General features: G+C 36.8%; 4 protein-coding genes across 4 annotated transcripts; all 4 read left to right on the plus strand.

Annotated features, from left to right (window-relative positions):
* Positions 1-8,950: 8,950 nt before the first annotated feature.
* LOC129280836 (choline dehydrogenase, mitochondrial-like) lies at positions 8,951-14,830 on the plus strand. Its single transcript, XM_064112633.1, has 2 exons — positions 8,951-9,026; positions 10,592-14,830. The coding sequence occupies exons 1-2, from the start codon at positions 8,951-8,953 to the stop codon at positions 12,364-12,366; spliced, it is 1,851 nt and encodes a 616-aa protein (XP_063968703.1). The 3' UTR covers positions 12,367-14,830.
* Positions 14,831-28,509: 13,679 nt separating this feature from the next.
* LOC129279869 (choline dehydrogenase, mitochondrial-like) lies at positions 28,510-71,127 on the plus strand. The gene is made up of 3 exons (XM_064112634.1): positions 28,510-28,516; positions 65,251-69,147; positions 70,929-71,127. Exons 1-2 carry the CDS (start codon positions 28,510-28,512, stop codon positions 67,032-67,034), a joined length of 1,791 nt encoding a protein of 596 aa, XP_063968704.1. The 3' UTR covers positions 67,035-69,147; positions 70,929-71,127.
* Positions 71,128-89,640: 18,513 nt separating this feature from the next.
* Positions 89,641-111,327, plus strand: LOC129279882 (uncharacterized). The gene is made up of 6 exons (XM_064112017.1): positions 89,641-89,920; positions 102,508-102,641; positions 104,628-104,765; positions 105,108-105,260; positions 109,064-109,339; positions 110,875-111,327. The coding sequence occupies exons 2-6, from the start codon at positions 102,542-102,544 to the stop codon at positions 111,111-111,113; spliced, it is 906 nt and encodes a 301-aa protein (XP_063968087.1). The 5' UTR covers positions 89,641-89,920; positions 102,508-102,541; the 3' UTR covers positions 111,114-111,327.
* Positions 111,328-127,121: 15,794 nt separating this feature from the next.
* Positions 127,122-136,479, plus strand: LOC135157374 (uncharacterized). Its single transcript, XM_064112635.1, has 5 exons — positions 127,122-127,205; positions 128,128-128,401; positions 131,262-131,372; positions 133,013-133,103; positions 134,310-136,479. Exons 1-5 carry the CDS (start codon positions 127,122-127,124, stop codon positions 134,698-134,700), a joined length of 951 nt encoding a protein of 316 aa, XP_063968705.1. The 3' UTR covers positions 134,701-136,479.
* The last annotated feature ends 7,700 nt before the right edge of the window (positions 136,480-144,179 follow it).

Here is a 144,179-nt window from a genome sequence, read left to right on the forward strand (position 1 = left end):
AAGTGGGTATTAGACCAAGTGGGTGTTAGACCAAATGGGTATTAGACCAAATGGGTATTAAACGAAGTGGGTATTAGACCAAATGGATATTATACCAAGTGGGTTTCAGACCAAGTGGGTATTAGACCAAATGGGTATCAGACCAAGTGGGTATCAGACCAAGTGGGTATTAAACCAGGTGGGTATTAGACCAAGTGGGTATCAGACCAAATGGGTGTTAGACCAAGTGGGTATCGGACCAAGTGGGTATTAGACCAAGTGGGTATTAGACCAAGTGGGTATTAGACCAAGTGGGTATCGGACCAAGTTGGTATTAGACCAAGTGGGTATTAGACCAAGTGGGTGTTAGACCAAGTGGGTATTAGACCAAGTGGGTATTAGACCAAGTGGGTATCAGACCAAGTGGGTATCGGACCAAGTTGGTATTAGACCAAGTGGGTATCGGACCAAGTGGGTATTAGACCAAGTGGGTATCAGACCAAGTGGGTATCAGACCAAGTGGGTATTAGACCAAGTGGGTATCGGACCAAGTGGGTATTAGACCAAGTGGGTATTAGACCAAGTTGGTATTAGACCAAGTGGGTATTAGACCAAGTGGGTATCAGACCAAGTGGGTATTAGACCAAGTGGGTATTATACCAAGTGGATATTAGACCAAGTTAGTATTAGACCAAGTGGGTGTTAGACCAACTGGGTGTTAGACCAATTGGGTATCAGACCAAGTGGGTATTAGACCAAGTGGGTATCAGACCAAGTGGGTATTAAACCAAGTGGGTATTAGACCAAGTTAGTATTAGACCAAGTGGGTATTCAACAAAGTGTGTGTTAGAACAAGTGGGTATTAGACCAAGTTGGTATTAGACCAATTAGGTATTAGACCAAGCGGCTATTAGACCAAGTGCAGACCAAATTGATAGTAGACCAACTAATTCATGTTTTACAAAATTAGACTACTAATATCTGAGAAGTAGATCAACTGCTTATAGACCAAGTGTGTGTTGTATGATTCTATGAATTTGATTGTTCACAGCGATCCATCCACAATATTCAGGAGGTTGAACTGACATAGATGCCAGTGTTCTCTCTCTTTTATTAAAGGGATGGTCCAAGTCTGCAGATATTTTTAGAGTAAAATAGAGTAAAATTCGCAGAGCAAAATGCTAAAAATTTGATCAAAATCCGATAACAAATAACAAAGTTATTGAATTTTAAAGATTTGCATTATTCTGGTGAATCAGTTCTAGGCATGTCTTTATGAATATTCATTACAGTAGTTGGGCTGATGATGTCATATCCCCACTTATCCTTTTGTATTTTATATATGAAATTAGGTTTATTCAAAATTTTCCTACCAAGAACTAAAGTAAAAACTAAAACTTAAGTGCATTAATAGTTATTTATTGCCGCAACTTATTTCATCATAATGGAGACACATAATTTACACAATATATGAAAAAATGAAACAATTATGATTGCGTTTAATAACATAAGAAAAGGGGAAGTAGGGATATGACATCATCAGTCAACCTAAGGAATATTCATGACGATGTGCATATAACGGTTTTCACAAAATATTGATAACTTTAAAATTCAATAACTTCTTGATTTGTTATTTAATTTTGATGAAATTTTCAGCATTTTGCTCTGTGAATTTTACTCTATTTAGATAATATATTATATTAAATATTTTCAGCCCGGACCATCCCTCTAAAGTGATAGCCTTTTATTTGACATGTCACAAAGATAGAAATTTGGAGATGAACGACTAGGTAGATATTTAGAGCAACAACAGTAAAAAAAAAAAAAACCTAGTTGCAAGGTTTCACACTCCCTTGTCGTCACAGTCTTAATCACTGCAGTAGACCTGAACCTTGTCTTACAAAGAATTGTGATCAATCTGAACTATATGGACATCCACCATCATTATATTACTATTCAGAAAATTTGCACAATGTTCTTTATAACCAAATAGTCCAGGAAAAATAAGGTTTGACCTCAAACAAATTGCAACAGAATTTTTTTCACCGCAATGCATTTCCATGAAGTCCCCAAAATGACATACTAAAAGTCCAGAAAAATCCAAGTGGTGGAAAGACGTCTAATTTGCATAAATCCAAAATGGCGGCCATCGTGATAACTTTTCATAATTATTATTAGTTGTACAAACACTCATCTGATCATAGCACTTTTAAAAATTATAATTAAAGCATGAAAAGTTCTCCAGTGTTATATCTTACCATAGGCTTCATTTTAAAATTATTATGCAAGTCAGATTTGACCTCTGCTGACCTCTAGAGGTCAATGACCTTAAGTCAATGACCTCAAAATATCAGAAAATTGATGTTTTGCATCATAGGTTCATGATAAATAAGGTTATAATGCTAAAAAATATTCAATATTGATTTCAGGGTATCCTGATATTCTAGAATGAAGTTTGTGTATTATAAAAAACTTTTGACCTTTGACCCCGGAGCACTGGCAAAGGTCAATGACCTTAACATATTAGAATATTGACACTTAGCATCAGTGGTTTATTAGAAATAGGCCTCTTGTGTAAAATTGCAATACAATTTATTTCAGCATGAAAATATTGTAATGCATTTCCATGAAGTCTAAAAAATGACATACTAAAAGTCCATGTCGTGGAAAGACGTCTAATTTGCATAAATCCAAAATGGCTGCCATCGTGAGTATTTTTCATATCTATTAATAGTAGTACGTATAGTGATCTGATCATAGTTCTTTCAAAAATTATTATTAAAGCATTAAACTTTCACCAACTGGTATTATATCTCACCATGTATGCTTAATTCCAAAATTAGGATGCAAGTCAGATTTGACCTATGCTGACCTCTAGAGGTCACTGACCTTAAGTTCAATAACCTCAAAATATCAGAAAATTGACGTTTTGCATCATTAGCTCATGATAAAAATGGTTTTAATGCAAACAAAATCATCCAATATTGACTTTCAAAGTAACCTGATATTCTATAAAGAATTTGATGGGTTATAAGATTTGAACTTTGACCCTGCAGAGCTAGAAAAGGTCAATGTCCTTAATATATTGGAGTATTGACGCTTAGTGCTCATTGTTTTATGATAGGCTTAAATAGGCCTCTCTGTACAAAAAAAATTGCAATACTATTTATTTCAACACAATGCATATCCATGAAGTCTCTAAAATGACATACACGTACCAAAAGTCCAGAAAAACCCAAGTGGTGGAAAGGCGTCTAATTTGCATATATCCAAAGTGATCCAAAATGATTAATCGTAGTAGTACAAACACTGGTCTAATCATAACACTGAAATTATGATTAAGGCAATGAACTTTCACCAGTGGTATATTTTATCATAGATTTCATTTAAAAATTCATTTCATATGAAAGTCAGATTTGACGTCTGCTGGACTTTGGAGGCAATGACCTAAATGATCATTGACGTCGAAATATCATAAAAATTGATGTTTTGCATCATAAGTTCGTTATAAACATTGTTAGTTTGTGAGAATAGTTAATCTTAACTTGTAAGCTCCTTTGATTTTCATGAGAAAATAGGTGAGTATTAAAAGTTGTGACCTTTAACCTTGAGGGCTTCAAAGGTCACTGGATTTAAAATATGGAACTTAACTAGTTTACTAACCAGCTTCTGCTGAATAGAGCAACCCGGTACAAGCCACAGCAAAGTGAATATCTTCCATGGTACCAATCGCTTTGCAGCATGCTTTGCTATACAGTCCCATCTTCCAGAAATTTGGTGGAATTAAGGGTAGAGCAATTGCTATCCTCAAACCTGGGCAAGATCCAAATGTGCCTAAAAGCTACAGGCCGATCCCCCTACTCTGATATCTCTACAAGCTACTTGAGCATCTCATCCTGAACAAAAGATCGTCCCATTATAGAACAGCATCCTTTTCCTAACCAGGCTGGTTTTTAACTTGGGAAATAATATACAGGCTAGGTTCTCAACCAGACTCAGTTAACTAACTAACGGGTGTAGAACATTTTGTTGAATTAACAACTGCATCTGACACTGGTCTACTCATATAATGGTATAACACATTGAAGACATTCATCTGACCAAACTCATCAAACTTCTACTAGAAAACAAACATCTCTTTATGGAGCTCAACAGGAAGACCAGCTGTGAAGAATTGAAAAGAATTGAGTCTTTCAAGGTAATGTTCTCGCTGGAGTCCCATGTTCTTCAAACCCAACCAAACCAATGTTAGCTTGTTTCATCCCCGCAATCCTCATGCTTGGAGGAAACTCAAAACAACCTATGGTTGGAATTGTAGGGCCTACATGTAAATGATGGGCAAAAAAAATAACTTTTAAATAGTCAGAATAATTAAGAGAGTGTTAATGAGTATGGCAGGTTTTGATCCTTGACATCGGAGGGCCTTCAGAGATCATTTTCAGAGGTCAATGACCTAAAAAATGTGATAATGTTGGTACTTAGCATCATTGGTTCATACAAAAATGATACAAATGATATACAAATGATACAGTTTTGTTATTTTTCAACAGATCATTTGGGTAAAGATCGCAGACCTCAGCATTTGACTGCTGAGAAAAGTGAAAGGTCAAATATCTCAAAATATCATATCAACCAGTGATGCCGAGTACCAATATTTTTACATTATTTTTAAGGACAATTATCTTTAGAGGTCCTCAAATTTCAAAACTCAAAGCCTGTAGCAATTATCTCTGGAATTTTCAGGCACATAAGCGTTGATATGACAAATATTTTAACACGCTAATCAAGAACTATCGATGCAAAACATCAATATTCTGATATTTTAAAGTCGTTGACCTTGAGGCCATTGACCCGTAGAGGTTAGCAAAGGTCAAATTTGACTTATACGCTAATTCTAAAAGGAAGTTTATGACAGGATGTAACCACAGAGCTACTAAGGCTTTTATTTTTAAAAGGGTTATGATAAGACCAGTGTTTATACTATACCTGGAATGGGATAATCATGTAAAATTGTAATGATGACAGCCATTTTGGATTTAGGCAAATTGGCATCTTTCCACCTCTTGGATTTTACTGGACTTCAAGTATATCATCTTGGAAACTTGTATTGCAATATTTTTAAATGAAAGTCTTGTATATCACTAACCAGTCAGTGCCAATATTCTAAAACTTATAGCTCATTGACCTTTGTCATCTCTCCAGACAGTGTCAGAGGTCAGAACTTCCAATTCACAAAATTCTCTCTAGAATATCAGGATCGATACATTGAAAGTCAATAAAACATATTCATTTTTCATTTTAACCATTGTTTTATGAAATATTGATGCCTTATACAAAACATAAATTGTCTGATATTTCAAAGTCATTGAATTATGATCAGACCAGTGTTGCAATGGAACTGCTAATATAGTAATCATGAACAATTCTAACGACGGCCTCCATTTTTTTATTTATGTAAATTAGATGTCTTTCCACTACATTGGTTTTTCTGGACTTTTAGTATGTCACTTTGCAGACTTAGTGAAAATGCATTGTGCTGAAATAAATTGTATTGTAATTTTTACACGAGAGGCCCGTTTATCATATACTACTGAAGCTAAGTATCGATATTCTAACATGTTAAGGTTATTGACCTTTGCCAGTGCTCCGGGGTCAAAGGTCAGAAGTTATAGTACACAAAATTCTTTCTAGTATACCTTGAAAATCAATATCGAATAATTCTGTTTGCTTTATAACTATTATAATATTCATCATGAACTAAAAATGTAAAACATCAATTTTCTGATATTTTGAGGTCGTTGACCTTAAGGTCATTGACCTCTAGAGGTCAGCAGAGGTTAAATCTGATTTTAATATGAAGCGTATGGTAAGATATAACACTGATGAACGTTAAATGCTTAAATCGTAATTTTTTGAAAGTGCTATGATCATACCAGTGTTTGTACTAATCATGAAAAATTCTCATGGCCGCCATTTTGAATGTATGCAAATTAGACGTCTTTCCACTACGTGGATTTTTCTGGACTTTTAATATGTCATATTGGGGACTTAAGGGAAATGCATTGCGGTGAAAAATTTTTGTTGCAATTTGTTTGCGGTTCACCCCCCAAATCAGTTTTTTTTCCTGGACTATAAAGCTAACACAATTTTTACAAATTTGAAATGAAATGGGGTTGCGTTTATTTTGATACACACTGTACAACATGATATAGCCAGGGGCGTGACTTCGACAGCCCCCCCCCCCCCGCACGAGAGGGCTAGGCCTTGATGTGCCAGGACTTTTTATGTAGCTAACAGAGAAACAGCTAATCTTATCTATCCAAGTGGTTAAAAAGGAGTATATAAATACATACAATTTGTAACTATACACTATACATTATACATATAGTCTTCGAAAATGCTTACAAAAGCGACATTTGTGAAATTTGAGTAGTCAACTTTGATACCTTGTAAATTTATCAAAAAGAAAGAGACCAAGTTAGAATTTCATACACATGCTAATAGTATATCAATAAAGTTTTCTGGAACATTTCAAGGTAATTGCTCTATTTTTCTTAGATTTATGTAAAATCACGTATTTCCAAAATTTTCAATTTTTGGTAAAAATGACAAAAAAAATTAGTTTTCCACTTAAAATATCATCTAAATGACCTATTTATCCCCTATAAATAATACCAAATTGTAGGAAATTTAATTTTCTTTCATATGACACCAATTTTGTGGCAATTAAATGTTCATGTCAAAATCTATGTACAAAATATCAAATTTTCTGAAAATTTGGCGGCCATTTTGGATTTATGCAAATTAGGCGTCTTTCCACCACTGGGATTTTCCTGGACTTTTAGTATGTCATTTTGGGGACTTCAGGGAAATGCATTGTGGTGAAAAAAATTCTGTTGCAATTTGTTTGAGGTTGACCCCCCAAATCGGCTATTTTTCCTGGACTAAAAGGAGAAGGTGCCAAATTATCAAGACAACAATGAATGTACATATATGAGTGTACACATTTGGTTGCCAATCAATCGCAACTCTTTGTAAGACAGGGCCCTGATATCACTATAACCTGTATTCCTGATGATATAGCAAGATCATAATATCCTAAGTTACAGACTCCCAGTGTCTCATACTAGAGGTTTTAACCGGGGGGGGGGGAAGGGGGCACTTACATTGACAAGTGGATACCATGCGCGACCAAAAAAACACGTAAAAAGGGTGTCTTTTTCGAGATAGGGCACGTTACGTACGTAACGTAATAAGGGTGTCAAGAACACTAAAATAATGAAAAAAGGTATCTATTTTCGCTAGAAGAGCTACGTGTTTAGGGTCAAATTTGCGAGGGTATAGAAAATTAGGACCAAAATGTTTGATAAAGGATGTACTTTTTAACCCAACAGTCAACACTACGTGATTTACGCGAGGTGTGGGAGGTGGCCGGGGCCGTACTAAACCCAATGATGTAGATCTAGTTAAAGGTAAAACGACGACCGACGTCCGTGACATAACAATTAAAATATCGCTGTACTTGTTTAGGGGTTCAATTCAGGGAATACTTGCCAAGAGTATCGTTTTTTTTCTCCAATACTTATAAGGGTAGGGTTTCACACGCCAATACTTGTTAAGGGGTGCATTTTCAGAATATGGAAAATACGTGTTGAGGGTGCTTTTTGAGACCCCATGGTCGCGCATGGTATCCACTCGTCAATGGAAGTGGCCCCCCGGGGGTTTTAAACAGGAAAGAGTGAGCTTCCTGACATAAGCAAGATCCAAATAACCCTGTTACAGCCTACATGGTTCTAATCATACTTTTTTCATACTTCCCTAACTATCAACTTTGTTTCATTGTTTGTTATAATAATATAATAATAATAACACAGTTCTTGTATAGCGCATATCACATTATGTCATAATGTCCTTATGTGCTTCCAATGGACTTGGATATTATTACCCTGGCTTTAGCCCCACAGCCTATTACAGCGCGGTAGCATTTCAAGGAATAAATTCCTGCCAGGTACCCATTCACCTCACCTTGGTTGAGTGCAGCACAATGTGGATGAATTTCTATTATATTCAAATTTCATTATTGTCTTTAATACCTGCATGCGTATACATGTAGCCAGGTGCTGTAAAGTCGCCACCCAAAGAAAATTCATGATATTGATAAGTATTAATTATAGAGAAGTTGTATATAGATGGAAAGGTCTTGTCTCGTTATTCACAAATGTGTTGCTAAATAGTCTTATAGTTGTCATGGAAAAGCGAGAAATGCAGTCTGAATGATGACGTCACAGGATATACACAACCGACCTCCAGATGTATAAATGCATGCAGTTCCCTTGGTGTTTTGTTTTTCCTCCACATTTTTACAGTTTTTACAGTTTTACAGTTTTTATACGAACATCTTAGACGGGACGTATTATGGTATCACGCTCGTTGTCCGTCCGTTAACTTTTCCTTGTAAACATGATAACTTCAGTGTGACTTAACCTAGGCTCATATAATTTGGTGTGTATGATACTAGCATAGATTCCAGGAAGCCTATTGATTTTGAGGTCAAATGGTCTAAGGTCAAGGTCACAGTGACATGTTTTCATCTTACACTTCTTCAGTCCTTGTAAACGCGATAACTTCAGTTTGACTTAACCTAGGCTCATATAATTTGGTGTGTATGATACTAGCATGGATCACAGAAAGCCCATCGATTTTAAGGTCAAAAGGTCAAGGTCACAGAGATATGTTTTCATTAATACCCTTCTGCAGTCCTTGTAAACGCGATAACTTTAGTTTGACTTAACCTAGGCTCATATAATTTGGTGGGTATGATACTAGCATAGATCCCAGAAAGCCTACTGATTTTGAGGTCAGAAGGTCACAGTGGCGTGTTTTCATCTTTCCCTTCTGAAGTCCTTGTAAACGTGATAACTTTAGTATAACTTAACCTAGGCTCATGTAATTTGGTGTGTATGATACTAGCATGGATCCCAGAAAGCCTATTGATTTCAAGGTCCAGATCACAGTGGCATGTTTTCATCTTACCCTTCTGAATCTTTGTAAACGCGATAACTTCAGATTAACTAAATCTAGGCTCATATAATTTGGTGTGTATGACACTACCATGGATTCCAGAAAGCCTACTGATTTTGAGGTCAGAAGGTCACAGTGGCATGTTTTCATCTTTCCCTTCTGAATTCCTTGTAAACGTGATAACTTTAGTATAACTTAACCTAGGCTCATATAATTTGGTGTGTATGATACTAGCATGGATCCCAGGAAGCCTATTGATTTTGAGGTCTAAAGGTCAAAGGTCAAGATCGCAGTGACATGTTTTCATCTTTCCCTTCTGAAGTCCTAGTAAACGCGATAACTTTAGTTTAACTTAACCTAGGCTCATATAATTTAGTGTGTATGATACAAGCATGGATTCCAGAAAGCCTACTGATTTTAAGGTCCAGATCACAGTGGCATGATTTCATCACACCCTTCTGAATCTTTGTAAAAGCGATAACTTCAGATTAACTAAATCTAGGCTCATATAATTTGGTGTGTATGATACTAGCATGGATTCAAGAAAGCCTTCTGATTTTGAGGTCAGAAGGTCACAGTGGCATGTTTTCATCTTTCCCTTCTGAATTCCTTGTAAACGTGATAACTTTAGTATAACTTAACCTAGGCTCATATAATTTGGTGTGTATGATACTAGCATGGATCCCAGAAAGCCTATTGATATTGAGGTCTAAGGTCAAGGTCACAGTGACATGTTTTCATCTTACCCTTCTGAAGTCCTTTTTAATGCGATAACTTAAGTTTAACTAAACCTATAGGCTCATGTAATTTGGTATGTATGATACTAGCATAGATCCCAGAAAACCCATCGATTTTAAGGTCCAAAGGTCAAGGTCACTGATATGTTTTCATTTTACCCTTCTGCACTCCTTGTAAACGCGATAACTTTAGTTTGACTTAACCTAGGCTCATATAATTTGGTGGGTATGATACTTGCATAGATCCAAGGAAGCTTATAGATTTTGAGGTCAAAAGGTCAAAGGTCAAGATCACAGTCACATGTTTTCATCTTTCCCTTCTGAAGTCTTAGTAAACGCGATAACTTTAGTATAACTTAACCTAGGCTCATATAGTTTGGTGTGTATGATACTAGCATGGATCCCAGAAAGCCTATTGATTTTGAGGTCAAAGTTCAAGGTCACAGTGACATGTTTTCATCTTGCCCTTCTGAAGTCCTTTTTAATGCAATAACTTTAGTTTAACTTAACCTATAGGCTCATGTCATTTGGTATGTACAGTATGATACTAGCATAGATCCCAGGATTTCTATCGATTTTTAGGTCAGACAGTCAAAGGTGAAGTAGCCACCTTCCACTTTTCTTGCTTGACCTATTACTCCATTTTCTGCTTTACAGGGGGGCGTATTATGTGCTTGCTTTAGTGACACTCTTGTTCATTCTCATTTTGATGGAATTTTCAGTATTTCCTTATTTGTGTAGATTTGTGAATGCCCTATTCTAATAATATAAACCTTGTTCGGATACAAAGTATCCAAGAACAACATGAATGATTTTTTTATATAATACAGATAATATTTCATATTTCCTTACAGGTTTGCAGGCTGTTAAGCAACTGGCCATACTTCCTTCCTCATGCAGATCCCAAAGACTATTCAGTGTTCATAGAGGTGAGGATGAATACACACACATCATCGTTGGAGGGGGATCTGCTGGATGTGTCCTGGCAAACCGTCTCTCTGCCTTAGCTAGCAACAAGGTTCTTCTTCTTGAAGCTGGGCGCAAAGACTACACATGGAAGATCCACATGCCTGCTGCTCTTATGTATCCTCTGGGGAGCAAAACCTACAACTGGTATTACCACACAGTTCCTCAAAGGCACATGGATAACAGAGAGATGTACTGGCCAAGAGGTAAGGTCCTAGGTGGATCATCCTCCATCAATGCAATGTGTTATGTTAGAGGACATGCTTATGATTACGATAGATGGGAACGAGAGGGTGCTTTAGGATGGTCTTACGCAGATTGTCTACCGTATTTTAAACGAGCCCAGTGCCATGAACTTGGTGAAGATGAATACCGTGGACGTGATGGTCCCCTTCATGTATCTCGAGGTAAATCAAACAATCCTCTGTTTGAGGCATTCATAAAAGCTGGTGAGCAGTGTGGATATCCATACACCTCAGACATGAATGGATACCAACAAGAGGGATTTGGATACATGGATATGACAGTCCACAATGGCATAAGGTGGAATACAGCAAATGCATACCTTCGATCAGGGGATGTACAAAAGAGGGATAACTTGACTGTCCTTTCAAGGTCTTTCGTTGATAGAATTGTATTTGAAGGAACTAAGGCAGTTGGAATAGAGTACACACGGAACAAAGCTAAGAAGGTTGCAAGAGCCACAAAGGAAGTAGTTTTGTCAGGAGGTGCAATTAACTCACCGCAGTTGTTGATGCTTTCCGGTGTAGGGAATGCAGATGACCTAATGGATCTGGGCATCCCAGTAGTTGCCCATCTTCCAGGTATAGGACAAAATCTTCAAGATCATCTAGAGGTCTATGTTCAACACCGATGTACGAAACCCATTACATTGTACAAGGCTCAATGGAAGTTTCCTTACAATATGGTTGCTATCGGGCTTGAATGGTTTTTGTTTCAGACCGGCCTAGCTGCTACTAACCACCTAGAAGCAGGGGGTTTCATCAGGAGTCGTCCTGGAATAGATCACCCAGATATCCAATACCATTTCCTTCCATCGGTTGTCAATGATCATGGGCAGAAACCTGGTCACTGCCATGCCTTTCAGGTTCACATTGGTTCTTTGAGAGAAACTAGTCGAGGCTTCCTGAAGCTCCGATCTCCTAATCCCCGAGAACATCCTATTCTTGATCCCAATTATCTTGCCACCGAGGATGACCGGTGGGATATGAGAGAAGGTATTAAGCTCACCAGAGAGATCTTCGCTCAGACTGCCTTTGATCCGTTCCGTGCTGAGGAGCTTCAACCAGGTCCTACTGTCAACACTGATGCAGAGATAGATGCATTTATTCGCGCCAAGGGAGATACTGCCTACCATCCTTCTTGTACGTGCAAGATGGGTTCTGAAGATGATCCGATGGCTGTTGTAGACAGCAATACCCGTGTCCTTGGCTTGGAGAATCTTAGAGTTGTTGATGCATCCATCATGCCAAGTATCGTCAGTGGCAATCTTAATGCTCCAACAATTATGATAGCTGAAAAGGCAGCTGATATCATCCTTGGCAACACACCTCTTGAAAGATGTGATGTACCAGTCTGGAAACCTGCTACATTAGAAACCCAAAGATGGTCAGGAGATGTGAAGCTTGCAGCAACTGGTTAAAGAACATTCAAAGAAAAAAAAATTGTTCGCACATTTCTGCTGATGTTAAAATTTGCCTTATTTTTCCTTCTTTTTAGATGCAGACTTGTGTAAGTCTTCTTGTCTGTGATTTAATGATAATCTGTACAATATGAATATGAAAGCATTTACTGATATTGTATGGTATTATATGCAGGAGATGGTGATAACTAAAATCTAAATGCAAAATCAAAGGATTTTGTAAAATTTTCATCGTTAATATGGAAATGAATTTGAATTTCAATTGTGCCTGTGTGTTTCAGTTTTGTAAAAGAGTTTTGAAAATAGATTTTATATTTTTTATGCCTCAGTTAGCTTCCTCCTATCAATGTCAGAAGCATAAAGTTTGGCTGCGGTTGAGAATTCATCTAGACACGCCAAGAAGAAACTCCCCCATTTTATAAAATGCCATACATATAGCTATTTTGCAAAATATTTTTATCCAAAAATTCAACTTTTGATAGTGTTTCTAAACTTTTTACATTTTATTGTCAATTATCGATATTCTGAATCACAAATCCCTAAATGACCCAAGATTGAAAGAAATGCTTTTGTCTCGCCTGCATCGCAGAGCATGACTATACATGTAGGTGCCGTTTTTCAGACACCGTCGGTGTTATCAACATTGAAATCTTAATGGCGCAGGCACATTTCCCCTATGGTGGCTGTACGGCGAGTCGCAAACAGTCGTTTTAACTTTTTTGTGCCAGCCACAGGTAGGTGGTCTGAATAAAAAAATAAATAATACAGCTGTTTCTGACTCGCCGTAAGGCCACTGTAGGGGAAAGGTGACTGCATGTGCCATAACCAAGGTTAGGCATTTGAAATGACATCCTAACTTAGAAACTATAAGGACCTATTTCATTAAACTTGGACATAATTAGAGTTATCAAGTATCTGTGATCATCTTACCTGAGTTTGAGGTCATATGACATATGTCAAAGGCCATTTACATGTAGGTTCAATATAATTTAACTATGTTGGGGGTATTTGCTGTTTTGAAGGGGGGGGGGCATAATGGTCCCTGTGGCCAGGCATTCAAGTTTGCAAAATAACCAAGGTAAGTTGGGGTTAACCATGTATTAACTTTTTGAAATGTAACTCTGAAAGTCTATGGATCTACAGCAGTTCATGAAACTGGGACATCAGAGTAATCTAGTATCACTGATCGTTTTGCTCGAGTTTCATGTCACATGATTAAGGTCAAAGGTCATTTAGGATCAGTTAACTTTGATCATGACTGATTTTTTCAAATTCCCCTTTTTCTACTAATTAAAGATTGCTAAATTCCTATTTTATTAATTGACTCTAATGAATCAACTGTGAATGATGCTTTTTGAAATGTCATAACTTTGGAAGTCTATGGATCTAGTTCATGAAACTAGGACATAAGAGTAATCCAGTATCACTAATTGTCTTGCACGAGTTTCATGTCATATAATTAAGGTCAAAGGTCATTTAGGATCAGTGAACTTTGACCATGACAGATTTTTTTTAATTCCCCTTTTTCTAGTATGATTGCTAAATTCCTATTTTATTAATTGACTCTAATGAATAAACTGTGGATGATGCATCAAAATAGGATTTCACTTGATTACATTCTTTGAGAAAGAAAGTCTGTCAATTCACATGATTCTGCAGGGAGGTGAATTCAGCCACGAGGGTTAGAAAACATCTTGCTTATTTGCTCATTAGCATAGGGCTCTGCAGTCTGGCTGCCAAAGCTCTACATGTACATATATAGAACATGTATGTTTTAAGGTGAAACTTCTTGGTTATACAACAGTAGTGTCAGTAACATGCATGGGCATCAGTGCAGTGGATTATCCTTCGTTCATTGGAGGGGGGGGGGGGCATCTCTTGTTCCATGCCCCCCCCCCCACACTGTGTGTGGGCCACACACACACAAAAGATAATCCTTTGCTCCAACACTTATGGTCAGTAGGCTACCTTATCATTATTTCCTACCAAAGAAATTAGCTCTTTCAGAAAAAAATGTCTGCAATTGCATTAATGATTAATGTGTGTATCTTTATTATTTTACTAAACCAAAGAAAGTTGGAAAAACCAATAATTCATTTCTATGAATATAAAATAATTTTCGCTAATACCAAAGACAGAGACCAAAGAAAATAACTATCAGTATTGAATTATAAAAAAGTAGTTTTTTAGATAAAGTATGGTCAATACTAACCTAAGTTATCATTGAATTTATGCATTGAATTATGTCTAATTGCGTGAATTAATATTTTTACATCAAAGGTTGTAACGCATATAATCAGATGCCATTTACATGTTGATCGTCATGAAGACCATTTGCTAATATTGTTATTGATATTTTCATTTTTGCCTTTGTGTTTTCTTCTTTAGTGGGATTTTAAGCTGACATTCGTTATGTTTGAAACAGATCTGATTAAAAGCAATATATTGTAATGAAGCCGATGAACATTTGCTTTTCAAGTGCCAATTATGTATGTCTTTGTTGATTATCATAATTCCGAGGGGGGGGGGTACTTGGACTATGATTGGACGGGGGTGTGAGGCTCAGGGCTTGAAACCCTTACCCATTTCTAAGGGTCATTTGATCGTGAACAGGTACCCATGTCAAAGGATTTTTCTCAAAATACAGACCCATGCCCAAGGATTTTCATTAAAATATAGACCCATACTACAGGTACTCGTCCCGGGGTCCCGGCTACTCGTACTCTCGATTGTCATATCCATGTATCCGAATCCCTCTTGTTGGTATCCAGACATGTCTGAGGTGTATGGATATCCACACTGCTCACCACCTTTTATGAATGCCTCAAACATGATTGTTTGAAGGGGACCATCACCTCCGTAGTAGTGATATTTACCAAATTTGTGGCATTGGGCTCGTTTAACATACGGTAGACAATCTGCTTAAGAGCTACTAATTATGTCTCCTTTTTGGTCCGTTAGTCTGTCCAGGGATATGGTCTGTCCATGGACCTACTACAGCTAGGCCCATGGTCTGTTAGTCCGTTGGTTCGTTGGTCTGCTACAATTTTTTCAAGTTTTTGTTCAGCTTCCTTTTTTTGCATCAATTATGTCCATAGTTGGTACAGACAGGGTTGGCACGTTTTAAACGGCGTGTTTTAAAACATGTTTTAAAACGCGTTTTAAAACACCCGTTTTTTTACCAAAAAAAACGTGTTTTAAAACACCTCATAGACTTGTGTGTTGTGAATTTGGATGGGTGTGATTTTAGATTATTATTTTTAAATACTTTTATTTCTTAAGTGGTGTATTATTTTCTTCCAACTTACTAAAAAAACTCTTTCTCAACACCACTCCTTTTCTCCTCTTTCTCTCCCCCCCCCCCATTATTCTCCCTTTCTCTATCGCTTTGTCATGTTCCTTTCCTCCCTGTTCAATTGTGCACATCAATCCATATTAAGAATTTTCACATTTTAACAAACATATCTGAGTGTTGTGCTAATTTGTTTGGACAGGGAAAGAAACACTATTTAAAATAAGCTCAAATACATGTAATTGTAGTACTTGAATGAAATGAAAGCGTTGCACAAGCATAATAATATAGACTGTAAAACCGACATCGTACTGAGGTACACCAGAAAGCAGGTAAAACTTTGCGCTTTGTATTGAGGAAGAAAAGTACTATTAAGTATAAGATAATCAGTGAGCAAAACTTAAAGGACAAGTCCACCCCAAGAAAAGTTAGATTGAGTAAAAAGAGAAAAATCCAGCCAGGAAAATTTCATCAAAATCGGATGTAAAATAAGAAACTTATGATATTTAAAGTTTCGCTTAATTTCGCAAAACGGTTAATATGTACATCCTGGTCAGTATGCAGATAAGGGGACTGATGACATCACTCACTCACTATTTCTTTGTATTTCATTATTTTCTCATTGTCATGTGAAATAAAGTTGGTCATTATTTTCAAATCTGTAAAAAATTGAACTATTGTATTTTTTAATTAAAAAATAAAAAAACAAAATAGTGAGTAAATAGTGAGGGACATCATCGACACTCATTTGCATATCACTGAGTTGTGCATACAATTGTTATAGAAAAGTAAGCAAAACTTTAAATTCGATTTCGATTAAATTTTCAGCATTATGCTTGTTTGATTTTTCTATATTGATTCAATCAACATTTTTCTTGGGTGGACTTGACCTTTAATCCTAACATTGTAATCACAGGGGACCTTAATGGCCCCCTCAAAACTTTATATGATAAATTCATAAACATGACAGGGCCATGCCATATCATTCAAGACTACTTTTGGGATGCATGCATGGGTATTCAGTTATGATATTACATAACAAGTGCATGTCACATCCCGAATTGCTCAAAAACATGATTTCATGTATAAAGCAAATGCAAATTCACGCCAAAATTTGTATCTGTATCATTATTTGTATTTTTGATAATATTGGAAAATTATTGCAGATAATTTCCATTAAAAAAAAACAAAAAAGTAAAAAAATATACATAAGTATTATAAAAAACAGTTAAAACAAACAAAAACAATACTGATTCTAATATGCATTTTATCAGAATTCCTTAATAAAAAAAACAGTTCAAGGGCTTTATTTATAGATTTAAACCCAAATATGTATTTCATTCATGCACTAAAATTGGCATAATTGATTCAAATAAAATAAAGCGTATTGATTTAATTAATTACAGGTAAGCTTCGAAACCCCATGTCATTTTCTTCCATTGTGCAAATTCTTCTGCCCCCTCCCCCTAGATTGACAAGACTCAAAATACCCCGGGACTACTTGTATGTGTACATGTATGAGTAATAAACTTACAAAATGTCAACTTTTGTGGGTTTTTTTGGCATTCCATTTCCATGATTTTTTTGGGGGGGAAATATGAACTTTTCTGTTGGAAATTCAGTACAAAAAGTTGTAGTTATCTCTTTACTTACTCCAAAAAAGTATTTCAAACATCAAGAGCTTAAATCATACTGTATCAAGGGTATGGTTTAATTGATTTACAGAAAATTGCATCACTCGTTGGGAAAAAAAACGTTTTAAAACGATTTAAAACGTTTAAAAACAATAAAAAACGTTTTATTATTATTATTTTTTTTTTTATATAAAAAACGTTTTTTATCACAACCCTGGGTACAGATCCTTGGGTAATACCACATGTAACTGCATGAGAATGATGGGGTCAAAGGTCATTTAGAGGTCAACAGGTCAAATGATATGAGGTCATGTTCATCTTTATTTGATTTGAAGTTGTTCAAATTATTCTCATTTCTTTATTTCTGCATCAACTTTGATCACACTACTTCACACTGCAAAAACACTGGTGTTAATTTAACACCATGTGGAAGAGCCGTGGTGTAGTGGTTCTGACTCGCCTTGTAAACAGAGGGTCGTGTATTTGAATCCCACCGCGGTCTAGCGTCCTTTGGCAAGGCGTTAATCCACACTTTGCCACTCTCGACCCAGGTGCTAAATGGGTACCCGGTAGGATGTGAGAGATATTGTATGTTTGATTTTGCCATCGCCATTATGAGGCTGCGATGAATGCAAGGAATGCTCCCCAGGGAGTGGAAATTGTGCACTTTTCATGCGGGATTTACATGAATCCAATGACCGGGGTAATAATATGCTATAACGCGCTTTGAGCCATTCTGGGAAAAGCGCTCTATAAAAATTGGCCATTATCCAGGAATCTATATACTCAGTATGTCGACACCAGAGAAGTATTGAAACAGCACCAGTTTGGAATCAAACCAATGCTGTTTTAATACTAATTGGTGTTGTCAAAGCACCTATCTGGTGTTAGACAAAAACCAAACTGGTGTTGTTTAACGCTTCTCTGGTGTGGACATATATAAATTCCGGGCTGGTGTTTAATTAACACTGGTTTTTTTGCAGTGCACTTGGTTAAAAATGATCCTTGGGTAATAGGCCCTACCACATGTGTGTTGTTGAGGAAGATTGGGTCAAAGGTCATCTAAGGGTCTAAATGTCAAATTTCTGTTCATTCTAGTCTGATTTCTTTATTTCTCCATTAATTATGTCATAATACACTGTAAAAACTATGGTGTTAAAACTGACACCAGATGGTGTTAATAGAGGACCACACCCCGAGGTGTTAAAATTACATCCTAGAGATTGAACATAACATCAAAGAGTGTAAATGTAACAACCGAAGGTGTTTTAATAACACCTAGAGGTGTTAACCCAACACTGTCAATTTAACACAGGTGTAAAATAACTGGTGTGGTCCTCTGTGTACACCGGTTAACACCAGAGTTTTTACTGTGTATGTATATTGACCTTCAGCCTCATATATTTTTAATTAGTTTAAATGCATAGAACTACTAAATTTTATTCAAATTTGACAATGTTAAAAATATGCAAGAATTAGCTACATGTGCATGTTAGCTCCAATCTGCAACCTATTTGATAATAAATTTTTAAAAATGCGAACTTCTTTTATATTATTTTCAAGTCTTGTATCATTTGCCAGGCATGTAAAGGTGACACTCATTGTTTAGGAAAAAAATGGGATATTAAACATTGTTAGAATTAGATATAAATGATATGCATGCAATAATAGATAACAATATATACATATATATTTTTTGTTATGGATGTAAGCATTGATGTTCAAAAATACAACTGCAAAATACTAGGCTGATCCAATATAGCATTATTTTTTTACACCATTTTATATGCAGCAGGTTTAATTTGAGAAAAACGCATTTGAAAATTCAAATTTACTTTCACGTCAATGTATTCGATTTAAATGAGTCATTTAAGCAAAAACAAAGGTATTTAGGATAAAATCCTTCTTCATTATTTGAAGAATGGTAATACCCATAAAATATTTTTTTTTAAAATACCGTTAGCCTTTTTCGCAAAATTGGACCAGCTCATGACATGCGGCCCAAAGGAAAATTAAGAAGGGAATGGATGAATAAAAGGAAAAGGAGAGGTGGAAATGAAGGGGAAAAGTAGAGAAATTGAATGGAAAGGAAGAGGGAACAAGAATGGGAAAAGAAGAGAAAAGGGAAAGGGATCGAGAGGGGAAGGAAATAAAGGGGAAGAGAAAGAGAGAGAGAAACCAAAAGAAAAAAGGGAATGAGAAAGAAGGAAAGGGGTTGTAAAGAGAGAGGATGGCGAAAAGGAAGGAAAGAGAGGAAGAAAATAGAAAAGGGGAAAAAGATATAAGGGGAAAGGACTGTAAAATATGATATTTCCTTTAGCCTACAGTGCGTATCAAAAAATACGGGACAGATTTGAAAAGTCTATCAAATTTTTGTTTCAAATAATGATGTCTATATTTTAGTGTTAATAGATGCTCTAAGGTCTTATCTTTGAAATGCAATTTAAAAAAATTAATTTTATTCATGCTTGAGCGAACACATGACGTTTTTGTTGGGGGTTCAAAAAGAGGCTTGCGCCAGAATTGCAGAATATGTGTAATACAGTGATCAGACTTTTTGCTAATCAGGAGACTTCCTCTTGACCTTTTCATTATCTGTGCCACAATTTTCAAATTATGCTGTCAAATTTCATTTACAAAGTTATTTATTTAATTGAATTATTTTGTTTTTTCATTTAAACTTCTCTTACCTTTTAATTTTCCTTCATAAGTAACTGAGGAAAGAAATTTTTGTTTTGGTCAACCCAAGCAAGAAGATTTGAATTATTAATTGGGAAAAATTTGTGATTATTCAAATCGTTTTATTATGTGAAACAAATTATGTTATGTACCTTTAAAAGACATGAATCTATTTTTCAATGGGTCATTAATTCCTTGACCAAGTAGTTTAATTGCTTGACAGGAAACACAGGAAGGGATTCATGTCTTTCAATGACCATGATGTATTGAGTGAATTTTAAAGGAGCTAGATATGGCAGATCGAGTAAAATGTATTAAAAAGTTGTGAGCGAGCGAAGTGAGCACGCAAATATTCCCACTGTTTAAAATTACAATATCAAAGTTTGTGATAGATTTTGACATAATATTCAGAAAATAATATCATATTTTACTTTCTATCTTTCCTTTTATTTCCTGTCCACTTTTTTCTTGGTCATGATTTTTTTAATTAAGGGGGGGGGGGGAGCAACCCGAGCGCCCGCCCATCTGTGTGGCTTTGTTCAAAAGGAACCATAACCTTTGTAGCACATAATGAAAGGATTTGAATAAAAAAATCCATGCTCTCCCATAATTCGGTTGTAAAGAAAAATTTTAGCTTGAAGAAGGAATATTCAAAGCTAACAGAGAGCATATTAAAAAGAAATAACAGAATAATTCAAGCAAATAAATAGATCTGAAAATGAATTTTGACCGCATGATTTGAAAATTATGGCAAAGATAATGAAAAGGTTAAGAGGAAGTCTGCTAATTAGAAAGAAGTCCGATCATCATATTACTCATATTCTGCAATTCTGGCGCAAGCCTCTTTTTGAACCCCCAACAAAAACGACCCGTGTTCGCTCAAGCATGAACGAAACTATTTTTTTTTAATAGCATTTGAAAGACAAGACCTTAGAGCACATATTAACACCAAAATATAGACATAATAATTTGAAACTAAAATTTTATAGACCTTTCAAATCTGTCCCGTTTTTTTTTTATACGCACTGTAGTATACGTAGACTGACATACAGGATTAAGATAGATAAGATTGATTTTATTTTATAGACATTGTTAAACTGATATCTATTGTTGCCGTGTAGAACAAAATGTAAAATTGAAATAGTAAACATTATAAATTGTGTTTGACAAACAACATAAAATCAACAATAATATGAACAGAAATATTAAACTATTACAGAGGGATCATAGATGAGGAGGAGAAGAAGAAAAAATCAAGAAAATCGAATATTAAGAATGAACGTTTACCAGAATTTGTATTTAACTACCATTTACAAAGACATCAAGAATCTACAAAATGAAATATGGCTGTGTAGCTATTACAATAATTCAAGACCAAATTCTGAAAAAAAATTAAGCGAAAGTTTAAGAAACAGAGGGCAAAATGAAATTATTTGAATCACACCAAAGAGATTTAAAAAAAAATAGGACATGTTGTCTTTTGATTGTGGCTGTTAAAATCTTGACCACGACAATTAACTGATATATATCGGTGTATGAAGGGTAAAATATTGTGAACATAGAAATGTCAGAAATATTGATGTTTCCAAAAGGGATACTAAAACAAATATGTGATTTATGCTGAAAACTGAACACATAAGAATGATTTGAAGACTTACAATTACTAAGTACTTAACATAGAAAACGAGTGAAAAATATTTTAAGTAGTGAAAGTGCGACGGGTATGTAATGTAAAGTCTGTAAAACAAACTACGAGACTAGACGAGAGGAGAAACGAGACAATGGTGGCCTGGGGCCGTGTTCCATAAACGAGATACGCATGCTTTATCAGAAAAAAAAAGGAAAAAAAAGCATTTTGTTTTTTTTTCTGTCCAAGACAAAATTCTTAGCCAAAACGCGTATTCCATAAAGAATTGGCAAATAATTTGGCTGAGTTATTGTGCGACTAAGACAGATATAAGGCTAAGTAAGTTCTTAAAACTGCAGAGTCTGTATTCCATAAATACAACATGGCTAAGAAGTTTGCCCTAACTTTAGGACAGTTGTGAGTTGTCTTAATTGTTTTAGTTTCAAGGCGATTTCGGCCCACGCCTTTTCTTTATCCTGAAACGTGAATTAAGCTTTGGTCTCAAGATCTCGTCCGTCTCTGTATTTTTCTGCATTTTTCTCTGTATTTTTAAGGCCGTTGACAAATGATAATAACAAATAATATCAACATAAAATATTTCTCGCATGCATATAGCAGAGCGAGACTATAGGCGCCGCTTTTCCGACGGCGGCGTCGTCAACATTGAAATCTTTACCAAGGTTAAGTTTTTGACATGTCATCATAACTTATATGGACCTAATTCATGAAACCTGAACATAATAGTGATCCAGTATTAATAAACATCCTGCCTGAGTTTTAGGTTACATGACCAAGGTCAAAGGTCATTTAGGGTCAATAAACTTAGACCATGTTGTGGGAATCAATATCAAAATCTTAACCAAGGTTAAGTTTTTGAAATGTTGTCATAACTTCGAAAGTATATGGACCTAGTTCATAAAATTTAGACATAAGAGTAATAGTGTATCACTGAAGATCCCGCCCATAGTATATATCTCTATGATCCTGCCTGAGTTTCAGGTCACATGATAAAGGTCAAATGTCACTTAGGGTCAACGAACTTTGGCCATGTTGGGGTTATTTGAGGAATCGTCATCATAACTTTAAAAGTTTATGGATCTAGTTCATGAAACTTGGACATAAGAACAACCATGTATCCCTTAATATCATGTGCGAGTTTCAGGTCACATGATAAAGGTCAAAGGTCACTTAGGGTCTACGAACTTTGGCCATATTGGGGGTATTTGAGGAATTGTAATCATAAATGATGCGATTTGGCTTTAACACATGCAACGCATCACTGGCGGATCCAGGGGGGGGGGGCAAGCCAGCCAGTGCCCCCCTTTTGTAAGGCGCAATTAACAATTGTAATGTAAAAATGTTGTTATAACAGAAGTGTGCCCTCCTTCCCTCTTGAAAGTTCTTGTCAAACTTTTTCGTGGACGAAATGTCCTGACATTTTGGTTAGAAACCTTTTTTTTGCTTTTTTTTTCTTAGGGAAAATGTGCCCCCCCCCCCCCGTTTTGGAAAATCCCGGATCCGCCCCTGAAACGCATAGACTTTTTACTGCGGAGCAGCTGTTACGTTCGCAACAAATGTTGTATGACGTTGCATTTTTTTTCATGACGTCATAAATTTGAGACTTTGGCTTAGCCATATCGTCTGACTTGAGACAAATGTCTTAAAGTTTATAGAATATCGTTAGGGAAGATTTCTTAGACAAGCAAAATACTAAGACAAATCGCTCAAACTTAAGCAAAAAGCTTATCTAGTTTATAGACTACGGGCCTTGGTCCCCCTGCGAGGAGACGGCTAATGACGAACGTGTAGTAAACGTCATATTTGCGTTTATTCAATTGTACAAATATTCACAATTAATTATAGGCACATTCATTTATAGTGACATACGCATTGCATTTACGGTTTAAAAAAGAGCTTGACATGTTTGTTCTCAGGTAATTATATCAACTTTATTTGTTTAATGAGATATTCATTCTTGCATTTAACTGTATTCTAAAAAGTTTGATGTTTGAGATATGTTTCGTAAGGTTTCAGACCAGTACTATTTCTACAAAATTTTGCTCGTGCTTTGCGCTCGCATTGTGAAATTATCTTTTTTATGAATTCAATACAAAAGAAAGGGTTATAACAATGAAAAACTGTAAAATATGATTTTTAACTGGAAAAATCGACTTCAAAGTAATAAAAGATGAAGAGGATAACTGGAAACTGTATATTGTTCAATCGATTAAGATATAAGTTGAATAGAGATTATAATGTTTTGTTGTGAAGCAGAGTGCAAATCAATTTAAACAATGTTTCGCCACTAAGCTTAGCGTATCTTAGCATCCATTTCTTAGACGCTTTCTGCAACGTTCAAAGTCTGTTGAAAATGCCAAATCACAATGGACAGATTAGAGGTTATTGTCGAAAGTTTGGGTGGACCGGGACAGTACATCGTCTGAAGATTCGGACCAAGATTTAAAAAAAAATGTTTCTTTCTACAAAAGTGTGGGGGATAATTATACGTGCCACCCCTCTTCGAAAAGTGGGAGATAAACACCCCGGGATTTACGACAGTGTCTTTATAATGTATTCGTTGAAAGAGAAAAAAAAAAGGAAAGAGGGAGCGGAGTGACCGAGGAAGATAAGTGGTGATGATGATGAACAGCATTTGTATAGCGCCATTTAATCTGTAAAAAAAAACATTCAAAGGCGCCAGCTTCCCAATATGTCACCCATTATTCACAAAGTTGCTGGTAAAGATGGGTCTCTAGTTCAGATTTGAGGGTCTCATGTTGTTACAATCACGAATTGGATTGGTAGTGAATTCCAAAGCCGAGAAGTATAATACGACAAATCTCAATCCCCGTAAGTTTTCAGACGAGTACTGGGCACTCACTCAATTAGACCAGTAGAGCTAAGTCCTGGCCGAAGCTGACGTACTGTACACTGATCAGACAAGTTACATATCTCGGGGGCAATTTATGGAGAGCTTTATACGTAAGTAGCAGTTTGATGGCTGATGCAGGTAAACCAGCAAGAAGACAGTTGCAGAAATCCAGTATAACAGAGGTTATCTGGGAATGGATGATATTTTCCACAGCACCTCGTGTAAGACAATGTCTGATCTCGGCAATCCTGCGGAGCTGGTAGTATGCAGACTGGCATATATGCGATATGTGTTTCTCCATGCTCATTGTTCTATCAAAGACCACGCCAAGATTTCTAGCCTTGCAGATTGAAGATATAGCTTCCTCATCTATTAAGACTGGAGTTGTCATATTGTTATCCATATGTGGAGATGACAGAACAAGATACTCCGTTTTATTTTCGTTAAGCCTGAGGAAGTTGACATTCATCCAACATCGAATCTCCTCAATGGCAGCACCAACAACAGATACACAAGCTTCTGCATCTCCAGCTTTTGGATCAAAAGTGAGGTAGAGCTGGGTGTCATCAGCATAGAAGTGCACACCAAGACCATGTTGCCGAATTATAGAGACTATAGGGGTGATGTACAGTGTAAAGATCAAGGGACCGATGACAGACCCCTGCGGAACTCCATAGTGGAGGATAGCCACATGAGATTGCATGCCATTGATGACTACAGCTTGTCCTCTGTTGGCAAGATAAGAGCAAAGCCATTGTAGTGCAGAACCATCAACTTCAAAATAGACTCCCAGTCTCTCAAGCAACAATCTTCTCCACTTTGCCAAGATATGGTATATTTGACACTGGGAGAAAGTTGACCAGATCATTATGATTAAGTGTAGATTTCTTCAAAACCGGGGTGACGTAGGCCAGCTTCAAACTGTCGGGAGCAATTCCATCCCGCACTAATCAGACCTGCGATGGGTAGAGCTAAGAGACAACAATGCTGCTTCACAAGTACTGTAGGCACTGGGTCGCGTGGACATGTCTTGGCAGGTGCCTTGCAATTGTACGCTTGATGTCCCTGGACATGTAGGAGGTAGTACAGTCAGATGAGCATCACAGCTACTGGACAAGGAAAGCATTGTATGCTGATCAAAAGTAAGTAAAAGAGATGCTTGCACCCACTCCTGAATTTCCCTTTTTTACAAAGAATGTAGAGAATTTAGCAGCAAGTTTAGCATCAGATATATCGTGTGGTAGTTTCTTTGTTGCTTGAGATTTCTGATGAAGAAGTTGGTAGATGATCCCATACAGGTCTTCTGATCATTACCACAATCCAATATGAGGTTGGTCAAAAACGTAGTCTTTGCAGCTTTGAACAGTTCTTTGGTGGGGTTCCTCTGTTCCTTGAAAAGCTGTTTATCAACAGATAGCCTTGTCCTCAATTTCCTCTCTAGTTGACATCGCTTTTTCTTAGCATCTGCAATCGCCTGGTTGTGCCATGGAATGGCAGGATGAAAACACAAGATTAGTGGTGCATATTTATCAGGAGTTCTCTCATGGCAGGGGGGCAGACTGCCCCTCCCCTGAAGAGTCACAACTCATGCAGGGGACGTACCCCTGCCCCCCCCTGACGAGTCACAACTGACGTTTTTTTTTCCTGGTACGAAATCCTTTATTTGAAGACCTTTTTTTTTTGCTTGTCAATTTTTTTCGCGGACGAAATATCCTCCAAAAAATTTGCCCCCCTTTTGGAAAATCCTGGGTACGCCGCTGCTCGAAGTGTAATACAGGTTGTGATGCATCAGAAAATCCCTCAGACTTCCCAACATCCAAGCGAAATTTGGTGGGATCAATTGCCTTAATCCGACGAAGCTGGAATTCTTATCTGCCTTTGGCTTCTGAAAATGCAGCTTATAGTGACTGGCCGAGTGGTCAGACAAAGCTTCAGCTATACCTACAGACTTCAAGCACTCTTCTCCAGCCCGGGCGATAATCAAGTCCAATGTATGACCAGACTCATGGGTTGGACCATTCACAAGCTGCTCAAGGTTATGATCGTTGAGTAATGACATAACCCTCTCGACCCGAGCGAGTCCTCTTTCTCCCAGTGGATGTTGAAGTCACCCAGTATATCAGTAATTTGCCAGTGAAAAGAGCATATTTATCCAGGAGGGAAGAAAATTCTTGGATAAACACTGAAAAGCTAGACTTATTTTTAGGTGAGGGTCGAGGACGATAAACAATCACTACTTTGAGAACAACACTATCACATCTTACATCACATTCAGTAAAGGATTTGAATTGCCATGGCCACTACCCTGAGGTGTAATAGGTAAACTTGACTTGTGAAGTAGAGCAACTCCTCCACCCCTGTGTGATTCCCTTGCAATGCTGATAACACTATACCCTGCAGGAGTGATATTTCCAGCAGCTATGCTATCATTTCCTTTAATTGCCTGTTTATGTTATGTTATACTACGCAATGGATATTCGACATATTGTACAGAATTGGAAAGTCAAACTCTCCCAAAAATGTCATCAATTTCAAATCTCATCTCCAAAGGCTTTACTTTTCTTAATAAAACCCCAATTAGTTACTCTATTCTGCTTAAACACACATTACACAGAGAGCAAGACCTCTGAAAGACTGCTGTAAGACCATGAAACTTGCTTGATTTTTCAAGGTCCTTCAACGAACTTTCAAAGATCTCCGAGGTCTTTCACGATTCGTGATGGATCTTTCAATGGTCTTCGTGGTCCTCGATCGTGAGTCCCAAAACTTTTTAAACGGTACAAAACAGTCTTTCAGCGGTCTGTCAAGGAAGTTGTCTTTTTGTGGTCTTTCAGCGGTATTTCGATGAACTTTCAAAGTTCTTATAAGTCTTTCTATGATCTTTCGACAGTCTCTCAAGATTCACTTACGGAGATCACTGTAAGACTCATGAGAGATCATTGAAAGATCATTGAAAGACAAGAAAAATTCCATGGAAAGAATTCTGAAAGATCACTTGTTGAATACGAGTTCTCTCAAAGACTATTGAAAAATAGCTATAGGACAAGTCTAAGTCCTGTAAGACAAGAAATATCAATCAATCTTTAAAAGCTCTTTGAGGGGTCTTTCTGAGCCATTCCACAGAGATGACAGATTTCAGTGATCGTGGAGACTGTTGTAAGACCTAGCCAATTTTTGGTCTTTCAAAGGGCCTTAAAAGGTCTGCCCTCTGTGGAATGGGGTACTTTGCTCCATTATTTTAAAGCTACGTTTCTGCTTATTACGTTTTACGTTGCCCAGATTTTTTTTTACCAGGCATAGGACAGAAAGATTGGATCTCTGTATCATCAATATCCATCAAACCTGATCCTTCTTTTAAGTCTAAAATCACTGCACGATCTCGGGTATAGCATAGCAAGCAACCTCCGCATCTGGACTCTTCGTGAAATGGTTTTCCTCTTTCATATTAGATCTTTGTTCCAACACAGCAGAGAAAGGAACTGGCGATCTGAGACCTTTATCCGGCATAGCATTGATAGGAACCTCCTGGTCATGATCCTCTCCATTTTTCACATTAGATCCAATTCCTGTATTGTGCGATATAGCGGAGATCCCTACATCATTTCGATGCATATCCAACAGACTTTCCGGGTCAAAATTCCACATGTCATCATCTGCAACCTTAGGTCCTAACAAATCGATGTCCTCGTACTGGTTGAATTTCATAGGACGTGTTTCATGATCGGTGCCGCCACGGCAACGACGGCTGGTAATCGTGATGCTAGTGTCGTCTAGGTTTCCTGGAGATGGGTTCATAATTGTTGACTTCGTATATCGCTTGATGATACCAGTTTTATTTGGTAAAGTATAGATGACAGTTTGATTGTTTGGTGTCAATGCTGGATCATTATTTTCTTCCATGTGCTGCACTCGGTCATTTGACTCATAACATGGTCCAAATGTTTCGTCCGTTGAATCGTTAGTCTCTATTCTACTGATTTTTTTAGGTTTGATGTTGTTCATTAGTTTTTTTCGTAGTATGAAAATAACTATCGCGAGAATGATGAGTAAGAGGAAAGAAATAATGACTACTATGAAAATTTTCGCTTTAAATTTCACATTCGCAATTTTACTGGATGAAACTGTTGTAGCGGTATTAAGCGACGTTGAAACGGTATTTAGCGATGTCGTAGTACTTGCCTTGGCTGGTACGAGACAATTAATATATGAAGAAGTACCGTTAAACGGATTAAACATGAATTCAATATCGTTATAGATGATATCGGTCGAGGCTGAAAATGTTAAATTGTTGTCACTGATAATGGCTGTACGCTGTATCCTTCCATTCAATGTAGTATTAATTGACACAGGATGAGATGTATTATAGTTCTTAAGATGACATGTGATATCAACATATCTAGGATCACGTGATGATGGACCGATAAGGCAATTAGAACATTCTAGTACATAGACATCGTATTTTTCACGATAAGGTGGCACTCCAGTTTGCACACACGTGTATGTCGCAGTATCTGTTACTCTCGTGTCATAGATATAAATTGCAAAAGATCGAGTCATCGTCTCATTAGTAACTTTATAAGACTGCGACAAACGACTGTCTTGATAATCCATGTAAATACCGCCATCGGGATAATTTTGATCCACAGCAGCAAAGTATTGATTGTCTTTAGTCCAGTAAAGGTTGCTTGTAAATCTATCCGGATTACAAGTCAGAGAAATATTCTCACCAACATTTGCTACAATAGTTTTACAGCTTACATTACTGCCCGCCATGATGAAGAGAAGTAATAACCAATACATTGTAGGAGTCTTGATGGAACAGTTGAATTGAAACACTCATTTATGATAGTTTGTCAGTGGTTCACTGTCCTAATATAGCTTTCATGATTTAATGGCCGTGAGAAATGGTTGATGATCTGATGTACGTTCTCGGTGTCTGCGATTAAAAACGGACATGGCGGAAGGAACTGTTTATTGATGTTAGAAATAGAAAGTTTAATTTACAAATAACCTTTTCTACCACACTTTGATTACTGCTCTATAGTATGGTTCAACGCAGGGAAAGTTTTACTTAAAGACCCAGACCGGACCCAAAAATGAAATTGACAAATTGTATACCAATCGAAAGCTTATAAGCTACTAAATACAACAATGTATGCTTTATGCATTTTCACCACTTCCCAGCTGAGTATTTTGCTTAAGAATATTCCAATTATCGGGCTTCGAACCCGGCTTAGAAAATAGGCTTTATTGTGCTTTTCACCTGCCTCGAGACCGTGACGTCACGTTGTGTAAGAAGCGTCGTGATTCCATAGGTTTGTACACAGAAAAACTGGGTGATTTTTTTGCTTTCCAGAGAACGCATTTCATTCTCTTTACTTCTATCACAGAGGGATATCACATATATTTTTTCCCACGAGCTTGAATTTATGAAATCTACAGTTTTGATCTAGTTTTTGCCATATTTTATTTCCTGCTTATTTGGCACAGATTTCAATTATATCTGCATTTAAATTATGTATAACAACTTTTCCTGATATAGCAGTTTAGGCCCAATAAGAGCCAAACAAAGAAATCACAAAAAAGGTAGTGAATAGTTGTAGGTTTACATTAATTTGAAAAGTGAATAATTTTGAGTGCCATTTTCATCTGGAAACGAAAAAAAAAATGGATTTATAACATGGAAATGGAAGAAAATACCCAATGCTTTTGTACACAAACATATGGAATCACAACCCTCCAGACACAACGTGACGTCATCATTTCCAGGCGACGTGGGGGTGCTCAATCGAAGCGTACTTTGGAGGAGAAGTTTCTTTAATTTTTATTTAATATTTTTGAGAAATGGAAGGAGATATATGTAATATTTTGGTATATTTGTATTCTATGAATCATTACCTTTCTTTTGATATATGATTGTTTTTACACCGGTCAGGGTCACTAAGGAATTGGGTGTTCTTCAATATCCAGCATTGCGTATGGTCTTATAAGAGTTGATTTCCAACACGTTGTTTCCACATAATATGAATACACGCCGGCCGGGGAGCAGATATATACGTCAAATTTTCGTAAACACAATCGCTTTGCTCACTCGATTTTCTCAAGCATTTCTTAAGCATTTTACGATTAAAAAAGAAGGATTTGGACATTTGGTGCACATGGGCCTATATTTAGCTTTTCTTGCGTTTCTGTGTTTATTTTTGCCAAATTTACCAAAGAACCAGATTGATTTCTCTTCGAGTGATGAAAGAAACGGTACTACAGATGCAGTTCATACATGGAGGACATATTTAATAAAAGTTTTCAGCATAATTAACTAAATTGATAGTTACGACATCTGCCACAGTGGCAGTCAGTGACAATATCACTAATTTTTTGGAGCTGAAGAATTCAATCAGTACCGGCAACTTTCATGAAAAATGCTTGCAGTAGGTCCATTTCATCGCCTGCCATCTTCGATAGCCTGCCTCATTACAGGAGATCGAACAAAGGTTAAACTATTTTCGACGTTTGAATTTTTGAGGGTCACATGTTCAGGTAGTTTAATAGCATGCAAGCTTGTTCTATTTTGTAGTCAAAAGTCAAAGAGTTTTTGCAATACTACGCAGACGCTTTCTGGAACGTTAAGAATCTATTGTCAAAATCCTTTCATGAAAATACTCTAAAACACTGATTAAAACTATACCCAATATTGCGTAGAAAGGGGACATGCATGTTTGCTGGGTATTTTTTAACCCCGTAATGATAACGCAGTTCTTGTATATAGCGCATTTCACATTATGTCATAACGTCCCTATGCGCTTCCAAAGGTACCCATTCATCTCACCTGGGTTGAGTGCAACACAATGTGGATGAATTTCTTGCAGAAGGAAATTACGCCATGGCTGGGATTCGAACCCACGACCCTCTGTTTCAAAGCCAGAAGACTAATCCACTGGGCCACAACGCTCCACCCCGTATTGGGCTATGGCATTTCAATGCAACATCGCGTAAAATTTACAAAATATTACAATATCTTTTTTTACCCAACCAACATGCATGTTCCCATTTTACCCAATATTGGGCAAACTTTTTTTGTAAGAGAGTGAAAGCAGTCTCTAAAACCACTTTATACTGACCGCCGGAGTGGCGTTACTCCGGAGTCCAGAAGGAGTTTACCCCACTCTTCTTTTTTTTTTTTTGGGGGGGGGGCAGTACAGGCCTTGGGCAGTATGAAAATTCTACACTCTTAGAATGATGGGCAACATACTGTCCACACAGCGATTGGTTAAAAATTATCCAACTCTGGGTAGTTTTTAACCAATACTGTGTAGTTTTCACCCAAAGCGCACATTATTGGTTTAAAACTACCCGGAATTTGATAAAGTTTTTACCAATTGTTGTGTGGACAGTATGTTGCCCAACATTTATAAGAGTGTAGGATTAATTCGATCTGGATTCAAAGCGGAGTACTCAACCCAGTCACCCAGTGGCGTAACTACGGGGGGGGGGGCAAAAAACGGGGAAAGGGAGAAAAAGAGGGAGAAAGGAAGAGAAACGTAGTGGAAAAGAAGAAATTATTGTATATGATAATGTTATATTATATTATGTTATGTTATATTACATAAGAAACTTTTTTTTTCTCAAAACTTTATGAAACATAATTTGCTCAGGACCTATGTCTTCATTGTTCCTGGTGTTCCTGGTTTTCATGACTACTAATAGTGATTGCCCCATTTTAAGGTCTTAATATAAAACATTTCCTGTCCGTGCTTACGTTTGCATTAGTGGATTGGTGAGATATGTCTGCTCTTCATGTATTCCTAAAATCCGACAGTCCTTAAAATGTCTCTTTTTCTGATCTGAATATCATAAATTTTCAGCTCGCGCTTTGCTGGTGCCCCCCCCCCCCCATGCCGTGACCCACGGTACGCCACTGACTCAACCCACTTCGAGAAGAGGGTTACAAACGGAGTAAGTCCGCACCGGAATTGCGGTATCGCCTATTTGGCGCGTAATTTCATTCATTTCCGCATGGGGGATCCGCGCGCCACACATATGGCACGAACTCGTTTGGAAACCACGGAAACGACTGCGGATACACCGCTGCGGAGATTGCCAGTTTGAAAGGGGGCAGGGGGTGTAATGTCGGTCCGCAGTACAAGCGTATCAACCCCGGGATGAACTCGCTCCGGAGTTACTCCGGAGTGACTCCTCTTCGCAAAACAGCTGTGTCGTCCATGATCCTGGACAAACGATATATTTTTGTAACCTTTCGTCAGCTTAAGACAATTAGCTGTCGCCGGTGTACATAGCGGCGGATTTGGTTCCACCGGCGGATAGCTTATCCGCCGGCAGATATCGTTCTTTACGGCCGATATATTTTTTAATCGGAACCATATCCGTGGAGGTGCCGTGGCCGAGTGGACTAAGGCGCCTGGCTATATACATGGAAAGTCCGGGGTTCGATCCCCGGCCGCAGCACCTATGCCCGTGAGCAAGGCATTTAATCTACAATGCTCTTTTATCTTGCTTTCAAATAAATGGAAATGCTATATGCATTATTGGTAACTAGGTGTGCACTTGTTTAAAAATAGGGAAAAAAAAAATAAATATCCGCCGAGTTTGACGCGGTTTGACGTTTGCAGCTTTGGTTCCTCGGCGGATTTGGTTCTATTGACTACGTGTTATATTGATTTGGACAACCTTGGCAGCATGCGCGGCTTGTCCAATGTCGATCGGGGGGGGGGGGGGGGGGGGGAAGGGGTGTTATTTACATCTGCATGTATAGGTCATGTTTATTCAGGGGCAGATCCATACAGGTTTTGACAAAGGGCTCCGGTGGGGGTGATGATTAAAGGAGAAATAAGTCGATATTTCATGTATTACATAGACCTGGCATGTAGGCCCAATTTCTTGTTTAATTCACAATACATGCTAAACTCTAAAATTCCACAACTTTGCTATTTTTTTCAGATTTTAATGAAATTTTCAGCATTTTGTTTTGGGATTTTTACTCAATTACTTTATAGATATGAATATTTTCAGCCCGCAGCATGCATCTCTTTAACTGGCTGTTTCACACCTGGTTTCTCCTGGAGTGTCAGTTTGACAGACTGTTTGGCGAAAATTCGCTTATACTGAAACTACTAGGCCCGTATTCCGAAGTCAGGTTTAACTTAGACCACGGTCTAACTCTGTGTTAAAATTATGGGAAGCCAAAAGTGTCAAAATTTTTATTAAGTTGTGTGTTTATTATGTTAACTCTGCTCTTTCCTGATTCATCGATGGTAAAGACAATCATCTATTTATACTTCCTAGACAATTATGAATGATTTGAGAGCCAAATGAGCTGAAATATGATATCTCTACTGGTAGTGATTTATGTAACAATTGGCTATCCATACTTAAACCACAACTTTAAACCTGAGTTTAAGTAAAACCGACTTCAGAATACGGGCCCTAGTGTTTAGAAAATTTTCAAAAAGTGAAAACTTCATATTTTAAAATAAATGATGCAAATTAGTGTATAAAAATACGTTTTTGCTGTTAACTCATAGGGCCTATTGCTTGTAGAATGCTAATTTTTGGTGAAAATGTTAATTTGACATTTCTAAAAAACATCTACCACAAAACAATTGCCAAAACATGATTAATTTCTTATGTAATTTATTGTAGGCCTATTTTTAATTTCTCATGTACTTTTTAAATTTGTTTTTCATTCTTTTTTTCATTTTTTTGGTAAGGCTTTTAATTGTGATCATAAACAGCATAATATTGAAAACCAGCAAAAGTTAAAATAATCATGCATTTATGATTTTTGGTCGAAAAAAACAATTGAAAGTTAGAAAGGTTGAAAGTTATCGATATTGAGACCGGAAAAGGAACATTCAAAAAGGCCCTTTTCAGGAATTCATAGAGATGATAGGTATCTTATAAAATAAGTCGACCTAATACATGGGCGAAGCGCGAGCCTATTTTTTTTTTCAATATCAAGTTCTTAAGACTGAATATTCGAAGCACTTTTTGAAATCATTAATCACCTTCAGTGGTATTCCTTTTCTGCTCCTCTATTCTTTCGCTTTTCCCTTAATTTTTCCCCTTTTTTTTGCGCCCCTATTCCTTTAAGGCTTTGGAACCCCCTTCCACAAAGCTGTGAATTGTGCCTCTCTTCACATCTTTAATTCAAACAATTTAAGAGCTCAAAACTAGACCCATGCAGCTCCGTTATAGGCCTATTGGTGGTTGTGTTTACTTGCATGTTGTAGACCCTGACAAGTGTAGATCTAGATCTATTGTTAAGCAATTTTTTAATCAGATAGGCCTAGGCTACATAGATCTCGATCTAGGCCCAGATCTAGACAGTGGCCTGTACCGTCTTCTCAAGAATAAGAGAGTTTTAATTACTGGATCTAGATTCTACTACTAGGCCCTAACTTAGATCGAACTTTCAGTAGATCTAGACTTAGTCTAACGTTAGGCGCATAGCTATGTGGTCTAGATCTAGTCACACGCGGTTCTGGACTATTTTTTTCTTTTCTTTGTGGGGGGGGGGGGGCCTTCTGGGGGCTTGAAAAAAGTAGCTAGTCACCCCCCTCCTTTAAAAATATGATATTATGAAGGGAGCGTAGCGACCGAGCGGAAAAAATTTACATTTCTAAAATGCTTTAGAATTTTTCAGCTATATTATGCATAAAGGCCTCATGGATGTTATATATGTAAATGAGGACATTTAACGATAAAAAAAGGGGGTGGGGGGTTAGGAATAGTTATCAGGAAATGGGTTTCTGTTGTTACCCTCTCCAGGCGTTTTATTTTTTTTACAGACTTTGAACGTAAAAGGTGAAGTAGAACATGGCCGGATATAAATATTGGGGATGCGGCAAACATATCGCTTTGCCCTGCCAAATAATTTTGACAAAATGAAAAATTTAAGAATCTATTGCAAAAAATTGTGTTGGAAAAACATCTGAAAGTGCTATAAAACCATCAAACATGACATGAAAATACTATTAATCTTTATAAAATTGTTAATTTTTTGGTGTTCTTCACATGCAAATTTCTGCATTATAATTTGGATTTTGTTTACCCCGTGTCGCCATCCGAAACATGAATCGGCAATCCTGATTCTAACCTATATGTCTTAAGTAAGTTTAGCCTCAGTCGGGGAGTATTTAGCGACAGAGTCATTTTCCTTTAAAGAAATATCCTAAACGATGACAAAGATCCGGAGCACTTTTGACAAAACACGGACAAGTTTAGAGTTAAAACTTTAATTTTATGGCATTAGTATTGTTTAATTCGTGGTTGGTGAAGTATATCCCTAGGGGCGAATTTATTTTTCTCACCGCAGTTCCGGAAGCCAATTTGAATATTCACGACTTGCGTCTTCGGAATATGAGTACGTATGCGCGTGGACTTTATATGTTCAAAATTATTTAGTTTATTAGTATTACATATTTATCTCTTTTTTCTCAGTGGTCTGATTTTTATTTTTTTATTTTTATTTTATTTATTTATATTATTATTATTATTATTATTTTTTTTTTTTTTTGGGGGGGGGGGGGGGTGGGGGGCTTTGGGGACTGAAGGCCCCCCCCCAAAAAAAAAACTCCCCTAAAACCGCTCCTGATCACTTTGATCCTCAGGTCTCTCCTCCCGATATAACTGATTGGGGGAGTGCAGGTATGGACCACCACAGCGGGGTTAATTTCTCCCTACTCTTATACGAATAGTGCACGTGCGCAGTGAGTTCTTAACATGCAAAGGTGGCGACTCTCCTCTACACGGGGCCTCCATTTAACGTCCTATCCGAGGGACGGAGTATTTCCACTAGCTGTAACATAGCCTGCATCTATGAAACAGGGGAGAGATGTCTACACACAACGCACTGGCCACCAGCTTGGAGCGCCGGTGCCTTAACCACTAGACCACAGAGACGGGTTGATTCCCGGCAGAGAAATTTTTTCGGCATCACCAATTTTTCCAAAGGGAAGATAACTCTCGGGAACCTTGATTTAAGTTACGCCTACCATTGCTCTCTTCATTATTTCTTTCACATATTTAAATATATAAAAGAGTTGTTGCACATGTATAATTTCTCTCAAACACACACGCACCCACACCCTCACCCTCACACACACATGGCGTAATTTCCTTCAGCAAGAAATTTATCCACATTGAGCTGCACTCGACCCAGGTGAGGTGAAGGGGTACCCGGTAGGAAGAAATTCCTCGAATGCTCAAGCGCCCGATCAAGGTAGCCGTGCTAAAGCCGGTGTAATAATAGCAGGGCCCGCTGGGAGAACAGTTTTCTGAACTGAAGTGCCTACCCTGGGTAAATATGCCGCTATCATTATTATTACACACACACATACACATACACACTATCACACACACACACCCACCCATATATATATATACATATATATATATATACTTGGAAGACAGAAATAACGACGAGTGAGACGTAGCTCTCAGGTTTCCTTTTTTATTGCAAGCTTTCGGCCATCATCGGCCTTCGTCAGGCCTACAAAAAGGAAATCAAATAGAACGAACATAGTATTAACATATATATAAATTAGGAATAATATTAGGTATGATATTGCATGTGTTTATAGTACTACAGAATTACGCTTAGGAGTTTTACATATGTGGTTAGAATATGATTAACATTTAAAATTATTTAGTTGTAACCGTAATTTTATTGCTGAACTCTCATCGACATGTGAGGGCGGTATGGACGGTGACCAGAAGAATTGTCGTTTTGGCGCCTGAGAGGGCGGTGTGGTGTGTTATGGTCACAGAAATTACAATCGTGGATTACTGGGACTGAGAGTCCGATGGAACAATAGCCTGTAAGGGGTCAGTTAAGTGTGTAACATCATTGGAAGTAATGTCGATAGTTATAACGTAAAAGCAATATAATAACTGGTAACGATGCCATTATTACGATCACCATCATTAAGTATCATCGAAGTATAAACATATACTCATCAGGTATCAGGATATGAACATCACATCATTTTTATAATTAACACTTTATAAATATCATATGATCAATATAATTATACAATGTCATTTAAGAATAAACATAATAAAGTGTAATCGTAGTACTTAGGGTTTTGTTTTGTTATTATATTACATAAACAGGGTGTGAACATTATCGTACAATCATCATCATATATCACCAAGGTATAGACATCATAATAAATATAATCAGCATTTATGGTTAACATCATGCTAGTAATAAGGAGTATATTAACATCACATTATTACATGCAACATCATCATCATAAATATAATTGTCACTATTGCAGTAAACTTACAATAGGTTGTTTAGCGAAAAAATATTACAGCTGAGCAGTGTTGTGGAGATGTGTAGTGTAGTGTGTGAGTGTGTGAGAGAGAGTGGTGGGACCGTCATGGTTGGTTGGTATAGGTTATTAACATTCAATATTGATCCCATTGGGGGCAAGGGTTCGAATGGTGCTTATCCAAAATGATTCTCTGTGTAGTATTATTGACCGGTATTTAGTGTGTATTTGTTCAATAGCCATGATTTGTACGTCGTTGATGGAGTGATTAGGGGAATTAAAATGGATTACGTAGGGGAGGTTTTTTGTGTTCTGATTGGTGTTCGGTTTGTGGTTCCTGATTTCATATCGTGTGTTGCTGAACCGGGTGTATAATTTGTTTTCGGTTTTTCCTACATACTGGTTTTTTGCATTTTTTACAGGTTATTAGATAAATGATCCATTCGGATATGTAGTTAAATTCAGAATTTATAGGATATTCTTTTTCGGTCATAGTACTTTTGAATGTTTTACTTTCGGTGGTGTATAGGTGTGCATCATGCATCTTTTGGATGGGCAGTTATGGAAGCCGATGACAATGTTATTGCTGTTGTCATATATATATATATCTATATATATAAATGTGAGACATTATACATGTACAACAGCTTTGGCAACTCTTTGTATTTAGATATATATATATACAGTGCGTCCCAAAAAACTATACACTTTTGAAATGGCTGCCAAATAAAAAATATATCACTTTAGGGAAAAACATCTACATATTATGGAAGCCAATAAACTCAACTTTCAAATGACACCAAAAGGTTGGAAAACTATTCATGCTTGATCGAGCACTGCCCACTGAAAGAAAGGGTATGAAAATTAGGCTAGGCTGGAATTAGCCTTCAAATTTCTGTCAGTTTTTTAGAGGCAAATTCTTTGGAACTTGCAAAGTTAAGGGCGTTGTGATAAATTAATGATCAACCTTGATCAGTTTTGGTTGTTTAAGCAAATTTCATAAGTTATCAAATTGAACTTTAATGCATGAGTGAACACAAATTACACTTTTTGGGGGGCAGCATTTGAACATTATCATGTGGATCTCAGCAATGTGTTCATCATGGGAGTCAGGAGAATAGGGGGTGAGATAGGACCTAAGTGGGAGAAGTAGGTTGATGGAATAAGGGTACGTCAACAGAACATTTAGCCCCCCCCCCCCTCCCTCTCCCCCGCCCTCCCCTCCTGTTGAGTGACTGATTGCTATTGTCATGTACGCGTGAAGTCCAGAGCAGAATGTTGATTTAATGATAAATTCTGAATTGGGGCATCAACTTTTTCCTATCAATCATAGATCAACAATTTATCAATAAATCAATTATTTCAATGTGCATTGTGATCAATCAAACGTTCAGTTTTTCAATAAATTATTTCATAAATCATCATGATAAGTCAATTTCTTGGTAGTCATTCAATGAAAAAAAATGACTATCAGCCACCGGTCACTTCAGTGGCAGTTAAGTTTTGTATAGGCTACAATCCAGGAAGTGAGACAGAGAGAGAAAGGGGGGGGGGGGGCTGGGAAATGGAGGTGGAGGGGGATACATTCATACATATGACTTTTAATTTGTAAAATGACAAAGAGAAGAGGAATGCCCTTTTTACCAAGTCTGACCATATCTCGCCCTCTTGCTTGTAACAGGTACCATCACATTACTCGGCTTATTATAATCACTCGCGTCGCGTCGCGTTCGAAATCACTCGGGTTTTTTATTTTTGGCGATTTTTTTTTTATTTCGGTGCGATTTTTTCTAACGGTGTCTTCAATGGGACACACACGCTGGGAAAATAAAATGAAATTTAAATTCGAGTTTCGTTTTAAGCCGGCAAGTGCCTTAGGTAAGATGTAGGCCTACTCGACTACTGTTTTAACAAAACAAACAAGCAAATCAGCCATGTGGCTCAACTAAGTTAGAATAGATTCGGATTTCTACTGTGTCTTATAGAGGACTCCGAGTCGGAACTTGCCATATCTGCCACATCGATATTACATCGTATCATTCCCATATGCGGACATGCCTGCATGCAATGGCCCCAAGGCGGCTGGACCCGGGCGCGGTCGGACACGACGTGCATCGGTAGCATGGAGCAAGCTAACGTGAGTCGAGCTGAGTTAGATCCCACGTTACATATGAGGCGCCGATTGTACCAATATTATATAGAACAATTATTTGTTATATAATCATTATTTATTATATGATAACTATTATTTATATATAATTTACATTTTATTTGAAAATAATTACTATTATATAAAATAACATTTGTAATTATTTATATATAATTCCAAGTAATACTTCATCATTTGTAAATAATAATAGTTCGACATTCCATTATTTATAAATAATGATTATTTGTTTTTCATTATTTATAAATAATGATTATTTGTTTTTCATTATTTATAAATAATGATTTTTTGTTTTTCATTATTTATAAATAATGATAATTTGTTTTTCATTATTTGTAAATAATGATTTTTTTTCATTATTTATAAATAATAATTATTTGTTTTTCATTATTTATGAATAATAATTTTTGTTTTTCATTATTCATAAATATTGACACTGCATACTTCATTATTTATGAATAATTGCAATTCGTTTTTCCATTATTTATAAATAAGTTTGTCGAGTTTTCTATTATTTTTGAATAATAATTATTCATTAACAATGCCAGTGCACATTTCTTTATTCATAAATAATTTGTTGAGTTTCCCATTATTTATAAATAATGATTATTTGTTAAATAATGAAGACGTCTACTTCATTATTTATAAATATTTTTTTCGAGTGCGCCATTATTCTCATTATTTATATATAATCATTATTTAATGTTCGAGTTTTCCATTATTTATAAATAACGATTATTTGTTAAATAATGAAATATCTACCTCATTATTTATAAATAATCATTATTTATAAACGATTTTTACAGTTTGCCATTATATACAAATAATCTTTATTTATATACAAATAACCATTATTTATAAATAATGAAAAAACAAATAATCATTATTTATAAATAATGAAAAACAAATAATCATTATTTATAAATAATGACAAACAAACAATCATTATTTATAAATAATGAACAACAAATAAACATTATTTATAAATAATGGAATGTCGAACTATTATTATTTACAAATAATGAAGTATTACTTGGAATTATATATAAACAATTAGAAATGTTATTTTATATAATAGTGATTATTTTCAAATAAAATGTAAATTATATATAAATAATAGTTATTATTTAATAAATAATGATTATATAACAAATAATTGTTCTATATAATATTGGTACAATCGGCGCCTCATATGTAACGTGGGATCTAACTCAGCTCGACTCACGTTAGCTTGCTCCATGCTACCGATGCACGTCGTGTCCGACCGCGGCCGGGTCCGGCCGCCTTGGGGCCATTGCATGCAGGCATGTCCGCATATGGGAATGATACGATGTAATATCGATATGGCAGATATGGCAAGTTCCGACTCGGAGTCCTCTATAAGACACAGAAGAAGTCCGGATCTATTGTAAGTTAGTTGAGCCACATAGCTGATTTGCTTGTTTGTTATGTTAAAACAGTAGTCGAGTAGGCCTACAACTTGCCGGTTTAAAACGAAACTTGAATTTAAATTTCATTTTATTTTCCCAGCGTGTTTGTCCCATTGAAGACACCGTTAGAAAAAAAATCGCACCGAAAAAAAAAAAAAAAATCGCCAAAAATCCCAAACCCGAGTGATTTCGAACGCGACGCGACGCGAGTGATTATAATAAGCCCATTACTCTGACTCTCATGAACACACTGCCGAGGTCCACAATATGAACAGGCTACACTAAAATTACAATTCCTGTTTACTCATGCATTAAATTTCAATTTCAATTTTCAATTCAATTTGCCTAAGAAACCAAAACTTATCTGATTCATTAATTTAGCATAACTGCCTTAGCTTTGCAAGTTCCAAATGACTAACCACTAAAAAAACTGTAAGGCTAATTCCTGCCCAGCCTAGCCGAGTTTAGTCTCTCAGGAGGAGAGAAGTGGGGGGGGGGGGGTAGAGATGGAGGGAGGGTTTTCTAAATGTTCTGTTGACCTTTATCCCATCAACGAACTTCACCTACTTAAGTTCTATCTTACCCCCTATTCTCCTGACTCTCATTTACACGTTGCTGAGATCCACATGATAAAGTCAAAATGCTGCTCTAAAAATTGCAATTCATGATCACTCATGCATTAAATTTCAATTTAATAACGCATTAAATTTTCTCAAAATACAAACTGATCACAATTGATCATTGATTCATCACAAAACCCTCAACTTTGCAAGTTGCAAACAAAAAACCTGAAAGAATTTGGAAGGCTAATTCCAGCCCAGCCTAATTTCCATACCCTTTGTGTCAGTGGGCAGTGCTCGCTCAAGCATGAAAAGTTTTCCAACTTTTTGGTGTCATTTGAAAGTTGACTTTATTTGCTTTCTATGTATATAAGTCTTCCCCCCCCCCCCCCGTCAGGAAAGAAATTTAATTATAGAATGTTTCTGTTAAAGTTTATAACATGTGTTAAACATTTTTTTTACTTCATCCAGGTTTGTCTTGTAGACAAGTAGGTACATATGTTTTAAATATTTTAAAAGCAAGCATTGGAAACGCTTGATCCCCCCCCCCCTTTGTACACAGGTGTCATACATAGCAAAGAGTGCTCTAGCATTGATGAATGTAAGTGTATAGAATGCACAGGAAGTCTTTTATTAATAGAATGTGTTGCTTAATGCACTATCTGTTATTGAAATTCTTTGAATTACTTTATAGAAATTTTACAGTTAGTCCTAGTAACGGTAGGGTATATTAGGAGGTTAATTTTAGTAATTCGGGGAGAACCACCTAAGCTAGAATAGACTACGGATGTTACTATAGGCAGTCGAAGTTAGAACTGAGGGACTACGTCGGTGACGAGATAACGACCCCAGCTGCCGCCGGTTCTCCACCGACATGATTCGTCAAAACTCATGTCATTATTGGGGGCTCGATCTCGTCCACTAAATCGTTGAAGCCACATCTCTGATCTGGGGGCTACTTATCGAGGGGCAACAGTCTGCGGAGGCCGAGGCCGAGTGGAAGAGACATCGCAAGCTGCGGAGGCCAGCTAGGAACTGGACCGACCACCAGGGCCAAGTGGGGCATGTCAGGCCAGATGAGATGATGGGGGCTCACATCAACTATTATCATTAAGTTAAGTTATGTTTTGTTATCCATATCCATGTATATTTTCATGTGAATCATTGTAAAAGAAATCAAAGGAGACCACAGAATGATTTAAGAGCTTTGATTAAATCTTTTACTAACTGTAATCCTCAGTTTTACGTATTCGTTATTTGGCGTCAAGCAGCAGTAGATAAATAATTTAAAAAAGTCACTTCTCACGTGACTCCCCCAAAGTGATATATATTTTTTATTTGGCAGTCATTTCAAACGTGTATAGTTTTTTGGGGGGACGCACTGTATAGGCCTATATTACACTTTGAAAGGGGCGCAATGTTATTTAGAATATTTCTGTGTATATTTCATATGTATTTAAATGTTTGTGTACTTGTTTTTATCATGTATTCCAGGGCCCCACGGGAGACCAGTTTATTGCTGAGTGGGCTACCCTGGTGAAATATATTGAAATAAATAAATAAATAAATAAATGTTAGAGCTTGCCCCGGCCGCGGCGCCGTTTGTCCTAGATACGCCTCTCTAGGAGAATCAGTACACCAACCTTGAGGGTCAAGTCCTCCTCATAAAAATGTTGATTTGAATCAATAGAGAAAAATCAGACAAGCCTAATGCTGAAAATTTCATCAAAATCGGTTGTAAAATAAGAAAGTTATGACATTTTAAAGTTTCGCTTATTTTTCACAAAATAGTTATATGCACAATTTAGTCACATGCAAACGAGAGAATCGATGATGTTCCTCACTATTTCTTTTTTTATTCGAATTATACATTATTTCAATTTTCGCAGATTTGACAATGAGGACCAATTTGACTGAACCATGAAATGTTAAGCAATGGTCATTCATCATGTTCAGGGAGAAATAAAACTTTGTTTCACATGACAATGAGGAGAAAATTATAATATTTCATATTTCATATAATAAAATACAAAAGAAAAAGTGAGCGAGTGATGTCATCAGTTCCCTCATTTGCATACCGACCGGGATGTGCATATAACTGTTTTGTGAAATTAAGCGAACATTTAAAATGTCATAACTTTCTTATTTTACATCCGATTTCGATAAAATTTTCAGTGTTATGCTTGTTGGATTTTTCCCTTTTTATTCAAATCAAAATTTTGTTTGGGTGGACTTGTCCTTTAACTAATATATGTATGAGGATGAGTACAATAGGCTGAACAATGAAAGGCAAGCCACAAGTGTATCGCACCTTTCAAGGGCGAACATTACCGGTGGCAATTGACTTTTTTATTCAAAGAGACACAGTGAATTATTCACTTCAGTAACTGACAAATTAATTTTTAACTAAATCAATTATTGGAATCAGGTATGAAACAGGACTGACCTAGAGTCCCTCAATGTGCATTTCATAATCAAATTAGAATGGATTGTCAAGCACTAGCTAATGTTACCCTTTTTAATATGCTCAATGGCGTGATTTTATGAGCCTGATTAGATCATGGAGATTTCCCAGGTCAGCATTTAGATGAGCAAATGGGGGTTTATCCAAAGCAGAACATACAGCAGTGTGCCTGCCAACTTGGAATTGGCTGAAATGCGCCATTATAATTGTTACATATTATAGATTGTTTATTCAAAACCGCTGAAGAAGTCAGAATGTGAAATGGGCTTACTAATTCCGCACATTGAATTGAGAATAGTACTTAATTTTATAATTAATTCAGCCGTAGACCTATATATCATATTTTTGGGACGCGCTGAATGCATGTCCTATTCAGGGATTGTCACACCCCAGCACGAATTGTGTCCGTGATCTAGCCTTCCATCGTACACGTCCCGGTACACGCACACGTACACAAACACTCATGAGACCATTGAACCTCCAGTTTGGGTACAAAGGCCTACTTAAGTTAAATATTACAATGTTAGTTTTTGTTACCGTCAGAATATATATATGAACATATTCGCCTGGAATACCTCGTCATAACTTCATTAAATGATCATCAACCAAGGTAGCAGGATTGAACGATCTTCCAGACAACATGATCCAATTATTGTCAACGGCTAGACGAGGTACGTGTTGTATTATTGTAAGGAGTCAGAGGAGGGTGGTGCATGGTGGGTGCTGTGGAGCGAGATCGAGTATTTCAAAATAAATATCGGATTGTAGGTTAGATCCGGACTTCCGATTACTTGACCTTATTGACCGGCCTCAATTACTACTCGGCATTAGTAATTCACCTGCTCGTATTGTACTCCTGGGGGGGGGGGGGGGGGGCTTCCATTGACGAGTGGATACCATGCGCGACCATGGGGTCTCGAAAAGCACCCTCAACACGTATTTTCCATATTCTGAAAATACACCTACCCTTAACAAGTATTGGAAACAAAACGATAATATTGGCAAGTATTCCCAAAATTGAACCCCTAAACAGGTACAGCGATATTTCAATTGTAATGTGACGGACGTCTTTTGTCGGTTTTTACCTTTACCTACATCGTAGTGTTTAGTACAGCCCCACCTCCCACATGCCACACCTCGTGCAATTCGTACTCTAAACAAGTAGTGTTGACTCTTGGGGCAAAAAGTACATCCTTTATAAAACATTTTAGTCTTAATTTTTATACCCTCGCAAATTTGACCCTAAACACGTAGCTTTCCTAGCAAAAATAGATACCATTTTTTCATTATTTTAGTGTTTTTGACACCCTTATTAAGTTACGTACGTAACGTGCCCTATCTTGAAAAAGACATCCCTTTTACGTGTTTTTGGTCGCGCATGGTATCCACTCGTCAATGTAAGTGCCCCCCGGATTGTACTTCGGGCTGGCGTTAATTTGTAATAATTTTCGTTAATCACTATTACAAAACTCTTTCATAGTGCGTGTCGATTCTGGGAGGAGGGGGTTGATGGGGGTATGTCCCCCAATATTTCAGGTGCTGAGGGGTGGCCTGTATTATCATCCCCCGATAATTTCAGGTCGAACATCATTTAAATGAATCATGATTATGACAAGTATGATTATAATACTAATACTATTATTATTATCGTCATCATTATCATCATCATCATCATAGTAATAATAATGAAAGTAATGATAATAATAATGATTCTCATCGTGATTGTAGCGATCCCCACAAATAGGGGACTCGATCGCGGGGTTGGTGGGTCTATCTCCCCATTCTACTTTTTAAACTCATGCATATACATTGTAAAGTCTATTACATTGTTACGGCCAATCCGAAAGTGTCGATGAAATTATTTTCCGTCCCCTTTTTCTTTGAGAAAGCAGGATCCGCTGATGGATTGCTTTACTACAAAATTCAGTTCGTGCTTTGCGCTCGCACTATTAATTTAGGCCTGAGTTACCCTTATATTGTTTGTAAAGAAAATAAGAAAAAACAACAACTCAGATATACTCAAAGTTTAGCGTTTCATAAATACTATCCCATCAAGAAAATATTAATTTAGCGGCCGATCAGGGAAAATGTACTTGAAAATATTTTCCTCTCCCATGACCCCCCGGAATAAGTTTTATTTCCACGATTACAAAATGTATTGTCAATATATGAAAAAATTCTGCTCGCGATTCGCACTTGGATTATTCTTTTATATGATCTTCATATATTTCTGCAAAATATTCTTTAAAATGTCACTTTTTAGGTAGATATATGAAAATATTTAGCTACAGCATCGTGTTCGCATTTACCACTTTTAGATTCCTTTCGACGGGCCTGGGAAATGGGGAGATAGTAGGCATCTAGGCTTTATACTATGGAAACTTAAAAGTGCCACCCAGATGTTCATATAATCATATATTTTTAGCCAAAATAAAAATCTACTGCATGTTATTAGCATCTCTGAAAACATGCGGAGGGACACATGCAGTTTTTCAAGTTATGATGATATTTAAAAAACTTAATATTAGGTTAAGATTTCAATGTCGGCGACACCGTCGTCGGAAAAGCGGTGCCCATAGTCTCGCTCTGCTATGGACGCGAGACAAAAATCAGCCCTCGCTCTGCATTCGCATTATATTTAGTAATATCAATGTCCTCTTCGTAATGTTCCTACATTTTAAACAGTGCTTGCATTTTCCCTCTCGGGTCAGAATTTAAAAATGTTCGATATGCTTCACACTCCCATTAATTTATGTATTGATGAGTACACAACTCAATCTTTATCTAAAATCCTGCTTATTGTGGATTGGAATATATTTTTCCCAAATTTACTAAATTCAGGATAGGCAATTTTCCTTGAATTTATATCACAAACGTTATTTCAATCCTCCACAAGCACTACCCCCCCCCCAAAAAAAAAAGTTTCAGTCTAGAAACGTGCCTGTTCTCTGTATGATTTTAATTCATCGATTTGTTGAAGACAGTTGCGCCGTAACAAAAAAGGTAGCGAAGTTTGAGGGGCGGACTTTTCAACTATGGGGGCAAGCATCGATCTTTACTCCCGTGCCTTAGAACAGTTACATGTTTTATTTTTTCACATGTTATTAATGCATAACAATGTTATGCCACATTTAGGTATAGTTCACACACATTTTTTTTTTCGCCGTGACAGATCTTTAACAAAAAACAGACAAATGCTATGCAGGCCAATTAATATTCAGAAGGATTTTTTGAGGAAATAAAGATGGGAGGGGTGTGTTTTACACCGTCCAATTGAATATTGCATTAAAATGTCAAATGCTTGCTCGCATTAATTATTTATTCAGACTGCCCCCCTGACGAGTCACAAGCAAAAAAAGGAAGCAAAAAAGGGAAAGAAAAACGAAGAGGGAAAGGGAAAGAGAGAAAAAAGGGAGATGGGGAAAAGGAAGAAAGAGTTTAAGAAAAAAAAACTGGACTGCAGACTGTCGGAAAAAATGATAAACTGTCGAACACACGAGGCTGTTCCAACTGATTTAGTTTTGTAGTTCCACCATCTTTGTTGGTAGATGTCAATTAAACTGTACACTTTTATCGGTAAATTGTGATTTTTACGCAATGCGACTTTTAGAGCTCTCTGTACCGATAGTGAGGATTGACTGGGTTGACCAGGGACAGGGAAAAGGTAGAGAACAACTTTTAGGTAATATAATTATAACAATAAAAATTTCGCTTGCGCTACGCGTTCGTATCAAATTTTTTGTTGGGCAGTACTTGGTACCTATTAAGATAAATGTCTAGTTGTCAGGTTGAAATATCAAAAATTTTCAGCTCGCACTTCGCACTCGCGTCAATTGATTAGTTAGAAATCAATTTGTTCACGGTTACAAAAAGTGCTTATAATATCCAGTCCTTAGGCCAGAATATAAAAAAAATTCAGCTCGCGCTTCGTGCTCACATATCTATTTAGGTATATCCATCCTGTTCATAGTTAAATGAAGTGCTTAGAATGTTCGGTTTTCAGGTCGGAATATAAAAAATATCAAAAATATATAATTAGAAACCAATTTGTTCACGGTTACAAAAATTTCTTAGGATATCAAGTTCTTAGGTCGGAATATCAAAAATTTCAGCTCGAGCTTCGCACTCGCATGAAATTCCATCCTGTTCATAATTAAATGAAGTGCTTAGAATGTAAAGTTTTCAGGTCGAAATATCTACAGTTTTCAGCTCTCGCTTCGCGCTCACACCAATTAATTGTTTTTAACTACCATCTTGTTCATAGTTTTAAAAAAAGGTGTTTAGAATGTCCACTTTTCAGGGGGGAATATCTCAAATTTTCAGCTCGCTCTTCGCGCTCGCATCAATTAATTATTATGTTAGAAACCAATTTGTTCATGGTTACTAAAACTGCTTAGAATGTCTAGTGTCCAATTAGGAATATCAAAATTTTTAGCTCGCGCTTCGCGCTCGCATAATTTATTTAGGAAGATACCCATCCTATTCATAGTTAAGTGCACAAAATGTATCGTTTTAGGTCTAAATTTTTAGAAAATTTCAGCTCGCGCTTCGCGTTCGCAATTGTTATTTTATATAATTTTAGTGTAAATTGTTAGGCACGCGGAATTGAAAGTGAAGACTTTTTGGGGGGTGTTGGGGGTGGGGCTTGTCAATTTTTTGTAAACAAAATGTCCCCCTTGAAAATCCTGGGTTGGATATAGATGAGAATTGTTCGTCGGACGTCAGTAATCGGTACTGATGTCGGTAAAGGCCTAGCTATACCCCTGCTTACACATTTCTCTGGTTATTACCGTCCCCCTTTCCATCCTATGTACCCGATCCCTTCGTCCGCCTATCTTTTTCCAATTTCAATTCCCTCAACCTTCCGACAATCCTGCCAGTGAGTGAGTGATTTTCCCCATATCTAGTGATATATCATGTTACTGTCGCATATATTTTCACTTTTATATTTATATGAGTGAATGGATGCATTTATTTTTGTTTTAACTGTGTAAATGGAAATAAAACAAATGCAAATCAATACATGAATACAACTGATTTCAATGTCAAACACCTCTTTTATAACGTCTCCAAATGAGCAGAATTGGGAACATAATTGTAAACATCTTAAAATAGGAATAAAAGAAGTATTTTAATATAATCATTGCAATTACCACTTGATTAGAAATATATCGATTACGATCCAATACATTTCATTTCTGGAATGATATACAAAAAAAGAATTTCGACAATAAAGTGCAATCGCCCGATAGCAAATATCAGTAGTAGCAAGATCCCAACTGTTTTATTGGGCACCCCCTGGGTAACCATTCCCACCTTCAGTGCCACTACAAATCCAAACGTGTATGGGGGTGGGCTGCAAAATGCATGACGAGGACTGCGAGGTGCCCAAATATCAGTTTCATATCATGTAAAAAGGCTAAATAATAATTGAAAAAATGTTCGCTCGCTTCGTGAAGTTGATATTTGGGCAATGCTTATCAGCCCCCCTTGAAATATTGTGCCTATACGTCCATGCCTACTACCCCCACCTTGCTCATTTTTGTCGCTTGCCCCCCCCCCTCCCCTGACGAAATATGTCAGGTACGCCACTGGACATGTACATAAGAAATGCTGTATACAGTACATTTTTTTTCATGCACTATACCGTGCAACTCTTATGCTAAACTGATAAATCAGAAAATATTTCTGAACAATGTGCAAATTTGTGAAGTAAATCATATATAGCATTAACAGGACAACATACATGTATGGATCCACCAAAATATAAGTTTTCACAATACTTGCCAAATGAAATCACAGATTTGTATCATATCAGTGTTTAGTCAAAAGGAGCGAAAATACATACATGTATATGTCAATTCCAATTATGTAAACTTTTACAGTCAACCACTTGGTACAAGAAATTAAAATTTCATACTTTTTTTTTTCAATTACATATTAATCACTTGCTATAACTTTTACTAAATGATCTCATTTCAACCTCACTTTATGCTCCATGTAATATGGAAATCTATAATCTGACTGGAAATCTGATTAATTGGGCTATTAAAGTTAAAGTCCACCCAAGAAAAATAATTATTTGAATAGAGAAAAATCTAACTATTGATGAAAATTTCACTTCAGTGTTATGATTATTAGATTTTTCTATTTTTATTCAAATAAACTCATTGTTGGTGTGGGCTTGTTCTTGAAATATATATGTACATTATCCATAAATAAGATGGAACTTTGTTGAATAGCTTGTCCTCAATAAAAAAAAAAAAAGTTATTTTCTCCAATCCAAGTTACAATGCTCACAATAAAAAAATGCATTTGGCAAGGTTTACAAGGTGGATTTCTGAATAAAAGATTTAACAAATAATCTACACGACTTTCTCGGACTCGGTATGGCGATCTCCAGTATAGTAGTCAGCCATTCTTGTAACAAAAAATAGCTAAGAACGTCAACTACATGTATCTAAACGCTCGATGAGTAGATCGACTTGATAAAAATAGAAGATAACGCCAAAATATTAAAGAATAAACTTGAGTAGTACAAGTAATCAATCCAACAACAAACATGCAAGCAAGCGTTATATGCGAATACAACAAAAGCTAACTAACACGCACATAGTAAATGCACAGTGCACGCGGTGTAATTTTTTTCCATGATGTACCAATAATTTTATTTTTTTCATATAAAATCGTTCAAAAATACTCAACCAGGAATAATATTCATATTTATAAATATTTTTAAAGAATATTTCAAAGAGATTATGTGACGAATATTCGTATAATAGATATATAAATTTTTATCAATGTGAGTTAATTAGAAAAATATCCTTGAAATAAGACTGGGATCACCGTCCCCCAAAACTGGGCGTTGTGGCTGGGCGTTGTGGCGTGCGCCTGTAATCCAAGCTGTGGGAAAGTTACACATTGATGCAGAGGTTCGAGGTTCGAGCCCTGGTCACGTCTTTCGGATGGTGACGTTAAAGGTCGGTCCCAGACGTAAATAATCATATCTGATTGATACACGTCTGACAAAACTCAAATACACACACACACAGTGGCGTAACTACGGGGGGGGCATGGGGGGCACGTGCCCCCCCAATCGGCTGGCAAAAAAAAAAAAAAAAAAAAAAAAAAAAACGGAGAAAAGGAGAAAAAGAGGGAGAAAGGGAGAGAAACGTAGTGGGAAAAGAAGACATTATTGTTAATTATATAATGTTATATTACATGATAATTATGTTATGTTACATTAAAATATCATAACTTTATGAAACATAATTTGCGCAGGGCCTAATGTCTTCATTGTTCCTGGTGCTCGCATTGTCTGTTTAACAAGATATATAATCCTGTTGTACTAAAACCTCCCGTTTTCAAGTCAATATACACCAAATATATTTCCTTGCACTTCGAATTATTATTGTTTTATGTAGTGACGTATGCTTCTTTTTCATGACTACTTAAAGTGATTGCCCCAGTTTAAGGTCTTGAAATAAACAATTTCCTGTCCGTGCTTACGTTAGCATTCGTGGATTGATGAGATATGTCATGAATTCCTAAAATCAGTCCTTAAAATGTCACTTTTTCTGATCTGAATATCAAAAATTTTCAGCTTGCGCTTTGCGCTCGCATCATTTGGTTAGTGAAATACGCATGGTCTTCGTGAATTTCTACAAGCAGGCCTTAGAATGCCCCTCTTTACGTCTGAATTTTCTAAATTTTCAACTCGCGCTTTGCGCTCGCAATATTTGATGAGTGAGATGCGTATGATAATCATGATTACAATGACTACAAAAAAAGTGCTTCATGTGTTTAGATGTATTTCTAACAAAATCAGCATGCGCTTGGCACTCGCATTAGATGACTATGGTGAGATATGTGTACTCCTAATGGATTCCTTTAAAAAATAGTCCTTAAGATATCACCGTTTGGGGTCAATATATAAACAATTGTCAGCTCGCGCTTCGCGCTCGCAATATTTGATGAGTGAGATGCGTATGTTAATCATGATTACAATGACTACAAAAAAGTGCTTCATGTGTTTAGATGTAATTCTAACAAAATCACCATGCGCTTGGCACTCGCATTAGATGACTATGGTGAGATATGTATACTCTTAATGGATTCCTAAAATATAGTCCTTAAATGTCCCTGTTTGGAGTCAATATATACAAAAATTTCAGCTCGCGCTTCGCGCTCGCATTGTTTGTTTAGCGAGACAGGTATGCATTATGATTACAAAAATTTGCTTATAATGTCCTTTTATAGGCCTGAATTTCAAAAATTTTAAGCTCGCGCTTCGCGCTCGCATTATGTGATCAGTGAGACACATATCTGTTTAATGGCACTGTCCTTCAAATGTCTCTATTATGTCAGTATACCTGGCCACTGAGCGCGCTCTCTAATACCCTTTTTACACAGGATTTTCTTAACCCCGGACTATCGCTAACCCCGTACTATCCTTAACCCCGTACTATTTTTTTTCCTTTTTACACATGCCAAATTGTTATTGCTAACCCCGGATAAGGAATGCTTGCTTTTCACACACGAAACTCGCTAACCCCGGACTAGTGGTTTTTGTCGATCATTCGTAGTACAAGTACTTCACTCGTACCATTTTACACACGCTACAATTTCCTTAACCCCGTACTATAGGTGGGGCTAAATTGCCATTAGGCACCACCTATAATACGGGGTTAAGCTTAGCCCACTTTCGTTTTACACTAGCGATCTTAACCCCGTACTATCGCTCTTAGCACCGCAATTGCTGGGATAACCCTGCTTTTTTGCAGGGCCAAATAATCCCGTACTAAAGGTGGGGTTAGCCCACTTTGCAAAAATGCTGTGTAAAAAGAAAGTGGGCTAAGCTTAACCCCGTACTATAGGTGGGGCTAAATGGCAATTTAGCCCCACCTATAGTACGGGGTTAAGGAAATTTTAGCGTGTGTAAAAAGGGTATAAGTGACTCGAAATTTTTGCTGGTGCCCCCCCAATGCCGTGACCCACGGTACGCCACTGCACACACACACACAAAACTGTCGCTTGTAGTTTCGTAATGGCACCGAGGAGTACGGCGTTCTGATTGACAGGGTAAGTCGACCAATCGAAATCGAGAGCGAGGGAGACTGGGCTCAGTGGGCGGAATATCAGTTCCCTTGAATTTGACGGGGAACTTCCCAAGATTCACTGGACTGTTGTTTCAAGTGACTATTCATGGGGTAGTGTGTTATGTGTTTGGTAGTCGTGTATGCTTTTCACACTGCACTTTTTGTCCTAAATTGATGGGGCTAAGGGGGGGGGGAGGGTCTTAGCCCCACCAATTTCCCGGGGTTAAGCTTAGCCCACTTCGTTTTCACACTACGTTTTAGCAAAGTGGGCTAGCACGGTAAATAGTACGGTACTATCTGGCCCTGCAAAAAGGCAGGGTTAGCCGGCTTATTGTGGTGCTAGCACCACAATTGCGGTGCTAAGAGATGCAGTGTGAAACGAAACAGGGCTAAGCAAAAGCGGGGCTAAGCATTAGCCAATCACAGAAGTCGAAATTGCACGTTAATCGTGCTCTGTATGGTAAAATCGATTCTAGGACATCTACCCCCTGGACATCCACCCCCCGGACATCTACCACCCGGACATCCACCCCCCGGACATCCACCCCCTTAGGACATCTACCCCCTAGGACAAGTACCCCCTAGGACATCTACCCCCCGGACATTTACCCCCCGGACAAGTACCCCCCGGACATCTATTCCCCCGGACATCTACCCCCCGGACATGTTCCCCCCGGACATCTACCCCCCGGACATCTACCCCCCGGACATCTACCCCCCGGACATCTACCCCCCGGACATCTACCCCCCGGACAATTACCCCCCGGACATCTACCCCCCGGACATTTACCCCCTGGACATCTACCCCCCGGACATCTACCCCCCGGAAATCTACCCCCCGGACATCTACCCCCCCGGACATCTACCCCCGGACATCTACCCCCCAGACATCTACCCCCCGGACAATTACCCCCGGACATTTACCACCCCCCCCCCCAGACAGGCTACCCCCGGGCATCTACTCACGGATATTTTGGATACGGGGGGTAAATGTCCGGGGGGTACTTGTCCGGGGGGTAGATGTCCGGGGGGTAAATGTCCGGGGGGGTAAATGTCCGGGGGGTAAATGTCCGGGGGGGTAAATGTCCGGGGGGTAGATGTCCTAGGGGGTACTTGTCCTAGGGGGTAGATGTCCTAAGGGGGTGGATGTCCGGGGGGTGGATGTCCGGGTGGTGGATGTCCGGGGGGTGGATGTCCAGGGGGTAGATGTCCGGATACGGGTAAAATCATCAATATTAAAGAGCTGCGTGATTGCCCGGGGTTAAGGCGTTAACCCCGGCTAAGCAATAGTACGGGGTTAAGAAAGGCAGTGTGAATCGAAAAAAAGATAGTATGGGGTTAAGGATAGTCCGGGGTTAAGGATAGTATGGGGTTAAGGAAATGCAGTGTGAAAAGCATAGTATTGTACCAAATAACAGTCCAGGAGGTGGACTACTAACAAGGTGGATATGTGCGCAATATAAATATCCTATATTATTATTCACTGTAATAAATGGCTGTTGAATGTTAATACTGACAAAGCAAAAAATGATAATTTGTAACAAGAATGGAAACATTTTGAAAGATCAGACTTTCGAGCACTAGCGTACCTACGGGGGGGGGGGGGCAGAGGGGGCAGTCTGCCCCCCTGACGAGCCACAACCCATGCAAAGGACGTATCCCTGCCCCCCCCCCTCTGACGAGCTTGAAGACCTTTATTGCCCCCCCCCCTGACGAGCTTGAAGACCCTTTTTTTTTTCTTCTTTTTTTTTTTTTTTTTTTTTGCTTGTCAAAATTTTTGGCGGACGGTTTTGCCCCCCTGTGAAAAATCCCAGGTACGCCACTGCTTTCGAGGTAAATGGACAAAGCATTGAATTTGTTACACATGCAACATATTAAGGTTTGGTTTTCAATAACTGCGGTTCGTTCAAATACTGTATACAAGAGTGAATCTGGCAGATAAAGCCAAGAGAGTATTATTCAAATTATTTCAATCCTTCGGTTACAATCTTCCAAATATAAAAACCGCATCACGAATATTTGACTCTAATAAAACCAATACTTTTGTATGGTTCGGAGGTATGGGCCGCTTTTACCTTCAACTTTGAAAAGTTATCGGAGCTTGTAAATGGTAATTCAAAGTTGTATTTTAGGAATGAAATTCAGAGTGTCCAGTTTCAATGGTTGAGAAATGTCTTGGGAATTAACAAAAGGAGGAGCCACTTAGCAATACTTCCAAAGGTTGGAATGTGTTCATTAATGATAACACAAATTAGCGGAAACGTAGGAAAATATTATGCCCGAATGAGAAGTATAGATGAAGATTCTTGCCATATCACTCCTTTGAAGAAAACAAAAAGATAATTAAGAATATTTGCGAATGCTGGCTAGGAAATCTCCAACACCTTCTTAAGGGATTTAACATATATTTGGATGTGAATAAGAATTGTTTAGAACAAGGTGATATACCAGATAGTGAACGTGATAGAGTAGTAGAAGAAGAAAAAAAGTTCTTATTGGATTTACGTAATGATCGAGCAAATGATGTTGAACAAAATAAATTGAGAACTTATAAGCTTTCTGAGCAGTATATACAAACAGAGAAATATATATTAACTGTTAATAATCAGAAAATACGGGAAAAAACATCTGTCGATTTAGAATAAGTTCCCATAATTTCCCCATTGAAACTGGAAGACATAGACGCCCAGATAAAATACCCTCACATTTAAGAACGTGCAATAATTGTAATTCAGATAATAGAATGAAATGTACACACAACTGAATGGGAGTATTTTGGACAAAATAGCTGAAATGTATCAACAGTTAAAAGACCTTATATAGCGATGAAGACAAATTGATATTATTAATGAAACTTGATAATGAAAACATAATTGATAATTTATGTAAGTTCATCAAAGCCGTTGTAAATAAGAGAGGTGAGTTTTAACATGAACTACATTTTTTTTTCTTTCATTCAAGCTACCGTAAAATCCAATGTACACCAAAATTATATCTCTATACACTATACATACATTTAGTTATTTCCCTGATCTGTGTTCATCGATAAATAGATTATGCTATACCTTCTCTATGTTAAATTTCAATTCGTCATTTCTCTTTGTATATATGTATGTATGTATAATAATTGGAAATCTATGGAAAATGTATTGATGTATTACTGATTTATAGGACATACAGTTATAAATATTTTTGTTCATGTTTAATATCATTGTATATATTGTAAAACAAAACGTTCATACCAAATGAATGAAGTTTGTTAATAAATTCAAATTCAAATTCAACAAAATGTATAAACTACGACAAGTACTGGAACATGGTAAAAAAAACCAAAAAAAAAACATATCCATCAATCAAATAGTAAGAACCTGGGCCCGTATTCCATAAACGAGATAAGCATGCTTAAGTCAAAAATCTAAGCATTTTGTCTTATTTTCTGTCTAAGATAAAATTCTTAGCCAAAACGCGTATTCCATAAAGAATTGGCTAAGAATTTTGTCTTAGAATTTGGCTAAGAGGTTTTGCGCAACTAAGACAGATATAGGATGAATGGCTAAGTAACTTTTCTTAAAACTGCAGAGTCTGTATTTCATAAATACAACATGGCTAAGAATTTAGCCCTAACTTTAAGACAGTTGTGAGCTGTCTTAATTGTTGTAGTTTCAAGGCAATTTCAGCCAACAAAATTTTATAATTTATACCTATATTGCATTTCGAGCTCCTACCTCATTTTTTAAACCGATTTTCATGAAATTTGGAACACACATTAGTCTTAAGGTAAGGAGGTGGAAGATTTTTTTTCTTTTTCAGAAATTGTGTTGCCATGGTAACAATGTATTATGGCCCAAATTTTGCCGTTTAAAATACTTCATTAGTTTTATACCAATTCTCATGAAAGTTGGCTCACACATTGGATTTGAGGAAAAGATGTGCAAGACACATTTTTGCATGTGTCGGAAAATGTGTTGCCATGGTAACGGTATATTATGGCAAAAATTATGTATAAATCTCGCTGTTCTAACTATTTCTCTAGTTTTTAACCAATTTTCATGAAATGTGGCACAAACATTAGTCTTGATGTGAAAATATGCAAAACATATTTTATGCCTATATAAAAAAATTGTGTTGCCATGGTAACAAATAAAATACCAAAAATAAATGAAAATCTTGTGATTGAATTACTTTATCAGTTTTCAACTGGTCTATTCTCCTAAAAATTTGGCATACACATTAGTCTTGAGTTGAAGATGTCTAAGACATATTTTTGCCTGTATCAAAAATCGTGTTGCCATGGTAACAACATATTATTTAACGAAAATAAGGTGAAAATCTTGTAGTTTGAATTCCTTCATCTCTTTTCAACCAATGCTCATTCAAATTTGGCACACACATCAGTCTTGAGTTGAAAATGTGCGAGAATGTTTTTGTTTGTATCAGAAATCGTGTTGCCAAGGTAACAACATATCATACGCCAAAATAAGATTAAGACAGTGGTCAATGCTAACTTTTGTTTGGCTACATGTAGCTGTGGGCTTAGTTATCGTTTTTAATTTTAGGGTGGGGGGGGGGGGGCCTAGACCTCTAGATCTCAAACTACAGCCCCTAGCTTTAGATGTAAGCCAAAGATCAAGATCCTTCAGTCCTAGAAATAATCAAATGCTATATCCCTAGCTTACTTCCTTTTTCAGGCCTAAAGTTAGATGAATAGATCTAGACTAGCCTACATTTACTATTTTTTAGAACTAGAATCTATATTTTGATAGAGTCTACAAGTCTCTACTCTAGATCTCGACCTATTACTTAGATTGATATAGTTCTACTTTTAGATCTAGATAGGGTCTAACTTTTAGTCTTAGTCATTTAGTCTAGATCTAGGCCAGAGATTCTAGATCAAACAGTAGACTAGTCTGACTAGATCAGCCAACGTTAGGGCTACCGGCTAGGCTAGAAATAGAATCTGGAATGAATAGAAGAAAGCATAGCCATACTAAAAAAGTTAGGCTAGGCCACCTAGATCTTAACTAAATTTTTATATAAATCTAGGCCCCAGTCTAGACTGAGCTGTTGGTCTAGGTTTTACTTTAGGCCTGTTTTGTAGAAACCTAGATCTAAACAAACTCCCCAAAATGTATAAAATAAAACTCCTCCAAACAAACAGATGGACCTAAAAAAGAAGTAGATCTAACTTAGTTAGATCTAACTTTTTACATAGATGTCTAGGTCAGGGTTAGATCTAAGTTTAGGCGTAGTTGGCAAGCAATGCATAGCGATAGGTCTAGCACTGCGGTATTTTATAGATGGCAAATATAGCGATCTTCAACGCTTATATATAAGCGTCGAAATTTGTAGCCATCTCCTTGTATTAGTCTATAATATACGACGTGTCAAATTGTAGCGAACTAGTTCGCTATTTCCAGATCTCGATCTATATATATATATACGAGGGGGAATTGTAGCGAACTAGTTCGCTATTTTCCAGATCTCCTCTATATATATATATATACGAGGGGGAATTGTAGCGAACTAGTTCGCTATTTTCTAGATCTCCTCTATATACAAACGACGGGAAATTGTAGCGAACTAGTTCGCTATTTTTCGGATCTCCTCGATATATATACACGAGGGGGAATTGTAGCGAACTAGTTCGCTATTTTCCAGATCTCCTCTAGATACATACTACGGGATTTGTAGCGAACTAGTTCGCTATTTTTCGGATTTCCTCTATATATATATACGACGGGAAATTGTAGCGAACTAGTTCGCTATTTTCCAGATCTCCTCTATATATATATATACGACGGGAAATTGTAGCGAACTAGTTCGCTATTTTTCGGATCTCTTCTTTTGTAGCGAACTAGTTCGCTATTTTTCGGATCTCCTCTATATACGACAGAAAATTGTAGCGAACTAGTTCGCTATTTTTCGGATCTCCTCGATATATACACGAGGGGGAATTGTAGCGAACTAGTTCGCTATTTTCCAGATCTCCTCTAGATACATACTACGGGATTTGTTCGCTATTTTTCGGATTTCCTCTCCCTATATATACGACGGGAAATCATAGCGAACTAGTTCGCTATTTTCCAGATCTCCTCTTTATATATATACGACGGGAAATTATAGCGAACTAGTTCGCTATTTTTCGGATCTCTTCTTTTGTAGCGAACTAGTTCGCTATTTTTTGGATCTCCTCTTTATATATACGACGGAAAATTGTAGCGAACTAGTTTGCTATTTTTCGGATCTCCTCTATAAAATTTTATACACGAGGAGGAATTAGTGAACTAGTTCGCTATTTTTCTAATCTTTATATATACAAGAGACGGAATTGTAGCGAACTAGTTCGCTACAATTCCCCCTCGTGTATATAATTTTATAGAGGAGATCCGAAAAGTAGCGAACTAGTTAGCTACAAATCCCGTCGTATGGATATAGAGGAGATCTGGAAAATAGCGAACTGGTTCGCTACAATTCCCCCTCGTATATATATATAGAGGAGATCTGGAAAATAGCGAACTAGTCTGCTACAATTTGACAATATGGCATCAATATATACAGCCAAAACCTGCAGATTTTCACTTTGAAGCCTTCACAATAATGTAAGCTTTGGAAAAAATGACAACTAGTTCGCTACAATTTCCCCCTCGTGTATATGAAGAGATCAGAAAAATTGCCAACTAGTTCGCTACAGTTTGCCATGTTTATATTTTAGAGAGGAGATGAGAAATGGCGAACTAGTTTGCAACAATTTCCTGTCGTATACATGTAGAGGAGATCCGAAAAATAGCGAACTAGTTTGCTACAATTCCCCCCTGGTGTATATATAGAGGAGATCAAAAAAATAGCGAACTAGTTCGCTACAATGCCCCCTCGTATATAGTTCGCTACAAATCCCGTCGTATGTATATAGAGGAGATCTGGAAAAATAAAAAAATAGCGAACTAGTTCGCTACAATTCCCCCTCGTGTACATATCGAGGAGATCCGAAAAATAGCGAACTAGTTCGCTACAAATCCCGTAGTATGTATATAGAGGAGATCTGGAAAATAGCGAACTAGTTCGCTACAATTCCCCTTGTGTATATATCGAGGAGATCCGAAAAATAGCGAACTAGTTCGCTACAATTTCCCGTCGTTTGTATATAGAGGAGATCTGGAAAATAGCGAACTAGTTCGCTACAATTCCCCTCGTGTATATATCGAGGAGATCCGAAAAATAGCGAACTAGTTCGCTACAATTTCCCGTCGTTTGTATATAGAGGAGATCTGGAAAATAGCGAACTAGTTCGCTACAATTCCCCCTCGTATATATATATATAGAGGAGATCTGGAAATGGCGAACTAGTTCGCTACAATTTGACACGTCGTATATTATAGACTAATACAAGGAGATGGCTACAAATTTCGACGCTTATATATAAGCGTTGAAGATCGCTATATTTGCCATCTTAGGTCTAGGCCAACGTAATGTTAGACTGTCGAGTGTCTTACTCGTAGTTTAGCAGAAAACTCAAAATACAGTCGGAGACTGAAGCTTTTGGTCTAACTCTAACTAAGTCAGATAGTCCTACATGTAAATCTATCCCTGTCCTAAGTAAGGCTAAGCCAGGCTTAGTCCCGAATGTTGTTCTAGGCCTAGACCAATACTATTTAGGTCTAGGCTAGATATATGTACTATATGTAGCTTCAGTCTCAGTTGCTCCACTATGGCATCCCACTTGTAACAAAGTTACGTTTTGCAGCCTTCATGAAAGTAAAAAAGTCAAAACAATGTTCAATTCTCCTCAAAACAGACGGATATTTTATAGTTCTTGGACCTAGTCTAGATCTAGGCCTAATGTTAGACCCAAGACTAGTCTCAAAAGTTACAAAAGTTTTCCCTTCGGGGCCTAGGTCTACTTAAACTGAAGTTAAAGTAAACTGTCGAGAGGAATATATAGTTTATATTTTGACAAACAAATAACAATACATGAAAAGTAATAAATGGGACTGATACACAAAAAAACTGTGCAAGTCACTCGGTTTGGGATTGAAATGTTTTGGTAATTAGAAAAATATAGATAATTTTAATAAAAAGTTCTTACCATATATGGGTAATAAATGCTCTTCTCTTAGTACAATAGTTGTAATTAGTTTCAATAAAATCCAAAGTTTTAAGAAAAAACAACTTCAGTGACATTTTTGCAAGTTTGTTGCAGTCACCCCTGCAGCAATTTAGTATTGAGAAGGTCGCTGAAGGTCATAGAATTTGAGACTTGGCTTAGCCATATCGCCTGACTTGAGACAAATGTCTTAAAGTTTATAGAATATCGTTAGGGAAGATTTCTTAGACAAGCAAAATGCTAAGACAAATTGCTAAGACTTAAGCAAAAAGCTTATCTCGTTTATGGAATACGGGCCCTGAAGCAAACAATAATCTACCTAATATATAATAATGATAATAATATGCAACATTTATATAGCGCTTAATACAAATGTTTCTAAGCGCTGCAGACTATTACCCCGGCTTTAGCACGGCTACCCTGATCGGGCGCATCGAGCATTCAAGGAATTCCTTCCTACCGGGTACCCATTTACTATACACCTGGGTCGAGAGTGGCAAATGTACCCAAACGCCTTGCCAAAGGACGCTAGTGCTGCGGTGGGATTTGAACCCCGGACCTTGTGGTTCAAAGTCGGAAGACTTATCCACTGAGCCACAACACCCCTATATATGAGAACAAAAATATATATTTTAACATACCAATATTTATGAATCTCACAACCTTATTTTGAATTGTTCTCAGATTTTTTATCCGTCACACCCAGACTACCGTAAAGCCGCATTAGCATAGTCGAATGGACATTGTATTAGAGCAAAGCATAAAATACGTCTAGACTTCATATTGAACAAGTGCGATATGTATACAAAATATTTAAAGGTATTGTTTAACTTTGTGAGCAGCCGATTTAAAAAATTCTCAAACCAAGATGAAACATGTGTACAAGTGCATGTATTAGAACTAATAAACCCCGAAAACGACCATTATTGAGAATGAAAAGCTAAAACTACAAGGCAAACCCCGATTTTGTAAATAGGCGTCTTATAGACGCCTAAATAGTACACATAAGTGTATGGGATGAAATTAAGATGGTGTTTTCGGTCACTTTATATTTCAATTTTTGAAGCACTAAATAATTATTTTCGAACGCAATTTTTTCTGGGCTTCATTTTTGTAACATATCACAGACACAGGTGACAAGTGTGACCTTCTAGCTCAGATTTTTAAAAGTAAAACCAATGTTAACCAATCACTTTAAGCGTGAATTTGCCTTTTTGGTGATTGAGTTTACCAACCCCGCCCATGATACATGTAGGTCACTTGTTAATTCCCAAATATTTTACTGAATCTTTTCTGTCAATTACCTGATCATTATATAAAACCTTGAAATCGTGTGTATATCCTAACCTTCGTTTGGAACAAAATAGAATGCTTTCCGTTTTCCCAACATGTAAACTAAGCATGTTGTCGATGCAATTTGCCAAATCTGCACATATAAGTTTTTTTTATCAATTATCATGGGATTTATATCTGAATATAGCAACACTAGCGTACCTAAGGGGGGGCAGACTGCCCCCCTGACGAGTCACAACCCATGCATGTGACGTATCCCTGCCCCCCTGACGAGTTACAACTGATCCCTGACGAGCCACAAGTTGCCCCCTCCGTTGAGCTTGAAAACCTTTTTTTTTCTGTGTTCTTTTTTTTTGCTTGTCAATTTTTTCTGGTGCGAAATGTCCTTTATACGCGGTTGAGGAGTTTTTTTTTGTTTTTTTTGCTTGTCAATTTTTTTTCTGGTACGAAATCCTTTATTTGTGGTTGAAGACTTTTTTTTTGCTTGTCAACCATTAAACAAAAAAAAAAATTCCGCTAATTTTAGAATTGTCAGGGTGAACTAGCTTACAAACTTTCGATCCTCCTGGAGTGGGGGCGTCGTAGTCTAGTGGTTGCGACTCTCGTCATTCAATCAGGTAGACGTGGTTTCGAATCCCGGCAATTGGGGTGTTTTCCTTTGCTGCATTCAACCAGATTAGGCAAAAGGGTACCTGGTAGGAATTTATCCCTCGAAACGCATGAGCGCGTAACAACTGCTCTGCTAAAGTCAGGGTAAGTATGCTGTATTACTATAGAGCTTTTAGGGACTTCTGTTAAAGTATTAGGCGCTGTCTAACCAAGTATAATTATCATTATACAGTACGTATAAAAAAAAAACCGGACAGATTTGAAAAGTCAATAAAATTTTTGTTTCAAATTATGATGTCTATATTTTGGTGTCAATAGGTGATCTGAAGTCTTATCTTTCAAATGACATTAAAACAAATTAGTTTCGTTCATGCTTGAGCGAACACGGAATGTTTTTGTCTGGGGTTAAAAAGGAGGCTTGCGTCAAAATGGCATAAAATTATAAATATGATGATCGGACTTCTTGCTCATCAGCAGACTTCCTCTATAACCTTTTTATTATCTTTGCCATAATTTTTCAAATCATACGGTCAAAATTCATTTTCAAATCTATTCATTTGCTTGAATCGTTCTGTCGTTTCTTTTTAATATGTTCTTTTAGCTTTGAATATTCCTTCTTCAAACATTTTTTTTTTCAACCGAAGTATGGGAGAGCGCGTATTTTTTTCTTCAAATTCTCATTGTGTGCTACAAAGGTTATGGTGCCTTTTGAAAAGTGCCATACAGATGGGCGGGGGCTTGGGGATGCTCCCCCCATCCATTAAACAAAATCACGACCAAGAAAAAAAGTGGGAAAGGAAATAAAAGGAAAGATAGAAAGTAAAATATGATATTATTTTCTGAATGTTATGTCAAAATCTATCCCAAAGTTTGATATTGTAATAATACAAGTGGGGATATTTGGGTGCTCGCTTCGCTCGCTCGCAACTTTTTAATACATTTGACCCGATCTTCTATATCTAGTTCCTTCAAAATTGACTTAATACACCATTGCCATTGAAAGACATGAATCCCATCCTGTTTGTCCTGTCAAGCATATTGATAAACTTGGTCAATATATCAATAACCCCTTGAAAATTGATTCATGTATTTTAAAGGTACTATAACATAATTTGTTGCACATAATAAAAGGATTTGAATAATTACAAGTTTTCCTAATTAATAATGCAAATCTTCTTGCTTGGGTTGACAAAAAGTCTTCTTTTCTTACTTATGAAGGAAAATTCAAAGGTAAAAGAAGTTTAAATTAAAAAAAATAATTTAAGTAAATAAATAAATTTGTAAATAAAATTTGACAGTATAATTCGAAAATTATGGCACAGATAATGAAATGGTTAAGAGGAAGTCTGCTGATTAGCAAAAAGTCTGATCATCATATTACTCATATTCTGCCATTCTGGCGCAAGCCTCTTTTTGAACCCCTGACAAAAACATTCCGTGTTCGCTCAAGCATGAACAAAATTTATTTTTTAAAATTGCATTTCAAAGTTAAGATTTCAGAGCATCTATTAACATCAAAATATAGATAACATAAATTGAAAAAAAAATTATGGACTTCAAAATTGTCCCGTTTTTTTATACGCACCGTAGTCATGAAACAAGCATAATTATCATTATAATGATGAGGTCATTTTCTGTACCGCTTTGGTGTCGATCAAAGAGCTTATTAAATATTGCCATCTATTTTAGTTTCATATCTAAATATTAATTTCTGGAATATTGCTTTAATAAAACATAAAATATATATATATTTCTACATCCAGGTATGATCAGATTGAGGCAGTTGCGCTTCATTTCTGTTACATCACACCATCAGCAATGGAATTCACGAAGTATCAGCACCAAGACAGGAGGATATGATGAAGAATTCTCTCATATCATCGTTGGAGCAGGGTCTGCAGGATGTGTTCTGGCAAACCGTCTATCTGCCCGACCTAGCAACAATGTTTTACTTCTGGAAGCAGGACCTGGTGACAGCTCGTGGAAGATTCAGATGCCAGCAGCCCTAATGTACCCCCTCGGTACTAAAACCTACAATTGGTACTACCACACAGTTCCTCAACGGCATCTCAATAACAGGGAGATGTACTGGCCAAGAGGTAAGGTTCTGGGTGGTTGTTCATCTATCAATGGAATGGTATACGTAACAGGGCATGCTGAAGATTACGATAGATGGGAAAGAGAGGGCGCTATTGGATGGTCTCACTCAGATTGTCTACCGTACTTTAAACGTGCAGAGTGTCATGAACTTGGTGGAGACGACTACCGAGGGGGCGGTGGACCTCTTCATATATCCCTTGGAAAATCTCAAAACCCACTTTTCAAGGCATTCGTCAATGCAGGAAAAGAGTGCGGATACCCATATACATCTGACATGAATGGATATCAGCAGGAGGGGTTTGGATATATGGATAGAACAATTCACAGGGGTAAACGCTGGAATACATCTAATGCATATCTTTGGTTGGGGGATGTCCGAAAAAGAAACAACCTATCAATTCGTTCACGATCGCAATGCGATAGGGTTTTGTTTGAGGGAACCAAAGCAATTGGTATCGAGTACATGTGTAACAAAAAAAAGAAAGTTTCCAGAGCGTCCCAAGAAGTAATTCTGTGTGGAGGAACAGTGAATTCACCGCAGCTGTTAATGCTATCCGGTGTAGGTAATGCAGACGAGTTAAAAGAGCTAGGTATTCCAGTAGTTGCTCACCTTCCCGGTGTTGGTCGGAACCTTCAAGATCACTTGCAACTCTATGTCCAATATACTTGTATAAAGCCTGTTACGCTTTACAAAGCACAGTGGAAATATCCCGTTAACATGGCGGCTATAGGTCTTGAGTGGTTCATGTTTAATACTGGTCTTGCAGCCACCAATCATGTGGATGCTGGAGCTTTCATTAGGAGTCGTGCTGGAGTAAAACATCCTGATATCCACATGCATTTCGTGCCGACAATGACTCATAAGCATGGACAAATACCGGGTCACTGCCATGGTTTCCAAGTTCACGTCAATACACTAAGACCAACCAGTCGAGGATCTATCAAACTTAAGTCACGTGATCCCAAGGAGCATCCCCTTATTGATCCCAATTACCTTGCCACGGAGAGTGATCGTGAGGATCAGAGGGAAAGTATCAAGCTCGTTCGAGAAATAATTGGACAGAGGCCACTCGATGAGTTTAGAGGAGATGAAGTCACACCTGGATCATCGGCCCAAACTGATTCTGAAATTGATGCTGTCCTTCGAGAGAAAGCTGAATCAATATATCATCCAACCTCCACCTGCAAGATGGGTTCTGAAGATGATCCAATGGCTGTTGTAGACAGCAATACCCGTGTCCTTGGCTTGGAGAATCTTAGAGTTGTTGATGCTTCCATCATGCCAAGCATCACCAGTGCGAATACTAATGGCCCCACAATTATGATTGCTGAGAAGGCAGCTGACATCATCCTTGGTAACAAACCACTTGAAAGAATCAATCTACCAGTATGGAGACCTGCATCTCTAGAAACCCAAAGAGATGGACAACCTCTAGTCATAGCCTGATCACATGAATAATAATGCGTTTCTTGGCATTGTGTATTTTTCAAAGCTTTTTAGAATTCAAAGGAATATTAATCACCAGCAATATATCGCATTTTCCTCTACATTCCATCGAAACTCAAGACAACATTGTGATTCAAGTGATGGAATGAATAAAAGCCAAATAAAACTTATTTGGTAAGAAGATTTAGTACATTCTTAGTGAGTGGGCTTATGGTGATAATAACAATGATGTTAAAGATATAATAATAACAATAGCATCTCTTATCCAGGGCAGCCACTTCGCATAACATGATATATCATAAATAGGCACACCTTCTCAATTTTAAAATACCGATCACCTGGCTAGAAGGCAGAGAGTCGCATTTTTATAAAGTTATATTTTCGTCATGGCTAGGTAGGGGATTAAACTTAAGTTCCCTCCTCCACGAGGCTAACAATTGAGCGATGTTTTACAACATACCTTGCTCAAATGATAAATGCTAAGTAGAAACCATGGGTACGGTTTCCGCGAACAGGAAATATTGAGAAAAAAAAAGGAAATGGGGAAAAGGAGGAAGGAAAAGGGTAAAATAGATTAATGATTTAAATACTATGTCAAAATATATCAACACTTACATTTTCATTTTCTATGCTAACTTGTGACTTTTTTCAAATTTCTTTTTCCCCCACAGTTGGGCGTTTTATTCAATAAGACTTCAGTTTACATGTACATTTGTTTTCATAGTCAATGCACAAAAATAATCAGCTAGTGATTGTTTAACAGTAATACAACAATAAATAATAATATAAATTTTGTCATGAAATGAGTCATTATCAGTATATACAATAACAAACAAACACATAATTACAATTTATGTAGAGAACCAGAATAAAGATGCAAAACCGTATTGAATAAACCGATTACAAATCTTTTCGACATTAGTCGAAAAGATTAATGAAATCTGACCAACATTTTTCGAAAGATCTCGCTTCATATTTTCACATGACATAGCTTTCTCGTACCAAAATATAATTCTTAACCTCGTTGAGGATTTCTTTGTGGCATAAGGCGAATTCCAGCCAATTAAATTTTATATATCATCCATTTTGCCCAAATGGTAAGTGTATTTAAGGCTCTACTATACTCAATGGGAGTAATTCCAAAAAGAACATTTTCTATACATGAAGTCAATTTTAATACTAATTTGCATCTCTCAAACAATCTCATGTCAAGTGGCATTCAAAGAACAGATGTTCAATAGTTTCGTAATGGAAGGAACAGAATGTACATGTATTACTTGATTTAGCCTAGATTCTGCACAAATACAAATTTGTTGGAATAGTACAATTAACTAAGCAGTATTGAAACCACCTGATTGTAACATTTTGCATCAAATTATTGAAACGGTATAGAATTAAAACAACGCCATTTCTCTAGTGAAACTTGTTCTCGGATTTTCTCTTCCCATCTTTCTTTTATTTAAAAGTTATTCGATATCTTTCTTTCACCATTGGCATGCGAATACTTTTACACCCTTTACTTTGTTTCATTAAAATACTAATGACATGTGATGGTCTTGGTTGAGTTGTTAACTATCTATTTGTCATATATCCACGTTTCACAATCTCTTTACTATGTTTATCACTCCATTCGCGTTTTACTATCCCTTTATCATGTTTACCATTCAACTCGAATTTACATTCTCTCTGTAAACTAAAACACATTTAAAACAAAGAGAAATGCATTGTCAAAGTGCCACTCCGTACCCCTTAGAAAGACACACCCCCCGATAGTATTATCAATATGTTGCTTATCGATATGTTTATATGGCTTGGATGATCATGATGATATTGAATGTTTAATTTGACAATGCAAAGTGCAGTATAATGCAGTAAAAATAAATAAGATCTGTCTGTATACCTTGATCTTCGTACTTCTCTCCCGTCAGACGTCAGACATGTCAAATCAATCTAATTTGATAAGTCAGTAATTGAAGTGAATCAATCTATGAAGTTGTAGTTACATATATAATACAGTATTACAGAGAGAGGTAGAGAGAGAGAATTTAGAGCCAGACAGAATGATTGATAAGGGGATGGGAATCTGGGAATGCTTGCGTGCTTGTGAGCGCGTGTCCCGGGGGCGAAATTATTTTTCCCACCGAGTTCTGGACCAACATATGAATATTCATGACTTGCGTCTTCGGATTAAGAGTACGCATGCGCGTGGACTTGTTCACGACCACACATACCATTGCCCATAATATTTATTTTAAAAAATCGCTTGCGCTTCGCGCTCACACTTTTTATAAGGCTTACGAGATTATTTCATGTTTATGTTGTTTTATAAGAATAAAACTAAGAAATGACTGCTCGGGGAAAATAAAGGTGAAGATAATTTCGGGCCCCGTCCCCTATTTGCGAAAGTCCGATCCGCCCTTGTGACACATACACACACACCGGAAAAAATGGCCGGTGCCCCCCTCCTGAAAATGCAAGGACTCCCCAGTGCCCCCCCCCCCAGGAAAAAAATCCTAGCTACGCCACTGCAGATTATTAATTTGGCTTCTCAAAGGGGGGGGGGGCACGTCCCCTGGATAAGTTGTAAATCGTCAGGGGGGCAGTCTGCCCCCCCCCCCTTGGTACACTAGTTGTTCCATGCTGATACAGCGTAGATCAGAGTCTAGATCTAGAGACTAGACTAGAACTAAGATATCTTTTTTTAGATCTAGGACTGGTTCTGTATACGGACAAGACATATTAAACCATGGTAAATAAAATCAAACGTAAAGTTCGGAATTTACCGGTTCGAAGTTAACCATGGCATTAGTCGGCTATTACTATTAGTATTAGGCATTAGACAGGTCCAGATTTGAGGTAAAGTTAATGCGCTAGCCTAAGCTAGCCCTATAGCCTATAGCACATGTCTTGCCATTAATGGCAGCTAGTTTGATAAGTGTTTAAGAAATGGATATATATATATATATATATATATATATATATATATATATATATATATATATATATATATATATAGATCTAAGCCTATAAGGCCTATGTAACTATGTAAGGGTACCGGTAATTTGACGATGCTAATTCATTCTTAGCAATGTGAATGCTTACGACCGGCTCGCGTCGAGGCGAAGTCCACGCGCATGCGTACTCTTAATCCGAAGACGCAAGTCATGAATATTCATATGTTGGTCCAGAACTCGGTGGGAAAAATAATTTCGCGTCCCGGGGGGGGGGGGACACTCAGTATATAATGCATAGTGGGTATGTGCCGCGGAGGGGACCCCCATTTTTAAATTCAAATTTCCGTTCCAAGGCAAAGCATTTTTGTCTTTTTGAGAAAAAGAACAAAGAAAGCCGCTCCAAGGCATAGCATTTCCTTCTGATCTACGCTGTATCAGCATGGAACAACTAGTGTACCAAGGGGGGGGGGGGCAGACTGCCCCCCTGACGATTTACAACTTATCCAGGGGACGTGCCCCCCCCCCCCTTTGAGAAGCCAAATTAATAATCTGCAGTGGCGTAGCTAGGATTTTTTTCCTGGGGGGGGGCACTGGGGAGTCCTTGCATTTTCAGGAGGGGGGCACCGGCCATTTTTTCCGGTGTGTGTGTATGTGTCACAAGGGCGGATCGGACTTTCGCAAATAGGGGACGGGGCCCGAAATTATCTTCACCTTTATTTTCCCCGAGCAGTCATTTCTTAGTTTTATTCTTATAAAACAACATAAACATGAAATAATCTCGTAAGCCTTATAAAAAGTGTGAGCGCGAAGCGCAAGCGATTTTTTAAAATAAATATTATGGGCAATGGTATGTGTGGTCGTGAACAAGATTCGTAAGTCCACGCGCATGCGTACTCTTAATCCGAAGACGCAAGTCATGAATATTCATATGTTGGTCCAGAACTCGGTGGGAAAAATAATTTCGCGTCCCGGGGGGGGGGGGGGGGGACACTCAGTATATAATGCATAGTGGGTATGTGCCGCGGAGGGGACCCCCATTTTTAAATTCAAATTTCCGTTCCAAGGCAAAGCATTTTTGTCTTTTTGAGAAAAAGAACAAAGAAAGCCGCTCCAAGGCATAGCATTTCCTTCTTATCGAGAAAAAAGAAGAAAGAAATCCGTTCCAAAGCTTCGCATATTTTTCGTTACGCCGTTCCGGTCGCATTGATTTGCTACAAGGAGCTGCAATTTGGTGAAAAGCGGCCGTAGAGCGCTTTTCGACCATCGCCTAAGCGAGAGCGCACCCGGCGGAGGCCGCGCTAGCTGCGTCATGCACGATTGCCCGTTCCATAGGGATGCATACGCACTCACAGAGATACGGAGATCCGTTCCGAGGACCCCCGTTTTCACAAACATTTATAGTTCCGAAGCCCGTTCCGAGGACCCTCCTTTTTACAATAAGCCCGCTCCAAGGCCCCCGTTTTTTGCCTCGCCCGCGGCACACCCCTACCACTTTTTTTGTCGAGTGCCCCCCCCCCCCGGGGCGCGTGTGTGGGGTGTGGATAGACTACTTTGGCTAATACTTGTGGACGATTGAAGATGGGAATAAGTTGTAATCTTTCAAATTTAAAGGGGTTGGTCGGGAAAGTAAGCATATTACAATTCATTAAAAGGGTCATCTTGTTTTTAGTTCTGAGGCTAAACTGGAATTTGATCAAGGAAATTGACAAAATGTATTGACCCATATCATACACACTAAGGAATAGGGGCGCAAGAAAGGTGCAACTTTGCTGGAAAAAGTGCAGAGCGAGCGTTCGAGCTTATAGTTGCACCTTTCACTCGCCACCACGCCTGCGCAGGCCTGCAGCGGGTGGTTGGGTGCAAATTTGAACCTCGCGTATAGTCCACTGATCTCTCCACTAGTGGAGAGATCAGTGGTATAGTCTAGGTTCCTGTTATACTTCGCCAAGGTGTTGATTATGAATGTTGATGTGCATTGTCGCTACATTGTACAGCGCGCGGATATCCCTTTATCCGGCCTCTTGGCCGTGTTGTTATTAAACCACACACTCCCACTCAATACTCCGTCTGGTAAATTATCTTTTATTTTAATATTACTGGCGTGGTGGCAGCTTGTGGTCTGAACCTAAGGCCCTAAGGTGATCCTACCAACAGTCCGATAATTCTTACTCTATACAAGGGGCCAGGCGCTCCGTTAGCCTAACGGTGATAGGTTTGAGTTCTTTTGGCATTTTGGGTGTGTGTAGTCCCTTCAACGTATATTCATGTACAGTATGAATAGTTGCTCGATGATACATGTGGGCGTGTCCGCGGCCAAGGGCACCGCCTCGCGAGAGAGCGTGGCGGTTAACAGTAGAATGGAGCAGCGCTCCAATCCTTGTAACTCAGTTATATCCCCATATTTCCATGCTATTGGTGGTTATGACTATAACTATGAAGAGAAAGAAGTAGAAGTAGAGATAAGGAGTGCGTGTGAGGTGAATTTAATCAGCGATTCAATGGCAGAGATATTGGGATTGGAGATAGTGATTGATGAGATGATGATTGAAGAAGATTACATTGAAATAATACCTAAATAATTATGTAAACAAGAATGGTATCATTGGCCTGACTTATTTCTCACTCTTCCGTAATGGCCTAGAATTACAATTTGTCAACGGTTTGGTTGTTGAGGATGATGCCATGACAAATGCTGGAATTATTGCTGGTGCCCCATTTATGGAGGCAAATGGCATCTCTGTTAGACCTGCTAGGCACCTGATCACATTCAGTGATGATTTTGTTTTCACCTATAGTAACCCAAGTGGTGTCATGAGTGACAAATCTTTGGTGTGCGAGAATACTCGTGTAGATCTAGATCAGTCTACTCATGATGAGATTGGTGGTGATGTTGATCCTATGCATGTGGTGTCTAGGCCAGACCCCATTGCTATAGTCCCAGGGAATAGTGAGCAAGATCTTGATGTCTACTCAGATGAGAGTCAGCCGAATCTGAGTGTTGTGTCTAAGGATGTCCAGTCCTCGGAGTCTGAATGTTCCGCCACTTGTGTAGAGTCAAGTGGGGTTGGTCAAGACCAATCTAGCGAAAATCTCAGTGAAGTTGTTCACATGACTCCTCTTGTGCATGATGTTGTTGAGCATAGGCCTACATCCGATATTGTGCCTGATACGTCCGACAAGTTTCGATGGCCTGTCTCGATGGCTCAGTCTCATCTGTCAGGTTCTGGTTTGACCGACTTAGTGCAGCTGCCCGGGCTCGATAATTTGCACTCGTTCGTTTCGGCCTGCTCGTTGCACAAGCCTGATTCTATCGTTTCGCTGCGCTCGCCCGATTCGTTGGATAATAAGTCATGCTTGCCTCATTCGGTCGTTTCGCCGTGCTCGCATGATCCGACAGCTGATCAGTTGAACTTAACCGATTCGGATCCACTCAACAAATAGTGCTCGTTCGTTTCGCTCGGTGACGATTTCGTGGTTGAGTTGGAATCAAACATCTTGACATCTCCACACTCACCTGGTCATTAACACACTACATCCCACAAACATCACACGCCACAATCCTCGTACCATGATCCTTTAATACATCAGTACACGGTACTTTCAGTCACATGACCAACCACACACTGATAGCCTAAGTGATCTTCCTCCGGCCATTGTTCGTACTATCGAGATGACTGATGACCACCCTCGTCGCCACCCACCAGATTCTGCAGAAGCCGTGACAGTAACCGGCGATACAGTCCATGGCTAAGAGATGTCGAATCATGTCACCTTTGATTCCACTCCAATTAAGGTAGCCTGTTGTGCCGATGGCCACGACCCTCCGTCAATAGCCCATGGTGTCCAATATCATGGTTCCTCGGTAGTCCAAAGTGCCCATGAACACCCTCCTCCATCACACTATGGTGCCCATGTTCACTGCCTTCCATCAGTTGCCCGTGGTGCCAACGATCATGGTTCTCCAGTGACAGTAGCCCGTGGTGCCCATGATCACGGTTCACCTACTTCGAGAGCCCATGGTTCCATTGACGCTGACCTTCAGATGACAGCCAGCCCTACCGACCATGCTCAACTGACAGCCTGCAGTTTCCCTGACCCTCCAGGGCCCCAAGCTGATTACGGCATACCTATATGTTACCGGCCCCTACTCCATTTGCAATTCCTCAGCTGAGTAGTCCCACACCCATCCCTCCTGACATCCCTGAATGTTCTTATAAGGTGCCTCTGCCCATGTTTCACGAAGATGGTAGCCCGCCCATAATTCCCAACCTTTCCAAACCCATAGGTTCCAGTCCCCATACGGCATCCCATATTTTTCAGTCAGGTATCACCTCCGATATCCCAGCACCAGATGATGACTACCGGATCCAGCCTTGCCTGTCACCGCAGCCCATGACCACCCTCCGGAGTTTTCCCCTCTTGTACGAAAAGCCCTGGACTTTTATTCCCCTGCCCCATTGCTAGACATCCCTTTCGGGCCCCCATCCACCCCGCATCATATGATATGTGCTTATTAGGACTGGATCTTACATGTTATATGTGTTGACTTGTACATTTTTCAGGTTGTATTACATTAAACTGATGTTTACCCTGATGTTATATATTTTGTTGTCAACCTTGCTTATGTTTTATTATATAGGACATGTGCTTTCTCATTTATTTTTATTTGTAAGTGTATTTTGCCACTTTAATTAGAGTTAACGGTTAAAGCAGGTTTTGGATGCTTAGTTTAGGATGTGAGTTTTCAATTGTTTTTTTATGTGTGATTTAGTGCATTTGATAATTTGCTTGCTTATTTTTAAATCACATTGGAGACCTTGTGCTGAGTATAACTTTTAGAAGAGTTGCATATACTGGAATGATTGTTTTAGGAAAGAGTGTAAGGTGCAAGAATGTATCATGAATAATGATTGCCGGTTCTGATGTTCTGTTCCTATGGAGTGCAGATGGGATGAAGAGAAAGAGTGAAGATGTAGAGTGATGATGAGATTACTTCTGGAATGTTATTGGAATTGAAAGTGACAGCTGATGTGAAATGGGAGGTAGCAGTCTAGCAGAACTATATTTGATTTAAATGTATTGTTTATATTGTTTACACCATACAGTTTAATTATGGAGTAGTGTTTTGATAGTTTTTCGTTGACAGGTAATCATTGGTGCAAATATAATCCTTATGCGTTTTTTGTTCTTACTATTTTGACTCACATTAATGTTTCGATTGCTTACTATAGACATTTGTTTATTGATGCATATCATAACCTCATTTCATTTGGATTTAATATTTTCTTACTAAATAATCGTGTATCATTATACCTGTATGTATATGATATTGGTGTTTTATTATTAATCTGGTATAGACATTATGAGTAAATTGTATCACCCCCCTTTACTGGATGCATATTGATTGTATTTGACTTCATGCTTGTATGTCAAATGATAGGCAAGATTTATTATGTATGCAGGCAATTTCATTTTTTTGAAAGTTTCTTGCTCTTCATGGATAAGAATTTTATCGTAGTTTAACATTTACCCTTTTTAAAGTATCATATTGATATTATATTGCTGTCTTTTATTATTTTAGCAGGCTCGCCTTATTCACCTCTCATTTTAATGAATATTAAGGAGATTAAGATTTCAATTTCAATTTACAATGTTAAATGATTTATGTGTGTTTTTTAAACTACTTTATATTGAAGTTTTGTAATGTGTATTTTTGGATGTATTGCTGAAGTTTAATGGGATTTTGTTATATGCAAGTAGAAATGATTTGTGTGTTGAATATAATCTTATTGGTTTTCTGTTTGCAGATGATTCAAGTGTTGAAAGGCAATTTAATATTTTTATACTGTAAATGGAAAGTAAAACAATTGAGGTCTGTTCAACAATCTCAGATATGTAATGGATTAGTAGGTCATCCAGAGAGTTTTGTTATGTAAGATTTAGTAGAGTTGTTATTGCCACATTGGTTGGATAGTTGAGGGAGAAGAAAAAATGAAGGAAAAATTAGTCACGCCAAGGTGTTGATTATGAATGTTGATGTGCATTGTCGCTACATTGTACAGCGCGCGGATATCCGTTTATCCGGCCTCTTGGCCGTGTTGTTAATAAACCACACACTCCCACTCAATACTCCGTCTGGTAAATTATCTTTTATTATAATATTACTGGCGTTCACCTTATCAAAATGCTCCCAAAACTGAACCTGCTCGGCAATGGAAAAAAAAAACTTTTTCTTGTTTGTGTGTAAGAGTGTGCGTCTTGTATACGTGTAATGACAATAAAACTACATTTTTACTTGCGAAATTACTCCTAAATAATGTCATATAGAGTTTATAGCGTCTGGGAACAATCTACGTATAAATCGTACGTGAGAAGGGGTCGGTGAATTAACAAAAATAATTGCATAATTCGAATATTATGAACATGTTGCGATTGACATGACTGTTTTGGGAAAAGTAATTGTAAGTAAAGTGGTCTAAGCATGTTTTTTTTTTTCAAATCTTATTTGGGGAATCAGGTCATTTGGCAAAGAGAGTCATTTTATTAACTGTTTCAATAAGCTTTTTGTAAATCCTTATATACGGGGAACCAAACGTTGTAACTATAGGTGTGTTACCCCATACACACGATCCATCATTGTCCCCCTCTTTGTGCCAATTAATTATTGCGGAGTTGAAGGGATGGTCCAGGCTGGAAATATTTATATCTCAATAAAAAGAGTGAAATTCACAAAGGAAAATTTAGAAAATTTGATCAAAATTGGATAACAAATAACAAAGTTATTGAATTTTAAAGATTTGCATTATTCCGGTGAAACAGTTCTAGGCATGTCTTTATGAATATTCATAAGGTGGGCTGATGATGTCATATCCCCCACTTGTTCTTTTGTATTTTATTATAAAGAATTTTTTTTCAAAAAAATTCTACCAAGAACTTACACAATTGGATTGACAACTGATTAGTTTTTTATTGCCGCAACTTATTTTGCCGCAAACTTATCATAATGGAGACACACATCATTTACACATGTATGAAAAAATGAAACATTTATGATTTTATGTAATAACATAAATAAAGGGAAAGTGGGGATGTGACATCCTCAGCCCACCTGATGAATATTCATGACGATGTGCATATAGCCGTTTTCACAAAATATTGTTAAACTTTCAAATTCCATAACTTCGTTATTTGTAATCCGATTTTTTCAAATTGTCAGCATTTTGCTCTGTGGATTTTACTATATTTATATAGATATAAATATATTATCAGCTCGGACCATCCCTTTAAAGGAAGCGTTAGAAATCACGGTCTCTGATGATTATGTGCATCGCAGAAGAATTCCGCAACCATCTGAAAATTTGGCGAAATAGATGAAGTGGACGGCCAGGTACGGTGGCATCCTGAAAACCGAGGTAAGTTGGATCCGTGGCAGTCTTTATTGGTTCAACCTTTAAAGGTGCAGACTAGATGACACATTGGGAGCACATTTACGGTGCAACTTTGTACCTTTTTGGAAAGGTACAACTTCGTACTTCTCTTGAAGGTGCAAATAAGAACATTTGGGGTGCAATTCTGCATCTTATATGTGCAGGGTTTTATTAAGGTACAAAGTTGTACCTTAAAGGTGCTCCCAGTGTGAAGGTGCAAAGATTAACCTTTTTTTAGTGTGTATAAGCAGGCAACTGTACTCGAATTCATAACATACAAAAATAATTGGAACAGAACGTGAATTGGGGAGGGGGAAGAAATAAATTTATAGGGAAAGCAAAATGAAACTTAAACAAAAATAATGAATACTAAAATTGAACGGTATAGTTGATCAAGAACTTAATGGCAATTATTTATAAATCAACAATTGTTTTTATAACAATAAATCATACCGTCCCTTCCTCTGGCTACTAACATGCACATGGTCAATTTGATGATCATCAATGTACTTTTGCTCTAGAGAAGTTTATTTGGAGAATCAGGTCATTTGGCAATGATAGACATTTTTGGTAACTGTTTCAATAAGCTTTTTGTAAATCCTTATATACGGGGAACCAAACATTGTAATTATAGGTGTGTTACCCCATACATACGATTCATCATTTTCTCCTGATTATTGTACCAATTAATTATTGCGGAATGAAAGGTAGCGTTAGAAATCACTAATAAACTCTGGTTATGTGCATCGCAGAAGAATTCAACAACCACCTGAATATTTGGCCAAACTGATGATTGTACCGCCAGCCATGGTGGCATACTGATAGGAAAACCGAGGCAAGTTGGATCCTTAGCAGTCTTAATAATTCATAGCACCATAATAGTTTCAACCTGTAAAGGTGCAGACTATATCATGTCATTCATCCCTACATTTTACACCGACACATTCACCATGTTATTTTCCCAGGCCTCTGTCGACGGTACATGTTTGTATATATATTCTGCTCTTCCAACCGTTGCCATGGTTGCGGTATCATGACCTATGGGTACATCAAATCACAAGGAGCACTTTTACCTTATATGTACATACACCTTTAACCTCATAAGCATATTACTGAGGTTTGGCAATGCAGCATGGCACACTAGTTTTAAGCACTGCACAAAGTACGAAAATACTCTACCCAGAGGTCTGTACTACACCCGGAAGAAGAAGAAGAAGAAGAAGTTGATGAGTTACTAAGTTATCCAAATGTAAATGTCTATCTGTCTGTCTATCTATTTATCTTTCAATCTAATATTCATTAATTATGTGATGTTCATCATCATCATATTTTTTATCATCAATCATTATCTATCTATCTATATATATATCTATCTATCTTTTTATCTGTTTAAATATGTCCGTCTGACGTCCGCATGACGAATTAAAATCTAGTTGAATTTCAGATTAGTTTCTTTTATTAGGTCTATAAATAGAAATTGGTGACTTAAAAAAAAAACTTTTAAATATATATATATCAATACTTTTGTTATTTACTCAAATTTGCTTTGCTTCATATCTGTGTTTGCTTGTTCTCATAAGTTTTAAATGATTGATTATGTAAGTTTTTAACATTCTGGTGACCCATGGCTTACGAGCTAAGCTTCTTAGCAGGTAGGTCATCGCGTTTCTTTTCCATCTTGTCTTATTAATGCTGGTTGCTATGTTCCATAATAATATAGGTGCATGATTATATATAATATTCTGTAATTGTTTACTTTTGTTCTTTGCTATTTACTTGTATTGCAAAGATTTGCTGTTGTTATCGGAATTGATCGAAATAAAAAATTATTCCTTCATTTATTCATTACTACAATATAAGGAAAAGATATGCCCATTGCTTCTGGTCTTTTAGTGTAACATGAATATAAATACTTCATCGAGATCGTGCAAAATGAAATGAAGAAACTGCCATAAATGCTTTGTCTGATTTCGATGAAATTACGCCACTATAGCTGCCACTGATACAGATCAGATTAACTGAACATGTACATGGTGCTTTGACTGTTGACCGAGTGTCTGCTTTGAGAACCAATCCTCAATGCCTCCGAAAAAATAAACCGAACTAAATTGTATAGGGAAAATTAAAATGAAACTTAAAAACCCACTAAATACTGAAATTGAACTGTATAGAAGAGCACCTTTACGGTGCAACCCTGTATCTTTTTGGAAAGGTACAACTTTGTTCTTCTCTTGAAGGTGCAAATAAAAACTATTGGTGACAGCCCGCGAGACCAAGGGTCCGCGAGACAGAAGGCCCGCGAGATCGACTTTTTTTTCCCTTCATCGGTTGCCGCGGTGGTTTAAGGCGCCTCGTTGCAGCGGCGTAACAGGTGCCTGTTATCAGATGGGGGAGGGGGGGGGGGGGGACAGAGCAAAATAATTCCCAGTAATTCCGTCTAGAATTAGTGGTATAACTAGGATTTCAGTTTAGGTGGCAGTCGTGAGCACGGGAGGAGCGTTCCGGGGGGGGGATGCAAGGAGGGGAGTGTATACCTACCCCCCCCCCCCCCCCGCGAGAAGCGCGGAAGGTCCGACGTTCTTTGAATTGTTCCTTATCTGCTCTCGCTCATCTTAATACGTCCTCTGCCTGTTATCGGAGGGGGGGGGGGGGAGAGGCAGAGCAAAAAAATCCCGGTAACTATAAGTCCAGAATCAGTGGCTTTACTAGGATTTCATTTAAGGGGGCGGTGGTGAGCACGCGAAGTGTGAGAAATACTAAATAATGAGCGCGTGATCCATATATTTTAAGGAAAGTTTTCCCCCTCCCGCGCGAAGCACGGAAGCTCCGACGTTTTCGTCGAATTATTCCTTGCCCGCTCCTGCTCTTACGTTCTCTGCTCACGGAGGGGGGGGGGAGAAAAAAATTGAATTGCGGAAGCTCCGACGTTTCTTTGAATCGTCCCTTGTCTGCATCCGCTCTTCTTACGTTTTCTGCCTGAAATGGGGAGGGGCACAGCCAAATATTTCCCGTAAACTAAGTCTAAAATTAGTGGCGAAGCTAGGATTTAATTCAAGGGGGCGGTAGTCAGCACGTGAAGCGTGTGAAACACTTACTGAGCGCACAAAACGCGTTTCCAGGGGGATCATGCATGGAGGGAGAAGCTGTGACGATTGTTACGATCTTATAAGCGACTCTAGCTTAACCTGCAACTCGCCGGGTAAGTTTGCGAAAAAGTGTTATATTGCAAATAATAATGTACACGCGCGCCCTGAATGGGGAGTTTGTACGAGAAAATCATGTCAGTATACGTATCACCAATTTTCCATAAAATACGTATTATTGAAAGAATCGTACTATATCGGTTATGTAATGTTAGGGAGTAATTATATAATTGCGGGCGTCAATTTATACAATCTAAATCTAATACACTTCATTCGATATATCTGCAATCTGCATGTAATATCGCCAACAAATAATGGGAACAAACAACACAGAGGCAGTGCGAGCACACATTGGACACATTTTCAATAAGCTAGGGAGCGAGTTACTCTATAGCAGCAGTTTACAGTTTAAGACCGTATCAGACGATCCCTTGAACCATTCCTTGTCCTCTCTCGCTCGTCTTACGTTCTCCTATACCTTTTTATTTTCTCGCTCACGTTCCCCCCCCCCTTTTTTTGGTGGTGGTGGGGTGGGGGGGGGGGGTTGACGTTAGTTTGTTTCTTTTTTTTGCTACGAGGGTGTAATCAATTAATGAATATAATTGTTCATTTTTTATTTATTCATTCATTCAACTATTCATTAATAGATTCCTTTTTTAATATCAATTTTTTAGATAACATTTCAGCTTCTGCCGGAGTATTATTAGACTGGGAATAGTTAGCAAAAATGCTTTTCATAATACTACGAAATCGGACACCCCATCTCCCTTCTCACTTCATCGTCTGACGAAATCATACCATAGTCTCTGAAGAAATCTACACAGCCGAGGTGAAACCAAAACCTGTTACTACATTTAGACTGATGAACCCAATTACAGTATGGCACCGCATCCGAAGTGGGCTGTTGCAAATTTCAAGATTTTTTAATAGAAATATCCTAACCATATTTTGCATAGAAACGCACACACTCATCCCACACACTGATAGACACAGAGCACATTCGAATAAATTGGATATTCTTCCAAGTTTTTTCCTCTGTACTTTTCTCACAGCTCTTTTTACTTTCAATTTCTCCTATCGTTCCTCTTTAATCCCCCCTCTCTCCTTCTCTGTTCTCTGTAATTATGTTAACATCTTATTCCTAAAGAATTTCCCTTTTTTTCTTTTTCTTCATGGTTTTTGTCTACGTCTTTTCTCTATGCTCTAGGTGAACTCGGCGCTTCTATTAAAGGAGAATGAAACTCTTGGAGCAAGTTAGCTTTTGTGAGAGCAGAAAAATCAAAGAATAAGATCAACAAAAGTTTGAGTAAAATAGGACTAGCAATAGAAGAGTTATGAGCATTTGAATGTCGAGATCACTAATGCAATGGAGATCCTCCCATTGGCAATGCGACCAAGATCTATGATGTCACAGATGAACAACTCTCCCCTTTTGGACACTGAAAATATACCCCAAAACATCTCTTTTTGCTCATTCTAATCATATGACAAACGATTCATCAATGATATAATGTTGTGAAACCTCTGTACTTGTCCTCTCATAAAGAGAACACCTCATCTTGTGATAGACTCTATAAAAGTGAGAATATAAGTAAAATAAGTACTAAAGTAATGAGGGAGTTGTACGTGTGTGACATCACAGATCTTGGTCGCATTGCCAATGGGAGGATCTACATGGCATTAGTGATCTCAATATTCAAATGCTCATAACTTTCTTATTATTAATTCAATCTTCCTCAAATTTTCAACAATATGTTTCTTTGATTTTTCTCTTTGATATGGATTCAGCTGATTTCAAGGGTTTCATTCTCCTTCAATTTATTTTCCTTCCCTTTTACGGCCATTTTTTATTATCATTTATCTCAGCTACCATTTTTTTTTCTTCGTCTGGATTTCAGAGACATAACTTTAACATACAGGACTGTTTATAAAACGCTGTCTGGTTGTCTGGCCTCTGTCGACGGTAGGGGAAGGCGGGGTAAGTTGTGACACTTTGCATTTTGCATGTTAGAATTGATATGACTAATAATATTGTACAAATAAGTACGTTGCCTTTAAATTTGATTCTTGGGAAATATTTTTCACCTATAAACAACTTTCTACCCCCACACTGAAAATCATTGTGACCTTTGAAAAAAAACGATGTCAAATGGCTCAACTTGCCCCATCTGTGGGGTAAGTTGTGCTGCCTTCTGGGGTAAGTTGAGCCACAAAAACTATGTACAAAATGTATGCGGGAAGGACCAGCATGTCAATTTTTATTTAAAGTCTTTTCACTTACTAATTCTTTATAAATACTAACATCCTCTAAAAGTAAAAGAACTGTCATAAGAATTTGCTCATTTCTGCCTGCATATCGATGGTTTTTACGTTTTTTTTATATATACATTACCATAAGAATTACAATGGCTCAACTCAGTGGCGTAACTACGGGGGGGGGGAGCATGAGGGGGCACGTGCCCCCCCCCCCCAATCGGCTGGCCAAAAAAAAACCGGAGAAAAGGAGAAAAAGAGGGAGAAAGGGAAAGACACGTAGTGGGGAAAGATGAAATTATTGATAATTATAATGTTATATTATATCATAATTATGTTATGTACTTATGTTATATTACATTAAAAAAGCATAACTTTATGAAACATAATTTGCGCAGGGCCTATGTCTTGTTCCTGGTGCTCGCATCGTCTGTTTAACAAGATATATAATCCTGTTGTACTAAAACCTCCCGTTTTCAAGTCAATATACACCAAATATATTTCCTCGCACTTCGAATTATTATTGTTTTATGTAGTGACATATGCTTCTTTTTCATGACTACTTAAAGTGATTGGCCCATTTTAAGGTCTTAATATAAACCTGTCCGTGCTTAGGTTCGCATTCGTGGATTGGTGAGATATGTCTGTTCTTCATGAATTCTTAAAATAAGTCCTTAAATTCCTAAAATCAGTCTTTAAAATGTCCCTTTTTCTGATCTGAATATCAAAAAATTTTAGCTTGCGCTTCGCGCTCGCATCATTTGGTTAGTGAAATACGCATGGTCTTCGTGAATTCCTACATTAGAATGCCCCTCTTCAAGTCTGAATTTCCTAAATTTTCAGCGCGCGCTTCGCGCTCGCAATATTTGATTAGTGAGATGCGTATGATAATCATGATTACAATGACTACAATAAAGTGCTTCATGTGTTTAGATGTAATTCTAACAAAATCAGCATGCGCTTGGCACTCGCATTAGATGACTATGGTGAGATATGTGTACTCTTAATGGATTCCTAAAATATAGTCCTTAAAATGTCCCTGTTTGGGGTCAATATATACAAAAGTTTCAGCTCGCGCTTCGCGCTCGCATTGTTTGTTTAGATAAGATAAGATAAGATTTATTTTATTTATACACGGTTAAAAAGCCCAAACAGTTCACAGACTGATTTCCATTGGGGCCGTACAATTGACAAAGTAAACATTTTAAAATCAGTGTATAACGAACAATATATATGGAACAGAAGCATCAATGTAATATTACAAGGCAATCATTGAAACGTAAAGAGGAGGGGAGGAGAAGAAAAAAAAGGAAGAAGAAGAAGGGAAAAGTGAGAGGGAGACGAAAAAGAGAAAAAACAACAGAGAAGATAACAGAAGAAGAAAAGAAGAAGAAGAAAAATAATAATAATGATAGTAAGAAAAAGACGAAGAAATTATATACCGTTTTCAAAAACATCAATAATTTACAACATGAAATATCTATCGGTAAATTGGAACAAAGCGGTGCATACATGGTAATAGTAAATGTGTACATGGTAAAGTAAAATGTCAAAGTAAATACATGTTTCTATAATGGACAAACGAGTACAAGAAAATGAATACAAGTCATGGTTTATCAATGATAAAAACTAAACATACAAAAATGTCTGGAAAATTTATGATAACTAAACATGCACTGAAATTAGTTATAAAACTTATATAGTTAATACTCATGCCATATAAAAGCAAAACATATGAAATGGTTGGAAAATAATACATGTACTGGGGACAGAAAAAAGAAATTGTCTGTTGATGTTTGATAAAAGCAATTAAACAGAAAAGTAGTCATTGTGATCCATATCACACAGATAATCTCTTAAGACCTGTTTTGAAATTGTGTTTCGTTTGTGCCGCTTGAATATTAGTGGGCAATGAGTTCCACATACTGGCGCCTCTGTACATAAACATGCGCTTTGCAGATTCAGACTTTATTTGCATTATTTCCAAATTGAGATTCCCACTTCTTGTGTTATGTGATCTTTCTTTAAGGGAAAATCTATTGATTAGATATGAAGGGACTAAGTTATTGAGTATGTTAAACATCATTATTGCAACACTTTCATTCCTTTTCTTTTCAAGTGTATCCCAATTTAGTTCATTTAGATTATCGTTTCCGGATGAATCCCAGGCGGTATTATTGATAACGCGAGCTGCCCGATTTTGAATCTTTTGGAGGTTATCTTTTAAACATTTGCCGCAATTTCCCCGCAATTTCCCCATACTATATCACAATATAGCGAGACAGGTATGTATTATGATTACAAAAATTTGCTTATAATGTCCCTTTTTAGGTCTGAATTAAAAAAAGATTAAGCTCGCGCTTCGCGCTCGCATTATGTGATCAGTGAGATACATATCCGTTTAATGGCACTGTCCTTAAATTGTCTTTATTATGTCAGTATACCTGGCAACTCTAAGTGACTCAAAATTTTTGCTGGTGCCCCCCAATGCCGTGACCCACGGTACGCCACTGGCTCAACTTGCCCCTTGTTCATGTTGTTGGCTGGCTCAACTTACCCCAGTCCGAACTTAATGTGGTAATTTCGCATCCACACATTTCTTAAAATGCATCCATCATGTGAAAGACTATGACAAGAATGAAGATTTTTCATGGACTAACAATGTTGTTCTTATGTCTTTATTATATTTAAAGACGTGTGTGTATAAAAAGCACTTATCTATTTCACACCCTTTTTTACTTTTTTGGCTGAAATTTGTATTTTACCCTCTAAGAAGGTATTTTTTGTTTCAAAGTTGAAAACAATGTGGTGGGGTTAGGGGTTATGCAATGGGTCATCAATACATAACACCACCACAATGTCTGACTCATTCATTATTAGCCTGGGGGTGGTGGCTCAACTTGCCCCTATGCTCAACTTACCCCGCCTTCCCCTACAAATATTTGTATACATTGCTCTTCCAAACGCTGCGGTATCATGCAGTTGATGAGTTACTAAATTATCCAAATATAAATTTCTGTCTGTCTATCTATTTATCTTTCAATCTAATATCTATTGATCCGTTTAAATAATTATGTGATGTTCATCATCATCATCATCATCATCAATCATTATCATCATCATTGCTGTTCACTCGCGTGACCAAGTAATTTCCTAACACCCCCTAAACGAGACTCTGTGTGCAAAATAACCCCCTAAACACGTTTTCCGCGGGCTTTCTTTAATTTTCAATTCAATTCAAATAAACATTTATTTTCTTCCATTTCAAAACATTTTTCATAAACATTAGTTCATACAAAAATCAAATTGTTATGAGGAATATAAATATGTACATGTTTGGTATAAAGAAGAAGGCGTATACCCTAAAAGCCGAGGCTTGTGACGGGATACGCCTATAGACAGAAATACAATACAAAATACAATACAAAAGAAAGGGCAGATAAACATATAGGCCCCTAAACAAGTTTTAGCCAAAATATGACCTCGTGGAAAAAGCTTGGGGAAAAAACATACCTTAAACACGTTTGCCTAGTCTTAAATAAAGGTTTGGGGGGAAAACATACCCTGAATACGTCTGACCCCACGATTGACCATTGACCAGTCTTTCAAACTACCCTTTTTCTTGAAAATCAGTGTTTTTGATACCTTTAACGTTAACGAGTCCACGCGCGGACCGCGCCCAAAACTGAAAAACCCCTTTAAACGCGTTTTTTTTTTGGTCACGCGTGTGTACAGCAATGTATTTGACTGCCCCCTGGCCTAATTCGTTCGCATGACGAATTAAAATCTTGTTGAATTTCAGATTCTTTTACTTTTATTACGTTCAATAGAATTTGTTTGATTTTTTTCAAATTTTATGTATATATCAATACTTTGGTTATTTTCTCAAATTTGCTTTGCTTCATATTTTTGTTTGCTTGTTCTCATTCATAAGTTTTAAGTGATTGCAGGGCCGTAGCCAGAAGCATTTTGTTGGGGGGGTGTACCAGCTAAATTTGCCAACTAAATTTGGCGTGACAGCGCCAACGTGAGCACAGGGGGAGTCTGATGGGGGATGTGCCCCCCCCCTACAATAATCACATGCTAAAAGATTTTGAATTTTTAGAATTGAATTAGTGGCATTTGGTGAATACTTTAAGGTAAATTATACAAAGATATACAAAGATATTTGCACTTAAAAAATAAACATTTTGGATCAAAATAGAAAGGCTAGTGTGCCGTAGTTGCTAACTTGCAGTATAATGATATACCCTATGCATTAATAATATCAAAATCAAAGATTTTTTAATTTTTAATTGACCTTCTGTGCAAGATGTCTCAACTAAAATTTCAAGAGTGCTACCGCTAACAGTGGCGTACCGTGGGTCACGGCATGGGGGGGGGGGGCACCAGCAAAAATTTAGAGTCATTAAGTGGGCGCGCGAAGCGCGCTCAATTGCCAGGTATACTGACCTGATAGGGACATTTCAAGGACTGTGCCATTAAAAGGATATGTATCTTAGTGATCAAATAATGCGAGCGCGAAGCGCGAGCTGAAAATGTTTGATATTCAGTCCTAAAAAGGGACATAATAAGCAAAGTTTTGTAATCATGATACGTACCTGTCTTACAAAACAAACAATGCGAGCGCGAAGCGCGAGCTGAAATTTTTTGTATAACTTAACCCTACAAAGGGACATTTTCAGGACTATCTTTTGGAATTTATGAAGTGCGTACGTATCTCATCATAGTCATCTAATGCGAGCGCCAAGCGTTTGCTGATTTTGTTAGAATTACACTGGCACATGAAGCACTTTTTGTGGTCATTGTAATCATGAACATGATACGTATTTCACTAATGAAATATTGCGGGCGAGAAGCGCGAGCTGACAATTTTAAAAATTCAGACCTGAAGAGGGGCATTCTATGGCTTGTTTGTAGGAATTTACTATTTCACTAATTAAGTGATGCGAGCGCGAAGCGCGAGCTGAAAATTTGTTATAATTAGATCAGAAAAAGGGACATTTTAAGGACTGTCTTTAGGAATTCGTGCACTGCAAAAACGCCGGTGTTGATTTAACACCAGCCCGGTATCTATATCGGTCCACACCAATGCGAACGTAAGCACAGACTAGAAATGTTTTATTAAGGCCTTAAAAGGGGGCAATCACTTTAAGTATATAGTCATGAAAAAAGCATATGTCACTACATAAAACAATGATAACTTGAAGTGCAAGGAGATAGTTTGGTGCATAATCTTTATGGGCTTAAAATACAACAGGACTATATATCTCATTAGTCAGACAATGCGAGCACCAGGAATGATGCAACCCCAACCTGCCCCCATCCCCACCCTAAGCACCTTCTGAAACCATAAATTAAAAAAAAAGTTTAGTAAAAATAACTTAGAACATTTTTGTGTTTTTTGCCAACTGCAAACTTGTAGACAAGTCTACAAGTTGTAGACTTGTCTTCATGAATTTGCCAACTTCAAAGTTACCAGTTTTTTTAAGTCATGTGTTCTGTTCTTTTAGTACTTGTACATCACTTTGCTGACTGGTAGGGCGTATAGTGTTCTGCCACTTTAATAGGCCCACTTTATAATTTGCCAACTATACTTTGGCTTTGATTATTCAACTTAAACCTTGGAAATTCATCCCACCCTATATTTATGTAGCTAGCTAGTCTTGCCTCTAATTTTACAAAACTAATGTGTTTGTTAAATCGTCAATAATTGTGGTATAATTTGCAAACTAACAAGCTTGTTCATATTGGGGGAGGACCGGGGGCTTACTTTGTGTGTTATTATAGCTCCATCTGTTTTGTACTTAGTATTTTGCTGACTAGTAGGGCTCTAAGCCTGGCTACATGGACTTGGATTTGCCAATTGGTTGTCTTTACTCTAAAAGTCGTAACCTTCTTCGAAGTTAGTACCCCTATTTTTCTTTCCTTTTCTTTCTTTCTTTCTTTCTTTCTTTCTTTCTTTCTTTCTTTCTTTCTTTCTTTCTTTCTTTCTTTCTTTCTTTCTTTCTTTCTTTCTTTCTTTCTTTCTTTCTTTCTTTCTTTCTTTCTTTCTTTCTTTCTTTCTTTCTTTCTTTCTTTCTTTCTTTCTTTCTCTCTTTCCCCCCTCTCTCTCTCTTTCTTTCTTTCTTTTTCTCCCCTATCCTCCATTTTGCCAACTGGTACATGATTTTGCCGACTGCCACGAATGTTGGGGGGGGTGTCACACCCCCCATACCCCCCCCCCCTCTAGCTACGGCCCTGAGTGATTGCTAATGTAAGTTTATAACATTTTGGTGGCCTATGGCCTACAAGCTAAGCTTCTTAGTAGGTCACCGCGTTTCTTTTTCATCTTGTCTCATTATATTAATGTTGGTTGCTATATTTCCCATAATAATGTAAGTGCATGTATTATCATGATTATGTATATTATTCTGTAATTTATTACTTTTGTTCTTTGCTATTTACTTGTATTGCGAAGATTTGTTGTTGATGTTGTTATCGGAATAGATCGAAATAAATAATCATTCATTCATTACTAGGCCTACAATATGAAGAAAAGATATGCCCATTGCTTCTGGTCTTTTAGTGTAACATGAATATAGATACTTCATCGAGATCGTGCGAAATGAAATGAAGAAACTGCCATAAATGTTTTGTCTGATTTCGATGAAATTACGCCCACTGACCCTAGCTGCCACTGATACAGATCAGATTAACTGAAGATGTACATGGTGCTTTGACCGAGTATCTGCTTTGAGAACCACACCTCAATGACTCCAGACAAAGAATCCCATCAGAGTTGTTTGCGTATGCCATGGATGACGCAAGTCCATTATTCGGCCCCTTTGAATAGATATGAAGCTGCATTTCTAAGTCCTACATATTCCAAGTAGCAACACGGTTTCCCCAAACAGAATGATCGCTATAGATGCTCTCAAAGATAAATGAATAGCAATATAAAATTGTCAGACTATGCTGTTGAGCTAACCAGTCGTGCCGATAACTGTGAATGCTATAAATGATCTTTTAAAACGAGGGTAAACTAGAGGCAAGATGACGAACAGAGCTGGAGAGTGATTCGAACTGTCATACAGACGAACTTCAGTAGTAGCTTGATCGTAATCATTGTAAGTACTGTATCTTGAATTGACATTTATATCATAGTATGTGAAGTATATATTCCATTCGCCCATCCTTTCTCTTTATTCTTTTTGCTCATCACTCATCATGCTCATGACAATTGTCTTGTCTTTCCGTTAATGCCCACAATCATTATGTTGATTATTATGGTATATGACGTCAAGATTGACTTGACCTGAAGTTTGCTGGGACTGGCTGGTGCAATACACCGGGCGAACACCCTACTCTTTGACGAATAGTTTATTGGTTTAACGTGCATAGGTCGTGACTTTCCTATACACGGGAGCAACATTTGCCTCCTTTCCGATGGACAGAGTGTTTTCCAACTGCATTCACACCCAGGCGCGGATCCAAGATTTCGTGGGGTGGGGGGCCCAAATTTGACCTGATTTTTGGCGCCCATGTGTACTTTTCGAAAAATGGCGCCCCCTCCCTCCCGGCCAGGCTAACTTAAATGCCTTAAATGTATTTTGAATTATCTAATATTACATAATCACTTTAAAAAAGGCAATTAAAGACCACTTTTTTAATGTGTTCTTGAAAAAAAAAATCCATGAATATATTATGTAATATCAATGGAAGCGCGAAGCGCGAGCGATTTTTTGGGGTCTCAATTTGGTTTAACTTCTCACCAGAGTAGGCCCTACTAGAATATTGTGTGAACGGGAGCTGTAGTTTCTTTACTAGTTGTTTAGAATAGCCTTCAATAATATCAATGATAACCTCTTGGGAATGATGCAACCTCGAAGCAATCGACTCAATCTCCTCATCTGTGGCGAAGCTGTGATTTATTCAGCAGGGTTGCACGGGGGGGGGGGGGCTTGTTGAACTTTTGTAGAGGGCACCAAGATAAAAAAATAAAATAAAATGGGGGGGGGGGTAGAAGTTAAAGAAATTCCGAAAATTTATTCTTAAAAACACATTGAGGTATCTCACAAGACCTAAATAAATAATGATAACGCGAAGCGCGATATATTTGACATATTTGGAAAAAATATTATATTTCACCATAATCCCTTTCCTTTTCTCTCTTTTTTTTCTTGGCCGTGATTTTTTTTTTTTTTTTTTTTTTTTTTTGGGGGGGGGGGCAAAACGCCCATGTCCTAACAGTCATTTCCTAGCTTTACTTTATAAACAACATTAATGTGCAATAATCTTATAAGCCCTATGCGAGATAAAAACATTTAAATTTCATGTATTTTGACCTGAAAATTGAACATTCTGGGCAATGTTTGTGAACCTGAACAAGATGCGTATGTAACTAGATAATTACTACGAGCGCGAAGCCCGAGCAGAAATGTGTAATGTGCGTTCTGGCCTGGTCGAAAAGGGACCTGTTAAGGAAGTTTTGCAGTTAGCCATTAAGACGATACATATTTCAACGATTAAATAATGCAAGCGCGAAGCGCGAGCTGAACATTTTTTATATTCCAACCTAAAAAATTAGATTTCAAACCCCCAACGGGACACTCGATTCATGTTTTGTCACTTATGAAAAATGATGGGTAGTTTTTGGTATCTTCCTACATTAATAATGCGAGCGCAAAGTACGAGCAGAAATTTTTTGATATTCTGATCTGAAACTGAATAATTTTAGCACGGTTTTAATAAGATCAAGATGCGTATCTCAATATAAACATGCGTGCACGTGTTTTAGAGTTAGACAGAATCTGGGCACTCTGAATACATTTCATTTTTCATCATGAAAATCAATAATGCGAGCGCGGATCGCTAGCTGGAAATAATATTTGAAATTCCGATATGAAATGGGTCAATTTAAGCAATGTTTAAAGCACTCTGTATATAGGGGAATTGTGAAGTGGATGTGGGTAGCACTTAATAGATGATGCGAGCGCCAAGCGCGAGCTGATATTTTATTATTATTTTAAACTAGGATCGAGACATTTTAGGCCTCAGGGCATTTTGTCATTATATATAAAAATGATGCCTATCTTCTATTCCTCTTCCTAAAACTTGTCGATATTTTTTTCTGAAAAAGGGACAATTTAGTTATGAATTCATAAAAAAATTTATTTCATATTTATTAATCTAATAAGCCTAATGAGTGCGTGAAATTTGTTGATAGTGAATGAGGCCTGAAAAACTGGATATTTCATATTTTTGTAATCATGAACAGCATTCATGGGTTGATACATTTATAGCAAATGATGCGAGCGCAAATCGCGATCCGAAATTTTTAAATGGGGGGGAATTCAAGTAGTTTGTTATAAAATATATAGGTACAGTGGCGTACCGTGGGTCACGGCATTGGGGGGGGGGGGGCACCATCACAAATTTGGTGTCACTTAGGGAGCGCGCTCAGTTGCCAGGTATGCTGACCTAATAGAGAAATTTTAAGGACATGCAATGCCATTAAACGGATAAGTATCTCACTGATTAAATAATGCGAGCGCGAAGCGCGAGCTGAAAATTTTTGATATTCAGACCTAGAAGGGACATTATAAACAAATTTTTTGTAATCGTGATACGTACCTGTCTCGCTAAACAAACAATGCGAGCGCGAATCGCGAGCAGAAATTTTTTGATATTCAGACCTAGAAGGGACATTTTGAGGACTATATTTAAGGTATCCATTAAGAGTATAAATATCTCAGCATAATCATCTAATGATAGTGGCATCCTTTGCTGAGTTTGTTAGAATTACATCTAAACATATGAAGCACTTTTTGTATTCATAATCATGATTATCATACGCATCTCATTAATCAAATACTGCGAGCGCGAAGCGCGAGCTGAAAATTTATGAAATTCAGACCTGAAAGGGGCATTCTAAGGCTTGTTTGTAGGAATTCACTAAGTCCTTACGTATTTCACTAACCAAATGATGCGAGCGCGAAGCGCGAGCTAAAAATTTTTGATATTCAGATCAGAAAAATTGACATTTTAAGGACTGATTTTAGGAATTCATGAAGAGCAGACATCTCACCAATCAACTAATGCGAACGTTAGCACGGACAGGAAATGTTTTATATTAAGACCTTAAAATTGGGCAATCACTTTAAGTAGTCATGAAAAAGAAGCAAATGTCTCTACATAAAACAATAATAACTCGAATTGCGAGGAAATATATTTGGTGTATATTGATTTGAAAACGGGAGATTTTAGTACAACAGGATTATACATCTCGTTAAACAGTCTATGTGAGCACCAGGAACAATGAAAACATAGGCCCTGAGCAAACTGTTTCATAAAGTCGTGAAAAAAATGCTTCTTATGTAACATAATTATGATATAATATAACATAATAAACAATAATTTCTTCTTTCCCCATTACGTTTCTCTTCTTTTCTCCCTCTTTTTCTCCTTTTCCCCGTTTTTTTTTTTTTTTTTTTTTTTTTTTTTTTTTGGGGGGGGGGGCACGTGCCCACCATACCCCCTGGTAGTTACGCCACTGTATATGTATACAGAACTCACCAATCAAAATGCGAGCGCACAGCGCTAGCTCATAGGCTTTCATTTTTACAATTGAGACACCAGAAAAGGAATATTTTGAGAATCTTATATGAAATACACAAAGATAAAAGGTAGGCCTACAACATTTTAAAGTTTCGCTTAATTTCACAAACCAGTTATGTTCACATCCTTGTCGGTATGCAAATGAGGAGACTGATGACATCACTCACTCACTACTTCTTTTTGTATTTTAGTATATGAAATATGAAATATTCAATTTTTCTCCGTTGTCGTGTGAAACAACGATTAATTCCTCCCTGAACATGAGCAATTAGCATTGTTTAATACTTAATGGTTCAATCAAGTTGGTCCATATTGTAAAATCTGTAAAAAATGAAATGTTGTATAATTCTAACAATAAAATACAAAGGAATTAGTGAGTGAGGGACATCATCGACTGTCTCATTTGCATGTCACTGAGTTGTGCATATCACTGTTTTGTGAAAAATAATAAAAATTTAAAATGTCATAATTTTCTTATTTTACATCCGATTATGATGAAATTTTCAGCATAATGCTTGTTTGATCGTTCTCTAATTTTTCAAATCAACATTTTTTAAACATTCATTTTAAGAAATGAATGCGAGCGCGAAGCGCTAGCTGAAAACTTTTTTTAATGATGAAATGAAAAGGACATTTTCAGTTGTTAGATTAGAATATAAAATATTTTCAGCTTGTGCTTCTCGTTCGCATAAAAAAAACTGTGAGGTCGGGATGCGTATATAACTAAACAGTGATGCGAGCGCGAAGCGCGATCTCAATTTTTTTTATATACTGACTTAAGAAGGACTCTATTAAGGTATAATTCCTATTCTAAAAGTTTTTCCTTTTTCTCTTCGTCTTTTTTTTTCTTTTTCTTTCCTAATCTCACTTGTTTTGTGCTGAACGCGCTCGCAGCATTCGGTCTAGTAATATATTATAAGGTATTTAAAGTGTGTGCTCTGTACAGCATTGGCATGCCATAGTCCAACCTGTAGATTCCCCACAGGCAGGGTGGTTGCAGTGAACAAGTGGGGGTAAAAAGGTAAAATGATATGAGGTCATTATGTCCATCCTTTTTTGAAGTTTTTGTTCAACTTGCTCTTATTTCTTTATTTCTGCATCAATTTTGCTCACACTTGGCTCAAATGATCTCTGGGTAATACTAAATTTGTGTCCATGAAGATGATGGTGTCAAAGGCATCTAGGGAACAAGAAGGTCTAATGATACGAGGACATGTCCATGTCAACTTACTCTAATTTCTTTATTTCTGCATCAATTACAGTATTGCATCCAAGCATGATGTGAGCAATCACTTTAATCCAGCTGAGGCATATAGCGGCCTGTCATTGTCCAATGTAAATCAATGTGGCATGTTAAGATACTATAACATGTCACATTAATTTACATTGAAAAAAATATTAGATTTTCTCTTTGATCTTTGAGACAATGAGAAAATTATTGCTGTGTATGAGAGGGAATTGATCTTCAGACACAATACAAAGAATATTGCCCCCCAAAAAAATCCTGTATTGCTATAGTATAAAAGAGAAAATTAAGAAAAAATAAGACCATGAATCACAAGATTCTATTTTCTTTTGTTAATCATAAACATGATATGTATAGCGAGCAGCCGTGGCGTGAGCTGAGTTTTTTTTTAGCTTTAGATCTTAACATTCTAATTAGTTTCATGAAGAAAATGGGTGTCTAATTAAACAATTGATGCGAGCGCGATGCGAGAGATGAATTTTTAAAATATATATTTTGACATGAAAAATTAGAGAGTTTAAGTCTTTCTTCCTTTCTTTCGCTCTTTCTTACTTTCTCTCTTTGTTTTAGTGGGACTGCCCCCTCCATCTATTTAGGGGGGATTTGTCCCGCCCTCGCTTCTACTGCCTATGATCCTACATTGTGATATGTGAAATGGCGCTCAAAGTAACATGTTTAACTTCATAAAAGATGATACCGAGCATAATAACAAATCGATGATTAGTTAGTTTGAGATAATTATGCAGCATTGATAAGATTGAGACGAATAAAAATAAATAAACGATCAATGCTAACTATAACCGGAGTACATTAATTTTCAAGTTCTACGTCCTTCCGACCGAAAAACTGAGACAAAGCTAACAAAACGCTGAAAATTTCTCAATGGGACAAGAAAGTAATCGAATTGTGAAATTTTGCTTATTTTCACAAAATATAAGTGCAACAGAGTAATATGCAAAATAATATTAAATTGAATAATGTCGAACAATAACTTTATTTCGAATTTTAATTTATGAAATGTATAATATTTCCATGCTTTGCAAATTTTACAGTAATTATATGTTGCAAAATTAACAATTCCACATATTCAGGAAGAAATCAAAACTTATTTCACATTATTACGAGTAAAAAAACAAAGCTCCCTAACAATACAAAATCCAGTAGAAATGTTGATTGGATGACGACATCGCAATCTATCGGGTCCATATATCGAGGATGTGCGTTAAACATGTTGTTAAACTGTTTCGTGAAAGATTAAGCAAAAATTAAAATATAATTTTCTTTAATTTACTTTACGTCCGATTTTTAATGAAACCTTCAGTCTTATATTTGCTCTACTAGCATTTTGTTTTTTATTTATCCAAAGCAACCTTTTTATTGGGGATGAACTTGACCTTAGTTTAAACAACTTTACGAAGCCTATTGTAGCTGTGTTGCATTGAAATAGAGTAATGATAACCGACAAGCCCTACAGTGATTATTTTCTTGCTACTTCTTGACGGTACTAAGGTCTACTACAATGTAGTTAAAAGGCGTACATTCTATAATAGACTCAATTTATCAAAATATTATTGTATTGCATTATTAATAGAGGAATCACATACACAGTCCATCATATCAATTTTGCTACAAATTTGTTATCGTGAATATTCTGTTCGATGATGTAACATACGATAATGACACGAGATAAAACAATTGCATTTTTCGTAAACATTTGCAAGTATATATCATTGTTGCATAGAAAGAAAGTATGAGCACGATCATCGGTACTAAATATATTAGTAAAAATATTTTATGATTGGGCTCGGTGATATGATGATGGCGACATTCGGTGACAATGAATAGAATATTCAGCAAACTATACACAACAAAAAAGTAAGTCCCCCCTCCCTTAAGGACGTTCCACAGTTAAAATGAAGTCCATGTCATTCTCACCAAATTTTGCAGAGAGTTTGGTATCTATCTAATATAGGTTCATGTGCTTATTTTTTTTCTACGGGACTTCAAAGTTGCGGTATTTGAATGATATGAAATGTTGCGCAATCATGAGAATTATGCCTCTCTTAGACCTCACGAATTCACCAAATGAGTTTAAATCATCTTTACTCAGTGGATACCGCATCAAACTTCATCAAATTTTCAAGATATATAACAAAGTGTATTACAAAGTAAGAAAAGGTCTTTTAATTGGTAAAACTATATCTATTTGGATTCAGCAGCGCCCTCATTTGGCAAGAATGGTGCAAAAACTCGGAAAAAACTAATCTTCAAAGACGTGAATCTACTCAAAAATTAAAAAAAGTATTTTATAAGCTGCACCTTTTTCAAAATCCATGTCATTTTTATCAAATTCGGCTAAACTGTAGAGGAATGTATATGGAAGGTGCAGGGAAGTTAAAAAAATATGGGGTCCATGTGCTCGTTCTTTAACTACGAGTGTCAAAACTGTTGCGAGTTTGAATGAAAATCGCCTAAAATGCGCCGAAAACCTGCAAAAGTCTCATAATACCGTCTGAAATGAAAAGGGTTCCCGTATTTCGCTCCCAAACATTCAAAATCCATATCATTTTCATCATATTTTCTAAATTTATTGAGAAATATATTCTAAAGCCGTTGAAATATTAAAAATATGGGGTCCATGTGCTCATTTTTAAAGTATCAGTGTCCAAAGTATTGCAAGTTGGCTTGAAAATATTGAAATCCACCTAAAGTGCGCCGAAAACGTGCAAAATCATAATACCCTTAACAATGCAAATGGTTCTATATTTCATTCCCAAACATTCAAAATCCATGTCATTTTCATCATACTCTCTAGATTTGTAAGGGAATATATTCTAAATACGTCAAAACATTAAAAATATGGGGTCCATGTGCTCGTTTTTAAACTATCAGTGTCTAAACTGTTGCGAGTTGGTTTGAAACAGCCCAAAATGCGCCAAAAACGTTCAAAAGTCTGATAATACCGTCCAAAATGGCTAAAATACGAATGGTTCATTAGTTCTGCTCCCAAGCATTCAAAATCCATGTCATTTCCTCATACTCTCTAGATTTGTAGAGGAATATATTCTGAAGAAGTTAAGACATTTAAACTATGGGGTCCATGTGCTCGTTTTCAAATTATCAGTATCCAAAGTATTGCGAGTTGGCTTGAAACAGCCCAACATGCGCCGAAAAACAAGCAAAAGTCTGTTAATACCGCCTAAAATGCAAATGGTTCCGTAGTCTTGCTCCCAAACATTGAATATCCATGTCATTTTCATCATACTTTGCACATAGATATTATAGCACCTGAATATTTAAAATATGCAAAAATCAACATGGGTCCATGTGCTTGATTTTTTGCTATAGAGCTTCAAAGTTAACCCAAATGGATGTTCTTAAGAATTGCGCATTCAAAAGAATTTGGCATTTTTAGACCTCACGAGATCACAACAATGAGTTTAGTGCTCTATTACTCAGTCAAAATCCATAAAAATTTTATCAAATTTTGCAACATGATTAATAATTGTATCCTTAAGATGGATAATCCATTTATATTGCTTTCAATTGTTTGCCCATTTAAGTCTAACAGCACTCTAAGTTCTTAAAAATTGCGGGAAAGATCTAAAAAATGTGAAATTTCAATAACAAACTTGAGAAGTAAAAGAAATGCTGCACTTTATTCAAAACCCATGTCATTTTCACCAAACTTTGCAAAGTTGTAGAGGAAGGTATACCTAAGAGGTGCAAACATTAAAAAGTATGGGTTCATGTGCTTGTTTTCAAACTATCAGCACTGTTATTAGAGCAAATGTGTTTCTTAAACACCCCCAAAACGCGCCAAAACTTTGTATCAATGTGAGGAAAAATTCCGAACCACTCTACCATTTATTCAAATATTCATCATACTTTGCAGCACTACAGAGAAAAAGTATTTTGACATTTTAGAGGAATAAACAAAAAATGGTCCATGGAATAATTCCAGTTTATTAGCTTCATAAAATAACACGTCGGATCTGCAGTTAGTGCAGATAAGGAGAAAATTCAGCTCACAATACCTACAGCTGATTAATCACCAGTTCATCCATTGTGACGTCAGCGCGCAGAGTGTAACATATGTGCAGATCATGATGCGCACAAACATAACTGTGGAACGTCCATAGAGATGTATACTACATCTCTATGGGAACGTCCTTAAATATTTCCGAACCACTGGGAGTTTTTAATCTATTTTACATGCGCGTGTAGGTAATTTTATAAGCTACCCTCTGAGTGAATGTTAGGGACGTATTTTATGTCGTGCTTCAATGAGCACCGCCAGAAGGCAAAATTGTCACTTTTTAAAAGTCACAAGCCAACTATCATGAGTTTGATTCCATTTTATTGGAACGATATATATTGAAGATATTCTGTATATTTCCAACTTATTTGATTACAATTCGTAATTATTTGTATAAACTTAACTTTTTTTTGTATTATCACCTGGTAATAATTATGATTATTATGTTTTATGTATTATTCATGTACATGTATACTAAGATTGGGTGCCTTTTACTTTGTACATTTTATTCATGGCACGGCCCGAATGCAAATCAGACTCTGTATCTGTTTGGGTTTTTTACCGTGTGAAAATAACATTTATCTATCTAATTCCATATTCTCATCATGCAAAATCGTCAGAAGGCTTGAAAAGGTACTTTGTAAAAGACGATACACCTTTTTTTTGGCTAAATTTCACGGTTGAAAAAACACTATTTGCTATAATTTGCTATAATTGTATTTTTACACATTTTTATCGATAAAAATGATCTAATGTGATGACAGTTATTTTTGGGAAGAGTATTTCCAACAAAATTCATCATTTCACGCTTCAATGAGTATCTAATGAAAACAAAAAAAATGCGATTTTCAAATATCATATGCAATTATTTCATTTTGAGAACTGAAATTATCAACTTATTTTCGTTATGTTCATGACCAATTAACATGCTTTAATGATTCAAAGGCGTTCTATTAAACATTCACGCTTGAATGGACATGTGGAATGTGATTTGCTCTTTCTTTACGTTATTGGAAAAAATGCAATTCGCTAACTGTGGATATCTGTCACAAACCTTCTTGCATAGTTAATTTCATTAGATTTTTGTGAAAATCCCGGTTTCAAATGTGACTTAATTGCTGTTGTTTGCATCATCCATCATTTTTATCACTACACACTTTCCAAACTTTTACATTTCCATGGTTGAGCGAGCACACTCGAAAACTTAGGAATGAATACGCTTTATATAGCATAAATGCATTCCTTTCTTAACAATTTCTCAGGATCAGTTGAATTGATGGACAAATCAGTGGTGGATCCAGAATTTGAAAATGGGGTGGGGCCGATCAATCGGAGGAAGGGAGCCACTAACATTTTTCATTTATTTTTTTTCAAACTTTTAAGCCCTCCAAAGGTCTTTTATTGAATCAAATAATATCAAAGTATACATAAGCAAACATTATCACAAAATCAATAAATGAACTCGAACAGTAATATTACTTAAACATTTCTCTCAAGTAAATAAAGAATGAAGTGACATCCGTTTAGTATTAAATTTGTTAAACAAACCCGATATAGAACTAATATATCTCTCATCTTCATAATATTGAATAATTTTTTTCTTTGCATATGTAAACACAGGTTTTTTACTATTTAACTTTTGAAAAAATAAACGTTGTTTTCCATTTATAACATGCTTTTTAAAGTTATAGAGGATACTACCATAAGCCCCTATGAGTATGCGTCCAAAAATTGTGCTCACTCAACCATGAACATACGTTATCAAAAATGTGTGTGGATTGGCAAAATGATGGATAGTAAAACAGCATTAGCACGATAAAATTTACCAAAAAACAACCTTCGCCCAACTATTTGTATTTACAAAATCTGAAAAACGACTCTTGTGACTTGAAAAAAAATGGTCATTTTTAATTCAATCTTTGACTGGACCGATCAATCCCATTTTTCCACAGGAGTTGCTTAATGAGTGTAGAAATCTACATACGAAAGATTATATCTAAAAAATATTCCGTTCAAAAGTTACAGCATTTTGATTTAGGGGGACTTACTTTTTTGTTGTGTATATTAGAGAGCATCAGAACGAAATGAATAATAACGAAACAGTCAAACTAAACATATTTCAGTTAGCTTGATGCTATTTTATATACCGTTGGAATTATTGACTGTGATAATTAAGATGTTGTATAGTTAAAGAACACTATATTATGATATAATGAGGGGACATGCATGCTTGTTTCAGGGGCCGCGGAAACGGGGGGAGGGGGAGGGGGTTGCGGTGATTTTAGCCCCGCAGTTTTTTTTCTCCAAAACTGTGTATAAAAACGTAATCATGATCATCTCATTGTGATTTGTTTGCATGGTCAGCCTCCCTTTCGTCTCAGCCCCCTATATACTTGCAAAACCGCCCCGCGTTTCTGTGTTCGGTAAAATATCGTCAGATACTATTTAAATTGTGACTTGTACCCGATGTTGGGAGAATCTTACCCAGGAAAACGGCTTTTACATAATAATTGTTGGAGCGGTCGTGGAGCGGTAGGGAGAGAGGGTCGAATTTCGACAACGCTCGTCACCGCTCACAAAATTGGGGAAAAAATCGAAAACATGGGCGTTGCCTTAGCGGTGCACCGCTGAAGCCAGCGTAGCTTTAGCGTTGGTTTAACGGTGGCGAGCAGTCGCGAGCGTTAGTTTAGCGGTGACTCGAGCGTTGATAGAGCGGAGTTCTGCGCATGCGGGCGTCGCACAGTGGGCCAGAATGAGTTGAAAGTGCGCCAAAATTATTTTCCGTGTTATATTTTTACTTTAACATGTAGATTAAGGGTAATTTTGGGCGTAGAATCAACTGAACATAATTTAAAGCCCATATGACGTCACTTTGATACCAAATTTTGATTGGCTGCTTAAAACCTATCTGTGAAAAGAAAAATTACGCTAAACAATGTAAAGTATATAAACTTTGTGTTATGTGTTACTTTAATATTGATCAGAGTGAATGTTGGTTTATGCTTCTCACATGCCTAAAAAGTGTGTATGAGATCCTGAAAATAATTTTATGGCATCAAAATGATCATTTGATTAAAAAAATACTTTAAAATCTGAAAGATATTAACCTGCAGCTTGATTACAAATGAACTCCTTATTCATTTCTCCCCGTATTTATAGCCAAATTCTGGTACTGCTCCGACACCTCCATACCAACGCTAAACCAAGGTTCATCACCGCAATGGATCGCTACTTTAACGCCCAGCACCGTTCCAGCAATCCCGTGTCCGCTCGGAAAACGCTTACAACCGCTCCACCAAAGTTTGTGAACCGTTAATCACCGGCCGGGCAACGCTGGCGAAGCAGCGGTTGTCCAGCGTTCAAGATTTCTGCGTTGGCCTAGCGGACCCAAGCGTTCACGAACTTTCGTCTAGCGGTGCCAAACTTTGACTGGGCGTTGTTAGAGCGGTAGTCAACTTTGCTGGAGCGGAAAATTGCCCGCTCCTCACCGCTCGCAATATTTTGAGCAGCTCAAAACTTTCGGAGCGGTAGGAGGGACCATGAGCAGTGGCCGAGTGTATTCGGCGTTGCCTTAACGGAGGCCAACTTTGCTTAAACGGTGGTGAACGGTAGAGAGCGGTGGTGATTTTTTCTCTCCGCTCCACGACCGCTCCAACAACGCTCGGGCGGTGTGACCAGGCCTTAACAAACATGCATCTTACCATTCTACCTTGTATATTGTGTAGCTCTCAAGTCAACCTATCTTAAACTAAACTTTGTATTGATTATTTTAATGCATAATCATGATCTGTTTATTCAATATTTATTTCTAGTTATCCAACCAAATCTTGTGCGGTAAAAAGAATCATGTTCGAAAGAGGAGAGAGTAGCCGCTATTTGTTCGCCGTTTATTTCATCGCTTTGAACGTCATCGTCACCCACACTTTAGCTCGCTTTCAAACGCCAAGTAAGTTTACCTCACGAGATCATCTGTATGAAGAGCAGAAGGATGAATAGATTGCATTTCAGAGTTTATGTTTGTAGTCCATGGCGCTAATTCTCTCAAGTTTTACAATACCTTTTATGTAGCCCAGTTTTCGCCCTTTACTGTTTCATTTTACCATTAACCCTTACTAGGACGGGGGGGGGGGGGGGGCTCGGAGGCCCCCCTCCAGCGATTCGCGTAATCTTTTCGCCGCGCGAATTTTTCTGTCCGCGCCGCTCGCTGACTTTTAAAGTCTTGCACATCTTTTGAGATCAAATTTGTGACACCCAGGTGCAACATTACTTTTCCCATCGACAGGTCCAGACATATTGTGTTTTCAACCAAAAATCTTAAATGTATAATTTATTTTAGTTTTGCTGTTCTAAATTGATTTATTTTATTTTTATTATCTCTCAAGAGTCCCCGACAAAACAATGGAAAGCAAAAGGTAAAAAAAAACACATAAGACATTGCAAAAACAATGTTATTCATAAGAAAAATGATCTGATTTTTTTAATGTAAATTTGCTAAGAACACCACAAAGAGTTTCTACACAAAACAGAACATTTGGAGCTTTATTTAGGGAGGTGGAAGAAAACGTATGATTTTGCATACTTATTAAGAATAAATTAGCATGATCAATTAATAGCAATTAGCATGAAATAAGTTGAAAAAGAATTTTGTAGATTATATCCCAGACAACCTGCGTGTCAATTTTCGGCGCGATCGACGGCGGAGATCTCGAAAGGGGCCTCGGGCCCCGGCCATATGATCTCCCCAAAATACCCCGGCCTAGATAGGGTTAAAACTGATGAATACATACCATATCTCACATAAGTAAATACATATTGTAGTAAATACTTAATGTTGTCATAACCCGACATCTTGTCATCCACAGACAAGATACTTTTTATTGTGCTGTCCTAACGCCCTAAAGGAAATATTTTGATAAACCACTCCATTTCAGTAAAAAGAAAAAAAAACGCTGAATGCTAGAAATAATCTCTATTCTCATCACGTTTTTTTTTTCAAAATCAAATTGGGAAAATACTATTGGAAGCTATTAGAACAATTAGAATTTCATTCTTATCACAATTTTAGACGAGACTGGAAATATGAAAAAAGGAACACACATACACACAAATTTATAAGGACAGTGATTAGATTGCCACTGTACTATTAGAATATCTACGAATTCAACAAATATTGACTAAAAAGGTTTAAAAAAAACCTTCCCTAGTCCCCGTGCAAACATGGAATAATAAAATTCCATTCTGTAAAGGCTTCCACTACAATCTTCTTCAATGTAATACTTCCGTTTACAAGGTTATAAAGGCTAAAAGTGATCAGATTTTCTAATGACAGTAATAGGAAATACTCAGTCGACACGCTCCATCACACACGTGCATCAAACGTAATCAGAGAGGAATCACACCATCCTGGTTCTCAATTCTTGCGGTACAAACTGCTAGGTCAGGAAGTCCATTCCTGCGTAATCAGTTGTCCTATTTCTCGTAATCTTCACTTCGCGTCTTCACGAAGTCAAAGAGCCTTATGAAGACCTCACCATCGAAATTATATTTGTTTACTATAATATATTTGGATTCCTCTTGTATTCGGCTATATATATAGATGCCTTATATGATTGAATACCGTTTTGTTACTTGATTGTATTGTTTTCATTGTATTTTGCTTTAAAAATGTATCATGTGATTGAATGTTTCTCAGAACTTACAAAAGGGGAATACAGACTTTGAATTTAATTGATTGTCATTTTATACTTGATATCCGACTTGAGTCTTTTTTTTTGTTAAACGAATTATAACTGAGTTTAAATCATTACTAACAAAAATATTTACTGGCAAAAAAAAAAAGGTGATTATGAAGACTCCATGTACAGTAACTATGACAAAATCAGTTACACTAGCGTTTGGAACTAGAATAAATCAATTTTGCATCTGTTCACAGGCGCAGCAAAATTCAATTCGGGGGCTTTGTGGAAGGGGACCCCGGAAGTACGATTCAACAATAACAACAATTGGTTTGCTATCTGCGCAGACTCTAGATGGAATATCGAAGTAGCAAGAGCAGTATGTTATCATCGAGGTGAGTTTTATGAGTAGCCTATAGACGATCTGGCAAAATGGAAACACATGAAATGAAGAAGTTGGACTCTTTTCATATTACTCTTTCCCCACCCCCTGAATAAATCTTTGCCTCTTCCTCTCTCTCTTCAATTCCCTTTATTCTGTCTTGTTTTCCTGTAAGTTTTAAAATTTAAATACTTTGTATAATGAATGATAGGGAAAATACAGATTATAGATCATGATGGTATTTTTATCGTTGAAACAATTTCTGTTTTAAGTTAAGACTAATGCAGTATATTTTCTCGTCTGTTTGAAGTTCGTTTTTTGAAACATTGTAATTACCTTTACCTTTTGCAAATAGGATTTAGCGGAGTTATGCTTGTGGATACGACTTCATTAAATCAGCCAATAAGACATGCATCATGTGTTCCAGATTATTCATCATCTCCCCCGTTATCCTGTCAAGAAAATACAACCAACACTTGCTCTCAAGTACCAAGGGTTTCATGTTTTTGTAAGTTGCAAATGTTTTTATCGTTTGACGACCTCTGATCTATCTGGTATAAGAGGGTAGATAGCAGGGTCATTTCAATTCATAAATAAAATCTTATTATTTGAATGTTCAGATAGAGAACAAGACAGTTGACCATCCATAGTTGATCAACACACCGGGGGAAAAATTCAATTTTGCACCCCTAGACTGAAACCATAGCAACACACATTCTGGGAGCAAACTGAAAAGGTTCACATATGTACCCTATCGGGTGCAAGAGTACACGCTTTACACCATTTAGGGTGCTACTATTATATCAGTCTGGTGCGCCCCAAGGGGTGCAAAATTAAACCCTTTTTCTTAGTAATTATCGATATACTAAACAGGAGTGCAACGGGAAGGGAGGGGGGGTGCTGGCATAACCTCAACATTTTGTAGAAAAAGAAAAACAATAGACGCACCCCGTGAGACAAAACAAAAATATCAATGCATGAGAATGGATCACTTTTTTCTTCTTTTTTTCCTGTCAAATTTTCTGGGCAAAAACAAGTTTGAAAAAAAAAATCCATGATCCGCTGCCGTGGTAAAAGCACAATTTCCGCACTTACCATTTTACGAAACTGAAGTGATCCCCCTCTTTATATTATGGTAAATAATATTTTATACATATTACTCAAAAACCCTACAAATAAGATAATCTATAAGTGTTTGCTGGATTTCACAAAACGGTAACGTTAATCATCGTGAGGGAATCAATCCTGAAACTTACTCGCTGCTTTCTAATTTATATGAAATATTAAGTATATTTATATCCCCTCATAAGCATGATTATACAGTTCTTTATTCCTCCATGAATGATGTGCAATCGTCATCGTTGCAGCCTATTGCATTCGATCTCGAGATTTTTTGTCGAATCTGTAAAAAGAATATTAAATATTGTCTGTAGTACAGTACAAACGTTTTACTAAGTGCCGGGACTAAGTGAGTGACATCATCGACTACCGGTAACTAAGTTTTCATATCCCTCTTGGGCATATAACTGTTGTGCGAAAATAAGGAGAGCTGCTAGGCCATTTTGTAACTTCTTCTCAAGAAGGCCGTACGGGACCAGCGTTAGCATACCTTTTATAGACCATTCTTAGGTTCGCATCTTGGTCGATTGACTTGTCCAAGATTTGTTTTAACGTCGTACGAATCCCTATCACTTCATAAGGTGGCCGTGCGAACGCATGAAAGTATCGTATGAACCACAGTCGAGAGATAATTCTAGAAGCATTGAATTCTTACGGTGATCGTAAGAACGCCGTAAGGTGTTAATAATCGGCTCCTACCACATTCGTAAGAACGCCTTACGAATTGAAATTCGTTTGGCGCTCTTACGAACGACTCATTGCTTTTGTAAGGATCTAGTAAGGCGAATTAGGTACACAATTTGTGCAACTGTAAAAAAATCTCCTTATTTATTTATTTATTTATTTATTTATTTCAAATCTTTATCCAGAGTAGCCTGTTCAGCTTTATACAAACAAATATGTAAAATTACACAATATATACAATTAAAACATTCATTAAAAATCGCTGGTCTTCCACAGGGCTCTGCATTAATACCAAAAAACATATAATTCATAACATAAAGAAAACATAAGTAAAGTAGACATATACACACATCAAAGTAAGATTCAGAATGGGAAAGTAAAAGGACATGGTAAGATAGGAAGAAAGAAATAGAGAGAGAAAGAGGCAGAGGCAAACGGAGAGAGAGAGAGGCAGAGAGGTGAAGAGAGAGGGAAGAAAAATGTGAGAGAGGGAGAGAGAGAGAGTTGAGGAGCAAAGAAAATTATGTAATATTTGACCAGTCAAGCACGAATGACTTCAGAGTGCCGTGAGTTGTACGTAAGACCATCTGCCGAAATAATAACTAAAGACATTCTTTGGCAATTCGTAAGAATTCTAGGACCATTATAACCGGAAATCATTTCGCTTCTTTAAGAAGGTCTTGAGTTGTTCCTAAGAAGGCCGTTAGAATTTATATTATGCCCACTCTACGGACACCAGAATTCGTAAGAACGCCCTTTTTCTTACGAATATTTGTGACCGTAGCTTAAAGGACAAGTCCACCCCAACAAAAAGTTGATTTGAATAAAAAGAGAAAAATCAAACAAGCATAACACTGAAAATTTCATCAAAATCGGATGTAAAATAAGAAAGTTATGACATTTTAAAGTTTCGGTAAATTTCACAAAACAGTTATATGCACATCCTGGCTGGTATGCAAATGAGGAGATTATGATGTCATCCACTCACTATTTCTTTTGTATTTTATTGTATGAAATATTCTAATTTTCTCCTCATTGTCAAGTGATACAACGATCAATTCCTCCCTGAACATGTGGAATACCATTGTTTAATACTATATGGTTCAGTCAAGTTGGTCCTTATTGTCAAATCTATAAAAAATGAAATATTGTATAATTCGAACAATAAAAAACTAAAGAAATAGTGAGTGATGGACATCATCGACTGACTCATCTAGTAGTGCATAATTTCCTTCAGCAAGAATATCCACATTGTGCTGCTCTCAACCCAGGTGAGGTGAATGGGTACCCTGTAGGAAGAAATTCCTCGAAAGCTGGAGCTGAATTCTGAATGTTGAATTCTTATAATTATTTTTATGTAAAAATAGTAAATTTGTATCATTTGATAGAAGATGAAGAATACAGCTTTACTATAGATTTATTCTTGTTGATAATGTTATATTTTAAACATACACTTTCTGTGTTGTCTATTTTAGGTACAGAAATGTTGTTGGTTACGATATGTTTGATGATGTTAAGGTTGAAAGACATGAAATAAAGATGATTTGATTTAGGGGGAAAAGACGTCAGCCACAGTTAAAACGATCAAACTGTGTTATGTTTGAATTCATCATAGTGAAATTATCATTAAAATAGACTGCAACGATAATCCTACAATTAAAAACCTATTATGGGTTTATTTTACTTCAAAATTTCCATGACTGTATAAACAAAAGTTTCACCGCAACCCGTTCACTTTGTGATATAAACAACATTACTGTAAGAAAACCTACGCGAGCCGTGCTCAACACGGCAATTTTATGCTGTGTAAACGCGATCAGTGTGATCCGCGAGCCGTGTCGAACACTGATTTTTTTTTTTGATCCGCCAAAATCGTAGGTTTCAACCCGCGAGCCGAGTCAGACTTGCCTATTTTTTCGTGTTTTCTTTTTTTTCTTCTTTTTTTCCTGTCAAATTTTCTGGGCCAAAACAAATTTGAAAAAAAAAAATCCATGATCCGCTGCCGTGGTAAAAGCACAATTTCCGCACTTACCATTCTACGAAACTGAAGTGTCGAACCCGCATGACCTAGGTCAAACACGGCATATATTTTTGACGTCTATTCTATTTCCGTTCGTGATCCGCGGGCCGTGTCGATCTCGCCCCTTTTCTTTCAGTATAAATGCGATCACAGTTGCCCTCTTCGCAGCGCTCGACCCTGCTTGAGGATTTAACACTTGACCGAGTCACTGTGTTAACACGGTATGTGTAAACACGGTGTAAATGAAAATCGAGAAAAATGCTCACCCCTGTAAAATTATGAACCAGGCAATGTTCTTGTTGGCAACTTCATCATCTTGATGATAATGTTTCGTTTTTAAATACCTTTTAGACAATGATTTTAATTCATTAATTATGATGTTAGTATCACCAAGATTCAATCATGTTTTTCGTACTCTCCTTTTTATAGGGGAGAATATTATGCGAAGAATGAATGAATATTGTCTCTTTTCCGTTTCCTTCAAAAAGTACCTGGTTACAAGGGATGTTATAGAAGCACAGATGATAATCCTTACTTCACCATCACTCCTCCTCAACTATTCGAACAAACCCTTCAGGATTGTGGTCGCGATTGTTATTCATTGGGTCATCAATTATTCAGTGTGACCGGATCTAGATGTCGCTGTTCAGATAGCAATGAACCTTCAGAAGGAGAAGAGTTAGGAACGATAGCATGTCAAACACGATGTCAAGGAGATCCCGATCAAATATGTGGTGGAACCAATGCTGTGAGCGTTTATGAAGGTAAATTTAATTGTATGTATCTTATCTTGTATGTTGTTATTTTTTCCCCAAAAGGTTTGCAGATTATCATTATTAATGTTATAATGATAAACTAATAATAAAAATTCAATTCAATTCAAAATGGTTTATTCAGATTTAAAAAATAGCTGGAATCGTGGCACAAAGCCAAATTATAGAGGTTTTTGGCAATATAATTGATTGAAATCAAAAGACTTAACGTGACGTACACCATAACGCAAAACAACATAATAGGAAAAAGCAACAATTATTACACAGTAAAAAAAAGCATAATACAAAGCTGTTTACTATATGAACCTTACAGTAATTGTTTAAACAGTTTGAACAGGTGTTTAAATCTTAAGCAACAAAGTTTAATTTTCAATATCTAATTTTCAATAAATTAAACATGATTGTTTAAATGGTTATACAAATACTGTAAGGTTCTTATAGTAAACAGCGTTGTATAAAATCTTAAACAGCGTTTTTACTGTGTACATAGCATAAGATAAACGAAACAAAAATCACAGAACATAACAGTAACGAAATCCGCTTAAACATAAATGAACAAAGTTTTAGAATAAAATGTGCGTGAAAAGTATTGAGAAATACAAATATAAAAAACAGAAAAACTCAAAATGTTTAATACCACATCACGCACGATTAAAATTATTTGCATATAAAATTACATAACAGTTGAAGAATTTGGAGAAAAGTTAGTAAGAATATTTAAAGAGAAAAAGAAGAATAAAAAGAGAAAGAAGTGGAAGAGCAAGAAGTATCAGAGGCGGAAGAACACGAAGAAAATAACAATAACATAATAAACGAGAGCAGGGGGGGGGGGTTGGCAAAATACGACATGAAAATGATGAAGGATATGTCAGTTTGTTCCAATAATGCGTTTTCACTTTTTACTCCGGTATTCGCCCCCCCCCCCTCTCCCGAGACGCCCTTGGTATACATGGTCGGATGCCCTAAAGCTACCGTAATTGCTAAAGCCATGCACAATGCTTGTAAAATTCCCGATGAGCTTAATATACTTTAGCCAGGGGCCTGTTACTATGGTTACGGCACATTTTGGTATATTCGCCATTTCGTTAATTTACCAAAATGCGCAGTGAAAGCCCCCCCCCCCCCACCCCCACCCAACCGGTTGTGACAAGCGGCCCGTTCATGATTACAGGGTGCATATTATTTTCGGGCAGATCAAAATTTCGCGCACATGTATACAAAAAAAGAGTAAAGAATAATATATGAAAATGTGATAGCACCAAAAGAAAGAACAACCTCGAAATTAATTTAGTATGGCCTAGTTACTCTCTATTTCAAATTTGAGGAGATTTGAAATTCAATTTACGAAAACTCGGCGAATTGGATAATTAGTTTTCTGCAAAAACTGTTAATGATAGTAGCAGCAGGAAAATAGGTCATCGTCTATTATTCGTCTTTTGATATTTTGAAACAGTACTGTTATACCCAAAGTTTATTCATTTCATTGTTGCTCTTAATGTTTTTTTTTTCTTCTTTGATTGCAATAGCTTCCCTTGGCGAGTGTGATCTCCATCGCATAATTGAAGACGGTGGTATGGTACACTTCACATCTCTGGTATGTACACTTCATTTTTTTTCTTTCATTTTTTTAACCCTCCACATAAATTGGCATAGCATCCTTTACATCTTATTCTCTTTTCTTTTTAATATATGTCTTCCCTTCAATTCACTTTCCATAGACATCGCATTAAAGGAGAAGTTCACCCTGACAAAAAGTTCATTGTAAAAATAGCAGAAAAAAATATCCCCAAGGTTTGAGAAAAATCCGTCAAAGAATATACAAGTTAGAATAATTATTTGATTTATGACGTAATAAGCGAGCAGCTTTCCTTCTTACCGAATAGTAAAAAATCATTGAAATGCCATTTTCACAGAAATTTAAAATGTGTTTACAGTGTACCTTCAGTATATCAATAGACATATCATTTTACGCCCGTTCCGAAAAAGAAAACAAAAATAAATCATCACGAACCATTAAAAATTTGAATTTGTGCATTTTATATTACATAATATTTGGGACAGCTACTCTCTTATGACGTCACAAATGCAAAACTTGAAATACTATCAACTTTACTATAATAATATTTAATGGATTTTCCTCAAACCTTCACCAATATTTTTTATTATTTTTTTGTTGCTATTTTTACAACAGAGTTTTTGTCAGGGCGAACTTACCTTTAACAGGTACAATGAAATCCTGACTTGCCTTTAGGAGTGAGCAAATAAAAGAATAAAGTAAGCGGGATCATTCGTAAGAAAATGTCACATTCCTTAAAAATCACGACTCGACCATTTTACGGCCCACCTCCAAACAAAAATGAACTCCTCCAACTGAATCCAAATTCCCGTGTCTAGCAACTCCTAGATCCGAATATGAATGTAGATTACATTTTCTTTTCTTTTCTTTTCTTTATAAGGATGTTATTGTTATGGGTGCTGTATTATTTTCCGTCAATTAAAAACAATAATAATTACATATCATTTACAATGATAAAAAAGCAGTAAAAAACGGAGAGATTGCCCCTACTCAGCGTCGATAACATATAACACTGATTTACAGTATAGTATCGATATACATGTAAAAGCAGGAAAGAAAGAAAATAAAAAATTGACTTACAAAAATACATTAACAAAACTAGATAAGGTAAGGCAACCTTTATTTCCAAATCAATTTTAAGTATTCGATAAAAAAAACCTGTAATCGCAAATCAATAGAAATGTACAATTATAGGTTAAATTACACAGCAGAAAACAAAAAAGTACAATTTAACACATACATGCAGCGTATTTGATTGGAAAATGGTGTATGAGAAAGCCATGGTATCTCTTATACAAAATACAAAAAAAATAAGAGATGAATAATACAAAAATTGAAAACAACTGAATCACGGTTTCCTTTTTTTTTCTGGGACACACTTAGCAATAACACGAGTTAAGAAGAAACATGTTTGTAATATACACAAGATGACAAGATTTAACAAAGTAAGACTATAGAAATGCTCGGCGGGTCGCAGGGCCGAGCACATGTATCCCCCGAACCCACCATCATCCGTCATTGCGATATAGAGCTCACACAGAAATTTGACAAATAAATACAATTATCATGGCAACAATGACACTGCCCACATTCTGGCTGTGGGTACCAAATTTGATGACAATAATATGACGCAGCAGCGTGACTTTGCAGAACCTAAAGTATTCCAGTGGCACCTGTTGGGGAATACCGCATACATTCGTTATTCCGAAGCTTCGTTATTCCTAAGCTTCGTTATTCCGAAGGTTCGGATATTCCGAAGGTTCGTATTTTCGAAGGTTCGTAATTCCGAAGGTTCGTTAGTCCGAAAACAAAATGAGGTTCGTAATTCCGAAGGTTCGTTAGTCCGAAAACGAAGTGAGGTTCGTAATTCCGAAGGTTCGTTAATCCGAAAACGAAATGAGGTTCGCAATTCCGAAGGTTGGTTAGTCCGAAAACTAAACGAAACTTGTTTTGTTTTCGGATAAACGAACCTTCGGAACATCGAACCTTATTTCGTTTTCGGATTATCGAACCTTCGGAATAACGCCACAAATGTTCGGATTAACGAACCCTTTTACGTTTTCGGATTAACGAACATCGAGGTATAGGCAATTTACGTGTTTCGGAATTACGAACCTTCGGAGTTACGAATTGTAACCGGGGAATACAATTATAGAGTAATCTGGATATATTTTGTAAACCTAACCCTAAGACCCCCCCCCCCCTCCGCCAAAAATGACAGGCATCTTCGCTTTATCTTCTAATATTGCTTCTGTGTGCCAACTTTTATGACAAACTTTCTATCTGGGAACAGCATGGTATTATGATACATGTACCTTGGAATGAAGTAAACATGATACATTGGATTGTCATAGTTATTGGTAACACTCACTTGGATTGTTAACATGGCAATAAATACCCCCTCCCCCACCAAAAATGATGGGCATCTTCGCTTTACCTTCTAATATTGCTTCTGTGTGCCAACTGTTATGACAAACTGAAGAAAAAAACCCAGAAGTTACAGGTTTTACCCAATTTTCCCCCAAAATATGGTTACCATGTCAACCATGTCTTAAAGGCCTTTTTTTAATGCGTCGATATTTTCCAATAGTTTCATGTGTTGGTGTACAGTATTACATTGACATGCACCTCTGTATTGGACAATACGCCGATAATGTTCTGTCTTAGGTTTTGGTAAATCAAAATTAACAAACCTGTTCGCACTTTCAAGCCAAATTTTCACTAGCCATACAACACAAATGTTGTATTGGCCGTTCGTCCGTGTTATTTCTCACTGCGTCCGAAAAAAAAAAAGAAACCGTGATTCAGTGTACTTTTTTTCCTATCATGATCATAAATTAACTTCATAAAATGTGCATGAATTGAGAGATATGCTTTACCTTCATTTCAAGCCCATCTCAATGTCATTAATGCACGCATGACTAAGCTAGCACAATGTAAAATGGTGATAGTAAATGTCCATTTGGATGAGCAAATGATGATTTTAAGTGAGTTTTCTCGCTTTTACTGCTATCTAACTTGAATATAAATTTTCCTCTTCCGTATGAGAACTTATGCGTTAAATATAAATGACGCATATTATGGTCGAGAAAAAGCTGCATGAAAAATGCCAAATTTCTACTAATTCGACGAATCGTCGAAAACAAGCATTTCGTTTTCCCAACAAGCTGCAGAAAATAGGCTAGCCATGCTAACGGTGACTATTGTTCAGGCCTGGGAAGGAAAGTCCTTTATTGTTGCGAGTTGGAGTCAATGGCTATGTAGTCCGGGTTATAATTGAGCAAGGTGCCACACGGAAAAGGAGAAATTTTCATATAGTGCTTCTAGACCAATTTTTCACGCTGAATATGAATATATGAGGTAACCAGGCTGTATCCTGAAAATTAACCCGTGAGGGCGCTTTTTTCAAAATGGCCGCCAAATTTTCAGAACATTTGAATTTTCGTACATAGATTTTGACATAAACATTCCATTGCCACAGAATTAGTGTTATATGAAAGACAAATAAATTTCCTACAATTTGGTACCATTTATAGGGGATAAGTAGGTTATTTGGCTGAGATTTGAAGTAGAAAACTGCATTTTTTGTCATTTTTTTCAAAAAATTGAAAATTTTGCAAATACATGATTTTACATATTTCTAAGAAAAATGAATCAATTACCTTGAAATGTTCCAGAAAACTTTATTGATATACTATTATCATATGGATGAAATTCCAACTCTGTATCATTCTTCTTAGCAAATTTATAAGGTATCAAACTTGAATACTTCAATTTCAGATATGTCGCTTTTTGTATGCATTTCCATAGACTAATACGTATAACATGTATAATATGTATAATGTATAGTTACAAATTAAAGGCAATTATCTCTGCTCGTTAATCACTTGGATAGTTAAAAGTAGGCTTTTCTCTATCAGCTACATAAAACAAAATGTTGGCACATCAAGGCCTAACACTCTCATGGGGTGGGGGTGTCGAAGCCCCCCCCCCCCTTGGCTATATCATGTTGTTGTATATTGCCTATTTGTTGGAAAAAAATCACTGTTTTTTTGGAGCACCCATTGAGGCAAAAGGCATTTCTGCTATACAATACAGCCACTTTAATTACTTTCAAACCACTTGGAGAGGAAAAGAGTAGGCTTTGTTCTACCAGCTACATCAAAAGAAGTGGCACGTACATCGTAGCCAACCCCTTTCGGTGGGGGGGGGGGGGGGTTGGGGGCGCTGGGGAAGTCACCCCTCCCCCTTTTGCTAATTGCCAATTTATTTGAAAATTCACCATTTTGGACCCAACATTGAGGTAAAAAAGTGTTTGTGCTTTATAGTATTTTATTGCTTTGAGAGAGTAGAATTAGTTCTAGCAGCTACATAAATAAGCGCTAGCACATCGAACCCTATCCCTCTCAGGGGCTGTCAAAGTCACCCCCTCCTCTATATCATGTATATTGCCTACTTATAGAAAAATTTCACCATTTTGGATCACCCATTGAGGCATAAGGGCGTTTCTATATCATACAGCCAATTTTATTTTCTTGCAATGACTTGGAGAGGAAAGAGTAGGCTTTGCTCTATCAGCTACATATAAACAAGTGCTGGCAAAGAAAAGCCTACCCCCTCCGGGAAGCTGTTGAAACCACCCCATCCCTTTTGCATTATAGCATAATTATTGAAAAATTCACAATTTTGAAGCCCCCATTTACGCAAAAAGGGGTTTCTGATATATAGTTATGCCACTTTTACTGCCTTGAAACCACTTAGGGAGGAAAGAATGGGTTTTGTTTTATCAGCCACATAAAGAAGTGCAGGCAAATAAAAGCATACCCCCTCCGGGAGGCTGTTGAAATCACCCCATCCCTTTTGCATTATTGCCTATTTATTGGAAAATTCACCATTTTGGAGCCCCCATTTAGGCAAAAAGGCGTTCCTGATATATAGTTCTGCCACTTTTACTGCCTTGAAACCACTTAGGGAGGAAAGAATAGGTTTTGCTTGATCAGCCTCATATAAAGAAGTGCAGGCAAATAAAAGCCTACTTCCTTCAGGGGACTGTCGAAATTACCCCCCCCCCCCTTGAAGTTCACCATTTTGGAGCCCGCATTGGGGCAAAAAGGTGTTTCTGATATATAGTTCTGCCACTTTTAATGCCTTGAAACCACTTAGGGAGGAAAGAATAGGTTTTGCTTTATCAGCCACATATAAAGGTGCAGGCAAATAAAAGCCTACTTCCTTCAGGGGACTGTCGAAATTACCCCCCCCCCCCTTGAAGTTCACCATTTTGGAGCCCGCATTGGGGCAAAAAGGTGTTTCTGATATATAGTTCTGCCACTTTTAATGCCTTGAAACCACTTAGGGAGGAAAGAATAGGTTTTGCTTTATCAGCCACATATAAAGGTGCAGGCAAATAAAAGCCTACTTCCTTCAGGGGACTGTCGAAATTACCCCCCCCCCCTTGAAGTTCACCATTTTGGAGCCCGCATTGGGGCAAAAAGGTGTTTCTGATATATAGTTCTGCCACTTTTAATGCCTTGAAACCACTTAGGGAGGAAAGAATAGGTTTTGCTTTATCAGCCACATATAAAGGTGCAGGCAAATAAAAGCCTACCCCCTCCAGGAGGCTGTCGAAATCACCCATCCCTTTTGCATTGCCTATTTATTGAAAAAGTCACCACTTTGGAGCCCCCATTGAGGCAGAAAGTCATTTCTGATTATGTTTCTGCCGTTTTTCACCCTTGATAATATTTTGAGAGAAAAAGAATAGGCTTTGCTTTAACAGCTACATATAAAGACATGCTCGCAAAAAAGGCCTATCCCCATCAGAGGGCTGTTGAATTCACCCCACCCCTATTTCATTATTGCTTATTTATTGGAAAATTGACCATTTTTGAGCCCCCATTTAGGCAAAAAGGCGGTTCTGATACAAATATACAGTTCTGCCACTATTACCGCCTTAAAACTACTTGGAGAGGAAAGAGTAGGGTTTCCTCTAACAGGTACATATAAAGAAGTGGCTCTACTATATACCAGAAACACGTTTTTTGCCTCAATGGGGGCTCCAAAATGGCGAGTTTTCCAATGAATTGGTAAAAATCGTAAAAAAGGTGGGGTAAAATCATGAAAAAGGTGAGGTAACATCTACATGTATCGTCCCCTGAAGTGGGTCAGGCTTCGATATGGCAGCAATTCGTTATATATATCTGAAAGAGGGGAACCTACTCTTTCCTCTCCAAGGGTTTCAAGAAAGAGAAATTGGGTGTTTTATACAGCAGAAGTGCATATCGCCTCAATGGGGGCTCAAAAATTGTGAATTTTCAAATAATTAGGCAATAATGCAAGAGGGGTGGGGTGATTTGACAGCCGCCCAGATGGGTAAGCTTCAATGTGCCAGCACTTCTTTACAGAGCAAAGCATATTCTTTCCTCCTTAATTGGTTTCAAGGCAGTAAAAGTGGCAGAACTATATATCAGTGATGCCTCTTTACCTCAATGGGGGCTCAAAAATTGGGAATTTCCAATAAATAGGCAATAACGCAAAGGGGTGAGGGGGCTGATTTCGACAGCCCCCGGAAGGGGTAGGCTTTTATTTGCCAGCACAAAATTATGCAGCTGATTGAGCAAAGCCTATTCTTTCCTCTCTAAATGGTTTCAAGGCAATAAAAGTGGCAGAACTATATATCAGAGACACCTTTTTGCTTCAGTGCGGGCTCCAAAATGGTGACTTTTCAACAAATAGCCAAATACCGAAAATTAGTGGGGTAACTTCTAAAGCCGCCTGAAGGATATAGGCTTCGATTTGCCAACACTTATGTAGCTGATAGAGCAAAGCCTACTCTTTCTTCTCAAAGTCATTGCAAGAAAATAAAATTGGCTGTACTATATAGTAGGAACGCGCTTTTGCCTCAATGGGTGATCTAAAGTGGTGAAATATCCAATAAATCGGCAATATACTTGATATAGAGGGGGGGGGGTGACTTAGACAGCCCCTGAGAGGGCTAGGGTTCGATGTGCCAGTGCTTATTTATATGTAGCTGGTAGAACAAACTATACTCTTTCCTAAGTGGTTTCAAATCAATAAAATGGGGTGTACAACAAAGCACAAACGCTCTTTGGCCTCAATGTTGGGTCAAAAATTGTGAATTTTCAAATAAATATGCAATATTAAGCAAAAGCCCCCCCCCCCCCCGAGAGGGGTAGGCTTCGATGTTCCACTTCTTTGGATGTAGCTGGTAGAACAAAGCCTACTCTTTCCTATCCAAGTGGTTTCAAAGCAATCAAAGTGGCTGTACTGTATAGTAGAAATGCCTGTTTTTGCTTCAATGGGTGCTCCAAAAAACAGTGATTTTTTTTTCAACAAATAGGCAATATACAACAACATGATATAGCCAAGGGGGGGGGGGGGGGGCTTCGACACTCCCACCCCATGAGAGTGTTAGGCCTTGATGTGCCAACATTTTGTTTTATGTAGCTGATAGAGAAAAGCCTACTTTTAACTATCCAAGTGATTAACGAGCAGAGATAATTGCATTTAATTTGTAACTATACATTATACATATTATACATGTTATAGGTATTAGTCTATGAAAATGCATACAAAAAGCGACATTTCTGAAATTGAAGTATTCAAGTTTGATACCTTATAAATTTGCTAAGAAGAATGATACAGAGTTGGAATTTCATCCACATGATAATAGTATATCAATAAAGTTTTCTGGAACATTTCAAGATAATTGATTCATTTTTCTTAGAATTATGTAAAATCATGTATTTGCAAAATTTTCAATTTTTTGAAAAAAATGACAAAAAATGCAGTTTTCTACTTCAAATCTCAGCCAAATGACTTACTTATCCCCTATAAATGGTACCAAATTGTAGGAAATTTATTTGTCTTTCATATGACACTAATTTTGTGGCAATGGAATGTTTATGTCAAAATCTATGTACGAAAATTCAAATGTTCTGAAAATTTGGCGGCCATTTTGAAAAAAGCGCCCTCACGGGTTAATTTTCAAGATACAGCCTGGTTACCTCATATATTCATATTCAGCGTAAAAAACTGGTCTAGAAGCATTATATGAAAATTTCTCCTTTTCCGTGTGGCACCTTGCTCAATTATAACCCGGACTAATGGGAGTTCAATGATACAATGGTAATAACTTTGATGACTTTTATCTCCCTGAAACTTCTGGGCAATTTCATAAAATATGTACGTCCGACCCCATGTACATGATGTATGTGAGACCTTCGTGAAATTTTTTATCTCTCTGATTTCTTGCTCTTATGACAGTCTGTAATGCTCTCAAATGACCATGATTTGGTCAGTTCATAAAGTGAAGTAACACTTGAGAAAAATGGGGTTCGGTCGTACGAAAAGGTTGATCTTTTTACGCAATTGCCCTTCTCTCAGACGTTTCATTCGTCGCTAAATACCGGTGTGTTGGCTCAGTTGGTAGAGCGTCCGTCTCACAACCGGGAGGTCGCGGTTCCAAACACCGGCCGCGTCAGACCAAAAGACGTTAAAGGGATGGTCCGGGCTTAAAATATTTATATCTAAATAAATAGAGTAAAATTCACAGAGAAAAATGCTGAAAAAAATCAAAAAAATCCGATAACAAATAAAGTTATTGAATTTTAAAGTTTTTTATATTTTGTGAAAAAACAGTTATATACACATCGTCATGAATATTCATTAGATGGGCTGATGATGTCACATCCCCACTTTTCTTTTTCTTATGTTATTACATGAAATCATAAATCTTTATTTTTTTCATACAAGTGTAAATGATGTGTCTCCATTATGATGAAAAAAGTTGCGGCAATAAATAACTAATGCACTTAATCAGTTGTCGATCCAATTGTTTAGTTCTTAGTAGAAAAATGAATAAACCTAATTTCATGTAATAAAATACAAAAGAGCAAGTGGGGATATGACATCATCAACCCACCTAATGGATATTCATAAAGACATGCCTAGAACTCTTTCATCGAAATAATGCAAATCTTTAAAATTCAATAACCTTGCTATTTGTCATCCGATATTGATCAAATTTTCAGCATTTTGCTCTTCGAATTTTTACTCTATTTATTGAGATGTAAATATGTCCAGCCTGGACCATCCCTTTAAAAGATGGAAGTTAATTGATGCTACCCTGTTGGCGTTCAACAACTAAAGGTATAGAACCCCGTCGATCTGGCGCTGCATAGCGGCTGCCGGGCCGCGAAATTATTTTTCCCACCGAGTTCTGGACCAACATATGAATATTCATGACTTGCGTCTTCGGATTAAGAGTACGCATGCGCGTGGACTCTGCCTCGACCAGTGCTGGTCGTAAGCATTCACGTTCAGTTGCTCAGAATGAATATTAGCATCGTCAAATTACCGGTACTCTTACATAGTTACATATGCCTTATATATATCCAATTCTTAAACACTTTTCAAACTAGCTGCCATTAATGGCAAGACATGTGCTAGGCTAGGGCTCGCTTAGGCTAGCGCATTAACTTTACCTCAAATCTGGACCTGTCTAATGCCTAGTACTAATCAGTGTTGTAGTGCCTTGGCCTTGAACATTCAAGCATTGGCCTTGGCCTTGAGGATTTTGAGCCTTGAAATTTCAAGGCATTTTCAAGGCATTTTGTATTATGTACTTTCATTTGTTTTATAAGTAATTATAAATGTTTCAGTTTTTTTTTTAAATATTTAATGACACTAATGGTCAATACTACCAGTCACCAGTAACATCAGCAGCAGCAGTAGTATGTGTACTAGCAGTGTCATCAATTGTAACCATTATCAAGAATTTTCAAACAAAGAATACATCAGTTATAAAAAATAGCATTATGTATTGGTAATGTGTTGTAATCATGACTAATGATGTTAATGACAGTAAATAATAATGATCAAGATCAAGATAATAGTGCTTTGATGACAAGAATAAATTTGACATCTGACTGCAATTTTGACAACAATATTCATACTTTAAACATAGCTAACTCTAACGCACGATAACAAGGTTGATTTCTATTCCATTAGGATTTTCCTTGTATTATTTTCTTTGGCCAACAAGAATGAAAAGATTTGGTAAACTTGAACACAGTCTTCAATTTTGTCATATCCAAATGGGTTATGTCAATGGCATGATGAGCCAGAAACTTTGAGGGGCCAAGTATGGCATATAGAGCAAAATTTCTGTCAAAAAAAAGAAGAAAGCGATTGAAGCGAGCGAGTGAACAAAATTTGTCCCCCTCTTTCTATAGGAAAAGCTAATTTTGCGATAGATTGTTTAAAAAATAATATCACATTTACTCTATCTTTTCATTTCCCTTCCCCCTTATCTAAGTGTATTCTTGGTGGTGGAACTTCTTCTTCTATCTATCTCTTTTCTAAATTGTATATTTGTTTTGGGTCAGATTGACAAAACAAAGGGGGAAAATGTTTACTTCTTTTTAATCATATATCGTTCAACAGTGAATTTCATTTCTCTACAGTTTCAAGGAAATAAACAACGTATTTGTTTTTGTGTCAATATGGTTTCAAGAAATAATGATTAATAAAAAAAAAGTAATTGAATAATTAATTATTATTAATATTATCAACAAGAATTAATAATTAATGATTGATTAACTGTTTAAAGAAATAATTAAGATTTACCCTCTCCCAACTAAGGGTATGGGGTGCGCCCTGTTTACTTTATATCCTTTTGAATATAACTTTATTTTGTTAGTATTCTTTATTCTGTTTTTTTAAGGTAAAATAAGTGTAGAAGATACAAGAAATGAGAATTGAAATTTAAAAGTGGTTGTAAGCAGAAAAAAAAATGAAAGCTGACAAGAGTCCTAAAAATGACTCATTTTCAGTTTAAGCATTTAAAAATTTTAACTTGCGTTTTGTGCTCTCTAGCCCCCCCCCCAAAAAAAAAAAAATCCCTGTAGGATTTTTATTTCCAAATGAAATATGCCCTTTTAAAAAAAGAAATATACCTTCTTTAATAATAAAACATAATACATTTTAGGTTCGAAAATCACAGATTTTGAATCGTGCTTGCATCAATTATTGTTTAGTACAGTACTAATCCTGCTCATGGTTACAAAAATGTATAGAATGTTGCTTAATGGTTGGAATATCACAAATTTTTGGCTGGCTTCCTGCACTCGCATCAATTATTGTACTCGTTATCTTCCCGTTCAAAAAAAAATGCTTAGAGTGTCCAGTTTTCAGGTTGGAATATCACAAATTTTTGAGCTCGCGCTTTGCGCTCACACTTTTTATAAGGCTTATGAGATTATTTCATATGTTTATGTTGTTTTATAAGAATAAAACTAAGAAGTGACTGATCGGGGAAAACATAGGTGAAATAATTTCGGGCCCCGTCCCCTATTGGCGAAAGTCCGATCCGCCCTCGTGACACATACACACACACCGGAAAAAATGGCCGGTGGCCCCCCCCCCCCGAAAAAGCAAGGACCCCCCAGTGCCCCCCCCCCCATAAAAAAATCCTAGCTACGCCACTGCATTGCATGGAACGTATTATAACGTCAGGCACAAACTAACGTCAGTGATCTTGATCCCCGTCTTCCCCCCCCCCCCCCAAATTAAGGATTTCTTAGCTGAAAAAATATTGACAAGCAAAAAAAAAAGATCTTCACGTTCAAAAGAGGGGACATAAGTCTTTTTTTGTTGCATTTTGACATTACAAATTATTGATTTGGCTTCTCAAAGGGGGGAGGGCACGTCCCCTGGATCAGTTGTAAATTGTCAGGGGGCAGTCTGCGCCCCCCCCCCCCTTGGTACACTAGTTGTTCCATGCTGATACAGCGTAGATCAGAGTCTAGATCTAGAGACTAGACTAGAACTAAGATATTTTTTAGATCTAGGACTGGTTCTGTATACGGACTAGAAATATTAAACCATGTTAAATAAAATCAAACGCAAAGTTCGGAATTTGGTTCGAAGTTTTAAACCATGGCATTAGTCGGCTATTACTATTAGTATTAGGCATTAGACAGGTCCAGATTTGAGGTAAAGTTAATGCGTTAGCCTAAGCTAGCCCTAGCCTAGCACGGTTACACTTCGTAATTCGGAAGGTTCGTAATTCCGAAGGTTCTTTATTCCGAAGGTTCGTAATTCCGAAACACGAAAATTGCCTTTACCTCGATGTTCGTTAATCCGAAAACGTAAAAGGGTTCGTTAATCCGAACATTTGTGGCGTTATTCCGAAGGTTCGTTATTCCGAAGGTTCGATAATCCGAAAACGAAATAAGGTTCGATGTACCGAAGGTTCGTTAATCCAAAAACGAAATAAGGTTCGTTGTTCCGAAGGTTCGTTAATCCGAAAACGAAATAAGGTTCGTTGTTCCGAAGGTTTGTTAGTCCGAAAACGAAATAAGGTTCGTTAATCATTTCGTTTTCGGACTAACAAACCTTCGGAATTACGAATCTCATTTCGTTTTCGGATTAACGAACCTTCGGAATTACGAACCTCACTTCGTTTTCGGACTAAGGAACCTTCGGAATTACGAACCTCATTTCTTTTTCGGACTAACGAACCTTCGGAATTACGAACCTTCGGAAAATAATACGAACCTTCAAAATATCCGAACCTTCGGAATAACGAAGCTTCGGAATTACGAATGTATGCGGCCTAGGACATGTCTTGCCATCATTAATACTTGTTGATAATATTAATAATAATTAATTATTCAATTACTATTTTTTTATTAATCATTATTTCTTGAAACCATATTGACACAAAAACAAATACGTTGTTTATTTCCTTGAAACTGTAGAGAAATGAAATTCACTGTTGAACGATATATGATTAAAAATTTTCCCCCTTTGTTTTGTCAATCTGACCCAAAACAAATATACAATTTAGAAAAGAGATAGAGAGAAGAAGAAGTTCCACCACCAAGAATACACTTAGATAAGGGGGGAAGGGAAAGGAAAAGATGGAGTAAATGTGATATTATTTTTTAAACAATCTATCGCAAAATTAGCTTTTCCTATAGAAAGAGGGGGACAAATTTTGTTCACTCGCTCGCTTCAATCGCTTTCTTCTTTTTTTTTGACAGAAATTTTGCTCTATATGCCATGCTTGGCCCCTCAAAGTTTCTGGCTCATCATGCCATTGACATAACCCATTTCGATATGACAAAATTGAAGACTGTGTTCAAGTTTACCAAATCTTTTCAGAATATCATGAAGACTTAAAACATTCTTGTTGGCCAAAGAAAATAATACAAGGAAAATCCTAATGGAATAGAAATCAACCTTGTTATCGTCCTTTAGAGTTAGCTATGTTTAAAGTACGAAAATTGTTGTCAAAATTGCAGTCAGATGTCAAATTTATTCTTGTCATCAAAGCACTATTATCTTGATCTTGATCATTATTATTTACTGTCATTAAAATCATTAGTCATGATTACAACACATTACCAATACATAATGCTATTTTTTATAACTGATGTATTCTTTGTTTGAAAATTCTTGATAATGGTGACAATTACAATCGATGACACTGCTATAGTACACTTACTACTGCTGCTGCTGCTAGTGTTACTGGTGACTGGTAGTATTGACCATTATAGTGTCATTAAATATAAAAAAAAAAAAACTGAAACATTTATAATTACTTATCAAACAAATGAAAGTACATAATACAAAATGCCTTGAAAATGCCTTGAAAATGCCTTGAAATTTCAAGGCTCAAAATCCTCAAGGCCAAGGCCAAGGCTTGAATGTTCAAGGCCAAGGCACACAACACTGATTAGTACTAGGCATTAGACAGGTCCAGATTTGAGGTAAAGTTAATGCGCTAGCCTAAGCGAGCCCTAGCCTAGCACATGTCTTGCCATCAATGGCAGCTAGTTTGAAAAGTGTTTAAGAATTGGATATATATAAGGCATATGTAACTATGTAAGAGTACCGGTAATTTGACGATGCTAATATTCATTCTGAGCAACTGAACGTGAATGCTTACGACCAGCACTGGTCGAGGCAGAGTCCACGCGCATGCGTACTCTTAATCCGAAGACGCAAGTCATGAATATTCATATGTTGGTCCAGAACTCGGTGGGAAAAATAATTTTGCGTCCGGGAGCACGATCATTTGGGCAATGCAAAGTTTCGGAGTATTTCATTTCATGTCTATTTCGAACAATAAAGTATGGATTTTCATTTTTTTCATAAATCTCTCAGGGGAGGCGGAACATGTTGAAAGTGGGTCACCCCCTATCAAAAATTCTGCTGCCCCTGCCTCATTTAATGAAAAAAAAATCATTTCAAGCAATTTTTCCAAGTTTTACAGAGAGAACTCAAACGCAACATTCAAGCTAATCACAAAAGCACACGCACTCACTGCACTGCGCATTCACCGGTTGTCCTTTGTCTGCTACTTTGATGGAAATGCATGTTATTCAGAAATTTGTCCAATAGCTAGAAATCAAGCATGTTTCCATGCTACTTTTTCTCGACCATAGCTCAATCATATTTTACAGAAAAAGTGCGAAAGATGGAAAAAAATATATCTGAGTTATGAACTTTGTTTCCCGAATAGATAGCAGAAAAGAAGCATAACAAACTTAAACTAAATGAGAGTAAAACAGAATTGATAGTTATCGGTACATCTATACAATTGAATGAATTAGACTTTGATGGGATATCAGTTGGCAGTTCAGTCAGAGAACCAATTTGTAATGTAAGAAATCTGGGGGTAATTTTTGACTCGCAATTGAATATGGAAACGCATATTACCAATGTGTGTAAACCGTCATTTCATATGATATACAACCTCAGACGTATACGAATATACTTTGATGATGAAAGCATGAAAATAATTGTCTATGCATGTATTATTAGTTAGCTAGATTACTGTAAAAGTTTTCTGTATGGGCTCCCCTCATCTCGAATCGGGCGTCTTTAGCGAATACAGAACACGTTTGCACGGCTGATTTGTAGTAAAACTAGATTTTCAAGGATCACCCCTACCTTACACGATCTGCACTGGCTTCCAGCTCGCAAACGAACATCTTTTAAGATTTTGTTATTGGTATACAAGGCATTAAGTCGCCAAGCCACCAGCTATATTCCTGAGATTTTACCAAGAAAAGTTCACAGACACAATCACAACCTGCGCAGTTCTAATAATAATTTGCTCCTGCACATCCCCACTCATAACTTTGGGAGATCGTGTGTTCGCCTGCGCTGCGCAGCCCCCATATTGTGCAATAGTTTGCCATATGTAATTAGATCCTCTCCATCACAAGAAACGTTCAAACTTAGACTGAAAATCTATCTTTTAACTAATCCCCTTACATTGTTTTGTCCTTTTTCTAAATATGTTTTCAGGCATTTCATAAGCTTTTAATTACAGCGCAGTAGAATATATGCACATAGTTTCCGCGCTATACAAATAAGTATATAAGGCCAGAAAAACTCACTTAAAATCATTTTGCTAGTGCAAATGGAAATTGAGTAGCACGACTTTCCATTGTTCTAACTCAGTCACGCGTGCATTAATGACGTTGAGATGGGCTTCAAATACAAGAGGGGAATCATTTCTTTTCATTGGAGTACATCTCATAAAGCAAATTCATGACTATGATGTCAAAAAATTACACTGAATTACGGTTTTCTTGTTTTTTCTGGGACGCACTGTATAACAGAAACCATGCAACAAGATACATTCAAAGATAAACGCAAATTACTAACGATTGTGTATGTAACGGAAGTTACTGTTATCTGATTTTTAAATCCATTTTCAGGCTACAATATCCATGACCATCAAGCCCATAATGGTCATTCATTCATGTTAATATTCAAACAAAATCAACAGAAACAATGCAATATACATGTCTACGTGAATATACATGTTTTGGACATGTAATTTGAAATACGATGATCCCAAAATATTACAAATAAAAGATCAATTCATTCGATAAATTTTAATTGCTTGGAGTCATTTAACATTCTCTCCTAATTTATCTGATTTGAATATAAAGAATCAAGTGATATGGAATAACTCATTGATCAAAGTAGATAGGAAAGTTATATATAAACAACTTTTGCTTAAAAATGGGATCATCAGTATTAAACATTTAATGGATGAACAAAACAATTTTCTCTCACATACAACTTTTTTACAAAAATACAAAATTAATTGTAATTTTCTTGAATATTATTCATTGATTTCTGCAATACCCAATGAATGGAAACATTTTCGTCAACATCTTGTTTGAGAGTAGAACTCAAGAGGATTTGTTGTATAATTTAAATAATGTGTTTAAGGTATGCAAGTTTATCCATATAATTTATGTTGATAAAATATTAAAGTCCCCGACTTCGCAAACAAAATGGGCATCCATTTTAAATGAACCGGTTAATAATTGGAATAGATTGTATATGATTCCCATAGTTTAAATGCTGTCTTTCAACAAAACTACGCTATTTTCAATATAAACTTTTCAATCGGATAATGTGGGTGAACAAATATCTTTACGACATTGGCTTGTCTGAATCTAATTTATGTACATTTTGTTCTTCCTTTGTTGAAAGTATTTCACATCTGTTTTGGGACTGCCCCGTAACTCAACAATTTATTCAAAACTTCCAAACCACTTATTTGAATAATAACGTGTATTTGAATAAGAATTTATTTTTGTTTGGTTGCCCTGACGATCAATACTCTACTGTAAACCGTTATATTCTTTACGCTAAATATTTTATCTTTTCAACACGTTGTAAGGGTGATCGGTTGTATTTTAGCTCTTTTAAGAACGTATTGAAACGCTATTGTGAAATTGAAAGGGTTCTCAGTCAAAAACATCATAATTTTGTTTTATCATTAGATAATAGTACGCATGTACAGTTGTTGTGAACACGTTCGCTTCATTATTTTTCTGTAAATTGAATTGCTTTCGTGTTTGATTTTGAATAAAACCTTTCTATGAAAGAAAAAAAAAGAATATATATGCAAATTAAACAATTTGTTCCAGAATATGTGACTGTTATGGATTTCAACCGTTACTCGTTTGCATTTTTTTTTTTGGGGGGGGGGCTGATATTAAATATAATCATGCTGCCCACTTTAGGCTTTTTTCCTTGTATTGAAATGACCAATATCACGCATTTTCAAGCTTTTGTTTTAGAATTACCCCTAAACAAAGTAATTCAAATATTTGTCCATTGTTATATTTATTGATTTTTCCAGAATTTTCCTGCAAAATATCTGCCAGATTATACCTGTGAGTATGACCTTACTGTGAACCTGAATGATACAGACCTTCAGATTGTTATCAACTACGATCTAGATGTCAGCGATCAACTGCAATTTTTGTCTGCTTTTACGAACAAAACCCTGATAGGTGGAACTGGTCTCGAGACAATCTTCATACCAAACTCTGAGACTTCAGCAATCAATCTCTTTTTCCGTTCTCAGTATCAAAGTAATCTTGGTAACTTCGTCATTTACTTCTATTCAGAATGTAAGTATTATGTTCTTCATGGCCCGAACTTAAACTTTAAAGTGATTGATCCGTTGGGGTAGACCACTCATCCAATCATATAACTTTGTCCTCAGTAGACCATGTGTGATGGAGTAAGGCTGGCACTTTGGGGTTTATTTAATCCTGAACTAGTGGATAGATGCTTGACATTTGTCACAGTCCGTCACGCTACAGTTCTCCATCATATGCCTTGGCCAAACCTAAACTGAAATCTTTAAATCCTTACTTTTTCTCTAATTACACAAAAGGGTTCATTAGTTTTCAACTTTCCACCTATGTAGGGCTTCACAGAAAACATGCTCAGAATTAATATTTTGAGCAATCTGGTCATACTGCAAACATTCACAGGGTGTTTAGAGACTACACGTGGTGAAAAACAAGATGGCAGGATATTTGGAACGAGCGCAGTTCGGTCCAGTACTATGGATCCTTGCCTTTTAATACAGTGCGCTAAATATGGATACTGCAGTAATTAGCCCCCTATGTGAATCAAAGAGCGCCCGATTCGTGAAAATCTATTCCGGTCAACCCCAATAAGATCCGTAACGTGAAAACTTCTGGTACGTCGTTACCTTACTTGTTTTTTGTTTTTTTACATTACTTGCACAAAAATTAAGGCAACAAATTTGGCTCAAAATACAAAACGGTTTCCAAGTCTTTGTCGATACAAGCTTAAATAAAAAAAACATGATTTCATTTGCAATTGCAGTAAAAATTTAGGCTAAAGGCCATTAATGAGTCAATTTGAATATCATTTTATTTTTACTGATTAATATTCATTTAATTTCATATTGTTTCATGATCGCAGGCGGTTTAAATGAAAAAAAAGGGAAAATTCAATATGATTAATGTTTTTTGAAAACAATACAAAGAAACATATATACTATAATCAGAAAAAAATATATACAAAATTTGCTCAAATTTGCACAAAGTGCCCAATTTGTATGGGATGTCGGCCTTGGTTAACGTGCACAAAGAGTTTTAACGCCAACGGGGAAGGGGTGATTGACAGGCGCCAACTTGTATAGAATTAATGTTCATACCATTTTAGTGAAAACAGCTCTCATTCATAAGGTAAGAGAACCTGTCCTATATAATTCGATCTAGCACAAGTGCTAACTTTGAAAACAAATGCCATTCGCGTAAGATGAATGATTCTTCAACAACAAAAAAAGAGAAAAAGAACATTCATCTTATTCATTGCCCTCAAATAACATTTTACCTTGGCTGAAAACTTTCTTTTAATTTTATATCATTTGTGATATCAAAAAACCATCTCATGCAAGTTTCATTTAATGTGATAAGTATTTTTTAGATTATGAACAAAACATACATTTTTATTTGAGTTGATAGATATGAAATGACCTTTGACCTTGACTCAGTCACCCGAAAGCGTACTAATCTATTTCCCGATACCTAGTTATCGCTATATCAATGTGTAACTTAATTCTTATTGATTATTTTGAAATTGTTAAAAATTTAAGTTCTACCCTTATCTCTTTTAATTTACTCAATTTCAACCACCAACTGACCACTGACCTTCACATGGAGATCTGATATTCATTCATACATTCGCTAATATGTTTTGATGACCATTATATGAAAGCCTTATAGAATAGGGCCTAAACTAAACTAGACCTATGTTGAAAATTCAAAATATTAGCATTGGTTAAGTTTTGATTAGTGAAACCACAACAGGGTTAAAGTACATTAATCCTAAATGACCCTTGACCTTTATCGTGTGACCTGAAACTCATGCAATATAGTTATACTTTATTACCCATATCCTCTAAGTTATGATTATTTTCAAAAACTTTACCTTGTTTAAGATTTCCAACAGGTTGATACCCCAACATGGTCAAAGTTCATTGAGCCTAAGTGACATTTAGCCTTGATCATGTGACATGAAACACATGCTAAATGATTAGTAAAAGCATGCATGACACACTGGTTTAGCATTTCCCTCACTGAAAAGAAATGTTCAGGTCGCTTAATTTGCAACACTTTAGTTGATCTTTAATGTGAGTTCGATCGAGTCTGGAAATACGAAGAAAAATACAACATTTAATGAAAATTTTCTTTCTTGAATATATTTTGATACCAATAGATTTCTTGACCTCAGAAATTGTAGTTTAGGTGCCAAAATCATGATTCCTGGTTACCTAGGAAAAAAACAAAAAATTGGCGGCCATTCTGTAAAATCCAAGATGGCGGCCATATAGCTATATAGGTCTTGGTGCCACGGGTTTATTTCCGTGCACGGTGCAAATGGAAACATTGTTATTCTGCTTCCCCCAATTTCTCCAAAAATATCCAGCGAAGGCTAAAAAAACGAACATAGTGAGCCTGACTATCGGATGATAAGTTCAGTGTGCGTTCAGTGGATGGAGGGCAAAGAGTGCAGAAAAATTCTCGAAGGGCCAGTATCTGGACTACCTGTGGTGTTAAAATGACACCATATCGATTGAACTCAACACCAAATAGTAACAACCTATTGTGTTTTAATAACACCCTGATATTTCGAACTAACAACCAACAATTATCATCGGAATTTAATGACTACATTGTGTGGTCCTCACCGTTTTTGCAGTGGCGCAATTCCATAAAATAGGTACGTCCGACCCCCTATATGTGGGACCTACAGGAAATGTTCTGTCTCTGATTTCTTGTTCTTTTGACAGTCTGTAATGCTCTCATATGACCATGACTTGGTCAGTTTATGAAGTGAAGTTAAACTTGAGAAAAAAATGGGGGTCGGAGCCTCGGAGTTACAAAAAGGTTGATTATTTTTTGGAATTGCCCAGTGATTACCAACGTTCATTTCTATATATTTTTCTAGTTATCCCAGTTACTACTGACTATGGTACACCCGAAGACTCCACTACCCCTCAACAACAAACATCAGAGACTATGGCTACAGCAACTGTAATTCCGTCTATCAACAATGTTGGTAAGTACGTTAATTTTTCTTAAAGTGTTCATATATGTGGATATTTTCAATAGATATGCAACATTTATATTGCGCTTGATATCAGTTAAAAATGTGAACCCTCACACCCCTGCATACGTTCTAGTACTATTTAGCACGGTGCTCAAGCATTCAATGAACTCCTACCTACCATGCCCTCATTTATTGATTTGATACACCTTGTTGCAAATGTAGATAAATGTCTTGCCAAAGAACATGAGTGCTGCGATGGGATTTAAGCCCGGATCGTGTGGTTAAACGTCCAGAGATTCACCCACTCCTGGTTGTTGTGATACTACAAGTCTGGTATATAATAGTACTACTTCACTAGATATTCCAGATGGCAATAAAAATCAGATAAATAACTGAATAAATATCACTGAAAAAAGATAAAGATAAACGAAATGTGTGGCAAAGATAATGATTAATGTGAGCCATCTAATTGTATCCGAAATACTATTAGCCGAGTCTGAAATGGGGATGTTCCCTTTGCCAAATCGTGTCCCATGGGGTTCAAAATTTGCAATTTTGGCGGCCATCATGGATATTTCTTAAAAATCAATTATTTTCATATATTTTTTTGCACAGGCAATGGGAACATCTTATGATAGATAGTAGAAATCGATTGCAATCGTTTTATGTACAGTCCGATTAATATTTCTTTGAAAAATATGAGAATTTATGCAAAAAAATTATGTTTTTTATCAGAAATTTGCATTGATATATATTTGTTTTATCATTAACATCAACAACTATTGCAAAATATCAACATTCGATACGAAAGAGGATTTAACGAGAATATTGATTAAGGGCAAATGCCTCCAAATGTATTATTCGATATTGAGATAAAATGACACCAAAAAACAATCTCCGTGTCTTAGTCACACTAAGATACCGACTACAATGCGATCGCTTGCATGCCTTTCAAGAGAGTAAGATCGCTTTAATCGGTCTTGCCTCGCCTTTTTGGGGTGACTAACACGCAGAAATGCATGTAATGTTTATTCTAATCTTCACTTCAGCTTCAATAATGTTTTTAATGTGTGAATATGAGACCTGTTGGTAATTGTCGACATTAATATAAACAGATAATAGATAATAGCGATAATAGATAACTTCATAATTGAGCTGTAAAATAGATCTCTCTCTAGAGTTTCCTCATTCATGCTTCTCGTCTAAATTATTACCGGTCCCACACCTTACACAACATTGCTTTTAATGTCCCCTTTTAATATCTTCCTTTTCAGTCTGGTTGTACCCAAGATAACTTTATTATAATTATCATAAAGTTATCATTATTATCTTTACAAGGCACCCATTATGCTGATTGTCAGGTTTATTCATTACAAATAGTATTGAACACCACTAATCGCCCTTTCACACGTAAAAAAAAATGTAATTTGAATGATGATTTCATCGAAAAAAAGGCTAATGACGCATATTCAGCACGTGTGAAACCGAAAAAGAACATGATTAGAATCACGAACGCTAGTGATTACAATAACAATCATCATTACAATGATGATGATCCAAGATTCACGTGTGAAAAGGCCCTAAATCACCCTTATTATTGATATTGATCAAAGAATGTTAATGATTTTTGTTTTTCTTCCTTGCCCCAGGTTTGTACATAGGCGTGGGAGTAGCAGGAGTGATCGTTGTTCTTTTATTCATAGCTTTATTGAGTGTTCTCATCACGGCAAGGAGAAATAGGTATGCACATATCTACTAAGGGAGGGGGGGGGGGGTAAAAATGTGACCAGGGCCCCGTCTTACAAATGGTCACGATTGATCCGATCAATCTTAAGTATATAAAAATCCATCAATATCATGATTTTTTTTCTTTAAGAAATTTGCTCAATGTCATTTGAAAACAAAGAGAAAGATACTTAATTGTCAGGAGAACGTTGAATTTATGAATACACATCATAATTATCTTGAACATATTGTGAACAAACGCGTATTTCAGATGTTTGATGTTGCTGGCTTTCCATAGTTGCTATTGGTTGGATCAATCGCAACTATTTGTAAGACAAAGACAAAGAGTTCCAATCGGAATTTTTGCACAAATTATCTGCTCGCGATTCGAGTTTCATTATTTTGTTTAAACATACATGTACATAACCTATCATATATACTTTTTATGAATCCTCTTTAGAAATGGAATGGGTAAAAAGTTTACATTCTCATTTATACATTTGTTTACAATGATTTATAATGTTAAGATTTAGTTTCACCCAAAATGAAAACTGTTATATTACAGGCCTCGTAACGAAATGATACAAAGTGAAATCTCTTATCATTGTCTCGCAACTACTCAATGAATAGACGCCAGAAACAATATATGTTTGCTTTATATAAATCATTTGATAAAGCCATTTGGGCAAATGTTCACAAAATTTTTATTTAAAGAGATTTTCATTTTATTTTAGGTATAGTATACAAATAATGCACGTAAGCGAGTGGATGCAGGGCCAAATAATGAACGATATGCGGGAAGAGCCAATGGATATACCGCACCGAGGTCCGCAGGACCGAGTTCGGTATATCCATTTGGCGAGTCGAGCACAGAGTTCATTATTTAGGTCCTATATGCAAAAGAACGCGTACATTGTTTGTTTTATACAACCCCCTTCCTCCCCATGTTACTGAGTTCCCCCGAATGTTATATTTGATCTTAATTCTACATAATTTTAGATAATTCCAGACCTTGCACTATCCTGCACTCTTAACGTCAGAGTACAGGATAGTACTTATGGTATGACGTCAGAGTGCAGGATAGTGCATTTTGGATTCAATAGTGCAATTCGCTGAATATCATTTGATCCAATTTGGACCAATCAGATTACAGAACATTCTTTGGAGTTGTATAATAGAAACTAGTTATCTGCATTTCCATTTGTTTTATACTTTTCATAGGTCCAAGCCTGCCGCAGCAGGTCACGTTGACGTTACCTCCTCAACGAATGTTGCATATAATATGGATAGCGAACGGGTCACTGTCAACAAGGGAGACACGCCGGGTACACACTCGAATGATGATACACACAGATATGCCACCATCGAGGGTGATTATTACTATGCTACTACTAATGGTCCGCAGCCGCCATTGCCCAAGCCACGTGATGCCAATTCACCAGCCAATCAGGAAGCGGAGTATGAAGAGCTACCTGATCAAGGATCTGGAACCCCATATCAATCATTGACAAAAAATGACATTCAGGCTTATCAGGAACTTAGCAAAAATCAAGCTCCTTCATACACAACGCTTGAACCTCCAGCTAATAATGAATACTTAGAACCAATTTAACATTTAAATGAGAGCAATACAATTTCTCTATACACTGTAAAAAATGAAGTGCTAATGTAGCACTTAAAGTGCGGTCACTATACAAGCACTATAAGTGCTGAATTAGCACTATATTTTTTACAGTGTATATTGTGAGAATTAAAGAATGCTTCCTTAAAATTTTATATTCATTATCCATAGTTGTATTATATCACTAACTGCATATCCCGTGCTTGAGATGCTTTAAAACCATGATCTCGCAAAATTTTGTGTGTATAAATATGTTGAATCTAATTTTGTCTCAAGGTACCGTGCTGTACATTTTTCACTATTTCTACGGTTTTTCGTATTCATGAAATAAGACACATTCATATTTTTTATTATGTTGTTATTTCATTGCATTTATATTCCATTAAACACCCAAGTAAAACAAATAAATACAAAATTTACAAATAAAAATCGGAATGACCCAAAGAAGAGCATTGCTTGTGAGGATGGGACCCTCTACAAAGATAAACAGAAAACTTTAACTAAATAAAGTGTAATCTTAAACAAAAGGAGTATCTTTCCAACTCGTTCAAAAAGATTTGCTGCTAAAATCAGCATTTCATTAGCAGGTGCCGGTTGGAGCTAAGCACACAAATTCCATCAAATTTTTGACATCTACATTTTTGTTTTCTTATTTTTTATGTTTTGCCCGTCATAAGTCGTTTACATATCATACTTTTCCACACTTTTTAAAGTGTAACATTAAATCACATAAGAAAACAAGTAGGCTATTTCTTTAATGCAGCTTACATCTCGGGCTTGATGGAATATGCTGGGATTCTATTCAGGAAAAAAAATATCTTCAACTCGAAATTCGTGCACTTTCATATAACTTACTGTCCATCCCATTTTTACGCGAGTCATTATTTACGACCTTAAAAAAGCAGGCGAGTCAGAGGCGGTTTTATGGAGGACAATGACAAAAATTAGATATCTAGATACCGTGTTAAACACGCTGCCTCAGCTCGCGGTGTAGACCCGAGAGCCGATGGAGACTCTCCTTTTTTTTGCGTGTAAAAGCGATAAACTTACACCGGCTCGCGTTGCAGACACGACAATTTTCTCAGCCAAAATACTAGTAGTAGGATCAGACCCGCGAGCCGGTGCAGACGCGGCAATTTTTCTCTGTGTAACACGAAGTCGAGTCTGCAATCAGCGCGCTGTCATGACGTAAATTTTATCCCCTGATCAGTGTTTTTGCCCCGCGAACCGATGCAGTGTGAAGGCTTAAACCAGGGCCCTGAGGAAGAGTTTTTTTCAGTGGGGCGCCTGACATGGGCTAAAATCTCTTCTCAAAGCTGGCGGGACACAATTGTGCCATTGTTCTTTTATATACACACACATCCAAGGGAGTCCCCACATATCACCCAACACCCACACACACAGACACACATATATAAACAAATAGCTCTGAGGAACCATAATTTAACCTACGCCTACCATTGTTCTCATTCATTTATTTCACAATATACATGTATATGAAATGCTCGATTGATGATACCATTTTCGATGTGCCTAGTTTGCTCATGTAAGCAAGTCTCTATTTTAAGCCACTTTTTCAGTTTTATTGTATGATTGCTTGTTGTTTGCAATCAATTTCTTATGTCTTTGTAATTTTACCTTTTATGTACATTTCAACCTGCCTTAAACCGGTATAGGTTCATGGACCTGGCTTTGCCTGTTACTTTTTCATTGTTTCACTTTGTTCATTTGTATACTGCTTTTCTTTAAAATAAAGAAATGATTACAATCAAATATATATATATATATATATGTATATTTATGTACATATATATATATATATATATATGTATATATGTATATATGTACATAAATATACATATATATATATATATATATATATATATATATGTACATAAATATGAATATACGACAGTTTCTTTTTAGCTTTATTCTTATAAAAGAGCATATGCACATAGATAGTGCAAGCGCAAAGCGCAAGCTAACATTTTGGGAAATTTCATGTATCTTGTCATGAAAATTGTACATGTTGCACAATGTTTGTGATCCTGAACGAGATGTGTAACATATAATCACTGCGAGTGCGATCAGAGCAAACCAAATATTTTAATATGCGTTCTGGCCTGATGGAAAAAAATTTCATAAGGACTGTTTGCAGTTACCCATGACGATACATCTTTCAACAATCAAATAATGCGAGCGCAAAGAGCGAGCTAAAAAATTTCGACATTCCGGCATAAAAAACTGGACATTCTAAGCACTTTTTGTAATAAAGAACGGGAAAGGTATATACCTATACAATTGATGCACTGAACATGTTTGTTGGAGGGAATTTTTCTCTCGGGTTGAAAGGGACACATTTTAATGCTTCAAAAAATGGGGTGTTGTTCCCCCTGCCCCCAGGACCGCCCGATCAAGAGAGGATTTGTTTTAAATTGGATGCTAATCCAAATATCTTTATAAACAGGTTTGCATTAATCTGTACATCTTTAGAAATCGGATAAAATCGCTCGAAATGGTGTCATACAAAAGTCATTTAATACGACATACGATCAGTGAATAGATAATAGCACTCTGTTTTGAGGTATGTTCAGTTTTTTGCGAGGATAATCATGATATTGTGTTATTTATACAATTGTCTTTCATCCGACTGGTGGTGCAATAATCGAATTGAAGATGAATAATTATTTTGTATAGCAGTCTTGTAACCTCTTTTTTTCGTAAAAGGGTCTTAAAAATGAATTCTTAGTGCCTTTAAAAGAGTGGACATTCTCAATGTGCTGTTTCCATTAAAATCGATGGATTGGTAACAGCATCATATGATTCGAAACGTGTGTATATAAAATAATGATGAATTTAGACAAAGATGAGCAGCATATTCAGGGATAAAGGAGGATATATGAATTTCATGTAAAGAGTAGTACTACTTAACCCGCCATTTTCATCAGCGTTGTCAACTCCAAAATAGCTATATTCCAAGCATTATCCTCAAATTATCTGGAGAAAATGTCAACATGCAATAATTTAACCCTAAATAGACTGGGCTATTTCGACGCCTAAGAAGACGGGGGGGGGGCTGAATCAGCCCTACCCCCAGTCTTCTTAGGGTTATGGCCTGATGTAATCTATGTAGACATATTAATATCCTGCAGCCATGTTTTGACTTGTTTATCAGTAAATTAAAACAAGTAGAAACAGAAACATGCATTGCTTATAGGGACACCACTATGCATAAATTGGTTTTAAAAATGGGATCTATAAGATTTAGGGTTATTTAGACAAACCTGTGTTGCTTTTCTATGTTTCTTTTCTGTTTTATTTTTCTTTTGTTCTATGTATTTTTTTAAATAAAAAATGTAAATTATCCATACTGTACACTGTTATATTGATACTAGACTTGATTATGAAATGTGTTACTCTGACAACTCTGTATGAGATGGTTATACCAAATAAAACAGTACAAATAAAATAATGTTATTTTATTTTCAGTTAATTCTAATTTTTGTCTTTCCTGCGAAGCAGAGTGAGACTATAGGCGCCGCTTTTCCGGCGGCGTCGGCGGCAGAGGCGTCAACACCAAATCTTAACCGAAGGTTAAGTTTTTGAAATGACAGCATAACTTAGAAAGTATATAGACCTAGTTCATGAAACTCGGCCATATGGTTAATCAAGTATTACTAAACATCACGTCAGAGTTTCAAGTCACTTGACCAAGGTCAAAGGTCATTTAGTGTCAATGAACTTAGACCATGTTGGGGAATCAACATCAAAATCTTTACCTCAGACTAAGTTTTTGAAATGTTATCATAACTTAAAAAATACAAATGGACCGCCTTTGGCAGTCTCGCCTGCATTACGCAATTCGATATAGCAGCAGTGCTTCCTTTGAAAACAGCTGATGAATAATTATTCACAGAACAAAACACTAATATGATAATGAAATATTATGTCCATTGACCCAAAATGACCTTTGACCATGATCCTGTGACCTAAAACATGTGCAAAACAATCATTCATACTTGATTACCTTTATGTCGATGTTTCACGAGCTAGATCCATAAACTTCCCAAGTTATGCCAATTCAACACGTACACTCAACACGGCCAGAGTTCATTGACCTTTAATTTACCTTTGATCTTGGCCATATTCCTAAAATGAGCACAGGATGTTCAAGGATACTCGATTGCTCTTATGTCCAAGTTTCATAAGCTAGATCCATAAACTTTTAAAGTTATGATGACAATTCCTCAAATACCTCCAATATGGCCAAAGTTCATTGACCCTAAGTGACCTTTGGTCTTAATCCTGTGACCTGAAACTCGCACTGATATTCAGGGATACATGGTTGCTCTTACATTCAAGTTTAATGAACTAGATCCATAAAATTTTAAAGTTATGATGACAATCCTCAAATAACCCCAACATGGCCAAAGTTCGTTGACCCTAAGTGACCTTTGGTCTTAATCCTGTGACCTGAAACTCAGGCAGGATCTTCAGTGGTACATTATTATCCCTATGTCTAAGTCTTATGAACTAGGTCTATATACTTTTGAAGTTATGACAATATTTCAAAAACTTGACCTTTGTTAAGATTTCGATATTGATACCCCCAACATGGTCTAAGTTCATTGACCCTAAATGACCTTTGACCTTGGTCATGTGACCTGAAACTTAGGCAAGATATTCAGTAATACTATGTCCAAGTTTCATGAACTAGGTCCACATACTTTCTCAGTTATGATGACATTTCAAAAACTTAACCTTGGTTAAGATTTCAATGTTGACGCCACCACCGCCGTCGGAAAAGCGGCGCATATAGTCTCGCTCTGCTATGCAGGTGAGACAATATGGACTTAATTTATGAAACTTGGATAAAAGGTTAATTTGGTATTACTGAACTTCCTGCCTGAGTTTTAAGTCACTTTACCAAGGTCACAGGTCATGTAGGGTCAATGAACTTTGGCCGAGTTGGGGGTATCTGTTGAATTACAATCATAACTTTGATAGTTTATGGATCTGATTCATGAAACGTAGACATAAGAGTAATCAAGTATCACTGAACATCCTGTGCTAGTTTCAGGTTACATGATCAAGGTCAAAGGTCATTTAAGGTCAATAAACTTTGGCCAAGTTAGGGGTATTTGTTGAATTACCATCATAAATTAGAAAGTTTATAGATATAGTTTATAAAATGTGGATATAGGGGTAATAAATTATCACTGACAAGTCTTAGGTCGCATGATCAAGGTCAAATGTCATTTATTGTCAATAAACGTAGTATTGTATCATTATATGAATGGTGTTTTTTGTGAATAATAATTTTATAGTCGTTTTCAAAGTCAGCACTGCTGCTATATCGAATCGCGCGTTGCAGGTGAGACTGTCAGAAGCGTTCCACTTGTCAGAAGCGTTCCACTTCCAAACGCTGTTTTTTAATACAACACTGTGTAATATATTGATACAACACTGTTTAATATATTTAGAATAGTTAAAATAAGTGTTTAGAATTTTAAATAACAAATTCGTAATATATTCCTTTATATTACATGCAAAAAACCTATAATCAGGAATGCATAACATTTTAAACAACATATTGATGTGTGTATTTTTCTTAAAATTGCATTAAATCGAAATCAAATTCTAACTTTTCATTAATTAGATTGGAAAATATGAATTTGTTTAGTTGGGTAAAAAAAATCAATGGGTTATTGCATTCAAATTTGCTTAGATTTTAACAAATTGTATGTAAAATACGTACAGGTCCGTTGTGGAGAGCCGTTATCACTGTTAATGATAATGCTACCCATTGTCAGTTTGCATAAAACTACAAATAAATGAATCAATTAAGAAAGAATATAAAAACAGGCTTAAATAAATAACAAAAATATTCCAGATCCAAAATTCATTGGTCACGTCTGTGGAGCATGCATTTCTCGCATTTTACGGATTAAAATAATGTCTGCTGAGCAAATGTCGGGGAAGAAATTGTCGCATTATGCGGAGCAAATGTCCGCGGAGCAAATTTGTGCGGAGCAGTTGTCGGCGGAGCAATTTTCGTACAATCGGAGCAGTTCTCGGCGGAGCAAATATCGGCGGAGCAATTGGCGGTGCAGCAGTTGTCGCCGGAGAAGTTGTCGGCGGAGCAAATATTGGTGGAGCAATTGTCGGCGGAGCTGTTGTCGGTGGAGCGTTTGTCGGCGGAGTAATTGTCGGTGGGGTAAATATCGGCGGAGCCATTGTGGGTGGAGCAAATATCGTCGGAGCTATTGTCTAGATCAATCATCGGCGAAGCCGATGTCGCATTTTGCGTAGTAATTGTCGGTGGAGCAGATGTCGGTGGAGCAACTGTCTGATCACCAAATAGGTTATCGGCCTATGGGTAAATGAACATCAAGTTGGTTTTAAAAAAAAGGTAGAATTCGGTTTTGTAATGCAAAAATAATTCAGGATATTATTGACCATACACAACTTGAAAAAGTTTATGATCGTCTTATATTTGTAGATTCCTACAAAACATTAGACAGTCTTTAATGGGATTTTATAAATGAATTTTTAGAAAAGTTTGGTTTCAAAATATTGTTCAGAAAATGGGTTTCGATTCTGTATACGGAAATATCATATTGCGTATTTTCATGGTTACTTTACAGAAGCATTTTACCCCACTAGAGGGTTATCCCTGGCAAGGTTGCCTGCTGTCTGCTCTACCTTCTTTTAATCTTAGCTGTTGAGTTTTCTCAGCAACAAAATCAGAAGTGATAAAAATATAAAGATAATTTGTGTAGGAGAAAATTCTAAAGAAATAAAGTTATGTCAGCTAGCTGACGACATGACACTTTTTTATGCAAAAAAATTATTTAGGAAATAAAGGCTATTGAACATATATCGGAGCGTTGTGGCCCAGTGGATTAGTCTCCGGACTTTGAAACAGAGGGTCGTGGGTTCAAATCTCAGCCATGGCGTAGTTTCCTTCAGCAAGAAATTAATCCACATTGTGCTGCACTCAACCCAGGTGAGGTGAATGGGCACCAATGTATTCCTTGAAATGCCGAGCGCGTGAAAGCTGCTTGAGCTACACTGAGCCAGGGTAATGACATTCATTTTTTTTGGAAACGCATAGAGACGTTATTCATAATGTGTTATGCGATATACAAGAACTGACTATTATTATTAATATTATTATTACTATCAGATTTTGGAAAAGTTACTGGTGTTGTTTTAAACAAGGAAAAAAACACAAGTCATGTGGTTGGGGAAAGGGAAACCTTTAGAAATGATGAGTAATATTCCATGCGCTGAGAATTGTGTTAAAGTCCTTGAATATATGAGATGTGAGCCTATTGGTCAAAGGATAAAATTAATAAAATAGAAATATTCCCAAACATTTGCAAACAATGAAATCTTACATATAAAGGAAAGATAATTATCTTAAAAACATCCATATTGTCTAAATTTGTATACACTGCTCAGACTATCTTTTGTCCAAACGACCTGGTTAAAAAATAAACAAATTAATGATGAACTTTCGTTGGGGATGGAAGATTCACAAAATAAAACGAGCTAATGTAATTAATGATTTGTCAAGTTGTGGATTGAATATGTTAGATTTAGGTATAGGCTTATAGTTAAACGGTTTTAAGTTAAAATGGCTGTTCAAATATTTCGATGACACCAAATCAAAATGGAAATTGATGTCTGATTTTTGTTTGATAAATTAGGTGGAAGTTTTGTTTAAATTTTGATCCAAATTATATCCTGTCATTGAAGAAAACTACCAAAGTTTTATTATGAAATATACGTCTACTTTACTTTAAAAAAGTGCTTAAGGAAAATAAAAATATGATTTCAAGTACAGAAAGAACTTTATGGTTTAACAGCAATATCAGATACAATGGAATGATGTTGTTATTTAAGAACTGGATACGGTCAAATATTTTGTTCATTTTGTTGATAATATGATAATGATAAAAATAACGTTTTATTTACCCAGGGTAGCCACTTCAGTTAGGAAACTGCTCTACCAGCGGGCCCTGCATAACATAATAATGTTATCATTACCCTTCTCCAATCTAAATGCTGAGCGCCAAGCAAAAAGGCAGGAGGTCCCATTTTTGTAAGTCTTTGGTATGACTCGGCCGGGATCGAACCCACGACCTCCCGTTCATGAGGCGGACACTCTACCACTGAGCCACTATGTTCATCTGGTCAAATATTTTGTTCATTTTGTTCATCTGGTATCTAAGAATACCCTTTTTACTGTAAATGAGTTTAAAGAAAAGATGGTAAATTTTGACGGACAATGGTTGTCAGAATATGCAGTTTGCATCATGTCAATACCAGACATCTGGAGAGAACAGGTAAAACAAACATAACCTTGATTAGAAAATTTAGGAATTACATTTTAAATGTTGAGCGTTGTATGCCATCAAATTTATCGTGAGAAGGGCCGAATTATTTTGGAGACAAATTTTAGATGAAAACAATAAGAAATCTTGGTTGGACACGTAAACTTAAAAATATTCGAGATAATACCATAACTCATTTTAGCTTCAGTTTTTTGTATAACTCACGACCTACTCTCTCTAACTTGAAAAAAAAATGGAATTTAAGAAACACGGATATTTGTAGAGAGAGCAATAAGTTGAGTGATTGATTACATATATTTTGGTTGTGCACAGAGATTAATAAGTTTTGGAAATACATCGAAGATGTTTAGTTCAAATTTTTTGTGAAGCCTCGGCATATTGTTTATTTACAAATGTCACAAGTTAATATTAGTTATGATGAAAAACATTTTATAATTTAAAGATAATGTTCATTTATGTTCTGGAAAATAGATATGATGAGAGAGGTAAACTATTTTTTTTGCAAATGGAATATAATCCTGAATAACTTGTAAAACTGTATATATATATATATATATACAACAAAAAAAGTAAGTCCCCCCTAAATCAAATTGCTGAATAATTTTAAAGTATGAAATTTCGTAGGTGGTTTTCTACACTCATTAGGCATCTCCTGGAGAAAAATGAGATTCATCAATTGAGTCATGCATGAGTAATCAAAGATTTAATTAAAAATGACAATTTTTGAAAGTCACAAGAGTCGTTTTTGAGATCGTGTAAATACAAAGATGGGCAAAGCTTGTTTTTTAGGTGAATTTTATGGTTGTTAATGCTGTTTTACTATCCATCATTTAGCCACTTCACACAAAATTTTGATATCGTATGTTTATGGTTGAGTGAGCACAATGTTTTGTGACGTATCATCATAGGGGTTTATGGCAGTATCCCCTATACAACTTGTTAAAACATGTTAAAATTTGAAAATGTTGGTCGTTCCCCCGATTATAGGCCCCTCCCCATTTCAAAATTCGGGATCCACCACTGATTTGTCCATAAATTCAACTGATCCTGAGAAATTGTTAGGAAAAGGATGCATTTATGCATTATAAAGAGTATTCATTCCCAGGT

This window comes from Lytechinus pictus, chromosome 17 (assembly GCF_037042905.1).
Source record: "Lytechinus pictus isolate F3 Inbred chromosome 17, Lp3.0, whole genome shotgun sequence".
In the NCBI taxonomy this organism is placed as follows: domain Eukaryota; kingdom Metazoa; phylum Echinodermata; class Echinoidea; order Temnopleuroida; family Toxopneustidae; genus Lytechinus; species Lytechinus pictus.

Bases quoted from the DNA above. Each gene is read 5' to 3' on its own strand.
- LOC129280836 (XM_064112633.1), top strand. From the start codon at position 8,951: ATGGATCCCAGAAAGCCTATTGATTTCAAGGTCCAGATCACAGTGGCA. The intron at 9,027-10,591 runs GTAAACGCGATA...ATTTCCTTACAG, and splicing joins TCTTACCCTTCTGAATCTTT to GTTTGCAGGCTGTTAAGCAA.
- LOC129279882 (XM_064112017.1), top strand. From the start codon at position 102,542: ATGTTCGAAAGAGGAGAGAGTAGCCGCTATTTGTTCGCCGTTTATTTC. The intron at 105,261-109,063 runs GTAAGTTGCAAA...TCCTTCAAAAAG, and splicing joins ACCAAGGGTTTCATGTTTTT to TACCTGGTTACAAGGGATGT. The intron at 109,340-110,874 runs GTAAATTTAATT...TGATTGCAATAG, and splicing joins TGCTGTGAGCGTTTATGAAG to CTTCCCTTGGCGAGTGTGAT.
- LOC135157374 (XM_064112635.1), top strand. From the start codon at position 127,122: ATGAATGGAAACATTTTCGTCAACATCTTGTTTGAGAGTAGAACTCAA. The intron at 128,402-131,261 runs GTAAGTATTATG...ATATTTTTCTAG, and splicing joins CATTTACTTCTATTCAGAAT to TTATCCCAGTTACTACTGAC. The intron at 131,373-133,012 runs GTAAGTACGTTA...TCCTTGCCCCAG, and splicing joins TCCGTCTATCAACAATGTTG to GTTTGTACATAGGCGTGGGA.